Genomic DNA, 144,179 nt, shown 5'->3' on the forward strand with positions numbered 1-144,179 from the left:
CCCTGGGGGCTGTGTGGCTCGACTTCTGGTCAAACCTGACCAAGGGCATTGGCTGTAGGTGTTACGCCACAAAGGCAGTGACACCGCAGCCAGACTTCCCTCCACCAGAGCTGCTTTGGTCATTCAGATCCAATGGGCTATAAATCTCTATCATCATGTAGAGGGATTAGTTACAATTTATTATAGGTTAGGATATGGAAAATATTGTTAGTCTCAAATGTTTCACACTGGTATAGGATTTTATGTGATGCAAATTTAAAGTTATTTATTTTATAGTGTATAAATGCTTCTGTTCTTGTTTAAATATTGTAGCCATACAATATAATATATAATACTGAGGGAAACCACAAAAAAAAAACACTTTGGCAAGTGTGTTTATGTTGTCTGAAAAGCGAGAGAGACTTTGGTATGTTGCCTGGAAAGCGAAGAAGAAAGCAGGGGACTGAAAGAATGAAGAGAAAAAATGGATTGAAGGTATATAAAAAGTTATAGAGGACCAGAAGGAATATGAGCTGTGTTTGCTGTGGTTTCTCATACCTATAAATACTGAATACGCCTGTTTTGTTGAAAAGTTTATCTAAGCAAGTTTTCTTGCAGTCATGGAGCTGAGACAGAAATGGTTTGGATATGTTTGCTGTCTCTGCCATCTATCACTGCTGTGGCCACATTTATGGGCCCGACCTCAGAATTTATCTCTGAGCTCTGGTTACTGGATTTGGGTTAGCAGAAATTCAGATGACTTTTTGGTATAGATAATGTTTAAACTGTTTTATGCTGTCTTTTTTATTGAAAAGCTGGCTCTAGAGTTGGATTATGGCTCCCCCTTTATCAGACCCAGGCTTATTTAAAAGTTTCTCTGCCGCTCTGTAAGTCTGAGCCCCTGACACAATGACAAGGAGAAGAAAACAAAGCAGAACAGTGTGAACATTCTGTAACTTCAGATTTATAAGTTTATTTTGTTAGATATGGTCAAAAATCTGTTAAAATTAAAATAAAACTAGTAAAAGTTCATTAGTAACACTGGGAATTGATAACTTAAAATCTATGCATGGGTAATTTTAAACCATATGTCATGTTTACATTTTAAATTTTGGATTGCCATTTTGCTAGAGTTAAAAAAACAAATTGGGTAATCCCAGCACTCGGGAGGCAGAGGCAGGCGGATCTCTGTGAGTTCGAGACCAGCCTGGTCTACAAGAGCTAGCTCCAGGTCAGGCTCTAAAGCCGCAGAGAAACCCTGTCTCGAAAAACCAAAAAAAAAAACAAAAAAAAAAAAAACAAAAAAAAACAAATTGGATGCCACATGATTTCACCACCATCTTGATTAAAGGTGACCATGTGGAGTGGGCCTAAGTAGGAGGCAACAGTTTGGATTGGGATAGATTTTGCATGATGACTCATGTCCCATTCTGAAAACAAGATTTAAAAAATATATATAGGATTTAAAGTGTTAATGCTGCACCTCAATGTTTTTATACTAAAAAATGTACCTTGCTCTTCTAGCTAATAGTAAGAGCCACCCAGGTGGTAATGGTTATAAAGACAAGGGCTCACAGGAAACAGCTGAAGTTTACAAGTGTATGGCAGGACTAGAGCACCAAAGAATGTGCAGTTGCAAGAATGGACCTTAACAGTTTTAGAAATGCCAGTGCCAGGCGATAGTCTCCAGAAGTACCAGCTACAGTGAAATAGAGCAGGCTGAGATCTAAAAGATAGGCTATGTATATGCCATCGAAGATGGGGTGAAAGAGGTACCTTATTTTTGTTATCACAAGAGGGCATTTAAGAGATTTAAATTTTTTTTAAGAACAGTTAAGACTATGAGACATTTGTGCTTATAAAATGTTTTATATTGTTAATATTTGGGCTTAAAATATTAACAATATGAAAATTTAGCTTAAAAAGCTAAAGATTAGAGTCACAGCCATAGGCACAAAATGCTAACCAAAAACTGGGATGTTCATTTCCTGTAATGCAGCAAAACAATGGCCTAAACAGTCTGACAAAGGGCTCAAAACAGTGTCTCAGGCCGTTGAGTCTCGACCCTTTGGTGGTTAATATAAATAAATAAATAAATAAATAAATAGATAAATAAAAAACACTTTTTACAGGGGTAGCCTAGGACCACCTGCATATCGTATGTTTGCATTACGATTCTTAACAATGACAAAGCTGCAGTTGTAAAATAACAACAGAAAAAAAAACTTGTAATGGGAGGATCACCACAACATAAAAAGCTATATTAAAAGGTCCAAGCATTAAAAATATTAACTAATGGCTTAAAAAAATGTATCTCCTTGCTCAAGGTCTATTCAGGCTTAAAAATGCATGTTTAGCCTCCTTGTTTTTGTTAACTGTTAGGTCCAGAAAGGTCACGCAAAGATGGGGACAGAGTCTAATAAACCAGAAGCAAACTTTATTCCGGAAACCAGAATTCAGAAAAAAAAATAAAATAAAATAAAATAAAAAATCTTCACAGGGCACAAAAAAGCTTATCAGCTAGCTGAGACCACAGTCAGAGATGGTATTTATAAGGCTGTGGCAAAGGCCGGTTTCTGAACCCACCTTTTATACTGGGGGCACCAAGCATTAGGTCTGAACAATGGAATTTTTACAATCTCAAGGTAACACTCAGATACAGATTGTCTTACTTTACAATCTTCATTAACAGAGTTTTTCAGTTAAACTAGTGTTTGTACATAATCTATTGTTTTTCTTGGTACTTTTCTAGGTAGTGTTTACTGAAGCCCTGTGCTCTCCCCTTTGATGCTGCCAGTCTTGCTTAGCAGGGATAATGCCTAACCCAGAGATCATCTATCTGTCTCCTAAAGCTTAGTTCATTTCCATGTTAATCAAGGATAGCTGGGGGTGTTAGGCTCTCAGTTTACAGAGAGATTTAGGCCTTGTAAATAGAGGTATGTGTTGTAAAGCAGAGTAACCCACTGTTAATAGTTAATCCTCAAGCTGTTGAGAAAGCTGCTGACAGTCTGTTCTCATTCTCCTAGGCTTACAATTTTATATTTCTTTATTTCTACATTCTTATTTTTGAAATCTACATTTTTATATTCTTATTCTTGGACCCTTCAGTAACTTTGTTGGGTTTAAGCTATTCGGATAAACTGAGTGATAATTTTTTTTTTATTGATACTAAGAGAAACTTCAATTGAAAAAATGCTGTTTTCTTCCTTGCTCATGATCTCCCTCCTTTTGCTCCTCATCAGGACCTTGAGAGCTCAGTCCGGTGCTCCAATGTGGGGCTCTGTCATTTTCTCCATCCATCGCCAGGTGAAGGTTCTATGGTGATATGCAAGATATTCATGAGTATGGCAAAAGGATCTGGACATTTCTGGCTCCCTCTCCTTGAGACGGTGGGACAGAACTAACAGGAGACCACCAAGTCCAGTTGGAATGGGACTGATGGAACAGGCAACCAAACCAGACTCTCTGAATGTGGCTGATGGTGGAGGAGGACTGAGAAACCAAGGACAACGGCGATGGGCTTGGACTCTACAGCATGGACGGGCTCATTGTGAGCCTTGTCAGTTTGGTTGCTCACCTTCCTGGACTTAGGGGGAGTTGGGAGGACCTTGAACTTAACATAGTGAAGGGAACCCTGTTGGCTCTTTGGCCTAGAGAGGGAGGGAGTGGGGGTATGGGTGGGAGGGAGGGGAGGGAAGGGGGAGGAGATGGAAATTTTTAATAAATAAATGAGGAAAAAAATGCTGTTTTCTAAGGCTCATATTTAACAAAGATAAAACTACAAAGTCCTTTTCCCAAAGTCAGGCATTGGATAAAGCACCCATTCCCTCAGGTTGCTTGGAGAAAGTTCTTACTCCCGAAAAGGGTATCGCCCTCCTTATCTCTGGCAAAAGGGACCTGTGGCTCTTCCCTAACATGTGACTGTAGTGCCTTAGAACTTGCTAAGAACAAAGCTAGCCCGTAGGCTCCCTCCTGTTCCCATTTGCCCTGGGACCTTTTCCTTGCCTTCAGGGAGACAACACTAACAGCTGGATACAAATGCATTCAGTTTTTACCTTTGGAATGACTGTTTATTAGTTTCAATGCAAAATCATTATTTTTTTTTTAAAGCTAAACCTGAAAGAATGTAAAGTCTTATGAAAGTTGCTAACTTATTATAGACTGTTAAGAAATATAAGTTAGTCAATCATCCTTAAAGTACTGATATAATTACTTACTGGAATAAGCCTTATTTAGTTCCCTATATGTGTTTTCAAAGTCAAACTTAAAACAAGTAACTAGAAACAAAGTTTGTCTAATAAGATAGACCTAAGTGGCCCTCATACTTCAGAGATCTGCAGAATATGGCATTTAAAACAATGATTAAAAAGCTTATATTAGACAAAGACTCCGAGAGCTTAGCAATGACCCACGGTCTCTGAAGAAGATTATGAGACACTGTGATGTCTCCTCCTGGATTACGATGATGCTGACCACTGGGCGAGGTGCCCCAGTGCAACACCTGCTGCCAGGACCTGGTCCAGACTGTGGACAAACAGCAGGACATTGGAGAATTGATTGTACCACTTTTGCCTAGACAAAATAAGGTCAGTTCCATTTCCACAAGGAAAAAAAAAATTTGCCTTATGGGCCTGGCTAAAACTGTAAGACTGCTGTTCTGGATACTTCTGCCTCTGATGCTATAGAGACGTAGGTATGGAAAGCTATATATGAACACTGGTCCCCGTCATTTTTCATAGATTTGGAAGCTGCTTGGCCTGTAATCAGGTATAATTTATTTATCCTTCTGGGGTTTCTGATGGTATTGATGGCTAGGTCAGCTATAATGTTGTCAGGTTAGCAGCAGCAGGTATCCAGAACCTTCCACAAAGCTATAACTAGCTGGTCAGCTCATTTTATATATATAGAAATCAAGCCTTGCTTTTTTTTAAAAAAAAAAACTACTGGATCTCTTGATTTAAAAAATGTTTTAAGATATATAAAGGTGTGAAGATATAAAAACTCATAAGCATTATGGGTCTAAATGATTTAAGATGTAAATACAGGTTAAGATATGAAAAATGTTTCTGATTTCGTTCCCTTTCTATGGTATAATTCTTATAAGCTGACAGAGCAACTACTTACTGTTTGGATCACAAGCTCAAGATTTTAGATTTATTCAGGTTGCCTTCTAAATATGAACTTAAAGGTATTTCTCAACAGTCCAAAAACATCTCTGTCCAATCCATACCTGACTTTCTGAACAGCAGAAAAATACACATGTTTCCAACCAAAATCTGTAGTTTTTGCTAGGACTCAAAGGTATGAGTCTATTCTTTCTGTTTACAGATACCCGTTATCTACTCTTATCTATGATATGGATTTCAATATGAGCCTGGAAGTTTTAAATTTTTGTTTCAGCACATAAATTTTAACTACTGTTTCTAGTTTAAACTTACCTCAGTAGGCTTCCATTTGGCTGGCAAATGCACCTAAGCATCAGTTGCTGACTACAACCCGCCTCGAATGACTGGGAGCCCTGGACTTCCTGAAAGCGGATGTGGACCAGTCCAGCTGATGTGAGTGCTCCCTGTCCCTTCAACAGACTCTGTGAACCAGATGCTTCTGATGAGTGCCCCATTGCCTGAATTCCTTTCTTACCTTTGTCTAGCCTTTCAGCCTTCTTGGGCCCTGATGACAATGCCCCAATGTCAGCTTGAAGAAGTTGTAGGAAGGAACACATTGTCCCATACTCCCTGCCCAGAATAGGTAGAAATGCTGAGACAAAAGGGAACTCTCTGGCATGGGGGGCAAAAATGGCTACCTATAATGCCCATTGACATACCAAAAAAAGAAGGCCCAGAGTTGTCAGTTAATGTACTTATTAACTAAAATTGTTCTACAATAAAAAGACACCTTGGTTCTTTATGCACAACCACAGAACCAAAGAGGACATTCAGGATTATAATTACAACTTGTTATACTCAAAGATCGGAGCTACAGGGCCTGGTAGGCTGGTCACTGCCCTGGAAAAATGTGTTAGCTAATGGTTCTTAAGACCCAACAATATCTCCTTAAACCCATGGGCAAGCAGGACCCATTATTGGGTCTGTCATTGGTACTTGTGAAGGGGGAAATGTGGGACCCAGCCATGACAAGCTCAATAGAGGCCTGAGTCTCAGTAATTTACCCTCGTTTCAAGAAAGATCACAAACTGAGACTACCCAGGCACCACCCAGTACCCCACCAACTCCAGTGTCATCTGTGTGACATGACATATGTCATTATGCCAGACGGGAGCTACGTGTCCCATGGGACTAGACTTCCTGGAGGTCAATGGCAGATGGCCCGGTATTACCCACCACTGAGGCATAGACAGGTTTCTCGAGTAGCTGGCTATGCAGGATATGGGCTTTGCACAATCTCTTTTATAATAATGATAGTCTTTATATATACAAGACAAGGATTATCTCTTCAGGAACAGCTCTGGGATAGGGAAGCACAGTATGGGAATGTATAAGACTACAGCAGAACCTTGTCATACACATGATGAGCAAGGGAATAGATGGGATAATGTTGATGGACAAAGACTGATATAGTATACTTTGAACTTTATGGATAGGCTTGCTAGATCCCAAGCCCCATGGTGTCTGCTGCATAAGAAGGTACTAAAAAGTATATCTCCACAGGTGCAGAGAGCAGATTAGGCATATTTGGTCACTGGATGAAATGAAGAAAGGGTTAGAAAGAGGAGGGGCCATGGTAGCGATAATGAGACAGAAACCTTCTGTTCACAAGATGAAACCACTTGTCTGAGGTTTACATTCCTAAGGACAAGATTTCCTCTTCTAAGGATGCTTTATGTCTAACACCTGTCCCTGATAATATACTTTTCTTAAATATCGCTGATGTGACTAAAAGAAGCTTTCATACTATGCCAACCAGTGATACATGACCTTCTGATTTGTTCTTTGTTTGAATACTATATAATGAAAACATGAATTCAGTAAAATCACAGCAGATTCCAACCACTCTCCTGTGTGTTGTATCTGTCTGTCATTCGCTGAACTTGTCCCTTCCTGTGTACCAAGACCCTGCTTCTCCCATGGTCTGAGTGGCTCCCCTGAGCCGGTCCGTGGCATCCCAGGAACAGACCATCCAAAGGAAATTCCTAACGTTCCAACCTATTAGATAATAGATCCAATCTGTTTTAGATAGAATCACCTGCCAGCACACACCTGTCGTTTTTCACCAGGACACCCCTAGACAAATGTCAGCCAATCAGGGGTGGTAAACTTTAGAAATCCCTCATCCCCACCTTTGCTACTACAAGAACCGAACCCCAGCTGAGCTCAGGGCTCTCTGACCACTCCAATATGATGGAGACATGGAGAGTTCGAGTTTGTAAACTTGTGTAAGAATAAAGGCCCTTTGCTTTTACATACAGGACTCAGTCTCCTAGTTGGTTTTGGGAGGACTCTGTGATCTCAGCATAACAGAACCCTTCTCCAGTAACTGATGAAAGCAGATGTAGAGATCCACAGCTAAGCACTGGGTCAAGTTCACAGAGTCCAGTCGAAGAGAGGGAGGAGGGATTATTTAAGCAAAGGGGTCAAGATCAAGATGAGGAAACTCAGGACCAGGATTTTATCCCCAGTGCATGAACTGCTTTTTGGAACTCATTTCCGATGGTGTGATTCTTGCTCAGCCTAGATACGGCTTGGGAGGGGGGCACACTTGGTCCAGCCTCAACTTGATTTGCCAGACTTTGTTGACTCCCCATGGGATGCCTTACCCTCTCTGAAGAGTGAATGGGGATAGGGTGGGGGGAAAGTAAGGGGGAAGCAGAAGAAGGGGAGAAAGGGGGAAAGAAGAGGAGAAAGGGGGAACTGCATTTGTTATGTAAAATGAAAATAACACTTTTAAATAAAAAAAAAAAAAAAGGTTGAGCAAGCCATGAGGAGCAAGTCAGCAATCATAACTGCTCCATGGCCTCCACAACAGTTCCTCCCTCTAGGTTCCTGCCCAGTTTGAGCTCCTGCCTTGGCTTCCCTCGATGGGTTGTGATTCAAGATACATAAGCCGAATAAATTCTTTCCTCCCCAAGCTGCTTTGGTCATAGCATTTCATCACAGCAAGAGTAACCAGAACCAGGTCAGTGCTTTTAAAATTAAAAACTTCTAAAATTTCTCTGTAGATGGTGTCCCCATGAGTTTAAAGACTTCTTTAGACAGCACGGAAAGGCAGTGACCTTGGCATAGACCGTCCCATTAACAGTGGGGAAGATGCCTTGAGTATAAAGAAAAGATGAACATAGAGAATGTGCTCTAGGTTCCTCAGCAGAGGCCTCTGGGGCTTGCAGAGGTTGGTTGCACAGGCTGGACTCTCTATTTTCAAGCTGTAAATGGGTGTCAGGGGTTGTGGGAGCCATACCGAACACAGGGCAAAGCCCTTGAGACCGCCAACGATCAGTCTGCACAAGCTAATGCAAACATCTGAGCCTCAGTTTCCAATCGGTAAAACGGGGAGCTTGGTCTTATGTTTCCAGACCCAAAATTTCAAATTTCTACAGTTCTTTAAGACAAGGACAGACCTAGCTGACAGAGGAAGTGTTGATGGTAGGCTCTGTTCTGTCTTCATTCATCTGTTACTGTCCTAAAATGCCGTCAAAGAGCAACTTGGGGTGGAAAAGGTTTATTTTAGCTTATGAGTTCTAGTCTGTTGTGAGGAAAGTCAAGATAGGGGCTCAAGGTGGGAACCTGAAGGAACTGAAGCAGAGCTGGTGGAGGACTGATACTTACAAGCTCACTCTCTGTAGCTTGTTCAGCTTCCTATTACAACATAAGATCACCACTGAGGGACGGCATTGCTCACCATGGGCTAGGCCCTCCCACACCAACCCTTAATCAAGAAAATGACCACCCAGATTTGCCCACAGGCCAGTCTGATGAAGGCAATTTCCTAGTTAATGATCCCTCTCCCCAAGTGACTTTAGTTTGTGTCAGGTCAACAGAAACCAACCAATGTGGGCCAATTTGTAGAAATTGACGAGGCACAGCTTGGACGCCTCCATGGTTTGTACCTTAATCTCCGGAGTCTGCTCACAGGGTAACATAGCGCTGGGCAAAACCATGAAGCACCTTCCGGAGGGAGCCAGAGCAGGTTGCCAGAAAAACTATGTGCACCTAGGGAGCTAGAGGTGAGCAGTGACTCTAAGGACATTCGCTGGGTAGTCTGAAGGGTTTGGGAGCCTGTGCTGACCTGTCCTTCTAGCAAGCAGAGACATATCGTATCTCATTTGATACACTCGCTTGTGAAAGAGCTACCTTCCCACTCCCTGACCTCAGATACTACTAGGCAAGTCAGAAAAGATAGGTGACGCTTCAGGATTGTCTGGTAAGATGTGAGAAGCAAGGAGAAAAGAAGCGGTGTGTTCTAGTGCTTGCATGCACGCGTGTGCTGCAGCCAGGCTTTCGAATGGAAAATTTTCATGTTGGCACTCCTTTCTCCCTTCTTCTTTGTTCCTTTCTGGGTCTTCGACTATGTCTCCTCGAAGCCTCACTAACAAGTCCTTCAAAAGATCTTCAGTAATGTTTCGACCCTACATTGTCATGTCTGTTTCCCAAGAGCACCAAGCAACTTGAGTCTGAGTCACCAGCCATACGCTTTATTACACACCTTAGGTTACAAGCATATGAGCTCAGTTCCTGACATACACTCAATAAGTTTCAGTTGCTCAAGGGCAGGTGGCAATAAAACTCCCCTAACAGTTAGTACCTGATGCTGTGTTTCGCCTTCAAGACAAGCTTTGACTCATTGCTTGAACTCCCTGCCCAGAACCTGCTCTCCTAGATGGAGGCATTGAAAGACAACCTACAAAATATCTCCCATCAGGACCAAGATAGCATCTGGCTCTGATGGAGCATCAATGGAGTAGCCACATAGGTGCTTGAGCCAAGCATTTAAAGGGATCTGAAGATGCTACTAACCTAGAAATGGGTCACTGCTTTTTCAAACACACAGCTGTCCATGCACACATGTGCACACTTGCACACAAACATGTGTGATTTATAAAATACAAGTCCTTTCAAGTCACTGCTGACCTTAATGTCTTGCCATAATTTTTTCTATTTATTCTTTGTGTGTGTGGTTGGGTCAGGCAACACACATGTGTGGAGATCAGGGGACAACTTTTGAGAATATTTTCTCTGCTTCCACCATGAGTTCCAGGGTGAGATTAAGGTCAGCAGACTTGTGCAGCAAGCACCCTACACACACACACACACACACACACACACACGCGCGCGCGCGCGCGCACGCACATGCACACACACGCACATGCACACACACGCACATGCACACACACACATACACACACACACATACACACACACATGCACACACACACACACACACACACACACCACACGCACACATGTGAAGATCTGAGGTTAACATCTGGTGTCTTCCTCATTTTGTCCTGGCTAGTTTTGTGTCAATTTGGCACAAGCTAGAATCATTTGGGAAGATGAACCTCAACTGAGACGATGCCTCCATCAGATTGGCCCGCGGGCAGGTCTGTAGGACTCTTTCTTAATTACAGATTGAGTGGTCAGACCAAGCCCATTGTAGAGGGTGCCAGGCCCTAGGCAGGTGGTCCTGGGGTGTGTAAGAAAGCAGACCCAGCAAACCCTGAGGCACAAGCCAGCAAACAGCACTCCTCCATGGCTTCTTCCTCAGTGACCCTGCCTTGTTTGAGTCTCTGCCCTGATTTTTTGCAATGACGGATTGTGACGGGAAAGCGTGACATAAATCCCTTCCTCCCAGAGTTGCCCTTGGTCCTGGTGTTTTATCATTGCAACAGAAAAACTAAGAAAATTCTTCACCTTCCTTTTGCTGAACCTGGGCCTCACTGACCCTAGTAGGCCAGCTTGCCAGCAAGCCCTAGGGACCCTTCTGTCTCTGCTCCCCAGATTTTTAGTAGGCACTGGAGATCTGACTTAGCTCCTCACACTTGTGTGGGGCAAGCATTTTGCTCAGTGAACCACTTCCCCAGGCCCACAGAAAACTGTTGACACTGAAAAACCATTTCATCCGATCAAAAAAAAAAAAAAAAAAAAAAAGACAGAACCTTTGGACCACAATCCGAATGTTGGTCTCCTCTCAGCTCATTTAGTCAGAGCGCTTGCTGAGCCCCACTCCCAGAGTCCAGCTCCCTATTTACACACATTCACCTAGTCTGCCCAAATGTTTCTGAATTCATCAAAGCCCAGTGCTTGGGTCAAAGTTTAAACGCTGATGCAACTATCACCCTCGGCCAATTCATCAGAAGCTGTACCCACACTGACTGGAAACATGATTTAACAGGCTCTTTTTTGGCTGATAGTAAACAGAAAGACCCAGCTCCAACCATTCTTCCTGGGTGCAAATTATCCAGAATACCCCCTTTACATGGCTGGTAATTGGGGAAAAAAATCATCAAATGTCACAGCACTAATAGACACCCCAAAACTCCTTTCTCTCCTTGACCCAGTTTGCTACCTTTAGTTCTGCAAATAATCTGCTGTGTAGATGCAGCTCACCAAAGCCAATGGGTGTATCATTTGCATGCCATGATAACTTATATTTCTATATGTTTCAGACACCAAGCAGTAGCTACTGGTCAAGTGAAAATTCTAATGAACTTATGTAATCTATTTTAAAAATATAATATTTTCGGGGCAGAAATGAAATAAGTCTCATATCAAGTTGTGATAACTGCTGTCCGAAGAGCCTGAGAGCTGGCGCTAGGCTGCCGGGGAGCTTCAGTTTTCTCTGTAAGGTACCCAGCAGGAAACAATGGAAGGGGAAAAAACGTAAGTGGAAACAAAGGAGTCTGTGCCAGACCCCCAGCTGGCTCCCCGCCCCAGGACTGGACTAACGTTCATAAATCGTGCTGGACCATCATCTGTCTGTGCTTCTCCGGTCCTGCACCTAGGCAGATCTGTTCTCATCTTGTCGGATGTTCTTGTCATCTGTTGTTTAGCAGAGGACTCTAAGTCTTGTCGGTTGTATAAGACACCCCAGGTAAAGAGCTACTACATGACAAACCTGGAGTTAAACCAAGACTTTCCAAAGTTCAAAAGTCTGTGTGTTTTCCACTGGTCAGCATTGCCTTTCCAGACAAGGCATTTTTCTGTTGCCTAGCAGCCCTTCCTTAGTTCGGGCAGAATGGGACAGATTCAGCTATGGCCTCAGGTAAGAAAGTGGGGAGCTGTTTGGGAGTCTTAAAGTGACACCACCAAATAGTCAGCCTGCGCCATTAGACAAGAGAGCTGAGTTTGTAGATCCGTATTGCTCAGCCACCTCTACAAAACAAGACTAATGCACCTATGTATGTTCCACTTACTCAGAGGACGACCTTATTAGAACGTGTTGTGAGGAGCAGGAAGGGTGAGGCAGGAGCTAAAGGGCACTAACTACCAAGCCCAACCACCTTTAGAGCCCCAGAATGTACATGGTGTGGGGAGAGAGCCAGCTCTTGCATGTTGTCCTCTGATCTCCATGCACATGACACGGCACATGTGAACACACATAAATAATATAAACAAATTAATTAATTTTTTAATATGTCATTAGACCCAGGTATGGTGGCATATGTCTATAATCACAGTACTCTGAGGAAGGAGGATCAGGAGTTCAAAGTCATCCTTGGGTGCACAGTGATTGTGAAGCCAGTCTGGGCTACATGAGATCCTGTCTCAGGGGGGAAAAATGTGTCACTGGGCTGAGGAGATGCTTAATGAATAAAGCACTCACTGCTCAAACATGTGAACCCATGCAAAAGTCAGGCCGGCATGGCAGCAGCCTGTAATCCCAGGACTTGGGAGGCAGGGATATGGGATTAAGGACAAGCCTGTTAGCAAAATGGCCAAGATTGGCAAGCTTGCAGGTTCAGGGAGAGGTTCTGCCTCAGTAACTGAAGTGGGAAATAAAGTGACTTGACACCAAATTTGGGTCTCAACACAGAGATAAATGCGAGTGTACACACACACACACACAGACACACACAAACACACACACACAAACACACGTGCCTATATACATGCAAATGCACATATATATATGTACACATCAGAAACACCAAAAAAACTAGGCCAAGAGTCTACACATGGAGCTCCAGCAAGAACCCCTATTTGGTTCTCCAAGTACAAATGCACTCACTGCATCTGCTGCTCTTGAGGTCTCCAGATGGAAACTAAGTCAGCCAAAGACTCCAGGGGATGGCAAGATGCAAGAAAAGCAGTTTACCTATTCCAGGAACTGGCTTCAGCCCTCAGCCCGCTGTGTGTGGAGGTTACGAGGCTGCAAAGCTGTGGGCTGACTGCGCCTGTGCCAACAGGGAAACCAGAAATAGCAGTCATCAGCGTGATGACTTCAAAGCAGTTCTCTCAACTAAATTAAGTGGGGAAGAGGCCAAGTGCGTCTATTTGTGAATCAAATAAAGAGATAAATTAATTTTGTTTTTATGCAAACGTTTGTCTGGACCGAAGAATTAGAGTGCTGGCATGAACGTGCATTAAAAGAACAGACGCTAGATTGTGCTCCAAAGGAACTGTAGTGACGACCCAGCAGTTCGAGGCATGGCTGCCTTCTCAGAGGACCCAGCTCTAGTTACGAGGGTGGTCTTGTAGTTCAAACTCTTCAAACTGAGAGCACAGAAAGCAGCTACCCTACTGGACTCAACAACAAGACACTGTGGCATGGAGCCTCTTCTGGGGTAACCCTTTCTCCTGGTGATTTCTGGGTTGACCCTTATACCTGCTCCACAGCTTTTCCAAGCCGCTGGTATCTGCAGGCAGTTCTTGAGTGTAGGCCAAACAGCATAAGATTCAAATGAACCCACATGGTCATGAATCGTTTGCTTTGTCTGTCTCAACTCAGACCCCTGGCACCTGATTTCCTGAGGCAAGGAGGTCCTGTATTTGCTTCTTAAATGCCAACCAGATGCATTTGCTTTTAAGAAGGTGGGGGGGGGGCTAGAGGGCTGGCTCCGCAGGTAAAGGTGCTTGCAGTCAAGCCTAAAGACTTGAGTTCAAATCCCCAGAACCCACCCAGTGGAAGGCGAGAAGTGACTCCTAAACCTTATCTTCTAACATCCACAAGTACTCTATGATACACACACACACACACACACACACGATAGATAGACAGACAGGCAGATAGCAAGTTTTAAAAAGAACAAGACTGCACAGCTACCAGTCAGTTCAGCCTTTACAAACTACCTCCCTGACCCTAAAACACTGCCCTGCTAACACTATGGAAATCCACCACTGTTGTCTTTAGCACCTGTTCACAGCAGTAGAGAATAATTTGACAACAGTTTGGCTTTCTTCTAATACAGGATCTCATATAATTCAGGTGGGCCTCTATGTGACCTAAGACCTTGAACTCCTTATCATCCCGTCTCCACTTCCTAAGTGTTAGGATTACAAGCAAGAGCTACTACATTGTGGGTTCAAAATGTTATCTTCTGGGGGACAAACTCTACAACAAAGAGGTTAAGAGATTAGGGTCAAAGTACCCAGGGAGTGGATGGCAACATTTGCAAAGAATCCAGACTTATGATTTCATGGCCTAGTTTTACTCTACAGCATGGGCTGAATCTAATGCAATGGCTGACAAACCTAGATATGAGCATTCCCTAGAGTTTATAAAAACAAAGATCGCTGGCTCTACTAGGAGTTCCAGATTCAGTGTATCTAGGGTAGGGTCCTAGAATTTTAATTTCTAACAAGTTCACACAGAACAGAGATGCTGTTGGTTTTGGCTTCCCACTTGGAGAGCTGATACAGGATGTGTGGTCATGAAATAGTCGGGACTAACTCATCTGCCTTCAAAGACACAAGAGTTACCTAGGATACCAGGGGAGAACATGTTCCCTTCCACATTCCAAATGTGTTCCAGGCTCCATAAACATTTGTCTTCAAATGTAATTAAATGTGTGTGTGTGTGTGTGTGTGTGTGTGTGTGTGTGTGTGTGAACGGGGTCCATGCCGTTGGACCTTGTTAAAAGAAAGAATGTAGCCAAAGATAAAGAAATGGATCTCTGCATTCAATGGGAGATAAGTGTAGGTGAGCCAGTAGGAATATAAGGGTGCTACCACAAGGGGAATGAGGAGCACTGGGACCCATAAGAAGTGTGGCTTTGGTCAGACAACACTGGAAAATGACAGCTACACTGTCAGGTTCTCTGTGAGGGACAGACATGTCCAGTGCTAGGCCTGGAGGCTTCCATGGCATTGCTCAGTAAGCGTGAACATTGTATATCCTGTGGACAGTGTATATCGTACGGCTAGACCCTGTGCCGGGGAATCTGGAGATGCATAGCTGAGGAGGCACAACACACCTAAGAGAAGGCATGAGAACAGCTCTTGAGAATGGCACACTGCTTAGGAGAAACACAGCAGCTAACCTCTGTCCAGGAAAGCCTTCTTTCCGGCGTCTCTTGATTTGATCACTGAATGTTGGGTTACTGGATGTCCTCTTACTGTGAGCATATGCAGGTGACCTCTGAATGCTGGCATCCAGGCCATATGCTCAGGTCACTGAATGTGAATCCGCAGCCTGGCTTCCGCTAAGCCGTGTCTTCCAGGCTACCATTTCCAGCTGCTGTCTAGACACAAATGTGTAACATCAGCATTTCCAAAACTAGATTCATGTTTAATGTATTTCTAACTATAAGCTAATGGCTTTATTATCTGACAATCCCTCCCCCAAACTAAATAAAACATCAACTCATCTTTCTTCTTTCTTCTCACTCTTTTGGTCCTGATGTCACTGGACTCATTTTTGTAAATTTATTTGCATTTTTATTATGCATATGTTTGAGTGGGCATATTTGTACATGAATGTGTGTGCTCACAGAGGCCAGAAGAAAGCTTCAGAACTCCCTGGAGCTAGGGTTACAGGTATCTATGAGCCCCCTGAAGTGGGTGCTGAGGATCAGACTTGGGTTCTCTGGGAGACCAGTGCATGTTCTTACCTACTGAGACATCTCTCCACGCCCTACTTACTTGTTTCTACCTCTACGACTGTCTCTGGCCTCTTCTCTCAGAGATCACTGCTTCTCAACACTTTATTGATGTTTTCTTCTTCTTCTGGCAACTACAGTGTGGATGAAAATGAATAAGAAAGTATATCCAAGAGTAGCCAACCACAATGTCTGCCAGAGTTCCGTTGGGTTTTATTTTGATTACATTTCGTTTACTGCATGTGTGTATGTCCCAGCTGCAGGGCATATGTCAGGGCAGAGGGTAAGTAACTACGGGAGTCCACGTTCCCCTCCCACTGTGTGGGTCTCAGGGATCAAACTCAGGTTAGCATGCTTGGTGGCAAGTGTCCACTGCGCCACCTCCCCAGTCCTTCAGTTAGTGTTTGAAGAACCATAGCAACAAACAAGGATGGAGCACGGTCAAGTCACGGTCCTGTTTGAATGTCAAGCAGAGGACAAGGGGCTTTATTTGGCTGGCCACAGGGGAGTGAGAAAAAGCCTTTATATAAAGAGAGGTGATGTAATCAGGGGTATGCATTAAGAAGATTAATTTGGAAAATAGATTAAAAGTCAGGAGATCAGTTGTGGCATGCTTGTAAAAGGTCATGTGATTAGTAATAAAGACCTAAACTGAACTGACTGCTATAGAAACAGAAAGCAAAAACTGTTTTGGAGATAAAAAAAAAATTTAGTTTTGAGACAAAATCTCTCCCATGTATAATCGGGCTAACCTTGAACTTCTGATCCTCCTGCATCTGCCTCCCAAGTGCTGGGATCACAGCATGCGCCACCATAACTAACTTTCACTACTTTTTAAAGGCTGATGACAGAATAAGTAGAATAAAGAGTTCCGACCTAACTCCCAAGGCTCTCAGTCCTTACGACCCAGGGCAATGGTGATGCCATTTGAAGAGGGACGGAACATGAGAAGAAGTTTACGAAATGGGGACTTTCCAAGGTCCAACTGAGACATGTTGACTTTGGGGATGTCATGATGGCAATAGCACAGAGAGTCATAGGGCAGAGCCGTGCCAGGAGGAGCATAGTGACTCACTCTAGAAGAGGTGGCAATAGCTCTGGGAATAAATCATCAAGGTGAGAAACTTACATAATACTTCAGAGTTAGCCATGAGAAGACCAGCCCTCCTAAAGCAAAAACAAGGTGTGTGAGGGGGGTGGGGGCCACAGAGAGTAAACTGTCACGAGCATAGAGTGAGAAGATCGAGCAGTCTTTGAGGACGATGGAGCCATAGGCAAAAGCTATAGAAAGACTGAGTGGAGCAAGCCACCTTGGAATGATGCCGGGTAAGTTATAGGCAGAGGAAGCGAAGATGTGGGAGGAGGGTAAAGCTTCAATAAACAGCAAATAACTGATCTCAGATGAATGTCATCGACTAATATGAAAACTAAGCCGGGCGGTGGTGGCGCACGCCTTTAATCCCAGCACTCGGGAGGCAGAGGCAGGCGGATCTCTGTGAGTTCGAGGCCAAGGCCAGCCTGGTCTACAAGCGCCAGGACAGGCTCTAAAAAAGCTGCAGAGAAACCCTGTCTCGAAAAACCAAAAAAAAAAAAAAAAAAAAAAAAAAAAAAAAAAAAAAAAAAAGAAAACCAGGCTTACTAGTTACTTTCCCCAGAACTATGGCAAAATGCTCAACAGAAACATATTGGAAAGGAGGGGGTTTAAACTTCTCTGGAAACATACCCAGACACACCCAGGCATATGTTTCTATGGTGATTCTAAATTCAGTTAAGTTGACAATGGCCATTAATCATTGCATGGGTAACGTGGAAAAATGGATGGACTATCATCTAATTGGAGGGCAAAGCTAAAGAAAAATGCCAAGACAAAAGAAGTGGAAGTTAGTAGAGAAAGCTTAAGAGTGGATGTAGGAGCAGAGAGCGGTAAACACAGTACACATACAGATACACAAATTGCCAAGCAGTACTGAGAAGACGAAATGAAGAAGCCAATTCTCTTAGAGCTGGATCAAGATGATATTCCCCTTAGGTGTGCTTTGCACATTACCCCCCTTTCATGGATACACTCTAATCAGAGGGTAGAACAAACAGCCAGGATAGGAAAAAAACAGAGAATAAAGAATGCCAACTGAGAGAGAGTGTGTCACCAAACACCCAAGAGGGGGACACAGGCTGGAAGACCGGCACCGGGAATGATGAATGCTCTGACCAGGGAACAGGTACCACTGGAGCATGCCCCAGGGAAATACCAGTGTAGGTAGAGAGCAAGATCCACTTAGCAGGGAGCAGTCGAGGGAGGGCTCAGCGTAGGCTGAGGAGCAAGTTCACACACAGTGGCTCTGAAGTTGTCTGAACTCACTGGAAGGACCAGAGAGAGGGACAACTTGAGTACTAAGAAGCACAGCTCAGTGGAAAGGCCAGCAATCCAAGACAAGGGACAGTTGTATCTGCAGAGATGAAGGGACACGCCTGGATAGCAGATCAATCTTATTGAATCACTGTGCTAGCATCCAGACAACTGGGAACATCAGGCTTGCTTCTCTGTGTCTAACTGACAAACCAGACCAACTTAAAAATTTCATTTTCACACCTATCTGTCCAAAACTATCTCTTTAAGGACACTCAGGGCCTGAGATCACTGCAGGAGCATCTAACTAATGTAAAGCTTGCACCTCGTTCACTTCTGCCTTAATTTCTGGGGCTGGAGAAGAGCAGCTAAGAACACTGGCTCTTCCAGAGGGTCTGTGTTTGATTCCTCAGCGTTCACATGGCAGTCACAACCATTGATAACTCCAGTTCCAGGGCATCTGACACCCTCCTCTGGCCTCTGTAGACACAAGGCATGTGTGTTGTGCACTAACATACATTCAGGCAAAAATATACATAAACATAAAATAACAAAATTTTAATTTGAAAATTGAATGTCTCGTTGTGCCCCTCTTGATAAACAGCTTAGTCAAGTGCTGTCTGACTCATTTCATGGCTTTCTGTCAGAGACGGTCTAACTCTCTTAGGTTCTGAGCTGAGCCATTACACTGGCCCCTACAACTTTCTTCCTCACTGCCTTGCCCCTCTGGCGTTGGACTTTGCCGAACCTTGTCTGTTGGTGTCTTCCTGTCCTGTTATACTCAGAGGCTCACCACCAGCCCAGGTCACTACTGTTGACCTTGCAAGAGCAAAGGTCACTGAAGGCTGAGTGTCTCCCAGTGTGGCCGGCCATCTTACTCAGCCTAGTGAGTGTCCCCTGGGTGAATTTACTAATCTCCTTAGGTTAAGCAATGTCCAAGGTCCACTGCTCAGGCTCAGAACCAGTTTCATCAGAAACTTGAGAGATAAACTCAACAAGCTCACAAACCCTAAAGCACGCAAGAATTCCAAGATGGTAACATTCCCTAGAAATTCCCCAACCACGCCTAATCAGAATGACTGATGGACTCACTTGCCGCTATATTGGTGAGAAGCCTTTCCGCCACTTTTCCTGTTCCAGAGAAGGTCCTCACCGTGACACAACTGTCAGATGGGTCCTGGGATGGCTATGCTCCTTGTGTTCCTTTCCACGTGAGCAGAATTTTCCACGCCCCAGAGTACACGATTGCTCTTATGTGTGGAAACTTGAAGAATTGCAGAATCCAGAAACTGCTTATGTCCGGAGTCCATAAGGTTCCAGGCTCTAGCATGGCTCTGACTTCTCCATTTCTGTTTGCTCCACTGCCTCCCACATCCTCTAAATCTCTAAATCTCTGCAAAGCTGACGCTGTTGGCACCCAGAGAAACATGGTCAGTTAAGTGCTTGCCATGCAAGCCTAGAGACCTAAGTTCAATTCCCAGGACCCAGGTGGGAAGCACTTGTAACTCCAGCACTGGGGCAGAGGACACAGGGAGCCCCTGGGGTTCAGCAGCCAGCTAATTCAGCCTAATTGGCGAGTTCCAGGTCCCAGTCAGAGACTCTGTCTTAAAACAAAGAGGGTGGAACCTGAGGAACAATTCCTGAGGTTGACAAAAGACCTCCACATAAACAGAAGCACACATACAAAATAACAACGGAGGTGAAAAAACCTGGTGATTTTGTCAGAGTCTATTTTCGGTTCCTAATTCTAGGTGTTGGGTTTTCCTCCTTTCCACACCCTACATGACTTAGGCCATTCATTTCCCCTTCCCCTTCATCAGCTGGAGACTCACACACTTCTCTCAATCACAAGCACAATTTCTTTTTTTTAATACTTAGTATGTACTTAGTTTATACTTAGTTACTGTTATCTTTGTTAAAAAGTAAAATCTTATCCCTTCATGAACCCAAAGTCACTTCTGTCCATGAATTCTTGGCCATTCATCAACTGCTTCCAGCTCAATCTTTCCTTAAGAGTTAAATAAAGGTCAGGCGGTGGTGGCACACATCTTTAATCCCAGCACTTGGGATGCAGAGGCAGGTGATCTCTGTGAATTCGAGGCCAGCCTAGTCTATAAGAGTTAGTTCCAGGACGGGCTCCAAAGCTACAGCAAAACCCTGTCTCAAAAAACCAAAATAGAAAAAAAAAAATTAAATCAGGAGCAACCTGCAGGTTTCACATTGACTTGTGTACTTCTTTTTAATCAATTGAACTTACAATGTCTCTGCATCAGTCAAACCTCCCAAGTCAGAAGATAACAGCAGTGGCCAAAACCAAAACCTGATTCCTTGATGATCGTTTATGACCACAGATCAGAGCAGGTAATTCTAGAAAAGATGTGAGTACAGACAAAAGATCAGTCAAATCTTTCGTTCTAGCTGGAACTGTTGCCCCAAGCCTAGTGCAGTCTCCTTGGAAACTGAGCTAAGCTATGAAGTAACCAATGACATGTTTATACTGGAAAGACATCTAGTCTTTACCACCTCTCCAACAGGCTCCGTAGCTCCTGCTCACCCTCCACAGAGTGTAGCCAAGCAGGTCTAAGTGTCAAGCAATCTCAATCTGTTGGGACTCACTAACCACCTGAAAACGGCAAGGAATGGCAAAGAGAAACCAAAGGCAACCCATCTACTTGACGAAAGGGTCTTAAACCTTCCCTTCTGTCCACATAGCCTAGGAGGAAGATCTTCGGAGCGTTCTAAAAGTCAGAACGCTCATCACATCTAATGTCTATGTAAGGATAAAGTAATTAATTATGTGTGAACACAGCAACCAATACAGCATACATACATACGCATAGTGTGAGATGGGGGACATTCTTACGCAAGGGTGTTCTCAACTGTTGCTCCCAGCTAGGATGGCCAGTGATGGGTGTGAAACTACAATGAGCCAAAACTACAAGGTGATGTGATGACCATATCCTGGATAATATGAGTCTTCAGTTGGATGGTTAGAAGACAGAGAAAGGAAGAGGAAAAGAAAAAGGCCTTTTTATTATGTGCTCAGCTTCCGGGGGAAAGACACGCTAGACAAGGCAGGTACAAGTATGTTCAGTACAAAAATTATATTCATTAATGAAGTAAGCAAGCTTAGTTAGGCTCTCCCACCTAGAAAACATCCTCACAAAACATGCAAAGCCCTCTTGCTCTAAATCCTTGATTATCAGAAGACCATCTGACTATTAATTAAATTGGCATTATGGTTTTAAAATGAGACGTTATGATTTGCTTAGCATTAATCAAACCTCCAGAATTTTCCACCTCAAGGTGAGCTAACAAAATTGAATTCTTGACCTGCAAAGATCCAAACACTGTTATTTCTTTCCTTCTAACACCCTCACCAGGAGGTGCAGCCCAAGCACTTGGCCCTCCAACCCCCTTCTTGCTAATCCGCTTACTGCAATAGTATTAGCAAGCATTCAAGGGCCTATGGACTAGGTGTTGGCTGTGCACATTCGGAAAATGAAGAAATTGTTTAAGAGACAAAAAGATGTGTCAAATAAGGCTGTACATTTTAAGGGAGAAGGCAGAGAAATCTCAAGCTACGAGCCAGCCAGAGTTGTTCATTAACTACCACATATTTGGTAGTAGGAAGAGAGATGTTGTCACGAAGTTAGTCTTTCACCTTAGTCAAGCATGTGGGCTATAGCACCACAGCCAGAATGTGAAGGAAACAGTAAAGGTCTAAGGAAAGCCATCAACCTGTAGCTTAAAAACTTAAGCACCAAATGGATCCTGCGGATCTTAGCTGCTGTTGGTATTACCACAGACCAGGCAATGTCTACAGCAGAGGCTCCAGGAAGGTAATGAACTTTGACATGAATTCATCCCTCTTGATGGATCCCTGCAACCATCCTCCATGAAGAGCTTTGACAAATTCAACTGAACACCAAAAGGCATTGCCCTCCTGTCTGTAGAAAATGCTGTTTCTCCATGCAGCCCATTCCCAGCATGCATGAGCGAGCTCGCTGGCAAAAAAGCATTAGCTGGTCTTCCGTGAGGGAACAAGCACGCCTTGGACAAAGAATATATTCTTACTGTCCATTTTTCCTTCTGTTCTGCTCCATCACATAAAATGCTGCTTGACCTCTGACTCAGATCGCAGACAGTCTACCTGCTGATCTCTCAGGCTCTGTTCAAACACGCTTTAGTAATCTCTATCCGTGTAAGGGTCATCAGTAGTTTTTCCTACCACACTCGAGATCCCCCCCTTGCTTCAGATCACCTCCCCTTCTTTTCACACCCTTGTCTCTTTCAAATTAAACTTTAAAGAAGATGGTTTCTAGGCCAGCATTGGTTCAAAAAGCCAGGAAATGAAAGTCTCTCTCTCTCTCTCTTTTTTTTAATTCACTGGTTAATAGAATCAATTATCAAGTCAGCAAGATGAGGTGGTGGGCCAGAACCGTATATAATGGTCAGAGATACATTTGGGCTTCAATACTTAGATTAAAATTTATAAATGACAGAGATGGGGTTATCTCTGTGAGTTCAAGGCCAGCTTGATCTACATAGTGAGCTCCAGGCCAGCTAAAGCTACAGCAAATCAAAAAAACAAGGTTGGTAAATGAGTAGAGCTCATGCTGACTGTTCCATGGCTGTGTTGGACGCAGGGTAGGAGGGTGTCACGGGGAATGACGTTATGAACGCACTCAGGGTGCAACACTGTCCGCAGAACACCCTTGCCCAGGGAGCCTGAAGCCTTAGCACCATGTCCTCACTGTTGACATGATCTTATCTGGAGTGTCCTTCCGGTTTAGTGCATCACATTGGAAGAGAATGACCAGGGGGAGGAAGCCAGAGGACAAAGTTCTAGGATCCCAGGTCCTAGGTCTGAAGAGGAATCTCTCAAAGAAGTAGGCATATTTATTTGGCAGGAGAAAATAGGCTGTCAGAAGACCAGCAGTCGCAACCAATCTATAAAGAGGCTGGGCATTACCGTGGGTCGGGACCACAGACTGTGCTTTCAAAAGCACAACGAAAGCTGAAGCATGACAGTGCCAGTAGAATGTTGTCTGGCCTCAGAGTTGGGGGACTCAGGAAACCGACATGTCCCGGCATGGGACCCCATGGATTATTTTCATGGGATGTAAGCCAACTGCTGCCCATCTCCTAGTTTCTCAAGATGAGCCAAAAGTCCAGCTTTTAATGCAACATGGTTCGGTTTGTAATTTTGCAAATATTTTGAAATTCGAGAGAAGCAGTGGTGTGTGAGGGCAGGAGGCAGCCCAGCTCTGTCAGTTTAGAGGATCCCAGAGGGGTGATTCTTGGTTTCAACACATGGGTGGGAGATTTTTTTCTGGATAGTGAAAGAACCTTCAACTATTTGGGATTCCTCTATGGAGAAGAGTTTTCTATCACATTCTGAGCAATGGAAAATAATGAAGTCACTCCTGGGTGACAATGCATGAGATGCTAGAGAAAGCATTTCCTCCAGAGGCACAGATACTGGCTTTCCAGTAGGCTCTATACATATATACTGTATGATGCTAGAGCTGTGTTCCCCAGGTGATAAAGTGTGTTTATATCATTCCACAGCTGAAGTTTAAGAAGAAATGCGGATGTTTCTGATTTACAAATGTGGGGACTGATAACTTAGAGAGGAAATCATTTCCAGAAGCACACAGGTCATTGATTAGGTCAAGGATTGGCTGAGTCAGAACCTCCAACCCTGTCAGACTCTAAGCTGTGGGTCTGGAAGAAGGCTTTGTCTTGCTGTATCTGCTCACAGTTATTTTCCTATAGCTGTCTTCCTTCCCAAAAGCTTCTGCACATTTTTATATTCCAGGATAACTTCCTGTCCCTTCCACATCTCCCTGAAAACTAGAACCCTTCATGGTTTCTTGATGACCCTCTTCTAACCTGGTTCTATCAGCCATGGGATTGTGTCCCCAACTCTAGTGTCCCAAGCTATACTTACCCTTGACATATGTCCAATACAAACACCTTCTGTGTACCTCGTACATATCCCTGTAAGGATAAAAACCTGCCTTAATATACTCTCCCTCCCATACACACACACACACACACACACACACACACACACACACACACACACACACGTTGAATCCTACAATCTCTGACTTTCTGGATTTGTCAGTGCGGATGATGTCATCGGGAACAACATCTCCTTCTCACCGCCATCTCCACTTCCTTCCAGAAACTATAGTTCTGACAAAAACCAGCCAGTGTCTTGTTTCCTGCATTCTCAATGAGGAGACTCAGTAAAAATTTCTGCATTTTAACCTCACAAAAGCAATCTGAAACACACCATTATTCCTGGAGTTGGGATGAATCCAATCTAGGAATGGAGAAATGGTGTCACATGCACACAGAGACAAAAAGCAAAGCTTCCAAGAAACTTAATTTGACTACCACAGAATTTTTTTTAAATGCTGAGGGGGGTCTTCCTTGTTGGCTCATAACCTAATGCAGTGTTATTATCTAATGCACTGCTGCTAAACCTGAACAGCCAGATGTCAATAAGCATGAAATAAATCAATGCAACTTATATTTATCGTATAAAATCAAGATAAACATGTATGGGAACTGAAAAAGATGCATAGAAATCAATAAGGGAAAAAAAATCCCAAGAATTCGACTCCATTCAGCCAGAATAGCAGGCTGTTTTCCTTTGGTTTAGATTACTTGGTTGTGTGGATCTGACTGGTCAAATGACCAGTTAAGAATATTCCATAGAGCGGTGTTCCGTTGCTCTAATCTCACTAGACAAGGTTCATATTTGTGTAGGTTACTTATTCTCCCTTTGTTGACTAAGTCAATAATCAGAATCAGCAGGTTTGGAGTCAGATTGGCAGGGATCAGCAGCCTGGCTTGGGAGGCGGGAGTATAAAAGCCCCTCCACTTGGACGCGGCCTTCACAGAGGTCCACTGGCTCCTAGCAGAATGGCTTCCCCTCATCTCTTCCTCCTTTGCCTCGCTGGACTGGCATTTATGTCTGAGGCTGGCCCTGCGGTAAGTGTCCTGTGGAAGCCTTTCCAGATATGGCAGGTGCACCTTAGATAAAGGAGAAGTAGCTTCCTCCAGCTTTGGTAACTAGCGGGTGTTATTAGGTCAGGAGTGCCCAGATTCTATGTTTCCCATTAAACTCCAAAGGGGAGATCTGGGGTTTAGACCCTTGGCTCTTTCTTTTGTTGTGTTGGTGCTTTGAGTCTAATGCTCATTATCTTGATGTCCTTAGATAATAAAAATATGAAATAAACATAGAAAAAGAGATATAAAAGTCCTGGATAGGTAGTTTAGTGGTTCATTGTCTGTGTAACATGTGGAAAGGCCTTTGTTCAACCCCGACTGTAGAAAAAAAATGCATCATCAGTGGGGCTGTTAATATTGAATTCTCATAAAATATATTTAATATATTTAGTAGACATTATATTTAGTATACCTATTGTGTAAGGTTATATTTTGGTTCTTTAGCTAATCAAAATGTATTAATGATCATTATCTTGGGGGGAAGCAACACTCTATTCTAGCATCAGATGAAGTCCTCTGGAAGAGTGAATCAGTACAGTTAAGTGGGTCAGGAAGTACGTGGGTGTTAGGTTACAACTGGAGAGAATTATTACTGCAGCAGTGGATTAAAATAATCTCGAGGAAAAGACCGGTCTTTCTCTTTGTACCACGCACCTTCTCAGTGGCTCCGCTCGGATGGAGAGGTGAACAAAGCGATGGCTCTCAGAGGGCCTGCTTGCCCTTTGGAAATGCATTTTACGGGTCCCTGGTGCACAGCAGTGTGCCCGGAGGCAGAGACTGCTCCTGCTTTGAAAACAATGCTCATTAATTGTCAACACTTACGTTGTCGCAATGGGATCAGCACGTACTTTTGGTTTTGTTCCAGATTCTAACCCCAGAAAGAACAAGCCCTTCTACTTGGATCAATTTCACTGACACCTCTCTTGTCCTCTCTCTTGCCCAGGGCCCCGGAGCATCCAAATGTCCTCTGATGGTCAAAGTCCTGGATGCTGTCCGAGGAAGCCCTGCTGTGGATGTGGCCGTGCAAGTGTTCAGAAAGACAGCTCAGGGAACCTGGGAACCATTTGCCTCCGGGTAAGCAAGCAGAGCATCCCTGCTGCGGGATTGGTTCTATCTTTCTAGTCACCCTTCTGCTCATTAGAGATGAGCACACACAGCGGACCAGCTATAGGGCTGAGAGAGATGTCTCAGCGATTAAGAGCACTCTCTGCTCTTGTAGGGGACACAAGGTTTGGCTGCCAGCATCAAAATGGCAGCTCAAAGTCATCTGTAACAACAGTTTCTGGGGAAGCAGCATCCTCTTCTGACCACCATGCGTGTGGTGCTCAGGCGCACATGCAGGCCGTACGTTCATACACATAAAGTAAAAGGAAACTAATATTATTTTTTTTAAAAAAACTGTCAGCTAAAGAATCTGTTAGAAAGCTAAAGTAATGGAGAGACCTTTTTTTTTTTTTTTTTTTTTCTAGAAAGCTGGCTTCCTGCTTTGCTTAGCACAGGCTAGGACTGAAGGGAGAGAAAAGGAGAGACAGTAACTCCTGGGCTTCAGTAGGAGTTTGCAATCCTTTCCGTCACAGCCCACTTGAGAAAGGTGATGAAAACTAGTCTCGAGGGACTGTGGAGATGGCTCAGGCAATGAAGTGCCTGCTCAGGAGACCGGGGACTCTGTGTAAGAAGTCCACCATGGTAGTGAATGCTTAGAACACCAGCCTGGGGTGGGGGCTTAGACACAGGAGGATCCTGAAGCTTACTGGCCAAGCAGTTGCGCTGAATGGGTAGATTTGGATTCAGTGAGAGACCCTGTCTCAAAAAAACAGCATGTAGAATAGTTGAGGAAGACATCCAGATCTGAGTTCATGTCATGCAAATGTGCACACACATACACAGACACCACATAAAACAATACACACAATCACACAATAAACACATGCACACACACACACACAGTGTGTGTGTGTGCATGTGTGTGTAATTTTCAAAAATGTAAATCAGGAGTTTTCAGAATCCCTGGCGCCCATGTGTGATGCTCAAAGCGCTGAGTACTGGTCTTAGAATCTTAGGAAGGATGTACACGTGCTGATTTATTATTGAAATGAAAGGAACTGACGAAGCACCCTGCTGGAGTTTACTGGCATTAACCAGAATCAGGGGCTTTTTTCCCCCATGTACACTCAGAACAGAACAGCTCTGTGTAAGGCTAGCAGCCACCATGTTTAATAAGAAACACATCTATAGAGATCTGCAAGGCAAAAGCCAGGGACTGAGCAATCTCACAACTGCCACTAGCATGCCAAAATGACTTCCCACCTGTGCAGGCCACTTAACAATTGTGTGTGTGTGTGTGTGTGTTTTGACCACCACAAGAATTTCAAAGAAATTACTAATTAACTTAAACAAAAGAACCAAAAGAAAAAGCAGCTAAGATACCCTTAACACCTAGCAGAATGGCAAAATCCTTCTGTCTCCTGGGTAAAGACTTTATATTAAGTTTTAATTGAATACCAAGATGCACTAATTTCTTCTCTAATCACTGGGAAGATGATTTTCTTCAGTGAAGTTTTAGCTGAGTTTCTATTTGTTAACTTCTTTGTGATCACATGTGTGTCGAGCACAGCACACAAAGTGGTCAGGGAATTCTAAGTGGACATAGAATTAACACCCAAATATCCAAACTTCTTTGTGACCTTCTTTCTTAGAGGGAGGTTAGAGAAAAAGGGAACAGGCATGGCCAGAGTCACTAAAGACAATTGCCACTCGTCTGTCTTGGTTGTAATTAAATGGGAAGCAGTTTCTGACATTTCTGTGAGGAACTGGAGCCTATGTGAAAATGGAAGCCGCTTGGTATTTCTTGTTGGCAAAGAATCGCCAAGCAGATTAAACTTAGAAAAGGAGAAGGTCAGTTAAGTTCTTTTTTGTTTATTAGGTTTTGTACACTGACAAACAACACTACCCCTGCAAGTTAGCCTTACGCTGTGGGACACTGGCCTGTCACTCTGCTGTCACAAGGGTCTTCAGAGTTAGAACAGCTTGGGACACTTTCAGGGACAGTCACGAACTTCATCAAGTCATTAACCCTGAATGCAACAGTCTGTGTGGGGAGGTGGGGACTGATTCCAGGGGTATACAAATGTTAGGATGCAACAGTGTGTGTATTGTGTGTATGTGTGTGTGTGTGTTGTTGTTGTTGTTGTTGGGGACTGATTCCAGGGGTATAAAATGTTAAGAAGGAACTCTACCACTGAGCAACACATCTGGGCATTAAGGCTTCCCTTTTGTTTCTTTTTAAAAAAATCTAATAAATTTTGAGACAGGGTCCCATCTGATCCAGTGCTCTCTATATAAAACAAAATTGCCCTCAAACCTGCAGCAACCCTTCAGCCTCTTCCCCTAGAGCACTAAGATAATAGGTGGGCCCCACATGCCTGGATTAAGACTTTCAAGGTAAGCATTCTACTGTATTTTATTATCATGAGACAAAACTCTACAATAAGCTGTACGCAAAGCTTCTAGGAATTTCTTGCCTTTTTTAACTATTTTATCACAAACACAAGAATTTCCTCCATCGTGATTCAGTTGATAGAAATGAAATACACAGTTACATACATGTACGTACACACATATGCATACATGTTACAATCACATACATACACCTATTTGTACGTGGTAACTCTTCTTTTCCCCTAACTTCACCCGGACCTTTGTGCCTTCCAGCAAGACTGCTGAATCAGGAGAGCTGCACGGGCTCACCACAGATGAGAAGTTTGTAGAAGGGGTGTACAGAGTCGAACTGGACACCAAGTCCTACTGGAAGGCCCTTGGCATTTCCCCGTTCCACGAATACGCAGAGGTGAGTGCACCCACCGAGGTGTTTGGGTTTTGCTTTCAGTCTCGGGAAATGCTCTTTGCTCTTGGGAATGAGAAGAACGCAGGGTCCCTTTCCCATCTCACAGCCTGAAAGAAGTAAACGTTCTGAGTTTGTCAGAAATATTCAGCAACATGGCCTAAACCTGCTCACACTACTTATGGTTAGCTAATTACATGCATATTCGTTTCTCTGTTGAAGAAATATTAACGTCTGCTTTTGAGGCAGCTTCCAGATACCACCGAGGATATTTCATAGCCAAAGAGAGGGTTCCTGCCCTGTGTTATTTCTCTAAATTCTGGCATTTTCGTTATTCCAGAACGCATCTAGTGCCCCAGAGGTTTGGGTACACAATTCCTGACAACGCACAGAATGACAATCCATTCAAAACCATAACACCCGATAGCTAAATTTCCAAGTACACACCACACGGCAAAGGGATTTCTGTATTAAAACTGTTTCATTCTTATGATCAGTCTACAGAGGGCAAGCCTTGTCTTACCCCATTTTACCAATGAAGAAGCTGAGGGAAGTGAAGCACCCCATCAAGTCACATGGCTAGCACGTGTGAGCAAGGGAAGGCTCAGGAGCCGTGCCGCTGGAGCCCGGGCCCAGGAGCGTGCCCGTCTAGCGCGTGTGAGCAAGGGAAGGAGCCGGAGCATGCCCCTGGAGCCCAGGCTGGAGCTGGGCTCTGTGTTGGTTGGTGTGCCTTTCTTGCCTCAGCCAACTTCTCTAAGAAACTGAGCTAAATCGAAACACAAAGCCAACAACCCAAACCATATTAGTAACCTTCATTTCACTCTGAGCTCAATCTCCCTGGCTCCTCTGTCATTTCACCCAGGTGGCTGTCGTGGAAATAGAATCCAGACCTCTTGGTCAGAACTGGAGATAATGAATTCCATCAAAAATAGCTCGGCGTGTGACCTAGTTTGCTGTCTGTTGCTAAGATAAACCCCATTACCGAAAAGGAAGTTGGGGAGGGAAAAGTTTGCTTCATCTTGTAAGTTACAGTCCATCGTGGAGGAAACGCAGGGCGAGAACCTGGAAGTAGGAACTGAAGAAGTGACCACAGAGGAGGGTTGCTTCCTAGCTTGCTCAACCACCTTTTTGTTTTTATTTTTTGCTTTTTTTTGTTGTTTTGCTTTTTGGTTTTGTTTGTTTGTTTGTGGTTTTTTTTTTTTTTTTCGTGACAGGGTTTCTCCGTGTAGCTTTGGCTGTCTGAGAACTCTCTTGTAGACCAGGCTGTCCTTGAACTCACAAAGATCTGCTTACCTCTGCCACTCGAGGACTGGGATTAAAGGTGTGAGCCACCACCCCTGGCTTAACTATCTTTCTTATAGAACCCAGGTCTATGTGCCCACTGCCCACGGTAGACTGGGCCCTCCTACATCAATCATTAATCAAAATAAATGCTACACAGACTTGCCTACAGGCCAATCTGATTGAGGCAACTCCTCAACGGTGGCTCCCTCTTCCCAGGTTATTCTAGTTGGTGTCAAGTTGACAAAATGTAAGCAGTGAAGTGTGACAGGGAACCGCTCTCTGTGACTTAGCTATGGATGAGCCCTTCAGCTCTTTTAGCGACTTCTGTCACCAGACAAACCAGAGAGGTCTGTTGGACTCTTGCAGTTCACAGTTGTCAAGAGTCTGTCATCTACCAAGATGTTCTCTTACTCCTCACTGCGTGCCAACACACACACTAGTAGGATGAGGCATGCGCAGGCTGAGCTGGGCAGCAGCACAGGACACCAGCTCTGCCCACTGGGTTAGCTGCCCTTACATCCTTGCCTGCTCCAGCTCTCGGCCTGCTGGGACTACTTGTAGGGGTTCACCCATAACCTGTTACCCCTGTTAGGAAATAAATGTGTCTGATACTCTTCTAGAATTTAATTAAGAAACTTTTTTTTTTTGAGACAAGGTCTCTTGTAGGCCAGATTGACTTCAAACTAGCTGTAGAGCTGAAGATGACCTTGAACTGCTTTTGTCCCTACCTCCCAGCTGCTGAGATAGCAGGCTAGGATAGCAAGCATAAGCCACCACAGCCATGTGCGGGAGCTTTGAACTCAGAGCTTAAAGATGGTAGGCGAGCACTCTATCAGCTGAACCACATTGCCAATCCATCACTCAACAAACATTTCAAAAAGGAAAACCTGCCTTGAATGCTCAGCTAAATGCTAGAGATGCAGAATACCAGGCACCCACGCCCTTGGGATAGAAAGGGAGGGATTTGCTAATGTGCATGCCTCAGTGGGTCAGGAGGCAGCTTGGTGCATGGGAGCCAGAGACTGTGAGAACCCCTCCTCCTCTGGTGCTGGCAGGTGCACAGTGCCTGGTGCCACGGTCCCCTTGGCTGGTTCCTGTCCTGACAAACTCCTCCTAATGAGCTGCAGCCACTTTCTCCCTGCAAGGGTCCCAGAGGATCCTGTCACACACACCAAGGAAAATTAGGAAATTATCTTTGAAATTGATAGGTCTCTTTGCTTTGTGGATATTTTTATGTATGTGTGTGCATGGTCCTGTGTGTGTCTGTGTGAGGGCATGCTTGTTTGTGTGCGCGTGTGTGGAGAAGGCTACAGGACAAACTGAGAGTCATTCTCAGGAACCCTGTCCACTCTCTGCCATTCCCTACTCAGGCTCTCTCCACCTTCCCAGCTCTGGGATTACAGACACAATCTCCCACATCCTGAATTTTTACGTGGATTCCGGGGATCCAATTCATGTCTTCATGCTTGCAAGACGAGGACTTTATTGAGTTCTCTTCCTTAGTGGATTTTGTTTTGTTTTGTTTTTGAAAACAGGGATTCTCTGTGTAGCTCTGGCTATCTCGGAACTTCCTGGAAATCACTTTGTAGACCAGGCTGGCCTCGAACTCACTGAGATCTGCCTGCCTCTGCCTCCTGAGTGCTGGGATTAAAGTTGTGCACCACCACTGCCTGGGGCTTGGTGGATTTTTTTTTAAAATCACATAATACCCCTTTTTCACTTTTGAGGAAGAGACAACTGAGACTGGATGACAATGTGACAGGAAGGAAGCTTGGCAGAGTGGGCGCAGTAGCACACGCCTGTGCTCTACTGCTGGGAGGCTAAGATAGAGGGATCAGAAGTTAGTGGCCAGCTTAGACCAGGGGCTAGGCCTATAACAGTGCCAGAAGGCTTGCCTGGCATTCACAGGATTTGACCCATAGCACTATAAATAATAATAAATACATAAAACGGAGTTTGAGAAGAGTCCCCTTCCATTCTCTGGGTGTTGTTTTGTATTTGTTTTACCCTATCATCCAAGCTTTCTTTGTCCTGCATTCGGAAACAAAAGGTATTTATTCCAGGTGTGTTCAAAGCTCTATCCAAAACCTGCACACAAACTGAGCAAAATTATACACACCTTCTCTGCCCGCCTTTCTGGATGTTCCTCGCCCAGGCACCTGGGTGTTGCGGCACCCGTGTCTCAGACGATCTAGTGATTTGAGATGTGGCTAGCTAATTGCAAAATCCACATTTTGCCTGGAGACCTTCCAGGAGCCCCAAAGCTGTCGTTCACATTTCTGCAGCTTGTGTTGTGGAGAGAAGTCTGCTATGCCTCCCCCAACACCTCGGCATTGTTAGTCACCTGAAAATACACATCTTCTCATGTTAGAAAACGCAAGGGTACAGAGGGAGAGAAATCCCTGGATGTGAGACAAGGAGCCTTCCTGCCTGGTGGGGCTGTCCCTGTAAATCAGACCGCAGGCAGACACCAGCATGCAGGTCAGCAGGAGAATGGTTCCTGCCAGCATTCTAGCTCTGGTAGTCTACGGTGGGGTGACAACCACTGTTCCCCACGGGTCTTTTGTCTGTAGGTAGTTCCCTTCTCCCCACTTTTCTCTGAACCCAAGAAAGTGAACAATAGTTGTCAGGCTCTCTGTGACTCATTTCGGTGTGACCAGGACCACTTACACTGGTCACAAACTTGCAAAGAGAGGCCCTTGCAATTCTATTGGGGCTGCACAAGGCTCGGGAGACTTAGCTAGGCAGCATGTTTGATTTTGTTCTAATTGTTCATCCCCCTGAAAACCAGGTAATAACATGAAGGTTATTGATTTAGCACTGAACTTCAGGGAATGCTTTGACTGTGGCTCCAGCCTCTGGGCTCTGTTTGAAGCAACTGTCTCTCCTTTCTTCTAGGTGGTTTTCACAGCCAACGACTCTGGCCATCGCCACTACACCATCGCGGCCCTGCTCAGCCCCTACTCCTACAGCACCACAGCCGTGGTCAGCCACCCCCAGAACTGAGGGCCCAGCAGCACCAGGATCTGGTAGAGCAGTAGTAGCCCATTTGCACTGAAGCAGTGATTTCACTCGATAAACTGTGTTAGTAACGTGGCAAAGACGCCATGAAACATTCCTATTAAACCACTGGGCGTTTCATTCAAACTTCGTTTCCTTTTTATTCCCTCACTTTCCCCCACTGCCCCTAAAACCCAAATCTTACAGAGTCACCAAAAAATTCTAGAAAATCTTTGACTAGAACTTTCTTTAAGGAAAGAGATCTCTTTGGCTCATGGTTTAAAGGGACCCTGTCTGTCATGGGGGAGCTCGTGGTTGCTCATGGCAACTCGCTCAAGGCAGATGGATCAGGAAGCAGAGCGGGCCAACTTTTCAATGCTAGGCACATGCTAGGAATGGTCTGTAGACATTAAAACCACATGGTCTAAAGGTCTGGAGACACCGGAGTGTTTCCCGAGCATGCTCGAAGCCCTGGGTTCAATCCCAACCCTGGAAAGCAAGTCCAAAGATATGATCTGGAAATAAAATGCTTTATTTTTCTAAGACCGTTAGTGACTAGATGGAGACAAAGAGTTAAGGACTAGGTCTGCGTGTATTTTTGTAGAGCACCTTACTCATTTGGGGGATATCACAGTTCCTCTCACAAGAATGGGCCTATCAGCAGCCAGACATGATGGAGACAGCTTCAGGGCTCCTACCCCTTGCTGCTGAACTATTTACTATGGATAGATTCAGGGAGAGGGGAGTCATTGTCTTCAGCTGTGCATCCACTGGTGACCCCACCATGCTTCAGCGGACATTAAGCCAAGGTGAATACAGGAGTCACAAAACCAAACCAAAGGTCATGAAGCCAGGAGGGCTGGCAGCAACATGGGGAGGGTTTGATAGGGGTGGGAGGAGAAGGGATGGTGGCACCGTGAAGGTGCGATAGGGGTGGGAGGAGAAGGGATGGTGGCACCATGAAGGTTCGATAGGGGTGGGAGGAGATGGGATGGTGGCAGTGTGGGGAGGGTTCAATAAGGGTGGGAAGGAGGTAAAAGAGGGCAGGGAAGAGAGCATCAGAACACATTGTATACATGTATGAAACTGGAGAAAGCAAAATTCACCACTAAAACATTTTTAATGAATAGTAAGTTACAAAGGGACAAACTTGTACCAACTCTCTAATCCACTTTAGACCAGTTCTATCAGGTAAGAAACAGAACCCACCTCTCAGGAGACAGAGACAGTGGCAGGAAGATGTCTGTGAGTTTGAGATCAGTCTGGTCTCCAAAGCAAGTTCCAGGCCAGTCACCAACTTAGTCTATCCAAACCCCATGTTTAACTGGATATATATGTGTGTGTATGTATATATATATTATCAAATACATGCCAAGGGATGAGCACAGTAATATAGGCAAACAAACAAAACTACAACCAGATTTATCATCAAAGAGAATAAGCTCAATTTTAACCACAGAGTTTAATGTAATCAGACCAGTTTTTAAACTCTAAAGTTGACAGTGTGTACACACACATAACCAAGGGGTGGAGGCATCTCTCAGAGAATAATCATAAATATTCAATTCCTACCTACATATGACAGCACCTGTCAAACAAGAAGACCAAGGGTATTTTTGCCTCAAGCTCTGTTATCCACCAAGAGCTTGCAGCAGAAGCAGAATCATTTCTCCGCAGACCTCCGTTTCCCAGACAGTTCCTTGCTTCACTTCAGTTCATAGAACACATGCCTCCCTAAGCTCCATTCGTTTTCCCTTCCTGATTTTCAAAATGGAAATAAGCCTAGACTCAATCCCATGTCCCCAGCTCTCCATGCTCTCTGGGCTGGAGCTGCCCCAGCTAAATTTAAGCCAAAGCAGATTGTAATTCATCTTTGGCAAACCTAAGCAAATACCGAAGGTCCAGTCCGGAACCTCTGCGAGCAAGAAGGTGAGCTTCATGCAGGCTTCTTTAGCTAAATCTTGGGGATGTGCACCCTGCCCACAGCTCAGCAGGCAACCACTTGCTGTTGCTGCCACTTACTTCCGGGAAGCTAGAGATTATAAACACAGGTACAAGGTATGATGGGAGGGAAGGCCAAGGCTGAGGCTACAAGGTGAACGCAGAACAGCCGTCTGCATGTGGACTTGTGCCAAGCTGAAGAAGAAGACGGTTCAATGGTTTCCTCAGGAAAATGCGTTTGGAAAGCACATGCGACGTGGTTCCCAATCTGGAAAATAATGCCTACCACATAGGTTTAATACACATTGGAGCATCAGGGAGCAGCCTCCCTTCCAAATGTGTGTGTTGCGGGAGCTCCTTCCGCTCCTTCAGCCAATAGCCGCTGAGATACCAACCCACTGGGGCGTGGTCTCTCTCTTTAAAAAACGCAGCCACTTCCCTCCACTAGTGCTCTGGCTTCTGGCTCTGCTTTGGGCGACTAGGCTCCCTTCCTGATTGCGCAGAGGGCTGTTGGCTGGGACGGTGATCTGTAAGTTTTTCCCTTTTAAATAAATAACCATTCTATTAATCATAATTCCAAACTGGTGTGGGATTGTTTTTGTGACATATGCCTTCATATGTGTAGTGAATGAGTGATTGAACCAACAAATGAATGAATGGAAGAATTAGTTCCAGGTGAGCAAATCTGAGCCTTCCACCTCCTGTGATCAAGCAGTTGGATTTTCTCCCCAACATACACCTGGGAGACTTGGTACCAGGGAAATGTGGGAAATCTTCTACCTCTTCTGGGTAACCTGTTTTATGTGCCAGGGCCAGTTTCTACATTTTCAGACTGACTTTTTTAAGAACTTAAAGTATGTGTAGAAACTGTCTAGGGAAAATGTCCTCCAGACTAGGGCCAAGACAAGAGCGGGGGTTTCTCCTTTCAAAAGGACAACTAAAGACGGTGGAGAGGTTTGGAACCAGTCTTCAAAAGCAGAGTCCTTCTGCGGCTCCCAAGCCTAACTATGAAGCACCATGAGATGGGAACCCAGAGTGGGGTCTAGACCGGAGCTCCACTGAGGTCAGTGAAACCTGCCCAGGGAGTAGGGAGTTCAGCAGAAGAATTCAGAGGGATTGCTATAGAAAAAAAGGAAAGAAGGAAGCAGGCTGTGGAGAGACAGCGCAGCCTGTAAAGTCCTCGTCACAGAAGCATAAGGATCCGAGGCTGGGGGTCAAGAATCCATATAAAAGCTGAGTATGGTGTGCATGCCTATAATCCTGGTGTCAGGGACGTAGAGACAGGAAAATGCCAGGAACACACTGGTTAGGTAGTGTTGTCAAGTCAGTGAGCTCCAGCTTCATGGAGAGACCCTGTCCCAAAAAATAAGGAGTCAGTGAGAGAGGAAGATACTTGTCTTGGACATCTGATACATGTGTACGTGTATGAAGACATACAGCTACATCCACCATACACACACATACACAGGGGCAAGGGCTGGGAGAGTGGGAGAAAAGCAGGAAGATGAGAAGACAGGCCAGATAGACAGAAGAGCCTGTCAACACTGTCATAAAAATATTTAAAATCCAATAGTAGCAAACTAGAACAGTGTATTCTGATTCCCTGCGAACTGAGGACCTCACAATGATGGGCAAATTACTAATTCTTAGACACTACAAGGAGCTGCTAAGCAAGCAAAAAGCAAAACTCAGCCATAAAAAGAAAGTTAAGCTGTGACGGGGCAAGAACTTGAGATGGAGGTGGACAATATTCGCAAAAGGAGGCACTTTAGTTATCAGAACCTGGGGCGTGAAGTCTGGAGAGCTTTGGTACGAAAATAAAAATCCAGGGCAACAAAGGTGAGGAGGACTCTGAAGTTTACTCCATGGCTAAGGGGCTGCATCGGGGTGCTGAGAGTCTGGTAGACTCCCCAGTGAAGAGACAGCAATTCTGTTCATACTGAGCAGGCATGGGGAAGGTGGGAGGATTGCAAGTTCCAGTCTAACCTGGGCTACATAACAAGACAAACGAAGGAGGGAGGGGACAGTGGGAGGGAGGGAGGAAGAAAGGGAAGAAGGAAGGAAGGAAATGAAAGAGAGGGTGGGAGGGAGTGAGGGAGGGTGGGAGGAAGGAGATTTTCTATCTCTATTTCTTGTCTAATAAAAAATAAAAGAAGTGAATTGAATGCCTTGAAAGTGCCCTCCCTGGTTCCATGACTCCTGTTCAATTTGTTCCTCAGTGGGATTCATAATTATAAGGCTTTAGCTTCAGGGCAGAGTGAAATCACATCCACTTCCAGTAATGACTTTTAAAAGAATTTTTTAGATAAGTAGCTACTAAAAAACTCATTATTAACAAATAATTACTTGATTATTTCCTCCACTTTTCCTAATAGTCCTTTGAATAGCTTTTATTTCCTTCTAAAAAATATTCTCTGTACAAGCAATGCCGTATTATCTCTTCTTAGAAGTATTGAAACCCCTCACACTCGGTGTGTGTGCACACTCATGGATGGGTAAAACCTTTATAAATGTTGAGCTTCTTTGGACTTAAAATCTAAAGTTATAAACTGTCCTAAGATAGTATCCTGAGTCGAACTGTGACCGTCTTCCTGAGATCAACTATGCCTACAGTCTGCGGAGTTCAGCATGGCAGACTGGTAACACCCTCCTAGGAGGGTGAGAAAATCACAGAACCCTCGACCCGAGTCTTTCCGGCCATTTATAGGCAATTCTGCCTTAACTGCCCATAGCTAGTATATAAACTAGGAACAAACTAGGGGAAAGGGGTTCCATCTATGAGGCTCTGACAAGGCCCATCATCCATATGGGGTGGAGACTTTCCAGTGTGGCTGCTTTGGGGGTCACTCATGCTCCTGTTAGTAACTCATCACCGCTGTTATGTAAGTAACCCTAATAAACTCATTGGCTCCCAGGAAAAGCTGAGTCAGAATGTACTTTGGTTTGTGATTAGCATCTTTAGAGGGAATGGATGTTGGTCACATCTTCCCCAGAAAAAAATAAATAACTCCTTGTGACAAATTGGCTTCTAGAAAGGATTTTGTAGGCTGTTAAGTTCTGGGGTGTGTGGACTTCTGCAATTCCTCAAAATTCCTTCAACAATTCCCTTTTCTGTTCCCTTTAAAAAAGCGGGAGTGTCTAGCAGTGAGTCTTCCTCTTCCCCTGCCTGGGACCCTCTCTTAGAACTGCCAAATAAATCTATTTTCACTCCCAAACCTACTCTCACTCTTAAATAGATGTGAGAATCAAAAGGAGGACTTAAATTGAAAGTTTAGAATGTACCGGAATGTAATAAGTGAAATAATATTCTCTTCATTAACCATTTTCTAAGTTGGCCCTGTGATCCTATAAAATATTTAAAGCACATTAAAATAATATCAGAGGCCAGGTGTGAGAGGGGTCACCCCTAAAAGAACTCATGAACACTTTGTCTCAGCCTTTTCACCATAGTAGTGTGTGGGGATGGGCGGGTGCGCGCGTGTGCATGTGTATGCAATGTTGGAGCAGTGATACTGTCTTGACGCGGTCAAGATGTAAAATGTTCTGTCCCTTTCTTCTTACGTGACCCTTTTACATTAGCTGGTGGTCAGGTAACTGTATTGTTCCAGCTATTTGCCACGTTTCTTCTATGACTACTAACACGTGTTGATCATGGGGCCTTTGGCAGTTTTACTAATTGTTTGCATAATTATGCAAAACCACTGTAAAACTTTCTGAGAATCAAAGGACACCCTGCCAAATATTTCTCAAACATAACCTAGGGCCATTGGCATGGAAGAAAGGCTTCTAAACATAAAGTCAGAAGCTAACTTCAGACGTTTTGTCTGAAGTTAGCTTATGATTTAGGTTCTTATTGGGAAGGTCAGGCATGTTCCTGTGTTAGTTTATTTAATCATTCCCACGATCCCCTAGAGGCTCATTAAACCAAGAATTGCCCAACTTGAAATGCTTACTCTTTGCTAGCTAGTAACAAGTGACCCCCAAACTGAAACCTTTGTTAATCATGTGTGAGTCTTGACAGAGTCCTCTGAAGAGTTTACTACCCCTTGTTAAGCATTATTGCAGAAAAACAATCATTTCAACTACCCTTTCAGAGATCATGTTTGCGGCTTGGAAGTAGCCTACCTATGGAGGAGTCGCTCCAACTGTTGATGCTCAGAAACCGGCACAAGCAAGTGCGAGCCCATCGGTGGCATGTGCTCTTCAGGTCTGCCCACTCCGTCAGTTTTACTCAGAAGACGGACACTTCTTGAGGATCAGATTGGCGGCTGCCCCTGCAAAAGACTGTCTGAAAGCTGGGCATGTTGGCACACACAGGTCATCTGGTAGTTCTCTGGAAGGGTAATGTGTGCCCTTAACTGGGCCACCTCCCCAATCAAATCCCAGTATTTTGGAGGTGGATGCAGGAGGATAGGGTGTTCTAGGCTGTTCTGGCTACACTGTGAGTTTAAGGCCAACCTAGAATATGTGAAACCTTGCAGGCGGAGGTCAGAGGACAATCTCAAATCTTGATCCTTGCCTTCTTCCCTGTCTAAGCTAGGGTCTTTCTTGTTGGTCATTGTTGCAAACATCAGGCCAGCTGGCCCACAAGCCTCCAAGAATTCTGTCTCCATCTCCCCACTCACCATGAGATTTGAGATGTGTTACTAAGTCCAGCATTACATGTGCTTGTGGGACAAACTCGGGTCCTCTGATCTGTGGGGGTAAACACCTGACTCACTCATTCATCTCAACCCCGGGCTAAGGAATTCTTGATACTATGAATTACCAAGTGTATGGATGAGAATTAAATAATAGTATGGTTGTGTGCGTGTGTGTGTGTGTGTGTGAGGGTTATGATGAGCAAGCACTAAGTGAGGGTGTTTAAGCTCAGAGTACCACATCTGTGCAGTGCACCCTTAACATCAACTAAGTCATCAGTAATGTACCCAAAATTTAGGGGGGAATAGATAATCCCCAAAAAGTCCTGAGAGAAAACAATGACATCACCACACAAAGTCTTTAGAACATTATATTTCATAAAAGACAATGATAAAAAAAGTACAAACATTTCCATGAGAAGCAAAACAAGACCAAAAAAAAAAAAAAAAAGGAAAAACGATTGCAAGGATTCACTAGCATTTACGTCAATGCACTTACATAGAAGTATTTCATATTGTAATAAATAATCTTAAGTACACTTCCACCTCCTGAAAAACAACACTGTGACAGTTTGCTTCCCAAATGACAAATCTGCAAACCCAAGGCAAGAAATCTAGAGTGCTATTTACCTGACAGGTCTATAAAGGAAGAGAACAAGGCCAAGTACAATGACAGGAAATCTGCTTCGACTCTGTCTCCAGAGGAGACTATTGTATTGGCTATGCTCCCATTTTGTCTTCAGATGGCTACCAGTACTGTGGCTGGGACAGGAATGGAAGGTTTTAATAAATAGTTTTGTACTTAAATTTTATAAAATAAAATTTTTTTAGAGAACAACTTTTCATAAAATGCAAACAGAAATTTAATTTTTAATTATTTTTTATTTACTTTGTGTGTGTGTGCATGCGTGCACACGTGTAAACCTGTGTGTGCACTCATGTATGCATGCACCTCTTTGTGTGTGTGCACACACATGGAAGTCAAAGGACAACTTGCAGGGGCAGGTTCTTTTCTTCCACACTGTGGGTTCCGGGGATCAAGGTCAGGTTGCCAGGTTTGGTGCAGGCACCTTTTCCCCTGAGCCATCTCAAAGGTAGACAACAGAAAATATCTTTATAAAAAGGAAGAAAGCCACCTCATTCAAACCCAAGTTTTGGCAAAGAATTAAATGACATCTTCATTAAGAACCGGAAAGATTGTTACAATGAATGCATATACTGTCTCCCTTTCTTTGATAAGCTGTCCATCAATCATGATTTCTTTCTCTAGTTCAAAGGCATCAAATGATTCCCCCAGTGTCATGAGGACCTCCAGGCATCTCTGTGTCCACACTGGTCTTGCGACCAAGACAACTGACAGACAAGTGGTCAGAGGGTGCCTTCCTCATTCAGAGAGGTTTCAACTGTCTTGATTTAACTTGTTTAGAGAAACACCACCACCACTTTTAAACTGTCGCAGTTAGCAAAGCAGTCAACTGGGAGTAGACACCTGATGAAAACCACTGGGAAGATTTGATGGGAACAGACTGTTTCCGCTAATACATAAGGGAGAGCTTTATTGTCATATGACCATGGTAAGTGAGCAAAACTGTCATTCATGGGAACATGTATAGGTCACTGTTCATAACTGAAAATAATTCCGGGTCTGAATTAAAAAGAGTAAAACAGAAAACAGAGGTGGTTCTCACAGGCTGGCATACCAGATTCAACACCAAAATACAGCAAAAAAAAAAAAAAATACTTATATCCAATTCCTGAAGCCAAATCAATGCCACATTTAACCCAAAAGAGTAAGGCAGATTCACCTGGAGTCCTGAATTTTTCTGAAATAATGAACTATGTACCAACGTGAAAAGGTATCCCAGCGTGGACAGCCCAGCATTATAAAATGTTTCCTGAATAAGATACAGCATGGTGTCAACTTCCCCACCACTGTGAAGAGGACCTCCTCTGGGTTCATCACCTGCCAAAACCCTGTCTCACAAACCCTCAGCAACAGCCACATTGCATCCCCTGTCATTCCGTCAAATTAAACACTGCCTTGGCCACGAGACATAGCAAATAAAGATAAAGGATCTTTATCTTCAGAAGTTCGAATTTTTCACATTTTGAGTAGCAAAAAAGTTTGAAGGTAATTATTTCAGAACCACTTCTAAGAACTAAACGCAGCAAGACCGCTGTCACGACAGGATCGGGTAAGGATTTTAATTACTGTATGATTGGGTTTGCGGCCATCAGCATTACCAAAACTATGACGGGAGATGACAGCTGCAAGCTAAGCTCTCGCCATGAGAGAAGGGGAGCACACTTTCTCACACCCAGAATTCTCTCACTCCTCATGCTTGGGTAAAGTTCACTTGACAGAGACACTGTTCAGTCTTAAATTTGTGAAAGCATGGGAGATAATAAGAATATGAGCTTTTTTCAAGAAATATGTTTTCAAAAAATTATCTTTTATAATTGATATTTTTCAAAGTAAGAATACTGTTTTGGCTTTGTTGTTTTGTCACGGAAAAGCTCATCCAAACTGAGGACGACTGGACTTGGCATTAGGTAGTGAGACATATTTCAGAAGTTACAGTATCCACGCATTCAATGAACTGATTTTAAGGTAAGTCTAAAGGCCCCAGATTCAATCCCCAGCACCACAGAAAGGGGGAAGGTCTACTAAATTTCACTTTTAGTGAGAAAACTTTAATAACACCAAAGATTTCTTCAAAGTGAAAAAAAATACTTTGAATGTTTGGCTGAGGCGAAAAGGGAACTGTGTCATCTGAGAATTAAAGTTGAAGTTTATTTTAATCTAAGCATTTATCTTCATAAAAATAGAGCATCTAATTTCTCATCTAATAGTATAATTCATCTGTAGAAGCACTACTGGCTTTTCCATAAGTTCATTCTTAAAAATGTTTTTAAAAGAAGATACTTTCTTTTGGTTCTCCTTAACTGGAAACAATAATGCTGCTCATTATGAAAAGAAAAAAAAAATACAGCATATAAACACAGCCTTGGGAACATTTTTTTTTTTTTTTGAGGCACAAGATCCCTGACACTAACATCGGAGGTACATAGAGACATTTAACGTGAAGAGTACTGTAGAGCATATCACTTCACGACTTTGAAGGGTTTCCTGGTAATACGCATGCAGTATGCATAAACAATATGGCTGTTGACTTGGCAAAATCTGATGAGATTGCAAGCAAGGGAAAACAGAACAAAACAAAACAAAAAACCAAAAATAGGTAATTCTGGCAGGAAGAAAAGCTGGGCCAATCATCCCTCTTTCCTTCAGAGCCCTCAGAGGGCTGTGCCTGTGCCCGCATGAGGCTGAAGGGAGATCTAAAGCTGAACAATGGAAGAACAGTTACTGCATTGTCTGTCCATCACTGACACTCCCTTCTTTCCATACAAAGCTTAACCTTTGCTTTGAGACATAGATTTACATAGTTTTTTTTCCCCATGCAAATAAAAAAAGTCTATAAAAGTTCAATGAAGGCATAACCAATTACATGCAAAATTGTGACATCTTATTTTTCAACAATTTGAACACATTTAATTTATATCACATATGTACAAAATATGTTTTGAACGGAAATAAAAGCATTCTCTTGAATTAAATTATAGATTTCAGTATAAAAATCTTCTCTTTGTAGGGAGCTCTCTTCACTTCCATTCCCAAGCAATGGGTTCAGGTGTCTACAATGCCTGCCATGGAGGATGCCCCAAAGTGGGGTGAAGAGTGGGGGAGTACGATGGTATGGAGTCCCGCGCTGTAAACATAAGGACTGCTGGCTCTTTTCACAGACTGGGACAATGAGACGTGTCAGTCTTTAGCCTCTATGCAGAGTACGCTCCAAGCCAAGTTCACAATCCAGCACTGTGGTCGACCCCACCACGAGAGACTTCTTTTAATAGTCTTCAATTGGAGCTAACTCTGGCATGAGGTTTACAGATATATTTGTATACAACCTATCAACCAGTACTTTGGGCGTGCACAATAAATTGTTCAATCCATCGATGTACTGACGCTCCTTAGAATACCTTAGTAATTTATACCTAAAAAGGCAGGAAACTAGATATGAATATAGATATATATTGTCTACTTTAATCTGTCTTTGCCTCTCTATATATACACATACACCACACCACACCATACCACACCACACCACACACACACACACGAAGTAAATGCAATCCAAAAACATTTGCCAAAGAGACTTTTGATCATGGAAGCAACTTCTATTTATTTTTCTAGCATGCAGTATATCAGTTCTGAAGCCCTGAGTCTCAAAATGACCATTCAACTTACCTCCCTAAAAACTGTACTTCCCCCCTATGGTGATGAGGGATAGATGTGTATTTTCCCAAGTCTCCCTCTGGCCGGGTTACATTATACCCAGCATAGTGAACTCTGCAAGGCAACATAAAATGGACTGAATGAATTTCAGAACAAAAACAGATTTAGGAACTCCAAACTTCCCAGCCCAAAGCCCCCTTTCTTAGAAGAGGCAGAAGTTTACAAAATGTAGACAGAAATTAGAACCTCAATTACTAAGCAACTTGTGCCTCAACATACCTGTTCCAAAGGTCGTCATCCTCTCCTCCCCAGCCCCAGAAGGCATTGGGAAAGCCATTGATCTTCCGAAACTGCTCCACCGTCAGGCCGCTCACCCCACCGAAGAACTCCTTATACGGAAGACTACAAAAGAGAAGATGGCAGTGTCCCCATCGATCAGGAGAGCCGGCCACACTTTCCAACCTCTCATGTGCTTTGACATACACTTCTAGTTTCACAAAACAAGCTGATTTAGAGGGCAAAAAAGCATTCTGGGAAATGCGAACCATAGAACAGCAAAGCATGTATTTACATTAAATGTAAAATAAAAACACACGTGGCAATTGAAATTTAATAGTACTTTTATTTTGACTCAAAACCCAGTGTCGCCGGGTGGTGGTGGCGCACGCCTTTAATCCCAGCACTCGGGAGGCAGAGGCAGGCAGATCTTTGTGAGTTCAAGACCAGCCTAGTCTACAAGAGCTAGTTCCAGGACAGCCTCCAAAGCTACAGAGAAAGCCTATCTCAAAAAAAAAACAACAACAAAAAAAAAACCCGCAAACAAACAAAACCCTGTGTCAAAAATAATATTCTCACAAAAAACATACTTAAACATGTTAGTAACTGTCAATGCATGCTAGATCTTGCTAAATTAAAGTCATTTAAAGATATTAACTGGCTTCATTTATAGGCATATTATTTGTTATACAGAACAGGATAAATATAAATCAGGAAGAAATAAATGTTTAATTTTGAAATGAACTTGTCTACTTCTAAAATTACTTTACCTATTTGGATTAAACTTACAAAATACTCAGATATTTAATATACACGTTAAGACTATTTCCCACATATTTATTATGGGGGATGCCATGTTGCAGAGGGTCAGGTTTTCTCATAGGAGTCCTTGTTCAAGGACAACCTGCAGAAGTCGGTTTTCTCTCCTCCCATGTGAGCACATCAGGCTTCCACAGCACTTTCACCTGCGGAGCCAGCTCACCAGCTCCAAATATATTTATTTTAATGGGCTAGTATTTAGAAGAAAGCACTCAATTTTTAATATAGGTTTTATTTTCCCTACTTTCTCTAACTCAAATCCCAAGGAGTCAATCAACTCTGAAACACTTTAAAAATTTATTCCATTTACTTGTTTGTGTATGTGCCCATGGAGGGGGCTTTTGGGAGGTGAATTCTGTACATAACAGAAAATAGTCTACGCTAAATGAAAATCACAAATACACTAAAGAACATCAATATTTAAAAAAAAATCTTCACAGTGCTTATCTTACACTGACTGTCTAGACAGGAGACTAAAGCCAGCAGGCAACGGGTCAGGGCACGGCCCCCACTGTGAGCGTCCTCCTGCCCAGACTCTGAATGGGGGCCTTCGTCCCTCTGCTGCCATCCTCTATGGTAACTTTATGACTTCTCAACAAGGCTCCAAGCCAAGCACCCTAACCTCTGGATGGCTCCAAAGGTTGGCTGGGATTTATGTGCCAGAAACTGCTGGTTTTGAAGACTCATACTCATTGTCACAATGGCGGGGCTCACTTCCACGCCTACCAGCAATGTCTACCTTCTCTTTCCCCACACCCTCACCAGCACTTGCTGCTACTTTTGAAACTAAGTCTGCACAATGGGTTTTTAGTGAGACATAAAAGAAAAAACCTTGTCTGTTTAGAGCAGTGATCCTCAACCTTCCTAATACCGCAACCCTTTAATACAGTTCCTCAGGTTGTGGTGACCCCACGATAAAATTATTTTCATTGCTACTTCATAACTGCAATTTTGCTACTGTTATGAGTAATAATGTGAATATGTAATATGCAAGATATCTGATATGTGATCTCCAAAGGAATGGCAATCCACAGGTTGAGAACCCTGTGCCAGACAGCATTATGTTAAGCAAAGAAAGTCAAACTCAGAAAGACAAAGGCTACATGATTTCTCTCAACTGCAGAAGCCTAGCCCTTATGCAGATATGTAAAAGCACACCTATGTGGGAACATAACTCCCTGGGGGAAGGAATGAGAAAATCAGGAAGAAGGTGAACAGGGTCCTCAGTGTGATGCACTTGTACAAGAATGTCTTCGTGTCACTGTGTGTGTGCAATGGATATTTGTTAATCAAAACTGCACTTTAAAAAAAGGCGGGTATTTGGTTACAATGAGGTAGCATTACGCATGGCAAGGTAGTCTGAGTGATCTGTGTGTTCTCAAACCTGTCAATACTGGATCATTACCTTTAACTTGAACGCTTCAGATTTTATACTTAGATTTACAATTACTTAATAATAAAGGTATTTATAGGACTCACTATGCAAGCACGTGGAACCAAGTTTGAATCCCCAGCACCCACTTAAAATGCTGGGCACAGAGGTGTATGCCAGTGGTCCCAACTCTGGGAATGAAACATGAACCCGAGTTGTTGGCCATCCAGCTAAATAAATCGGCACACTCCGGGTTCAAAAATAAGATGGAAAAAGACTGAGAAAGATACATGACAGCAAGCTCTGGCTTCAGACACACACACACACACACACACACACACGGAGGGGGTATTTGTGTCTGTCATATAATTACAGGGCAGGTGGTCTGCAGAAGGGAAGGTCTGGACCGTGGACTAAGGGGAGGGGGGAGGGGAGTGAAGGGAGGGGGCTCCAGCACACTTCAGGATTAGGGTATGTGATCCCAGAAAGCAGCCCCACAGATGGACTCTATTGTCCAAGGAAGAGGAAAGCAACCTTGAGAGGAACACATGACTAGGCAAGCCCTGAAGAGTGAGAGCCTATTTTTAAATCTCCGTGCTTACTACAGGAGTCAGGTTCCTTCCCACCATACCACATTTGACCTCTGTGTGATCAATGGACAAACAGCCCTCGTCCTGGCTCCCGAGCAGCCTCAGATGGAGGCCCAGGGTGCCGCTCCACGCACACGGAAGAGCATGGAGAGCGGACACGGTACTCACATGTACATGTACTTGTCCAGCTTTGCGGCAAAGTGACGCGGCATCTCTCCACAGCCATAGTAGTTCCGGTCGTTTTCCGGCAGATGATCCACGTCATGGAAGATCACGCAGTCCCAGGTGTTGTCTTTCATGGCCTCTTTGAAGCCCACGTTAAAGAGCATCGCGCGATTGAACGGTTGTGTGCCAGTCTCCATGGAGCAGAGAAAACCAGAAATGCACTCAGACTTGGTCATGTGATACTTTCCACCACTTCTTAATTTGTTGTATCATAGTCAAGTAATAATTATATCATGGTAATGAGATACACAAGTCAGAACCATATGTCAGGCTTCCCAAACTCAACCAGACACCACTTACCAATGGAGGGTTTGTTCTGAGTGACCGACACCACTCAGCTATTACAGAGTTGATATACACAGATTATGGATGCTGTATCACTGGGAGATATACCTTGGGGGCCACCATTATGCATGTCCGACGCCACTGACTGATGATGTTACAGGCATAGGACTGCATGCTGTTTAAATTTACTTATGACACATTTTGATGACAAAGAAGAGAACCAGACAACTGTTGCTATCTCCTCTACTGGCACACTATATAGATATGAACACATCAACTTGTATTTCTGCTTTACTTCAAAAATGCCAGATCACTGACTACGTATGACCAAGTTTAAAGATAAAATAATAAAAGACATTACATCAAAGAACACATAAACAACTTAAAAAAGCATGTGCTGTACTTTCTGCTGCTGCTTTCTATGAGATTAACAATGAGGCCAGGAGAGCACTCAAGAGCCCTGTCTGCTCTCACAGAGGAACCGAGTGTGTTCCTGGCAACCGTGTCACGTGTCACGCAGTTCACAACCATCTGGGACTCCAGTCTAAGGAGTCTGACGTCTCTGACCTCCTCAGGACTTGCACTCAACTGCACATGCCCACTTAAAACAATAAAAATAAATCATTTTTTTATTAAGACAGGAGGAAGAGGCTGTGGCTCAGTGGTAAGAATATTTGCCTAGTATGCTTGGAATCCTGGATTTGCTCCCTAAAGTGGGAGATGAAGAGATTAAGGCTGGAAACTGAAGGTGACTCCCAAGCAGACCCTTCTCTGTATAACAAAGATGGGCATCCTCCAGGAGGGACAGATGCACTGGGAAGGCCTCTGAAGTACAGGAAAGCACTGTCACACAGCACACACCAGCTTCCTTCCTGCGGTAGCCATTACAGTGCACTGGCAACACTGGGTTGTTTTTTTAATTCTCTATTCCTGCTTATGGTAAAACAAGAATATTTTAACGGACACAATAGAGAAACTTATTACATAAAATCCAAGTTCCCATATTGCAACCCCTTTCCTTTATTCATAATGATGACACAGTCTGCAGCAAACAACAAAGCTTGCTTCAGCATCTGAAGATTAAGGCCCTTACAAATGCTTAGCGTTTTACAAATCATCCCCCAACACCTAAGAAATGGGATTTGGCAGGGGTGAAGGAGTCAGGCAGTGTGGCCAGCATCAGAGTATGGCCTTGGGAGAAACACCACTCAGTGTGGGGCACAGGTTCCCACAAACTCGAGGTCACAGAAAGCACACTGCTTTCATAAGGAAAAGGAAGCAAATTATAATATTATTATTGGCACATCGATATTGGCTTTGCTAAACTACTTGTTTCCTAAGGTCTTAAAATCTGCTTCTATAAAACGTGGATACAACACTTAGAGGTTGAGGCAGAGGAATTTCTATTTCTAAGCCATTTTCATCAGCCCATAGTGCACTGCTTCAACCCTTCTGCATGTTTATTCTGCGATCTGTGTACACACTTGGAAGCTAGCTCTTGCTCTGTTAACTTTAGATATTTTCTACAATATACTCTGGAGGCAGAGGAGTTAAATCATACCACCGCCCTCCCTTCCCACCTCCCAACCATGGTTGCCTTGATTTTTGGTTAAATTAATTAAGTGTACATTATTAGCACTGTGCAAATATTTCCTCAGTGCTAAGTGAATTGATTTTTTTCTTTGTGGAGGAGATTAGCTAGCTTTCTGTATAACTAGAAAGGACAGTCGATAGAACCTACACCTTTAGTAACTGATGTAATTACGGAAATTTCAGATCCTCTCTCAGCTCCTAGTCTCCTCAGTTCAGTTCCCACTGTCCTTACGGGCAGCCACGTGACTCCCATCCAGGCTTCTGCTTCACACTCTTGATCACCCATGTCTTTTATGTGGCTTACTTAATTTGCAGTGGTATGTCTTTCAGATGTGTGTGTGTGTGTACACTTGTGTATTTCATCAATAAACGACTGAAAATGCCACGGTCTACCCTTGAATTGACATTCTGGGTATTCATGGGCAAAGTGCCTTTCTTTCTCTAGAACCTGTAAGTCAGGCTCTTAGGCACCTGCAATGGCAGGATAGCTCACATGTTCCTGATTCTTTTTTTAATATTTATTTATTTATTATGCATACAATATTCTGTCTGTGTGTATTTCTGCAGGCCAGAAGAGGGCACCAGACCTCATTAAAGATGGTTGTGAGCCACCATGTGGTTGCCAGGAATTGAACTCAGGACCTTTGGAAGAGCAGGCAATGCTCTTAACCACTGAGCCATCTCTCCAGCCCCATGTTCCTGATTCTTACCCATCATTTTCTTGTAATCTCCTTAATATCGTATCTTTTCCATTTCATTCTAAAATTAGAAAATACTGTGCTTTGTAATGCATGTGCGCTTTATTCACACGTGCATCGTGACACATGCTCTCTGCTTCTGAAATCCCCCCCCCCCTGCCCTGGATGTCCTAGAACTCTCTATGCAGAGCAGATGGGTCTTGAACTCACTGAGATTTTTCTGCCTCTGCTTCCCAAGTGCTGGGATTAAAGGCGTGCACGATACCTAGCTTTGGAAATTTTTCTTCAATTTTTTTTTTTTTTTTTAGCCTTTTCCTTCCATACTCCCCAAATTTTTTTCTGCTGTGGTTCTTCCAGATGAGTGTGTATATTTGTTATACATTAATATATTAAAAATTGCAGCAAAACTTGGTCACTTAAGAAAAGCCACAGATGGGAGATGTAACTGGTTGACAGTGCTGGATCCCTAGTACTAGGGAAGCTGAACAGAAATGAAACCGACCACGTCATCCACAGAAATGGAGTCTCCTGAGCAGGCTGAAGCAGTTGTGCCCGTGACCTACTCTCAAGCAAGACTGCCCCTATTCTGGTAGAGTTCCCCGGGCAGTTTACCTTGTCTCCCAGGGCCTCTTGAAGGATGGTTATCTTCACACAAAAGGGATGCCCTTAGACTCTGCTTTCTTACATTTTGGTTCTACTGTAGGAGTTATTTTGTCTCCTACCTGTTCTTCCAGAAGCTTCATCCACCACGTTTTCAGTCCCACTGACATTCTACTCCGATTGCTCTTCCTTTATGACGAACCAATCTCGGTTCAGAAAGAAGCTTTCACTTCTCTGATAGCTCCGTGGATCCTGGTTCTGAGAGTGGGTGGATTTTATCTTTGTTCTCTCATTACCTTGCTTGACTGTGTCTCATTTGTGGACATGTTCTTTAAAACCTGGAGCTCTGTGGCTGCCTGTTCATGTTTAAGACTGAAGTACTGGATGAAGGCGCTCTCTCTAGTGCTCACACTGCTTATCACTGCATCAGTAAATAATTCTCCTCTAATAAAACCCACCCAACCACTGTTGGCAATGTCCTGTATCTCCAGAGCCCAGGCATCACCCTATCCTTTTCGATGACCGCAGAGGCTTTCTAACTGGTCTCCTCGTGTCCTTCCTGTCTCACCTGTGACTCATTCTGTACGTAGACCCCAATGGTTTTGTTTATGAGTTGTCATCTGCATGCCACATGATAATTTACTATCTCACCCTTCCAGAACATTAAGGGGCTTTAGTTGGTGTGATGGGGAGTCTCAATGAGGGGTTGTCTACAGATCAACTTTGGGCATGCCTGTGAAAGATTTACCTTGATTGTAGGGATTAACACAGTTAAGTAAGGCCAAGCCCACTGCGGGCAGTTTAATTCCCTGGCTTTGGGTCCTGGGCTACATGAGAATAGAGACGAAAGGAGAAGCAGGTGTAAGTGTGTTCATCTCTCTCTCTGCTCTTGACTGTGGATGAGATAGTCCATCACCATTTATAAAGCAGCTGATCTCTTCTTCGTTAGTTCCTTTGTTGAGATAGTCCATCACCATTTGTAAAGCAGCTGATCTCTTCTTCGTTAGTTCCTTTGTTGAGATAGTCCATCACCATTTGTAAAGCAGCTGATCTCTTCTTCGTTAGTTCCTTTGTTGGAAGTGAGTTCTGGTCTTTCTGTCCTGTTCCATTAAATTTGCTTGCTGTTTCTATAAGAAGCCCTTTTGCAATTTCTCCTCCATTCTCAGTAGAATATAAAACATTAATAATGGACAAAGTATGGCTTGACTTGTATTACTAAGGGCTATTTTTTGATAGCAATTATTCAGATTTTTATTGAAGACTGTTTTTTACTAAGGACTGAAGAATATCCAATTAAAATTTTTCTTTTGTAATTTATTTAAAAAAAACCCTTCTTGGCTTTTACTATGTGGCTAATGTGACACATGTGTGCATATGTTGGCATGTCTCTAGCTTGTGTATTGTGTATTTGCCTCACACCACTGAGATAGGGCCTCACCGTGTAGCTCTTCCTGGCTTCATTGGTGCTCACTATACAGACTGGGCTGGCCTTTCCACAGAGATCCAACCGCTGGTGCCTCCCGAATGCCGAGACTAAAGGGATGTGCAGTGGTACCTGGCCCCAGCATGTGTACTTTTCAACATAGCAACTTATCCTATTAAAAACTGACCTTCTAAGAAATGCTCACCAGTCAGGATTTGAAGCTACTTTCACGACAGCTGTAGCTGTGCATCTACGCTGTTGTCAGAGACGGCTAGCCTTCTCTTTTAAACCATCATCCACCCATAGTGTGCAGGGGGTGAGCACTCTCCGGACTTTGGTGCTGGTCAACAACTTTGCGGCTGTGGCAGAACATCTACCAGAGCAGCTGAGATCCGCATTTTAACTCTCTAGTCTCTGAAGTCTGAATCTCAGCCTTGATCGATACTAAACCAGGAACACATATTCGATAGTACAGGACAACCGAAGAGCACCCCAGAAAGCCAGAGAATCGAGGGGTGTGCATGGCTTTGCCTCCTCTCTGAAGATGAGCCGAGAGATAAAGGTCTGTTGGGCGATTAGCCCACAACGATAAACTCACTCCCAACAAAGGGCTAAGGAGGAAAAGATCAGCTGTCTTCTAGATGCTGATGAAAGAACTAAAAATCCACAGGACAAAAGAAAAACCTCCCTTCCTCCTTACCTCACACCACATACAAAGATTAACTCAGAGGGATTAGCCCACCTAGGAGAGCTAGAACCACAAATGTTCTGGAGAAAAACATTCTGAAAGTATCTGAGAACCAGTCTCAACTATAAAACAAGAAGCGAGAACTATGAAAAAAATCAAATAACTGAACTTGATTAAAATGAAAACCTTTACTTTTCAATAAAACCCTATTTGAGGTTGGGGATGTATCTCAGTGGTAGAGTATTTAAATAGCAGGTGCAAGGCCCTGGGTTTAATCCCAGTACCGAAGGGGGAAAAACACAAACACTATCAAGAAATTAAAGGGCAGACCACAGTCTGAAGATAAATACTTGCCAAGCATGACTCACAAATGACCTACGACTAGAATACACAAAGAATTCTGCAGCCTGACAGATACCTCAAATAAAATAACAGAAGATTAAACAGAGACTTCCTAATCTACATCAACAGCATTGAGACTCATCAACCAAGTTGATGAGTAGGGGAAGGAATGTAATGTGATCGGGAAGGCCAGCATGATGGAGAGCTTCAGTGGTCAACTCGACACAACCTAGAATCACCCGAGAACGGAGTCGCAATGAGGGAGTGTCTATATATTGGGCTGGTCCATGGGCATGTCCGTGGGGTCATAATTACAGTAATTGGTGTGGGTAGAGCCAAGCAACTGTAGGTGGCACTGCTTCCTGCCTGTCTGGAGCTGTGGAGAAGGAAGGCTGAGCTAAGCCAGGAAGCAGGTGAGCACGGTCATTATTCTCAGCCTGATTGTGGGAGTGATGGCTATTTTAGGTCCCGGCCACGACGGACTACAACGTGGAGTTGTGAGGTAAAATAAGCCTTCTCCCGAGTTGCCTTTTGTCGGGGCATTTTATCACAGCAACAGAAATGAAAGTCAGTTCAGAATACACTGCCTACCGCTGAGCTTCCAGAAAGAGAGGCCTAAGTCAGAAGAAAGCGCTCTCTTCAAGGGGTAGCTCACTATTTTAGGTTTCTGAGACAGCGCTTTAGAAAAGAATAGAAATAAAATCACGAATTCTTTCATTACACGTATAGCCTTAAACAGAGGCACAGACTACAGCAGTAAGGCAAGGTCATTTCAACTCTATGTAGCCTAGGCCAGCCTGCATAGCATCCATTCATGGCAAGTATCTATATATTGGGCTGGTCCATGTAATGTCAAGTTTTTGTTTGTCTTGTTTCTTGCTTTGCCAAAATTTATTTATTAATTCCACTCTCTTCCTGTTTATCTCTTGTTCTGAAAGAACTCCAGACTCCCATCTGGAAGGGATTCTGGGCACCACAGATTTGATTCTCTACGTAATTTCTCTGACCTGTCAATCACTGGATGGGCATTTCCTTACTGAGCTGGTCTCTGCTGTGAAAGGGATAGTTCTACCGTCCATATCGGTCTAAGTGCCGCCGACAAGCTACGCGTGTGTCTACAACAGAAACAGCCAAGGCTCTGCTACCAAGAAATGTAATTCTAAAAATGGAAAACTAAAAACACAGAACAGAAAATGACCATTGCATACCACTTCTCCCTTTAAGGACTACTACCTGGCTCTACTCAGGCACCCTTTATTACCTAATAAGGTCAAGACAATATGAGCTTTCCAGGCTAGTCAGCAGTAGAACCCCCTAGACAAAGGACTCCCCCATCAAGAATTAGCAATGCTTCACATTGAAACAACAATATGAAACCTTTATGTATTAAAATGCATAGGTCAGAAATGGAAAACACTTTCAAAATAAAACAGAGTGGATGTGTCTGAGGTCACTGATATAATGAGTGCACCCCTAATTCAGAGCAGGACAGGACATTGGGGACATTCCAACATGCCCCATCAGGAGCCCAGGCAGTTGCACAGGACTAAATACTCTCAAGTATCTTGTATTACAAAAGAAGCAATGTCCCCAAGCAAATTGCCCTTAGTGGAGATTTTTAAGCACAAATCAAATTCACAAAGATAAGAAGAGCAGAAGGGGAATAATGTTACAAGTCCAGCATTTAACTCTGTAGGATGAGCATCAGCCATTTACTTATAAAGCAGTTTGGCAATCTAATAGGTAGTATAAAGCCATAAAATATATCAAAGCTATTACCTCAAAATCAAGCATAACCCCTGCTCAATTCATTTGACCAGATTGTAATTATTAAAAAAAAATACAAGTTCAATCCCAAATATGATTTCATTCAATCCTAAATCCAAGGATGACTCACCGACGAACTTTGGCTGAGTATTCTTAATCAAACTCCATCACAATTGAAGTTCTAGAATATTTAGTGGCATTCTGAAAAGCGTCCTCACCTGTTCAATGACATAAAAGGCAAATTCCAGCCGTTGTTTCTGGAGCATCGGAATTAGGTGCAGGAAAAAAATTGGAAGATGTTCATGGCGGTTACGGAAGGGGATGAGAACGGCCACCTTCAAAACAGAACAGAACACCTGCAGCATGAGCAAGGCAGGGTCGCAGCAAGCCCTGCAGGTGCATAAAACAGCTGAGCCCTGGAACCTTCCAGTGCCGTCACGTCACAGCCTTGTGAATTTCTCACCAGACTTCCACACTGTGCTCACACAGGTTCGGCCACTATTTCACACCTACTAAGGTCTTGTGAAACCAGCAGGAACAGAAGCACTCCTAAGCACTACTCATCCCCTACAGACACTCACAGACACACACACACATTCACAGACACATACATGCATACAGACACATACACACAGACATACACACACACACACACTCTCACAGACACACACACATGCATCCTTAACTTCTAGGGTTTAAACTTTACCAGAGAAGCAAAATCTTACACATCAGATTCAGACCTTCACAAAGCTAAAGTATCTTCTAATTCACTTTCCTTAATTTTTGAGTTAAACTGGCTTTATTGTGGCTGGTAACTTGACAATAAAGCTTGAAATCAATACAGTATATTTTCTACACATGATAAATTTCAAAAATCACCAAATTTTCAAACAATTTTAAAAAATGAAAAGGTTACTAAAACACGTCTATACCACTCTAGATTCTGGATTTTGAAAGAACCATAAGTTTGTTGAAATTTTTATTTAGACCAAATATACTGAACCAAAAGAATAAAAAAAAACTACAAATAATTGAAATTGCTAAGTTCTGGGACTCATTTCACTTGTAAAATCAGGACATGACCTTAGGCATTGTTAACAACAAAAAATCAACAATGGAGATAAGGGTATAGTCAAAGGTGAACCCTGGGTCCTGGATTCAGCTCCCAACACCAGAAAAAACAAACAAACAAACAAAACATGATATTTAGCCATGTATATTGCCAGAATTGCAAATGGAAAAAAAAGCTGAGTCAAGGGTTTACTCAGAAGGAGATCCGGCTTAGTAAACCTGAGGGCGTGTAGACTAGAAAGGCCACACTTCTCTTTCCTTTCCTGAGGTGATAGCGAGAACAGAGACAGTCTGCGAGGCTGGCATTCCCATGCTGTCATGGGCAGTGTTACATCGTAAATCACAGGACCACCATGATTCCGACGCCCTGTGGACCCCACTCCCATTTGATTTGCCCAGAAGATATCTCTGAGCTCAGAACAGTGAGGATCAGGATGATGCTACTGCGATATCCAGGACTCCCTCCCCATTCCCCCACTTGGTGACTACTGAAGATGCTAAGCAGGGACTTGAAGGTGAGCTTCAGTATGGCTGGCACACTGGAGGAATTCCTAAATCAATAAGCAGCCAACCAGCTCCCAGGGCCCCGATTCACACCAAAGTCCAAGGGAGAGCTAGTCAGATGGTGAGGACTAGTCCTTGCTGTCCCTTGTTGTCCCTTACTGAGCTCCGGTCAGTGGGGGCGGCAGTGAAATCTACCCTCCTGGCTTTGCCTCAGGCTACAAGTTGCTGACTTGATACAAATAGGCTCCAGAAGCAATTAAGGCAAATTAGAGCTATTAGAGAGGGAGATGACAAATTGCCTGAGGATCCAGCACTGAAACTTGCTCTCTGGCCCCTCCTCCCACAACACAGTACATATGTGGCATTCACCATTTACACAATAATAAATTTTTAAAAATCAAATTATAGGGCCTGGAGAGATGCCTTAGTGGTTAAGAGTGCTTGCTGCTCTTCAGAGGACCTGAGTTCCATTCCCAACATACGCCTCACAACCACCTGTAACTCCAGCTCCAGATAAGGGGATCTGACATTCTTTTCTACACACACGCATGTGTACACACTCATGAAACATAAATCTTAAAAGAAAATCAAATTATAGATATTTAAGCGAAGAAGCCACCAAATAAGTGACAATCCATTAATGACAGCCCATGTGAAGTAAATACAACTAGGTTGAGGAGCTGAACAGGTAAGGATCAGCAAACATCAAGGTCAGTCTTTAATACAGAGAGAGCTTCAGTGGAGCATATGAAACACCAAGAGACTTGGGCTTGAAGGTTTGTTGTTGCTGTTGTTCATTTTCTATCTTAGTAAGGAACTGAGAATGTTCTTAAAGAAAGCATCCTGGCAAACAAAAGAAACTTTTAATAGTAAATTCCTGTCCAAAAGACAAGCAGATGCTATCACGTTTGAAGTGACAGGCCTAAAGCTATATATGTGTGTGCACCTGGTGTGTGTGTGTGTGTGTGTGTGTGTGTATTTTCATTAAAATAAAGCTACATAATATCTTTAAAATTAACTTGGTGTTATGACATTCCTATATGTGGGGCAATGTTCTTAATAGTTTATAATTTATTGTTGAGAAAGAGAGCACAGTGTCCCATGTTATTCACGTTGAGGGTCTTTCTTCCACAGGTGTGAACTTGGAGAAATCCCTCTCTTGTGGAAACATGGGGAAGACAGAAGTTCTTCCTCACTGCCTCTTGTTCAAGAAAAATTACACCATTCAGTCACTTCCCATTTCAAAGCACTAGTCTTACTGAATTATCTGTGCACTTCCCCCTTGTTTATTTCCTCCTAAGTACACAATGAGGAGACAATAAAGAAAACGTCTGCCACGTAGACTTCGCCCAGCAAGACCCCGCCCCTGCACACACTCTGAAGAACTCCACTGCTTACGCCAGGGTCCTGCCCCAGCACACACTCTGAAGGACTCCACTGCTTACACCAGGGTCCTGCCCCAGCACACACTCTGAAGAACTCCACTGCTTACGCCAGGGTCCTGCCCCGGCACACACTCTGAAGGACTCCACCGCTTCTTTATACCAGGGTCCTGCCCCGGTACACGCTCTGAAGAACTCCACCACTTACACCAGCTTTTCTCCAGGTTGCTTTAGAGCCCAGCTAGCTGTTGCCACTGAATCAGATGGAAACATAAGAGCTACTGAGCTCCCATTCTGCTGGAGGTTTTAGCTACCTTCCCCTTCTTCCTTATTTCCAGGGCCTGCAGGAACAAATTTCAGCCTGATAAAGAGGAGAGGAGGCAGTTCTTGTCTGTTCTCTTTACAAGAGGTTAATGTCTGATGACTTTGTTCAAGAACTGCCTTGTATGGTTGAATACATATATTCATCCTGTAAGTTCTGTTCCTCTAGAGAACCTTGACTAATAGATTCACTAAGAGGCTCAAAGCTGATCTAAGGGCTATCATACAGCCCCTACATCAAAGGAGCTAAGTTTTTTTAATCCCTAAATTGCTTTGCTCCCATGAATTCCTCCGATCCTAATCAGTCACATGAGCATACAGCTCACTAATAGCTCTAATTAAGAATGACCCCTGTGGTTCCAGCTGTCCCAAAAAATAGAAGAAAATACTCTAGAAAAGTGAAGACCCATCCAGTACAAACCACAGTAAGCAGAATGAACAAGTCTCCTGATCCTAACTATGCCACCAGTTCGATACACACATCCTGTGTCCTGTTTACGTCTTAGCAATGGCCTTTGTGGCATGCCTCAGCTGTCATGACTCTGTTTTTTCTTACATAGCATTCAACATATACACTCCCCACTCAAGCAATAAAAACAACCCATTTTCCAAGAGCATTTTCTAAAGTAGATTGCTTCATACAGATACAACTGCTTAAAGGATCTATAAAGAAATATGAAAATTCATTTATGAAATTATAAAATATTTCCCTAAAATTTGCACTGAAATGCATTGAGGCAGCTTTCTAAGTTGCTTGAGGTCATGAGAAAACTGAACCTTTATTTATTCTTGTGTAATAAGGCCCCAAAGGCATTTATTAATCTCATAAACCCAACTCAACAAAACTGCTCTGTTTACCTCAAACAAAATATTCTGCTACACCAGGGATGTGGGAGAAATGCATGCTTCCCTGAACAGGAGTTCAAGGTCAGGTCAATGATGTCACAGGATCTTTATCAGATGATGAACAAAACATCATTCACCTTCCTACTAGGGATTTTGCTTTGATATTAACATACAAATATGTTAGAAGAACACTGTTATTTTTTAAAAGGGCTATTCCCAGGTTAAAGTCACATCAAATCTTGAGGGTATACCACCCGTTCGATGACAGCTGGTTTTCATTTCCAGTACACGGTGCCATGCTGAACTCTAACACAGCACCATTATACAAATATTCCTTTAGGGTCACTTTCACAGGATTGAGAGCAACTTCCAACCAGTTCTCTTGGCTGTTGTTTTGTTTTCGTTTGTTTGTTTGTTTTAGTGCACAAGAGGCTGACTCACTCCCTTATGATTTTTCAAACAGGCCATTAAATAGAATTCTGAAAACCAAGCAAAGAGCTCGAAGCCCTCCCTTCCAAGTTTGACCATGAACTCTGAGAGGCCTCTGGGGACTGACTGAGAAACAGTTTGGCAGCCCCAGACTGAATCCAACTGAAAATAAGGACATTAGCATCCTTCCTGTGAGCTCTCCATTCCAGAAACTGGTGGGAAATACCTACAGGCGTCAGCAGTCATTGGCTCAACGGCCTCTCCCCTGAACAAGGCAGTACCAAAAAGAAATCCATTCTGCAAGTTAGACTGGTCTCACCTTTTCACCAGAAACCCTGGGACCCTGAACACAGGAGCACACTCTGTGCAGGTACAGACGCCCTTACAGTCTTCAAAAGAGCAGCGCTGACTGCAAGGAAGCTATAAAGGTCTGCGCGTTATATACTTACTTTTTTATACTTTCATTTTATCAAAAATTAAAAAAAAAATATTTTGCTCTCTGTTTTGAACAAAGCACACCTTGTCCCTAAATCCTTAGTCACTGTCACATAGCCTTTGAGGAAAAATGCCTCACCTTCCACCTGGGCTTGCAGTCTTTGGGCCTCCAGTGGCCTCCTGGCCCAATCTCTACGTCCTTGGAGAAGAGCTGATGAACTTCATCAAAACTGATCTCACTCACGTTGACACTGAGGAATCCCCCTGCAAGACAAAACACATGAAAAAACCAGCATCAGTCATAGAGTGACGGGCAGTACAGGTTATTCCTGTCATCACCACGTACTTACTGACTAACACCTCCTTTCACTTTGAGATGGTAACTAGTATGGCTACCCCACTATATTTGGCACATTGGCTGAAGAGAACAAAATTCTCCAGCTCTTCGCTTTTTAGTAAAAACACTTCTAAGTAAAAATCTATGTATTTAATATATTTGGAAAATGTTGAACCTCATTCTAACACAGCACACTCTAATGTGTGTGTGTGTCAAGTATGTGTGCATGCATGGATGTGCACATGAATGGCGTGCATGCATAGGGCAGAGGATAACTTCTCTGTCTCAGTCCTCAGGTACCTTCTGCCTTGTGTTTGAGACAGGGCCTTTCATTGGCCGGGATGTGCAGTTTATAGGCTAAATGTGCTACAAGGGAACAGAATCCACGGTGTCTGCCTCTCATCGCTTCATCACATGTACATCACATGTACACGCCAACATATCTGGCTTTTTATGTGCCTTCTGGTGGCCTAAACTCAGGCCCTCATGTTTGGGAGGCAGAAGTTCTCCAAATCATCCATCTCCCTAGCCCTTAAAACTCTTCAAGAGTGAAGAGTTAATCGAGTGATCAGAGGGACCTGAATCCTAGAGCCTACTAGGGGACATTGTGCTTTCTCTGCCTCAGCTTCCCCATCTGTAGGAGCGTGCAATGATGCTTGCCCTCCAAGATGATCACATCCATTTAATTCAAAAGCCAGCAGTATCAGCAGGCTCCATAGCCACAGATAAAATGGACCTCACATCAAAACATGACATTTTTCTTGTCATTATTCCCTAAACAAACTAAACACACGATACCTACAAGCTATTAGGTATTATTACTAATCCCGGGGTGGTTAAAAGCATACATGAGGCCATGCATAGGTTGCGTGCAAATATGACATTTTATGTAAGGGACTGAGGTATCCATAGACTAGAGCACACTGGACAGGAAGGTCCTGAAATCAATTCCCCCACGGACCCTAAGAAAGGACTGTCACCTGTAGGAAGGATAGGGGACAGGACAGACACTAGATATACTCAGGAAGCATTGGTTGCTATCACTATTATTTACGGACCTTCTCCCCCATCCTCCAGCCCCTGGAGAGAGAACACAGGGCCCCATATAAGGTATTGAGAAAGGAGAGAAAGATAGAAGAATTAAAGACACATAAAAAGGAAAACAAGCTTCTCACCCTAACTATTTTACATTTCTTGCTGGTTGATAATCAAGAATTTGCAATGTACTGGTAAAAGTAAGCACAAAGGCAGTGTTTGGTCTCCCAAAGGGCGGTGAAACAGCAAATGATGCTTTCTTGGGGCCAGAATGTTTGTGGGCTTGAGTTGCAGTCTGTTAGCACTACTCTAGACCCCAAACATAAACCCTGCATCTCAGGAGACCACCTTACAATTTTATTTACAAAAAAAAATCAAGAAAAGATTCCTAAAGATAAATGAGCAAACCAGCTTAGTTTATATATGTTTAAACTTTACCTAACCTGTAAACTGTTTAAAGTCTGTTGGAAATTACATTCTCTGAACAATGTAACTTACAAAGCCACATAATCATGTATACAGCCACCTAAAGACACTTGGTCTTCTTATGTTGTATGTCTCGCAACCTATCTTTGCTTCACTCTGGCTGGTCCTGAAACACATTTCTGCAGTACAGTCAAGGACCAGGCTTACCTAAGAGGTCTCTACGGCACCTTCCTGTTCATGTTGATACTACTATTGAGCCAAATCCCCAGTTATAGACTTGTTACTGAAGACAGAGATGGAATCTCACTAAGTAGTAGCCTAGGATAGCCTTGAACTCCCACAGGTTGGTTGGTTGGGTTTGGTAGTGCTGGTGACTGAACCCACGACACACATTAAGCAAGTGTTCTATCACTGAACTATATCTCATCCACCCCATTTGCTTGTTTTAATTGTGAAAAAAAGCCTTGCCAAGTTGTTTTAGCTGCAGTCATTCTGTCTTAGTCTCCTGAGGAGCTGGGATTACAGACCCACACCACCAGGTGCAACCCTAGCCTTGAACTCTCATTTGCTTCAGCTTCCTGGTTAGGCTTCTAGACATGCACCATTATAACTGGACCCCTGACACATCGTTTTTCTTTTTTAAAATTGTGTGTGTGGCGGGGTGTCAGGGGGTAAGATGTCCTTCTGTATATGTGTTGCTTTTATTGGTTAATGAATAAAGCTGCTTTGCCCTATGGAAGGGCAGAATATAGCCAGGCTGGAAGATATATATATATAGAGAGAGAGTAGGCAGAGTCAGAGAGACGCCATGTAGTTGCTGTAGGAGAAGGACATGCTGGAACCTTACTAGTAGGCCACACCTTTAATAGAAAAGGGTTAATTTAAGATGTAAGAGCTACTTAATAAGAAGCTTGCGCTAATAGGCCAAACAATGTTGTATTTAATATAGTTTTGTGTAGTTATTCGGGATAGCCGGGAAATGAACGAGCTGTCTCCATTTACTTGTGTGTGTGTGTATGTGTGTGGGGGGGGTGAGAGAGAGAGAGAGAGAGAGAGAGAGAGAGAGCGAGCAGCTGCCCTTGAAGTCAAATGAGCCTCCGTTGTAAGCTACCTTAAGTGGGTGCTGGGAACCAAACTTGGGTCCTTTATTCTAGGCCCCCACTCCCAGTAGTTCTTAAGAAAGAAAATTTGCAAATATAAGTCAACGTATTTATTCTGAGTGCCTGCCATGTACCAGGCCCCTGATTATACAGAGCTGAAAAGTCAGGAATTTCTAAGACACTGTTGGTCTACCAAGCAATGAGTCTCCAATGTAACTAACACTCATGCGTCTACTGTGAAACGAGACTGAATTCTTCTCAGTCTAGTCAACTCCTGAACTAAGAGCTGGAAGTTTCTCAGTCCTCCAGGAACTGTGCAGCAGCTGCTCACTACGTTGGTCCCCCAACGTCCCCCATCTTCAGTAAAGCCAGGAAGATGGAACCACGGGTCATCTTTTAGCAGCTCACTAACCTGTCACCTGCTCAAGTCCAGAGAGGTACAACACAGTCTAGAATGCCCTTGGGTCAATTCTCCCTCCTAACTTCCTGGCATCATAAAGGATAAACCAGCAGCCCTCTCCCAGCCACAACTGCGCACAGGACATACTTGGTTCTGTCCAGACATCCCCTGCCTTCCCTCCTCTGGATGCTCAGGTCTCTCCACAGCCTCTGCTCCCACCCCACCTCACCTGGGGAAGCAGGGCCATCAGAGACTGCAGGCAGCATTTGCTGTAGTCGTAAGTGCCGATTCTCCCCAGAGTGAACTAGGGAAATCCATCTTCTAATGCCAGCCTGCTCTACTGATGAATTTATAAACAAATCCCCACACTTCGGTGAGACAAATCGCAAAGTGTCTCTTAAAAGACAATCTGACCGTTTTAAAGATTTTAAGATCTTTAAAACGGTCAGATTGCAGTATGTAAACCAGAATGAAGCCAGTGAACTTAGAAAGACAAGTCAAATATAAGAGTAACAGTAGACATCAGGCCCGAAATACCAAGACTTGATCACAAAAAAACCTCATCAAATAAAAATCACACAAATAGCTGGGAGGTGGTGTCTCACGCCTTTGATTCCAGCACTCAGGAGCCTGAGGCAGGCTGATCTCTGAGTTTGAGGTTAGCCTGCTCTACAAAGCAAGCTGCAGGAATGTGTCAGAAAGAAAAAAAGAAAGAAAGAAATCACAAATAAATCAGATGCATTTCAAAGCACGTTACTAAAATGATAGAGATCAGGCTAAATTACACGCAGCTTGCGCAAGTAATTGAAGTTTGTGTTCCTGCACTGTTAAACAACATTTTGTCTTTTCTCCAGCTTTCTTGGCTCAGCATCTGTAATCATCAGCAGCAGCTTTCCCCCAGCATCCCTTGCAGTTTAATTTCTATCTCCAATGTATATACACGGTCCACTAAATTAGGAGTCAGGCTTTCTGGGTTCCTGCTGGCTGCCCAGAGGATGTCTGACACCTGAGGTGACCTGTTTTCATCTTCCTCCTGATTGCCTCCTAATGGGTAACCCACATCACCCGCTATGAGCTTTTCTGTGTACCCATAGGAAATGTAGAACGCCCTGGAATCCTAACACCTTATTAGCTGAAGGGCAGAGATGACCCAGTGACATGCAGCCATCCCGCCAGCCATAGCAGCAACACCATTCTGGGATGCAGGTCTTCTGATTCCTAAGGAAAGCCTCTTTTACTTCTTATATACAGCTGGTCCCTACAAGAGTGTCAGTGCCAACAATGAGGACCCTAAGAGAGACATACATAGATCTAATCTACATGGGAAGTAGAAAAAGACAAGATCTCCTGAGTAAATTGGGAGCATGGGGACTTGGGAGAGGGTTAAAGAGGAGGGAAGAGGGGTAGGGAGGGGAGCAAAGAGAAATGTAGAGCTCAATAAAAATGAATTTAAAAAAAAGAGTGTCAGTGCTTTACAAAAGCATTTGAGAGCCACCTGCTGAGAAGGAGCCAGGAGTGTGTACACACCCTTCACCCTTACTGCTTGTACAAGGAGCCACCAGCCAGGCCAGCCAGCCCGCGAGTTTATTTGCAGTGGGTATACAGAGCTTCCCAGAGACTGGTACCTTCACCCGTCCAGGCTAAACTCCTTCTCTTCTCTAGCCAATAAGTGAATTCTGCCTGCTGTTAAAGATTGAAAGATCAAAGAAACAAATACATTCACTAAAATCCACTTGCCCTTACTCAGAAGTAGAATCAATCAGCAAACAATACAAATAAAACAATTTATCACAACAAATTTCCCTCTTTGGAGGGTGGGGCGAGAGTCAGAAAGTATAGAGCAAGCTACAAAGCACCTGCACTGGAAACCTGGCCAAGGCTAGCCACCTGTCAGTCTTGCAGCCACGCCCACAGGCCCAAGGACTGTTGTGAAAGAGAATACTGTAGCTGCTCCACTTTTGACAAAGACTCCAAACCTCCTGAAGACACTGACCTCCTGTCTTGACGCTGGACCGGAGGGCCCAGAGCCTGTTAGGCTCTCAAGGACCAAAAAGACAGGCGTATGGTGATGTGAACTGTAACACATCCCCAGACACAATCCAGAGCTGTTCTTTATTTTTCCTATTAAACACAGTTCTCAGAATCACAAACAACTCAGGTGAATTACTCAAGCTTGCGTCCTCCTCACAGCTCGAGTGAAATATGTAAGGCTTGCAATCTGCAGATGGCTGCTCTTTCCCATAAATCAACAGTGCAAAATGATTTCATCACTCACATGGGGGTCTCCATCAGTCTTTGGTGTAAAAGGTCTAATTTTTAGTTCTTTGCCTTTGCGACTGTTCTGTTTCCAGGGTATTAGAGAGACCCTGTCCAGGGCTCAAGGGACAGTGTGAAAGACTCCCAGGAATATTCCTCTCTGGTGAGAAGGCTGCTCTCTCCCCCACCCTCCTGAGCCTCCCAGTCTAGCTCCGTGGCTGAATGGCTATGACTCACACTGCCATCGGTCACCTATGTCCTCTCTGAGGCTCGCACTAGGCACTCCTTCAGATGCCTCACATAGACTGCTTGACTTCTAGAATTTCCATAACTGTTTTAACAAATGTTTTCTTACTCAGCTATTCTTGAAATGACCAAACCAGAGCTTTCTATGCATATAAGTTTTCAGTTACAAATCCCAATGCTAACTGCAGTGCCTTTGGCATGTATGAATGGATGGTGGGTAGGAGGGTGTGCAGATGGTGGGTGGGTGGATGAGTAGTTAGATATGTAGATGGGTGAGTGGGTGGATGAATAGATGGGTGGATGAATGGACGGGTGGATGTGTATATGGGTGGATGGATGGATGGGTGGATGGACAGGTGGCTGGGCATACGGGTGGATGAAAGGGGAGGGTGGGTGGGTGGATGGATGAGTGGGTGGATGGGTAGATTGGTGGATGAAGGGGTGGGTGGGTGGATGGAAGGGTATATGGGAGGGAGCGGGTAGGAGGGGGTAGGAAGATTTATAGATAGATATGAAGATGGGTGAGTGGGTGGATAAATGCGAGTAGATGGATGGATGGATGGATGAATATATGGGTTATGAAAGGGGTGGGTAGGTGGATGGATGGATGGATGGATGGATGGATGATGAATAGATGGGTGGGTGGGTGGATGGATAGATGGATGGGTAGACGGATGGATATATGAATACATGATAGATGGATGGATGGATGGATGGATAGGTGGGTGGGTGGGTAGATGCATGCATGGTGGCAGTAAGCTGTTGTACCCCATGTCCTTTCTTTTGTGCTTTTGTATTCTCTGACTCAACCAGGTGCTACAACACATCTCTAAAAACACTTGTACCAAAAATATCGCATGTGTAAATGATCCAAACTGGCAGACCCCATCACTGCCCAGGCCCTTGTCTTCTAATCTAAACAGTACACAATTCTTAACGCCCATTTTTCTCTCTTGCTCGTATTTTTCCTTGACTCGTTCTGATCAACTAATTAAAAACTACCAACTAGCTGAACCTCCAGCCAACCTTTACGGCTTCTGTTCCTCGTTCTGCCTTGTAATCCCCCTGTGAACTCTGGGAATTCCTAGGAGGACCCACACCTTTCATCAGATGCTTCCAAATTGCCCTCTCCTCCCCCAACAATAAAAAGCCTGACCATTCCCTTGGAAGACACAAGCTGCCACCACTACTGCTCTCTGTCCTTGCTTCTGAGACACACATCCATTAGTCCTTTCTGCTTTGGCATAGGGTTCAACGTGTGCATTAAATGCAATGCTTCTTTTTTGTTCCCCAAAAGCCACTACACAAATGAAATCAAGAAAATCCAGCTCATCATCTGCCTCTCCTTTTCAAATGTGTTCCCAGAGAAACACACATACTAGGAAATCCCCACGCATGTGTCCCAGTGGTCTGCACAAATCGTCAGCCCTTCTGGCTCACCTCGCAAAGATCCTTCTCCTGCTTGCAAACTGTAGGGAAGGCGCCCACACGGCCGAATCCACCGCTCCAACGTTGAGCATGAAGAATACATCCACGCTCTCCCTCTCACCAAACTGCTTCCTTGCACCACAAACAGCACCTTCCGGTTCACAGCTCCATTCCCTGACAAGCGCCTCCTGCCCTGCACACTCTCTGGCATCCACTGCCCTCCTGTGTAGCCTCCTCCTTTCTCACCCCCTTTCCCTTCCTGCAAGTTCCTTCCATGGCCTCTCGGTTGTGTCTTCTTTTTTCCTGTCTTAATATTACCTCAGTATCCAGCCTCATAAAAAAGATTTGCCAAACAAGGGGGTGTTCGTGTTAAAATGTACGTTTTGGGCCCCCCTGTCAACACCTCTGTGTCAAGAGATGCCCACGGGTCATGTCTGTGGCTCCCAGTTCTAATTGTGTATATTTTCGGCTGCTGAGTTTGACCTCCCAAAGGAAGAATTTAGAATCCAGCCTTCAGGAAAAGACAGTCATGTGATTACAAAAGGCTGAAAAGCAATAAACAGTATAAAGACAGGCTACTCTGCAAAATGCCTTGCCACATGGTGGCTTGAGGGTACCGAGCAATGGCAAGTCTGTCTCCAGATCTGAGTGTGGCTGAGGGCAACTGTGAGCTCTGCCAAGTGGCACCAAGAGGCACTTCTCAGTGTGGGCCAGGCCTTGTTTGTGCTCCTCTAACTCTCGATCTAACTGGCAACCCAGGTTTCCTAGAGTTTCTCTAGTATTTTCCCATAGATTCTGTCTTCTTAAGCCACATATAGTATGGTTTGCAACAAAGAAGCCAGAGCTTTGCTTAGAGGTCTGTGTTGTTTGACTGGTGGAGGCCTGGGTTTGAAGAAACAGCCCGGCTGACTACCTGTCCTCCGTGAACCCAGGAACCACAGCCGATGGCCTGAATCCCATCACAGAACCCTCACCAACGCTGGCTTCTCCTCTCTGCACTTCTCACACCTGGACTCAAATCTGACCCTGAAGCAAGGGTTATGTGTGCCAGAATTCTTCACCTAACACAGAGCACTGAAGAAAAACTACAGATTAACCCAGCATGAGGTGACAATACCATCTAAGGCCTCCAATACATCCACCTTCGTACAAACACAAGGGTCATGTTGTGAGCGCGTTGGCAGCCTTTCTTGGTTATCTGGTGAGTCACCTTTAATTAGTGATTAGCTGACTCTACGTTCCATTCCGTTCCTACCTTTCATGGCACTTCGTCCTTGCCTGATTGTTTGTTCTGTGTTCTCCCCTGCCCGCCCTACCTTCTCCCTCCCTTCTTCTGTCCCTTCCTCTCTCCTTCCTTCCCTTCCTGCCTCCTCTTCCCACTACCCCCACCACCTCTGTCTCATGCACATATAGACCTCTTAATTGCACCGAGCATCATGGAAGCAAGGCCTTAAGTTTCTAGATTCATCTCCACAGGGACTGTCCACCATGTAGCCTCCGGGACCAGCCTCCCTGTTCCCCACAGCTAGCTCATCAACCTGAGGCCATCCCTGTGTCCCTTCCGTTTCTCTACAGACTCCATTCTTTGCAACATCTCCCAGCCTTCTTCTCTGTTCTCCTGCAGTGCTCCAACCACACTGGCGAGCAGCTCTCCTGGTCTCTGAGCCCACCAGTCAGGTTCTGGACCCTCGTTCTCATCCTCTAGCCCAATAAACTTTTATCTTTTAAAATCATCCAGGTGGAACAGATTTGAAACATTCTTTTTTTGAAACCAATGAAAAGAGGGGCTGGAGCTGGGTGGTACTGGTGTGTGCCTTAATCCCAGCATGTGGGAGGTAGAGGCAAGAGTTCGAGGCCAGCTTGGTCTATAGAGGGAGTTCCAGGACAACCAGGACTACAAAGGAAACCCTGTCTCAAAAACCCTAAGTTTGAAGATCATCCTGGTTTATAACCCTGACTGACTTCTAGTTGCTGGCATAGATCTTCGGCTCACTGAGTTCAGTGACCTTTACCCAGTTCCTCATTCCACCTGCTCTCAGGAACAGTTGATCCCCAGGACTCTGTTCTGACTTCCATGTGTCGTTCCCAGTTTCCTCTATTAATCACATCTCACCCCATAATTGCAGGCCTCTCAGAGCCCAGTCCTCAGCCTGCTTTCTGTCTCACTTCCTATTTCCAACCATGTTCCTCTAACAAAATTCAGACCCCAAGTTATGTCTCCTGAACTCCCAATAAAACATGCCCAACTGAACTCATGAATTTCCTCATTCTCCACCGTGATACATATCTGAGTTGTTGCTTCAGTAAAGGAGCACCAAGTCAGACAACCTTTAGGCAGACAGGACATCTGGCCAAGGTTGCCACATGCCTCACCAGTGACCTGACTCCACCCTCTCCCTAACCGCTTTGAAACTCATCTGAACACCCCTGTGAAGAATACACTTAGTCTATCATTTATCTCCGGACCTTTAATGGTCTCATTTCCCCTTGCACATGGCCCCAGATCCTCCCTTGAAAGCCGTCTCGTGGTTGCCTGCGGATCCCCCAGCAGCATCCACAGACCCTTCCACTCCAGCCTCATCTTCAGAGCCACCCACTCACAGTGCCTCCAGTTGGAGTGCCCTCCCGGCTGCGGGAACAGCCCAGGCTGTTCTTTCAGCTCCTGCAGGACTGGCTGGAAGACCCAGCTCCAAAGTCCTCAGAGTCTCTCCTTTCCGCCTCTCGCCTCACCTTGAGGACAGAACACCGCTTTTCTCTGGGTGCTGCCTGCTCCTCCCAGTTCTGCTGGATCACACTAGCTGTGCTCCTGTGGGAGCCCCCCCCTTAACAACAGACATCCACATGATTGACAGTTTGTTGCATTAAGCATTGTGTGAGCTCTTCTAAAGTTTACTTGCTTTTCACCTTTGCTGAATTTCAATCCACTCATTAAAATCCATCTTAGCAAGCTCCTGCATTGGTAAGGTTTGCAGCTACGGGGACTATCAGGGCAAGGACAGGATAAGGAAGAGTCACTGCCAGTGCATTCTATTTGAGTGGCAGTCAGACAATTGGACGGAAGTTAAGTCCATCTTCATTGTTATGCAGCATGCACAGCTGACATTTTCCAGCTATGCCCCACAGAAAAACCAAAACATCCGTGCTAAGCACTTGTGTTTATGCTCTGGGAAGGCAGATTTCTATTTCGCTTGGTTATCACCAAGAGCCTAATATAGATTCAAAAAAGCTGAGAGTGGATTTGCCCTCTGGAGAGCCTATAAATATTAAATAGCAAAGAAATAGTCAGCCAGGCTGTGGTGGCACATGCCTTTAATCCCAGCACTCGGGAGGCAGAGGCAGGCGAATCCCTGTGATTTCAAGGCCAGCCTTGTCTACAAGAGCTAGTTCTAGGACAGCTAAGACTGCTACACAGGGAAACCCTGTCTCAAAAAACCATAAAAAAATAGACTTTGTAGTATGATTGGCCACTATTGAATATCAAACACTGCTGAAATTCAAACTCCACAGTATGGAAATCTGGGACTGGCCATCCTACGGCAGCACTAAGGGAGACCACAGAAGACTCCAGAAGGGAGACTTATACTCCCTTAATCCAGCACACCAACATCAGTTCACATCACAGCTAGCAGCTACCGGGAAATTATTGATCGCCCATATTTGAATGTTTTGCATCCAACTACATCTTAGAAAGTTATTATATTCAATTATTTTGTATACTACAAGAGTTTGCACTCAGACATCACATAGCACCACTCTCTGTGGCCACAGGGATCTGTTCTAAGGCTGCACAGCCAGGTATAAAGCCTCAGGATGACACACATGCCTCATCCCCTTGGTGATTACAAAGTCTGGCTCCATCAAAAAAAAGGGGGGGAGAAGGAAGGAATCCAATTAGTATTGGTTGAGTTTCACGTGCCATACTGCGATTCATCCCCATTCACACTTAAGGTGGCACTGCAATCCGGGTGTTACAGATGGGTACAGAGATGCCCTGGGCAGAGTCACATGACCAGCAAAGGTCTGTCTCTCTGTCTCTCTCTCTTCAAAGGACCCTCTCTGCAGAAGCCTCATTATGTTGGCTATACTTAGAGTTCCCATTCTGAAATATCACCAGTACATGACTACATTTTCTGTCAAATAATGCACTTGCCCTGATTCCCTGGACATGAGACTGGTGCTCAGTTTTAAGCTAGGAACCATGCAGAAGCCTGCTGTAAACAGGTAGCTGTCAATCCAGTGGAGAGGCAGCCCCAGAGCCCACAGCAGCCAAGCTGGACTCAAGCACCAAGCCAGAGAAGCCACCCAACAGGAGCTGTAGGACTGCAGGAGAGGGCTGCTGGCAGGAGGTCCTGGCAGGCAGACACTTTCAAACTGTTTAATTAGTATCCATAAACCACTAATGAAGAAAATGGTCACTAAACTAAGGACAAAGATTTCTTGCAACTATAATTCCCTGAATATGCAAATTATGAAGAGAAAATTACTGTAATCAATACTCAACAGAACACTTCCCAGTGGCTTCAATATTGCACAGACAAAAACATTTACTTTGGGAAAACAAGGCTGTCATAACAAATGACAGAGGAGGAGGCCACAGGAGTCACTTCTTGTCATTTTTTTGTGTAGGACAGACAGAGCTAGCACGAGCCACTTTGTGTCATTTCTCACCGTGGGACACAGAGCTAGCATGATCAGATTCACTTGATCATTTGTTTATTTTGCTAATTCCAGGGCACAGTTTAGATCAATAAAACCAGAACCTTTTGGGCTGTGCCAAAACAGGACAGAGGCTCTCTCCCCAGGCAATTTTTCTATACAGCCTGGGTGAGGTCAGGATCTAGGTCAGGAGGCTGGTATACCAAGCCTCATCAGCATCAGCAGGGCCCTGGGACTTTAAAATGAAATTTCCCAGTGCCACATTAGCCACACTGAAAGGAAACTCGGAGGGACGCAGGGCTCTACAGAACCTTTTGGGTGGTTCAGATGCACCCTCCATGGAGAAAGACCATTTCTGCTACAAGCCACAACATTATACAGTAATTGCTCAGCCAATTTTCCATTTATCAGAACCAAGGGATCTGGTAAAGGCTAAACCAAAAGGCAAGGCTTTTTGGTGTTACTGCTCTGTAACCTTTGTGTTACATATTTGGGAATTAATTCCCACAGTTCAGAACAGTTTCCCACTGCTAGGCCTCCGTTCCTCTTCCCTAGGTAAATGACGAGATCTGCCTTCCTGCAATTACCTTTACCAGTAGGCATTTGGTCAGAGTTTAGGGTCCAGGCAAAGAGTATCCCATTTAAGATATTCACAGATCTCCAAGGACACAGAATTACTACCTGTCCACGCTGCTACTCTGGTTTTACCCTACAACACCCACGATCAGAACGGCTGATTACAGCAGAGCCCAGAACTGATAATTTAGAGGCCTGGGTCTCTTCTTCGCGTAGAGCAGTGAGTCTAACTCCAAACCCAGGCCCATAGAAATTATAGTGTCCAGTGTATGTGCTATCTGATCAAGAGCCACCAACTTCCCCTAGGTTGCCTAGTTACCTCGCAGCCTCTACGTCTACTGGGAGAAAAGAAGTGGAGGGCTGATTTAAACATTCTGTGCCCTATTCATAATTTTACTGAGAATAAACTCTTTAGCTCCTTACAAACCACCTAAAACTGTAGTGTAGCACACTAACCCTCCCCTCTGGAATTCCTTGATTTAATTCCTTTCTTAACTCACCTTCTCCTTTAAGGAATTCACCAGACCTGTACTACCCACCCCCATGGATCTGTGTGTGTCCTTCCGTGAAAACTTTTATCTGATTTTCTATGGGGCAAAAGAATTCCGGCCCTGGAACCTGCAAGGACTGGGGAATTGCTGGTTTTAAGGTTATGTATGACTGGGAACAGTTAACAGAAAGGACAAGGGAGAATGATGTAGAACTAAGAACAATGTGGAACAAGGGGGAACAAGAAGGAACAATGAGAAATGATGGATTGAAGAAAAAAGAATAAAGAATTATGGATAGTCGGAACCTGTTGTGAGTAGACTTCTTTACCCTCAGATTTCTAGCTCCCCCTTTAGCTACTTGTGGCGTCTTTAATTGAGTCCTGAAAGGAAGTCTTAAAGCTTAGACCTTTTAGGGGTCCCCTCACTCTTCTTAAGCCATGTGGCAAACAAAGCCTGTCTCCTTTGTGTTCGCTACAGCATCTACCAACCATGAACTAAAAAGCTATGGAGACCGGAGAAATAGCGCAGTGGTTAAGAACACTGGCTGCTCTCCCAGAGGCCCCGAGTTTAACTGCAGAGAGCAATTTCCCCAATAAAGATATAAGTACCCTTAAGCCGGGCTGTGGTGGCACACACCTTTAATCCCGGCAGAGGCAGAGGCAGGTAGATCTCTATGAGTTCAAGGCCAGCCTGGTCTACAAGAGCTAATTCCAGGACAGGCTCCAAAGCCACAGAGAAACCCTGTCTCGAAAAACAAAGAAACAAAAAGCACCCTTAAATACTAAGGTTAATAGAGCACGGGGATAAATAAGCAATCGCAAAGAAGTTTACTTGAACCTTCAAGTACATAAAATCAAGACATGAAGGAGCTTATGGAGACGACTCCTAAATGCGACAAGTGGAGGCCAAGGGCGGAAAGAGGAGGGCAGCTTCTGAGAGCCGAAGACAGCATCTTATCTCCACAAGCCAGAGAAAGAGATGTTTGAAAAAAAATATATTTGAATTATAGTACATGGGTCACTACTACATACTGGATGCAAAATATGAATACAAAAGCAAAATGTTAATAGGAAATCAAGGTGTATATGTACAGTGTCGAGGCAAGAAAAGCCTTTTTTAAAAAGGGCAGTCTTAGAGAGTGACCCATTTGAAAAACTGTGATTTGAACTTCACAAAATAAAGGACTTCATAAGAAGGATTAGAAAGCAATCCCAGCATTGTGACTAGACACTCAAAGCACACACAACTGACAATTGTCATTTCCGGAATATCAATATCTGTCACAGGTGAACAGGACCCAGCAGTCGCCAAGGGTGATTGAGGGGCAGAGAGCCAAGCCACTAGTAAGGAGGTAAGTAAAAATGTAAATAATGGGATGCTCTTTCTGCCTGATCACTTAAAAAAAAATATCCCAAAGAAGAGGAGTGGCTCAGAGGTTAAGAATGCTTCCCGCTCCTACGGGGGGTTCCCAACACCCATATCCGGGAAAACTCCTAACCACCCTGTGGTTCCAGCTCCAGGAGCTCGGATGCTGTCTTCTGGCCTCCCTCCGTGAACACAAGCAAGCCCTCGCACACAACACAGCTAAAATAAATAACTAAATTTTTAGAAGAACCGCAAAATCTACCAACACCAAAGTGATATAAACAAGCCTGCATATCGCAACAACTTGGGAGAAACTGGAAAACCTGAAGCAGCTGGGACAGCAAGCAACCTCTGAGTTGTCAACTCTCAAGTGTGCAGACACACAGGAGCAGGAAGGGCTGGGCCACACTGTTCTCTAGACAAGGAAGATAGAAGGCGTTTTTTGTTTCCCAGTTGTGTAATTAAAAGAAAGAGAGAGTAGTGGGAACCACCTAACTGCCCATCAGGTGAGATCTGGGAAATAAAACATGGCTTGTTTATACAGACATTCTCACCACGACGCAGATCCACATAGAAGACCATGGGTAATTCTCAAAAAATAAGCTAAAATTCAGACCACAGAGTAACATGTAATTTAGACAACCATCTAATTTTTTTTTTGTTTTTGGTTGTTTTCTTTCTTATTTTTTTAAATTGAAAATAGATTTTTCTTCACACAATATATTCTAGTCATAGTCTCCCCTCCTCATCTCCTACTAGGTCCTCCCCATCCACCCAAATTTACAACTTTTCTTTCTCTCTCTCATTTAACAAACAAGACTCTAATTTAAAAACAGAAAGAAGAACCAGCAACCAGAACCGAATAAAACAAAGAAACAAACAGGAGGAGGGGGGGAGAAAGAGCCAAAGAAAAAGCACGAGAAATGTGTACTGACACAGACACAGACACCTGCACACATGGAAATTCCACGAAAATCACAAAATTGGAAAATATGATATTTAATCAAAAAACTGTAAGGCAAATAAATAAAGAGCACTGAGTTCATTTTCACACCGGCCATCTACGGCTGGGCACAGGCCCTTCCCTTAAGAGTGGCGTGTATACAGGGAGACTCCATTAGAGAAAACGGACTTTTCCTCTGTAAGCGACTGTCAACTGGAGATCGCTTCTTGGGTAGGAAAATTCTTAAGGTCTTTGAAACTATGTATTTTCTCTCTCCATTTATCTATGTAAAACTAAGTTTACAGTGCTCTGTATGTACACATATCAAACATTTCTGAGAAGGAAAGGGGAACTCATGGGGGAGACATGGGAGAGAAGACTTTGGCTTAATCGATAATGGTCTATCATCCAAAGAGAGAAAACATATTAGTTATTCTTTGTTCATCTGCTTTAAGAGAATTTAAAAGTTAAAGCTCGGTGTAATAGTGGTGCCCGCCTTTAATCCCAGCACTCCAGAGGCGGAGGTAAGCAGATCTCTGTTTGTTCAAGGCCAGCCTGGTCTACAGAGCAAGTTCCAGGACCGTCAGGGCTACACAGAGAAACCACGCCTTGACCAAAAAAAAAAAAAAAAAAAAGTTAAGTCAAAGTACTTATTCAAGTCTAGATGGGAGAAATGCAGGAATTTTTCATTATCTTTTTTTTTCTTCTACATTTTTCTTTAGTTTTCAACTATCCACCACCAAAATCAGTGCTCAGTACTCCTCCAAAAAACTAAATTTAAAAAATGAAAAAAATCATGCAGTATATTAAAAATGTCAGCACCCACAATAATGATCCGCCTGATGACATCTCAGACCACGTGGTTTTTGATCTTCTATCATGGCACAATCCACCAGTGCAAAGAAATGAGTTCCCACTTACGCATATGAGGCAGCTTCTCTGGACAGGGGAGGTTCGGTAAGTACGTGAAGTTTTGTGGAAGATACGTTGTTGTTTGAACAAGATAGTCACTTGAATTATTGCCTTCAGGATAATCTTGGAGAGGAAGAGAGAGAGAGAAGAAATTTACAACCCAACATTGTCTTTCTCTGCCTCCAGCGTGAAGCGGGCTGCGGCATGCGATATACTGTAACACAGAAGCATGCACAAGCAACAACCTGGCAAGAATCTGAGTAGAGCACACCTGAGCTGGGCCAGACACTCTGAAGGACTTCCCAGGAGAGGTGCGGAGAGCAGCAGGCCCTCACCGTGCCCTTTGCATCCAGAGGCATCTGCTCCCTCACCTCCATGGCTGGGTCTAACCTAGAGGAACAGGATTCCTTCCCCCTTATAGTGGCCATCCCATCTGTGCACTGCCACGTCAGTACAGAGCAGAGGGGTGCAGGATGGCTCCTGACCTCACCAAGAGGACCCAAGATTTACTTTTCAACTTACTTATGGAACAGCCCACTCTAAGCCTTGAGTCAGTCACATTCTCTTTTATTTTGGTTTTGGTTTAAGTTTAGTTTTTTTTTTTTTTTTTTTGACAGTGTTTCTCTGTCTAACAGTCCAGGCTGTCCTAGAGCTTGCTTTGTAGACCAGGCTGGCCTCCAACTCACAGATATCCTCCTGCCTCTGCCTCCTGAGTATTGAGATTAGAGGCGTGTGCCACCACCGCCCGACTAGTCAGCCACATTCTTACTCTATAGGCTGCCGCTTCTGGGGATCCTGGAACTGCTAAATAAGGCCCATTTTCTTTAGGGTCACCAGGTTCCACCACACGCAGAGCAATGGCCCTACAGTACCATCAAATGCTTGCCTTCAAATCTCACCGCAGCATGTGCTCGATTGAGGACGGGACAATTCGGTTTCTCAGCTGGCTACCTGCTATTGGCATTTTCAGATTTCAAAAAGATGAACTAACTAACTAAAGAGAGCTGGAGATTCGGCCTGATGGATAGGGTCTTCCGGACAAGGATGAAAACTTGAGTTCAGAGCCCCACCAACCATGTAAACGTCTGGAAACACAGCGCCGGGATAGGTAGATGGAAGCAAATACAGCCCAGGGTGTGAGGACCGGTCAGCTGAAACGACCAGCTCCAGCTTCAGTAAGAGAGACTTGTCTCAAAAAATGACGGTGGAGCAGCACAGAGGAAGACACCCAGCTGAGGTCAACCTGTGGCCTCTGTGTGCGCACGTAAGACAAGTGCACACAAGACATGCATGTTAGACAAACTCTCTCTTACATACACACGCGCGCACACACACACATGCTCAAGAGCCTAGAGTGAATAATCTCATGGAACTACTCATTAGCTTTAGCTTTGAGTGAGTGACTGACTTCCTGACCCAGCGTGTGACAGCCACAGGAATAGGATTTGAACATGGACTCCAGGATCACAATCTAGTTACTCTCTAGGGGACAGAGGCAAAATGCAATCCGAGGGACAGGATGTGTGCCCATTTCCTGCTGCGTGGAGGAAGATGGCCCAGAGTGGCCAAGAGAGATAAGAAACAGAAATAACTGTTGAACGGCTGTGCCTGCTACATCCAACCACAGACACAGAAAATGTAAACACGCCTCTACAGTCATCCGCAACCAGCCCCAACGCAAACACTGTAAAAGCTAAACCCTCTGGCCCATGGGACAATGCCGTTGGGATGGGTGTGAGGTGTGTGAAGAGCCACTGCAAGCTAAGCACCACCCCTGTGAACAGAGATGGTCGCCATCAAACAGAGTTGGTGGGCTGTAGCCTGAGAAGCAGGGGGCGTTTCTGAGCAGGGCTTCAGTACCTTCCCCGGACCACTGGAAGAAGGTCCGGTGTGGAGGCCCGAAAATATGAGCCTATTTCACGTTGTCATTCACATTATCAGAGACTTGGAACCTGCCTCTAGTTTCCCTAAGGTTATTGTGCTTCTAGCTCAAACAAAGGTCCCACCTAGATGCAGAGCAGAGAGCTTTGCTCTTGCAAGGTTATGTCAACAGGTGTGGCTAATAGTTAGACCTTGTACTCCAAAAACAGACCTCAAACAAGAGTCTAAGGATCCAACTAAGTTCTAGTTTCCTTTATGGAGATAACTTGGGATTCCACCCAGGGAGTGGTTTCCTTACAGAATGGTCCAGGGTGTGAACCTGACTTGTTTTGTTCTAGCAACAGAATGTCTAACTGTGGCCGTAGCCCACAACCTTCAACTCATCTGTTCATTTCCTTGTATCATGTTAATGTAGTTTTTCATCTCACTCCTACCTTTTGGGGTCAGGAGTATTTTAAGCAGTTGAAAATTAAACACAGGCGAATTTTCAGTACTCATGGAGTTCCCTTCCAATACTATCCTATGTTTCTCTGTTTTATTATTTTCATTTGCATCTTCATAGTCTTTACTATATTTCTAAATCCCCATGCCTCTACCCTGACGAGGTATTTTTTGTTGAGGCTAGTCCCCCACCGTCCTGATGAAGAGTCTCACAGGTTGAGGAAATGGACAAAGGCTCTAGATCCAAAGCCAAGGAAGAGACAGAAGTCCAAAAAAGAAGGTTGAGTCCCAGAGGCCTCCGTGGAAATGCACACTATGAACTGAGGAGCACACCTCTGAGGCATCAGCTGAACCACCAGGCAAGCCTAGCACGATACACATGCTGCACCAGGATATGAGAAGCCCCTGGGAAAGATTCTCCAGGCTGCTCTTGGGAGGAGCCCGGAAAGCAGTTGGCAGGGGACTCAGCCAGGGAAGCAGGAGAGTAGAGCGGCCACATTTAATATGCCCAAGGGCAGACCAAGATCACAGAAACCCTCTGGGGGCCAAGCTCTATACTTTCATCTAGTGCATCTGAGACTGACACCAGACTCCACATAAAACAGGACTGTGCGGCCCAGTGAGGCGCATTCCTTCAAGGGGTTTTACAAAGACGTATCTGGATTGTCAAATGCACAGCATGGTTTTAAAATAATTTCTTCTTCTACAAGGAATTCTGCTCTGCCCAATGGGAGGGATTGGTGCTAAACATGAATTAAGAGCCTGCACGAGGGTGGAGGGATGGCTTAGAATTTAAGAGCATATACTGCTCTCGCCACAAAACCCAGTCCAATTCTCAGCACTCAAGCTCAACTCAAGAACCACCTGCAATTCCACCGCCACAGGATCTAGCACTACTTTCTTTCTCCTGTGGAAGGCACCTGCCCTTACACGCACATCTGCGCACACAGATGCACACACATCCCTTACACACACACCTGCCCAAAGATATACACACATCCCTTACACACACATCTGCCCACACAGATGCACACACATCCCTTACACACACACCTGCCCACACAGATACACACACATCTGCCCACACAGATGCACACACATCCCTTACACGCACATCTGCCCATACAGATACACACACATCCCTTACACACACATATGCCCACACAGATGATACACACACATCCCTTACACGCACATCTGCCCACACAGATACATACACATCTGCCCATACAGATACACACACATACTCATAATCCAAAAATAAGAATGAATCTTAAGAAAAAAAAGGTTCTCGGGCTCAGGTGAGGGGCCCTGAGGACCAATGCAGTGGAATGGGTGAGGAAAGGTGCCCTGCCCCCTTGGACCCTGCTATCTGCGGCAGGCAAGAGAGCTGGCCCCAGAGTCACCTGTGCCCTGCCCCTCACCAGCTGGAGCACACAAGAGAGCAAACCCTGTAGCCCACCTGGGCAGCACACTAGAGCTGACCTTTGTAGCGGGTGCTGGTGAGCCAGAGCCAGCCCAAGTGCAGGAGAGCAGGAGAGCTGAGTCCCACCCACTTGCAAGTCAAGATGAACAGACTAAAGAGTAAACCGTGTGACTCACCAGGACATACAACACCACAGCTTCCAAGAGAAGATTCATATTCTCTCCCCCTCTCTCTCTCTCTCTCTCTCTCTCTCTCTCTCTCTCTCTCTCGTTTATTTTGTTTGTTATATTTGATCTTTGGCTTTTCTTTTAAATTTTGTTTTGTTTGGGGAGAGGCTGCAAGGGCAGAGGGAGGATGTGGAAGGATTGGGAGAAGAGTGGGATCAGAATACATGATGTGATATCCACAAAGAATCAATGAAAGCTAAGTTTTTTTAAAAAAAAAAAGTAAAATTTTAAAAGAAAAAAATTCTCTGTCTCCACTACAAATACTTGATTAGTGCTGCTGCTACGGGTTTCAGAAGGTCTTCGTCAAACTCCTGGATTTATACCTAGAGTTTCTTAGCTAATCAATAAACAGATTTCCTGCTTATTAAAATATAACTGACATTCTCTTCTTTATTTGACAGGAAAAGAATTCTTATTTCAGATCCATGGTTAGAAAAACAAACAAACTGGGCTTGCTGGCACATGCCTTTAATTTTAGTACTCGGAGGCAGTGGCAGGTGGCTATCAGTGAGTACGAGGCCAGCCTGGTGTACACAGTGAATTCCAGACAGCCCAAACTATGTAGAGAGACAGTTCCTCAAGGAAAAAAAAACCAATAATACTAATAGCAGTAGGAATAAGAAAAATAACAATAAAAATTAAAAAAGAAAACAAAGGAATTCTTTAAAAACTTATAGATAGGTTTATGAAAAAGGTTTTAAACCATATCAAATTTGTAACAGATCAAAGCAATCTCCTAGAAAGTAGAGAGAAAGAGAACTAGAAACAGGAGGGGCACAAATGACCCAGAAGTCAGCACACAGGGTTAGGGTACTTCCCAGAAGCGGAGGACTAACTGCCCACAGTCATGACTTCAATCGAACCATGAGAGAAGACAAAAGGAGGGGTCTTTGTAAAACCTGACAGCACAAAATAGATTAAAGGATGTAGTGGCATTTCCTTTTCATTTTAATAAATAAAGCTCGCCTGAAGATCAGACAGTAAAACAGCCCGACTGGTCAGCCTTACAGACCAGGCAGTGATAACACACACCTTTAATCCCAATAGTCACACTAGTTGCCATAGAAACTGGGCAGAGCATTCCTTTAATCCCAGTGGTGCAAGCCTTTAATCCCAGAACTAGAGAGGATTATAAAATGGGAGGAGACAACTCTCAATCTCAGGCTCAATCTCAATCTGAGATTCCGGGAGGCAGGGTCGCTATTTTGGATTGAGGTTGAGGTAAGAGGCAGTAGGTGGTTGCTTTGCTTTTTGGTTCTTCAGGTTGAACCCCAATATTTGTCTCTGAGTTTTTATTAATTGTGCTTTGAAAGGAGGAAGGTAAAGAGGAAGAGGGGAGAATTCCAAAGATTCCAGAAAGGGGGAAAAAACAAAAATTCTGGTCTACATACAATAATTACCAGAATTCCAGTCATATTCTAAAAGGAACACTACACTGGAGAACAGAAACAGACGCAAGGAGGCCGGAACCCTTCATAGGCATGGCTCACTGTGTGCCTAAGCAGCCCAGGGAAACCGAGTGATAGCCGGCAGAAAGCTAAGTGAGAGCGGGGTGACAGAAACTATTTTATCATAATCCTCTCCTACCTTAAAATAAGAAATGATTATCGAAACTGAAAACTGAAGAAAGCGTTTTATACAGGTGGCTTCTTGATATGAGATCAATGGTTAAAACACAGTCTCTCTCCCGCCCAGCCCCTTGCACATGCGTACCTCACAGCTTTCTTCTGTACACACTGTCAGAAAGAAGGCTTTCGAGCTCTCTGTCAGTGGCTGTTCTTGATCGCGTCCATTTTTCTTAGCCCCTATTGCATACTGCCCTGCACAGTCGTTGGAAACAGAAAGCAAGGCTGTCCTGGGTCCTGCTTTTGTGTGCTCCCCAAACTCAGTTTTTAAATTTTAAGGCCAAAAATGACTAGGTTTCTCATACAGCTCTCAAGTAATATTTTGGTCTGTTTTTAGGAAGTCTGTGGTAAAGTCTTACTCTAGTCAGGATGGCCTGGCTTGAAACTCAAATCACTACGTAGCCCAGGCTGGTCTTGGAGCTGTGTCAACACTCCTGCCTCAGCATCCTAAGTGCTGGGGGACAAGTGTGGCCACAATGTCTAGTTCGCCCGGAATTTCTTCTTTATCAAATTTTTTTATTTGTGTGTGTGTGTGTGTGTGTGTGTGTGCGCGCGCGCGCTCGCGCGCATGCATGAAAGAGAGAGGGGGAAGGGAGGAAAGGAGGGAGGGAGGGAGGGAGGGGGAGAGAGGGAGGGAGAGAGAGAGAGAGAGAGAGAGAGAGAGAGAGAGAGAGAGAGAGAGAGAGAGAGAGAGAATATACAGTGCAAGTGGGTGCCTGCAGAGACCAGAAGACAGTATTAGATCCCCTGGAGCTGGAGTTACAGGAGATTGTAAGCCGCCCTATGTGGGTGTTGAGAACTGAACGGGGGTCCTCTATAAGAGCAACAAGTGCTCTCATAACTATTGAGCTACCTCTCCAGCCCCCACTGAGTAACTCCTTGATGTCGTGTATGAATTTAAATCGAATACTCTGCATACTTGATTAATTTTTGTCACTAATACCTGGGCCTTTCCTCTTCCACATTCTATGATTCTACAGACCCACATCCAACTCCCGTACATCTCAAGCTCTCTGGTTATTTCTATAACACAAATTTAACCATCGCTCCCTAGAGGGGGTCTGGGGACTAAAAGAAGCCCAAAGTGGGTAACCTAGGGCTAGACTAATTACATATTTCATGAAAGAACACAATCATTACATTCATCAGTTTTAATAAAACCAAACGATAGTTTTGAAGTGCCTGAAAGACATGCAACACTGGCCAATCACTCGAGTTTTGAGTATCAAGGCAAATGTCTCTGTCCTCGCCCACAATACTGTAAACGACAATGAAGGGCAGAAGTCACTACGAGACTCCATAAATGTTTCCAAGATGCCAAGCTCTTCATCTGGTGCCACGTTAGCCAAGCCTAGCCACAGCTGGAAGCAACAGCCTGAGCATCACTTAGAGCTGTCATCTTTAACTTCCAGCGTAAGCAAGGCACCTAAGGCATCCAAGGAAATACTGCAAATAAACCCACCACTGCTGACAAAGCAGCCTGCGTGATTTAAGGCTCTAGAAACAATGCCGACAACCCTCCCGCAACCTTTCTTCCCGTGAAGGCGGCGAGTAAGCGCCATCCATGGTGCAACCACTACTTTGAAAGCCTTGAACAGTTTCCAGAGGTTATGTGGGACAGACACTCTTGAGATTCACCGCAGCTTCTGTGCGAGGCAGACATTATTTCATCTAATGAATGGATGGAAACAAAATGAGCTCCAGGCAACCTGCCTGCCTCCCCGCTCCCAGAACCACACCCAGAGAAATGGAAAACTCCAAAGGAAAAGGTGCTAGGCAGGTCCCAACACCACTTTCAAATGGAAAGAACAGAGAAAAGAAGGTGACCAAAGGACGCCTCTCAACAGCTTCACTTCTGCAAGAGGAAACCCTGGAAGGTGCCAGGGAATTCCATTAGAGAGAGCTTTGATGTGCTTGTCACTAAGACGGGTAGATGGCCGGAGTTGATAACCTCACTTGAAGCACCCATTAAGTAAGGAAAGGCGCAAAGTTCATTCTAATGAACCCATGTCTCTACCCCACACAGCTCTGACCACCTATTCACAGCCAATAGCTACACCTCGTTTGTCAGTTCCCTAGGCTGCTCAGAAAGGCAGCAAGTGATTCTGAGAACCTATGGTTTCTACACAGAAGTATTCTGTTTGTACTCGATGGTGCTGAAAGCCAGACACAGTCCTGAAAACCCGAAACCAACAGACATAAATAATCATGACCAATTTTCCTTCACATGTTAAATTAAAAACATTAATCAGTTTTCTTGGAGTGCTCACTTCACTTATACTTTTGTACATTTTACTGGCCTCTTTTTTTAATTTTGGCAAATTACATCTACGTCTTTGCAAAAATAATTAGCTGCATTTTAGTAATCATGCCTCCACCTCTCCCAGAAGCCTGGAAGGTTCCTCACTTAAAGGGTTTTCCCTGACAATGCATCCCCCATATCTACTCATGTGCAATCTATACTAATTGCTCAATAAACGTTGCCTAAATGGTGCGGCCTTAATGTTGGCAACACAGACTCTATTTCCCCATCCCCTTGGCCCCACGTTGGGCGCCAGATGTGCCGGCTGCCAGCGGTCGGAGAGGTTAGGAAATAACCACGATAGTCCTTTAATAATTAATTAGCTTTAATACAAGGGGAGAATAAGGGAACTTACAGATCCAAGGGTCCAGTGGAGCAGAAGGTACGCAGGGAAGAATCAAAACGGGGCTCCTTCCGGCGCCCCGATCCTATTTAAGGGGAATGCTACCCCGCTGGAGCAGCCACGCCCCTGAACGCAGGGTGTATATATATATATATATAAAAAAAAAGGGGGAGGGAGGGATTAACTGGTGATCTGAAGGAATAATTGATTTTTGTGAGTTATTGTTTTTTAAAAAAAAACTATATGAGTGTTGATTCTTGTATATTGATATATTGAACATTGTATGAGAGTATGATACTACCTCTGTTTGAAACAATTGTTATATTGACATTGCTTACTATATTGCAATGTACATCTCTACCTCTGATACTATTTATGTAATGACATTGTTTACCATATTGCACTGTACATTTCTACCTCAGATATTATTTATGTAAGGACCCTGTTTACATTTGGAAATCATTGTCTTCATTTATTGCACAGTTGTCTATTCTATTTGTCATACAGTTACGTAAGTGTTGAGAATTATATGTTGGTCATATTTATATTTAGGACAATCATGTTTTTTAGACACATAGAGGTTGTATTTAGTATAGATAGCATAATCTTCAACCTCTTTGAAGAGCTGTAGAACATGGCCTTTAATCTAACCTAGAGTTTTGTATTTATGAGACACAATCACTCCTGGCAACAATGTTCTACTCCCGAGAGAACGTTGAGCACCAAAGACACTCCACTGGGAGTTTGTCTTCTACTTGGCAGAACTGGCCTTGGGGCAAAGAAAAACCCATACCTCCATTACTGACTAAACTACGAAATATCCATAAGTGGATAAAACAGAATTGTCTTATCTTGCCAAGACAGGATAGGATTGTTCTACTAAAGGTTCCTTGCCATTGTATAATGGTATGTCAGGTTTTTTCAGGCCTCAGCCAATGTTGGTTGCCTCAACATTGCTATCAAGACTTCGTGTGGTTGCCCAGGTAGTCAATTGTCTCTGTCTTGTGTTGCACATTTTGGAAGTTTCTCGTTTGTGCTTCCTGGTTGCTTTGGTAATTTTACTCTCCTTCTCAGATCTTTGATGGGGTTGAAGATTAGATAATGGTAGCTACCTTCTAGATTATTTAGACTTCCCAAAGTAGAGTGATTAGAAAAATTTTTCGTTATATACTTCTCGCCTGATATTGTTTACTTTTTGTAATTTTATATGATCTGTTCCCATTGTATATAGTTGTATTTGGTTTCTGAATCTGTCTTATTTAGACAAAAGGGGGAGATGTTGGGGCAGCTGGCCCAATCCCTGCGTTCAGGGGCGTGGCTGCTCCAGCGGGGTAGCATTCCCCTTAAATAGGATCGGGGCGCCGGAAGGAGCCCCGTTTTGATTCTTCCCTGCGTACCTTCTGCTCCACTGGACCCTTGGATCTGTAAGTTCCCTTATTCTCCCCTTGTATTAAAGCTAATTAATTATTAAAGGACTATCGTGGTTATTTCCTAACCTCTCCGACCGCTGGCAGCCGGCACATTCCAAGAATACATTTCCCATCAGCAAGGGACTCCCACGGAAGGTTCTAGGAGGCTCACAAAAGCAGACAACTCTTTGTGAAAGCATCCCCTAGCCACTTCATCTTTACTGAACCCATAGCTGGGAGAGGGGAAGAAAGAATTTCCTTGTTTGTTGCAGGGCGCTATGAGAAACATCTGCTTGCTCAAGTCATCATTGCTCCCAGCCAAACTCAACACCCACACATAAAACTTATTCATATCCCGGAGTGCGAAAAAAGATACATGAAATCCTTAGTATCCCACAGACAGATACAGTAACCTCAACATGCTTTACACTGCAGCGGAACGGGCTTTCCAGTGGAAACCCTCGCAGTCAGCTTCTCCAGCTACCGTGGCCTGCAGAAGCTCCTGCCGTGTCTAAACTTTTAACATGACCAGCGTAAGGCAGGAGACCAGTGACCGAGAGTGTCCTGTGCTTGCAAAAGGCCAGTTATCTTGAGACACTCTTTCAGGATGAGATTGAGGTTTGAAGATGAAAGAAAAGAAAGAGTGCTCAGATCTGGGAGTCACAAAGGAACCAGGCACATGAGCAGGACGGATTCTCCACAAGTACACGTGTCAGGTTGAAAAGTTTAGACATGTTCTCCCACCCACCTGACATAGTTTAAAGCCCACTATGGAGGGACACAGGGGTCTCTGGTGGGGGGCAGGGGTGATGAGAACCGAGTGTGTTTACTCTTTGTTACACAAGGAGTTTTAATATGTTTAACTACTTAAAACAAAGATCTTAAGAGTGCCTCTAGGGATTATCATGGATCTTGTCAATGGGACATCCCATAATATGCCAGGAGACACTTCATTTCCACAACAGGGAAATAAAGCCACCAACACCAACTACTTCCCATCAGAAAGTCCTTAGTTGAGTCAAATGACATTAGCCTGTGTGAGTCTAAAGGAGAGTCCACTTTCAGTTAACATTGTAAACAACAAAAGAGTAGTTTCTGATTTCCAGTTTCACAAAATACAGCCTTTGTTTCTTTGAAGGGTCATAAAATTACTAAAGAATTACATCCAAAACTAAATGACAGTTCTACTAATCTAGCAGAACACTTAATAGGGATGTCAACCTAGAATACACTTAGTAGGGGTGCCAACCTAGAATACACTTACTAGGGATGCCAAACTACAATACACTTAGTAGGAATGTCAACCTAGAATACACTTAGTAGGGGTGCCAACCTAGAATACACTTAATAGGAATGTCAACCTAGAATACACTTAGTAGGAGTGCCAACTTAGAATACACTTACTAGCGGTACACTTAGAGGACACCCACTTAGCAGGACACACTTCGTAGGGGATGCTAATCATCTAGTGGTGCACTTAGCAGGAGGCAACCCCCTCTTTAACAGCAAGTTATGATCAGGTAAAGGAGCTAAAAGTTAAAAGGTTTGTTCACTGATCGGCAATTTCCAGGGCAAACAGAGGGCCACACAGCCTTACCTGTCCCGTTGAGTGTGGTGTTTTTATTCGTATATAGCCTGATCATATGTCCAATTGTTTTCACATTCTCTCTCAGCATGATACCTCGAGCTTGTACCATAAAGAGGTATGTGTTGGCTATAAAAGAAAAACAAAAGAGAGAAAGAAGGTCATGCAATAGTAAGATTTTTTTTTAGTAAGATTACATTCAGACTTAGCAAAGTACCCAAAAAGTGAACACTCAATTACCTCCATGCCAAAGGGGAAAACAAAATACAAGATGACAATTTCCTGCTTTAAAAACTTAGGAACACTGAGTGTGGTGGTATACACCTTTAATCCCAGCACTAGGTAGGCAGAGGCAGGTGGATCTCTGTGAGTTCGAGGCCAACCTGATCTACAGAGTGAGTTCCAGGACAGCCAAGGCTACACAGAGAAATCCTGTCTCGAAAAGCAAAACAAAACAAAAACAAACAAAAAAACCTTAGGAACAAGTGGACTTTTAAAAATTAAAATAGGGACCATCAAGATGGTTCAGTGGGTAAAAATGCTTGCCACCAATCTCAACCTCAGTTTGATCCCTAGTACCCATACAGTTGAAGAAGAAAACCAATTCCCAAAAATTGTTCTCTGAACTCAATGTGTGCATTATAGAACTTGAGTGCACACACATACACATGCATACACACAAAAATAAATATAAACTTTTAAATAAAAAGGAAAAACTTAAAGTGACAACATCCATCTTGCTCTAACAGAACAAGCCTAAATACACAAATTATAGTAAAACTCCTTAACTTCATATAAACATAGTCATTTCAAAAGATATTTATTATAAGGATATAATCCTATAATTCAAAACTCACTTTTAAAAACTCTGTATGAATTTCCTAAAACCCAAAACTCCACAAAGGTAATCCCCTACCTGACATCAAATATATTAAGGCCACCATAACTCCAGGATGGGGGCGTCTACAGTTTACCAAAACACCAGGATGGGATCAAGGATCACCAAAATACCAAGATTGAATCAAAGATCACCGTAGCACCATGATGGGGTCAAAGATCACCAAAATATCAGGATGGGGTCTACAGACCACCAAAACACCAGGATGGGGTACACAGATGACCAAAATATCAGGATGGGGTCTACAGATCACCAAAACACTAGGATAGGGTCAAGGATCACCAAAACACCAGGACTGAGTCACCATTCTGGAGTCCCACAAGGCCTCAGTGTGTCTGAAAAGAGAATAACTTAGAACTGATAGCCACTTGGGTCATTTCTATGAGTTAATTACTCAAAGTACTATAATTCCTCTCAAACACAAAATATGAAAAATCAACCATCCATGTGCAGTTTAAGGCTGGCAGCTTTAATTCTCTGTGGTGTCTGTGAAGCAGGCCCCTAATTTCTATCTGTTGGGAAATCAGTAAATTGACAGACTTCAGAATGCCTTGACTAAAGTGTTACACTTCCTTGAGCAGGCAGGGAGCTAAGTCAGGAGATCCTCTTTGGGAGTCCCCATTTGGGACAGCCTGCAGGACCCCAGCTCTGTCATTTTAAAGAGGTAGCATTGCACTAGATGTCCCCTAAAGCCCCTTCCATGCTAACCAGTTTCATCATAAAGCCAAGCCTTCAGGACTCCCTTCAGAAAAGAGGTTCATTCCCACAGCAAAGACAGGCACCAGCAGGACTTGGTTAACAGATCTGTGCACGTGATGCAAAGCTGTCAGTACGGAGTAATGGCACTCTCACAATGAACGCCCAGGCAGGAACGTCTGTTGGAGAGGACTCGCTCAGCGAACAGAAAGCCCTGAGCCCAAGCCTAGCACTACATGACTTTTTTCTTTCACTTTCAATTAAAAAAAAAAAAAGATAAACAGAAATCCAGGTTTCACATAAACGTTACCTCAATCATACTTTTGAGGTATGTTTCAGGCTGTGAGGGGTTCAGAGGGTGGATGCACCTGCCACCAAGCCTGATTACCTGAACACAATCCTCAGGACCCACGAAGTGGAAAAAGAAAACTGACTCCTGCAAGCTGTCTTCTGATCCCTATGTGCACACTGACATATGCATACATAAACACACTAACGCAAATGTAGAGAGTGTGTCTTCACGCTTTCTAGAAGCGGTCTTATATCTGAACCACACTTGTTTAGACTTGCATTTATTGTGTACGGTTGGAAACACAAAACGATTTTACACTTTTGCCTTGAGTAGATGCCAAGATGCCAAAAGAGCAGGGACATTAGCCTAGGTCTGAGACAGAAACGTTAACATCACATACTTGCAGCTGCAAGTAACAAAACTTCAGGAAAAAAAAAAAAACAAGGTCTTTGGGGCCACAAAATCCCACAGCTCAGCCTGTTTGGGCGCAGGGACCTGGAATTGAGTGCACCCAGGCCAGTCGGAGGTCCCCTCCTTCATTAGCCTGCCTGCAGCAAGGCAGGCCCTTTGTCAGAGAGCTGCTTGGCCTGCAAGGAGACCTGACAGTCTGCCAGAGGATCCATCATTCATTGGGGTGAGTGAGGAGTGAGTGCCTGAACCTTGGCAGCTGCTCGGAGAGGGACCACCGACATTCCCCAACTCTCCCCCCCCCTACCCGCACACTTCCTGCTCTTCCTGCAGGGGTTATTCTCCCCGGATACTGCCTCTCTCTTCCTGTCCCTTCCCAGCTTGCACCCAGAACCCCCCACCCCGCCTCATCCTCCCGTCTTTGGGGCCACAAAATCCCACAGCTCAGCCTGTTTGGGCGCTGGGGACCTGGAATTGAGTGCACCAAGGCCGGTGGGAGGTCCCCTCCTTCATTAGCCTGCCTGCTGCAAGGTAGGCCCTTTGTCAGTGAGCTGCTTGGCCTGCAAGGAGACCTGACAGTCTGCCAGAGGATCCATCATTCATTGGGGTGAGTGAATTGAATTCATTGGGGGGAATTGAACTTCTAAAAGAAGACCCAAAGGGGATTATTCAGAGGAAGAAATGGGCAGGCGCCAATGCAAGAATTCCTCCAACAATTTGAAAAACAACATGAAAGCACCAGAACCCAGCGAACTTATAACAGGAGGACTTGAACACCCTAATCAAGAAGAAGTAGAAAAAAATTGACTTTATGAAAGTAATAGAGTCCCTTAAACAGGAGGTGAAAAACTCCCTTAAGGAAATGGACGAGAAGAATAACAAAAAGTTTGAAGAATTGAGTAAATCCGTAAATGATATCCTAGGAAACCAAGAAAAAACAATCAAACAGATAATGGAAACAGTGCAAGACTTGAAAACTGAAATGGAGGCAAGGAAGAAAACACAACCCGAGGGCCAGCTGGATATGGAAAATCTATATAAACGAACAGAGACTACAGAAACAAGCATAACCAACAGAATACAAGAGATAGAAGAAAGAATCTCAGATTCTGAAGATACCACAGAGAAAATAAACGCACTGATCAAAGAAAACAGCAAATCCAACAAATTCTCATCACAAAACATTCAGGAAATCTGGGACACAATAAAAAGACCAAACCTAAGAATAATAGGCGTAGAAGGAGGAGAAGAATTACAGCTCAATGGTCCAGAAAATATATTTAATAAAATTATAGAAGAAAACTTCCCAAACCTAAAAAAGATATTCCTATTAAGGTTCAAGAAGCTTACAGAACACCAAATAGACTGGATCAAAAAAAAAAAATCCCCTCGCCATATTATAATCAAAACACAAAACATACAGAATAAAGAAAGAATATTAAGAGCTGCAAAGGAAAAAGGTCAAGTAACATATAAAGGAAAACCTATCAGACTAACACCTGACTTCTCTATGGAAACCATGAAAGCCAGAAGGTCCTGGATAGACATTTTGCAGAAACTAAGAGACCATGGATGCAAGCCCAGATTACTATACCCAGCCAAGCTTTCATTCACTATAAATGGAGAAAACAAAATATTCCAGGATAAAAACAAATTTAAACAATACATAGCCACAAATCCAGCCTTACAGAAAGTAATAGAAGGAAATTCACAAACAAATGAGTCCAGCATTGCCCAAAATAACTCATACATCTAGTGACCCTTCACCAGCACACCTCAAAGAAAGGAAACACACAATCTCTACTACCAAATAAAAAATGACAACTGGAGTTAACATCCACTGGTCATTAATATCACTTAATATCAATGGACTCAATTCACCTATAAAAAGGCACAGGCTAAGAGATTGGATACGAAAACAGGATCCAACATTCTGCTCTTTACAAGAAACACACCTCAACCACAAAGACAGACATCTACTCAGAGTAAAGGGTTGGGAAAAGGTTTATCAAGCAAATGGACCTAAGAAACAAGCGGGTGTGGCCATACTAATTTCTAACAAAGTTGACTTCAAACTAAAATCAATCAGAAGAGATGGAAAGGGACACTTTATACTCATTACAGGAAAAATCTATCAGAATGAAGTCTCAATCCTGAATATATATGCCCCTAATACAAAAGCACCCACTTATATAAAAGAAACATTACTAGAACTCAAGACAGCCATCAAACCAAACACACTGATAGTGGGAGACTTCAACACTCCTCTTTCACCAATGGACAGGTCAATTCGACAGAAACCTAACAGAGAATTAAGAGACTTAATAGAGGTAATGAACCAAATGGACTTAACAGACATCTATAGAACATTCCACCCAAACAGGAAAGAATATACATTCTTCTCTGCGGCTCATGGAACCTTTTCGAAAATTGACCACATACTCGGTAACAAAGCAAACTTCCACAGTTACAAAAACATATTAGTAACCACCTGCATCTTATCGGATCACCATGGATTAAAATTAGAATTCAACAACAATGCTACCCCCAGAAAGCCTATAAACTCATGGAAACTGAACAGTCAACTACTGAACCACACCTGGGTCAAGGAAGAAATAAAGAAAGAAATTAAAGTCTTTCTTGAATTTAATGAAAATAAAGACACAACATACTCAAATTTATGGGACACTATGAAAGCAGTGCTAAGAGGAAAATTCATAGCACTAAGTGCCCACTTAAAAAAAATGGAGAAAGCACACATTGGAGACTTAACAGCACACCTGAAAGCTTTAGAAAAGAAAGAAGCAGACTCACCTAGGAGGAGTAGAAGACTGGAAATTATCAAACTGAGGGCAGAAATCAACAAAATAGAAACACAGAAAACAATCCAAAGAATCAATGAAACAAAAAGCTGGTTCTTGCCGGGCGATGGTGGGGCACGCCTTTAATCCCAGCACTCGGGAGGCAGAGGCAGGCGGATCTCTGGGAGTTCGAGACCAGCCTGGTCTACAAGAGCTAGTTCCAGGACAGGCTTTAAAGCCACAGAGAAACCCTGTCTCAAAAAACCAAAAAAAAAAAAAAAAAAAAAAAAAAAAAAAAAAAGCTGGTTCTTGGAGAAAATCAACAAGATTGACAAACCCCTAGCCAAACTAATCAAACGGCAGAGAGAGAACACACAAATTAATAAGATCAGAAATGAAAAAGGGGACATAACCACAGACACAGAGGAAATTCAGAGAATCATTAGATCTTACTACAAAAGCCTGTATGCCACAAAATTGGAAAATGTAAAAGAAATGGACACTTTTTTAGATAAGTACCATATACCAAAGTTAAACCAGGACCAGGTAAATGCTCTAAATAGTCCTGTTAGTCGCGAAGAATTAGAAACTGTTATCAGAAACCTCCCTACCAAAAAGAGCCCAGGACCTGATGGGTTCAATGCAGAATTCTACCAGAACTTCCAAGAAGACCTAATGCCTATACTCCTTAAGGTATTTCATAATATAGAAACAGAACAGTCATTGCCAAATTCCTTCTATGAAGCTACAGTTACCCTGATACCTAAACCACACAAAGACTCAATCAAGAAAGAGAATTACAGGCCAATCTCACTCATGAACATCGATGCAAAAATTCTCAATAAAATACTGGCAAACAGAATCCAAGAACACATTAGAAAAATTATCCACTATGATCAAGTAGGCTTCATCCCAGAGATGCAGGGCTGGTTCAACATACGAAAATATCAATGTAATCCATCATATAAATAAACTGAAGGATAAAAACCATATGATCATCTCATTAGATGCAGAAAAAGCATTTGACAAAATTCAGCACCCCTTTATGATAAAGGTCTTGGAGAGATTAGGGATACAGGGGTCATTCCTAAATATAATAAAGGCTATTTACAGCAAGCCGACAGCTAACATCAAATTAAATGGAGAGAAACTCAAGGCCATCCCACTAAATTCAGGAACGCGACAAGGCTGTCCACTCTCTCCTTATCTCTTCAATATAGTGCTTGAAGTTCTAGCAATAGCAATAAGACAAAACAAGGGCATCAAGGGGATTCGAATTGGAAAGGAAGAAGTTAAACTTTCGTTATTTGCTGATTATATGATAGTGTACATAAGCGACCCGAAAAACTCCACCAAAGAACTCCTACAGCTGATAAACTCCTTTAGTATCGTGGCAGGATACAAGATCAACTCCAAAAAATCAGTCGCCCTCCTATATACAAAGGATAAGGAAGCAGAGAAAGAAATCAGAGAAGCATTACCTTTCACGATAGCCACAAATAGCATAAAATATCTTGGGGTAACTCTAACCAAGGAAGTGAAAGACCTATTTGACAAGAACTTTAAGTCTTTGAAGAAAGAAATTGAAGAGGATACCAGAAAATGGAAGGATTTCCCTTGCTCTTGGATTGGGAGGATCAACATAGTAAAAATGGCAATACTACCAAAGGCAATCTATAGATTTAATGCAATCCCCTTAAAGATCCCATCAAAATTCTTCACAGATCTTGAGAGGACAATAATCAACTTTATATGGAAGAACAAGAAACCCAGGATAGCCAAAACAATCTTATACAATAAAGGAACTTCTGGAGGCATTACCATCCCTGACTTCAAACTCTTATTACAGAGCTACAGTATTGAAAACAGCTTGGTATTGGCATAAAAATAGAGAAATCAACCAATGGAATCGAATAGAAGACCCAGATCTTAACCAACAAATCTATGAACACCTGATTTTTGATAAAGGAGCTAAAAGCATACAATGGAAGAAAGAAAGCATCTTCAACAAATGGTGCTGGCATAACTGGATGTCAACCTGTAGAAGAATGAAAGTAGATCCGTGTTTTTCACCATGCACAAAACTCAAGTCCAAATGGATTAAAGACCTCAATATCAATCTGAACACACTGAACCTGTTAGAGGAGAAAGTGGGAAGTACTCTACAACATTTGGGCACAGGAGACCGCTTCCTACGTATAGCCCCAGCAGCACAGACATTAAGGGCATCATTGAATAAATGGGACCTCCTGAAGCTGAGCAGCTTCTGTAAAGCAAAGGACACTGTCACTAAGACAAAAAGGCAGCCTACTGACTGGGAAAAGATCTTCACCAACCCCGCAACAGACAAAGGTCTGATCTCCAAAATATATAAGGAACTCAAGAGACTAGACTTTAAAATGCTAATTAACCCAATTAAAAAATGGGGCACTGAACTGAACAGAGAATTCTCAACAGAAGAAGTTCGAATGGCCAAAAGACACTTAAGGGCATGCTCAACCTCCTTAGCAATCAGGGAAATGCAAATCAAAACAACGTTGAGATACCATCTTACACCTGTCAGAATGGCTAAAATCAAAAACACCGATGATAGCCTTTGCTGGAGAGGATGTGAAGTAAGGGGTACACTCATCCATTGCTGGTGGGAATGCAAACTTGTGCAACCGCTTTGGAAAGCAGTGTGGAGGTTTCTCAGGAAATTTGGGATCAACCTACCCCAGGACCCAGCAATCCCACTGTTGGGAATTTACCCAAGAGATGCCCAATCATATTACAAAAGCATTTGTTCAACCATGTTTATAGCAGCATTATTTGTAATAGCCAGAACCTGGAAACAACCTAGATGCCCTTCAGTGGAAGAATGGATGAAGAAACTGTGGAATATATACATATTAGAGTACTACTCGGCGGTAAAAAACAATGACATCTTGAATTTTGCATGCAAATGGATGGAAATAGAAAACACCATCCTGAGTGAGGTAACCCAGGCCCAAAAAGATGAACATGGGATGTACTCACTCATAATTGGTTTCTAGCCATAAATAAAGGTCATCGAGCCTATAATTCGTAAAAAATCCTAGAGAAGCTATATAAGAAGGTGAACCCAAAGAAAAACATATAGTTATCCTCCTGGATATTGGAAGTAGACAAGTTTGCCGGACAAAAAAATGGGAACATGGGGGTGGTGTGGGATGGGGGGTTGGGGGGATGGGGAGAGAAAAGTGTGAAGTGGAGGATGGGAAGAGCTTGGGGGAATAGGATGGTTGGGATATAGGAAGGGTGGATATGGGAACAAGGAATTATATATCTTAGTTAAGGGAGCCATTCTAGGGTTGGCAGAGACTTGACTCTAGAGGGGTTCCCAGGTGTCCAGGAAGACGCCCCCAGCTAGGTCCTTGGGCAGCGGAGGAGAGGGTGCCAGAAATGTCCAGATCCTATTGCCATACTCATGAATATCTTGCATATCACCATAGAACCTTCACCTGGCATTGGATGGAGAAAATGACAGAGCCCCACATAGGAGAACCGGACTGAACTCCCAAGGTCCTGATGAGGAGCAAAAGGAGGGAGATCATGAGCAAGGAAGTCAGGACCGTGAGGAGTGCGTTTACCCATTGAGACGGTGGGACAGATCTAACGGGTGACCACCAAGTCCAGTTGGAATGGGACTGATGGAACAGAGGACCAAACCGGACTCTCTGAATGTGGCTGACGGTGGAGGAAGACTGAGAAACCAAGGACAACGGCAATGAACATGAACTCTACAGCTTGGACGGGCTCACTGTGAGCCTTGTCAGTTTGGTTGCTCACCTTCCTGGACTTAGGGGGAGCTGGGAGGACCTTGGTCTTAACATAGTGAAGGGAACTCTGATGGCTCTTTGTCTTTGGAGAGGGGTGGAGTGGGGGTATGGGTGCAAGGGAGGGGAGGGAAGGGGGAGGAGGAGAGGAGGAGATGGAAATCTTTAATAATAAAAAAAAAAAGAAGAAGAAGAAAAAAACCAAATAGATCATCATGACGGAGATGAATTTTTTTTTAACCAAAGGAATGCGTTTGATATTCATAGCATGGATGGAGAAAGAGACATAGGGAGCAGCTGGGGAGCATGCTCAAGAGTTGGAAGGAATCTATTAGCTCACTGTAAATCATTTACAGTCAAGACAATTATATTCCTCGGGTGAGTGGCCCTCCTGGGTGTAGTCCCTAAAGGCAGAAACCCATTTGGGAATGAAGATGTGCTTAAACACAGAGCAGCCCACAGGGACACAGTGATGCACAGACAAGTCACACTAGACAAACCATCAGGACAAAGTCCCCAACGTCATACAGCTACTGTGGTTGCCTTCAGATACAACCTAGCTAATCTAGCCAAGTGTCGCTAACAGCAAGGGCAATCTCTTGCTGGTAAGACTTTAAGAAAAAAAATCCTTATCTAAAATTTTTATTCCAATTTGTAAGAAACTATAATTTAGAAAATAATTAAGGTTGCCTCTCTTGTCTTTGCCCTTATGCCTTGAGACAACTCAGAATTATATATTAAAAAACTACTTAATTAAAACCATGCTGTACCCTCTTTAATTAGCTCATTTTCTACTTTCCTCTACATAATGAGTCATAAATCCAACTTGTTTGCCAGTTATCCTTTCATGAAGAAGAAAACACCATAAAAACACCTTAGGGAAAGGAAAGAAAAAGAAAAAACTTCAAAAGGCAGTAGTTTACAAAAGCGTCTAGGTGCTCTATCCAAAGCTTGTGATGGGGACTTGATGAACCCCCCTCCTTCTCCACTATAAAAAAAATTAAGAGATTTGTTGGAGAAAAAAAAAAAGCTTATGTCGACCACCCTTCCCATATCCACCCCTGCTCATGGAAAACGTTGAGCGCTGGTGGTGAAGAGACTGTACCATGAGCGGGGACATCAAAGTGTCACTGGACAGGGGGTCTCCAGCACTGACACCTGGGCTCCTGACTGCTAAGAGCTTTACTGTCAGGTGAACAGTGCTTCCAAAGGGACTGAAGGGAAGGGAATCTGGCTGCAGTTATAATGATGGCATTGCTGCTAAGAAAGGGACTGGAAACACAACTAGACATGCAGGTAACCGCAGAAGCTGGAACTAGACTGGTGAATTACCAGAACAGTGATCCAGAATGGATATATAATGAGCTCATGTACGTTGATGACACACAGGAGGACTAAGGCTAAATGACCCCCAAATTAATTAATCTCAGAGTGCCACACCAACTCCAGTGTCATCTGTTTGACATGACATATGTCATTATGCCGGACGGGAGCTACGTGTCCTATGGGACTAGGCTTCCTGGAGGTCAATGGCAGACGGCCCAGTATTAGCCACCACTGAGGCTATGCAGGATATGGGCTTTGCACAATATCTTTTATAATAATGATAGTCTTTATATATACAAGACAAGGATTATCTCTTCAGGAACAGCTCTGGGATAGGGAAGCATAGTATGGGAATGTATAAGACTACAGCAGAACCTTGTCATACACAGGGTGTATGATGAGCAAGGGAATAGATGGATTAATGTTGATAGACAAAGACTGTTATGTTATACTTTGAACTTTATGAATAGGCTTGCTAGATCCCAAGCCCCATGGTGTCTGCTGCATAAGAAGGTACTAAAAAGTATATCTCCACAGGTGCAGAGAGCAGATTAGGCATATTTGGTCACTAGATGAAGAAAGGGTTAGAAAGAGGATATGGTAGCGATAATGAGACAGAAATTTTCTGTTCATAAGATGAAACCACTTGTCTGAGGTTTACATTCCTAAGGACAAGATTTACTCTTCTAAGGATGCTTTATGTCTAACACCTGTCCCTGATAATATACTTTTCTTAAATATCGCTGATGTGACTAAAAGAAGCTTTCACACTGTGCTAACCAGTGATACATGACCTTCTGATTTGTTCTTTGTTTGAATACTATATAATGAAACATGAATTCAGTAAAATCGCAGCAGATTCCAACCACTCTCTTGTGTGTTGTATCTGTCTGTGATTCGCTGAACTTGTCCCTTCCTGTGTACCAAGACCCTGCTTCTCCCACGATCTGAGTGGCTCCCCCGAGCCGGTCCGTGGCATCAGAGGAATCTACAGACTAAAATGAAGCCAGCTAGGTTAAATGCTGCAAAGGCTACAGCGGGAAATACTATGGTAGCTTGAGAGCAGGAGAGGTTAAGAGCACTCGCTCTTCCTGAAGAACACTAGGGTTCCGTTCCGATCACCCATGTTAGATGTAACTCCAACTCCAGGGGATCTGACAACATCCTCTGACTTCTGTGGACAGCTAAATAAAAGTAAGTCTTAAATCAAAAAAGAAAAGTACAATAAAATAAAAGCATAATTTAGGGGAGAATACCTAACACATGACAGAGAAGATGTGCTTTGCCAGACATCACTAGATATACCTTATGTGTGTCATCTTCATTAATTCTCTCAGGCAGCTCCATGGGTACTAAGAGTATTCCCATTGACTAATAAAGAAATTGAGGTGGGGCATTGAGAAAACCACATCCTTACTGCAGTAATGAAGCAGTCACCATCACAGCTGTCAACCTCCTGACATGCTATGAGGAGGCCCCTGCTAACCTCTGAGACAGCAGTGTCTTTTAGAAATGAAAGAGTAGTCAACAGTTCGGCAGACAGTGCACTTCCTGAAAGGAAAGTGGGCAGCCAGCACGGTGAAGAGAAGATTCCTTAGTGGGGAGAGCATGCCCGTGGCCCAAGAGGAAGAGGCCAGCAGAACCATTTGCAGCACTCAAGAGAATGAAGACCAAGGGGAGGGGGGGCATTTCTGCCAATGGCGGGGTGAGCAGAGCTCTGAGGAGGAAGGGAACAGAGGAAGAGGACTCAGTGTGACCTTCAGCCACTGGAGAGCTCAGAAGGGACGGAAGATAAGCTGGACAGCTCCCAGGGCATGGATGGCTGAGACAGAGCAAGGAGAAGCCAGGAGACTGGAGTGGGAGGCACTGTGAATGAACAAGGGGAGGAGAGGCTGAAGGCCATGGAAGCCTGGGAGGCTGCGGTGTGTAGGGGAATGGGGAGGGCAAGCTACTCCCGGGCTGACTGACACCAGCCTTCAGCAAAGCAGAGTTAAGGATCTTGAGACCAAGAGACCATTCTGGGTCATCGGATTATCCAGCGGCAGTTGCTCTTATAAAAAGAAAGGGAAAGAGCGTGTTGTGGGTGTGGACTCACAGAAAGCACATGGAAACAGAGGCAGAAACTCATGTGATCCCAGACCAGGTCGTCAGCAGGCACCTGCAACCTCGGGATGAAATATCTTGCCAAGACCTACATTTCAGGCATCAAGCCTTGGAAGGGGTAATTCCCAGTGTTTTAAGCCATGGGTGTCAGAAGGTGTGCAGACCTTGAAAACTAATGTACTTAGCTGAGAGGGAGTCAGCTTTCTTCACTATGAGATCAGAAAGAGAAAAATAAAAAGGAAAAAAAAAACTCAGAGGTAATTTACAAGTGGATCTGAAGGGCCCGAGGGACAGCAATTTAGGAGCAATGCAGCAGAGATACATGGGACCAAGTGAGGACAAAAAGAAATCTTCAAGACAAAAAGTTACCAGGGGTAAGGGTGGGGGTTTTCTAAGCCTGATGACCTGAGTTGGATCCCCAAAACCTACAGGGGAGAAGAAAGCTTTGGAGGGCTATCCTCTGATCTCCACACATACCATGCAGCAGCAGGCATTCACATGCACTCTCTCTCTCTCTCTCTCTCTCTCTCTCTCTCTCTCTCTCTCTCTCTCTCTCTCTCTCTCTCTCTCTCTTGCGCGCACGCGCACAAGCAAGTGAAAGCAATCATGAAAAATGCAGCACCATAACCCAGACTACAATTCAAAAAGAGACACAAAACATCAGGAGAGAAGCTGCCTCACACATCACCTAAGAACACACAAGAAGCCGGTAGTTGAAAACACACCGTGCCACGTACCGGCTGCTAACTGCTGAGCCAGGCATCTAAGGGTTTCTAGGAACTATGATAATCTTCTAAATAGCTGTTTCAGGCTCTGGGAATTTAGCTTCTTTCCACGTCAGAGCCATATAAATAAACCTCCAGAAATTGCTCATCCATGTTCACAAAAGAAAATATACTTATAATGATTATGGTCTAATACCAGGATTAGGTCAAACCAAGCATGAAACATGGTTGGTACTTTGTAGGAGTTCTCAACCTGTAGGATCATGACCCTTTGGGGATCAAACGACTCTTCCATAGTGCTCAGTTAAAGCCACTGGAAAACACAGATATTTACATTATGATTCATAACAGTAGCAAAATTACAGTTATGAAATAGCAATGAAAATAATTTTATGGTTGGGGGAGTCACCACAACATGAGCAACTATATAAAGGGTCACAGCATTAGGAAGTTTGAGAACCACTGCTTAAGAGGAAGGATTAAAACCAAAAAATAAATATTGAGATTGTGCCAGGCTGATGAACAATTCCCATGAGGTCAAAGTATTATAGAAAGTCATAACACAAAGATGGAAATTCAGACGTAGCCTCAAAGCAATCAACTGTGAAAACCATTAGCCTGTCGTATCAACTCCATCTTCCAAGTCAGTCGTGGACTGACTCATGAAGAGAGCAAGAACTCTGTGTTCAGAGTCCTGCTTCAACAAGGGATAAGAAGCAGTGTTAATGGACAGAACTCAACTGCTTCCAGTCCCATCCACCAGAGCCTGCTTTGATGGCACAGGCACTGAAAGTTAACCTGAGGACCTTCCCAGCACGTCTATCATTCCCATACTGCCATCAATAATTTCGCTTGGAGGGAATGTGTGTGAAGACTGGTTGGTCATAATTGTCATTTTTAAACAAGGCAGCTTTGTATTAAAGCTGGTCAGGGTGGAGGACATTTACCCAGCAGGTGTTTACTGCCTACTGTTTACCAAGCCCTGCTGGAAACTAAGGGGTCATGTAGATTCCGAATCAAGATCGTGGGCCAAGGCTTCACTGTGGGGTTCACTTGCTTAGTGGGCACAAAGGTCCCATACCCAGTAATGCATAAAACTCTGAAAGGCAGAGAGGAGGATCAGAAGTTCAAGGTCATCTCTGGCTGCAATGGACTGGGGCTATCTATATAAAATCCTATCTCAAAAACAAAAGCGGGCTGAAGAGATGGCTTAGCGGTTCAGAACACACAAGTGCTCTTGCAGAGGACTCCAGATTCAACCTCCATCAGCCATGCTGGATGGCTTACAACGGCCTGTAACTATCGATCTGACGAAAGCCCGGTTCTCCAAGGGAACCCACACTCACATGCAAACACTCCGACACTGACACACGCATACACATTATCACAAATAAAATAAATCACAAGATGTGTAAGGTGTTGCATACCCCTTTAATCCCAGCACCCAGGAGGCAGAGGCTCTACTAGGTACTACATCTCTAGGAGTTAGTTCAAGGCTACCCTGATCTACATAGTGACCCTACCTTAAAAATCAATTCATAAATTAAATTTTACTTCATTTACAAATAAATCTGAAAGAAGGAAGAAAGAAAGGAATGAATCAAAATCCCAAAGAAAAACAAGCTTCCAGGCATGGGTTCTGCCTTGTTTAAATGTAACCTATGTCAAAGAGTACACTTGGAGCCTACTGGCATAAAAGCTAACAAAGGACAAAGGACGGCTGCATGTCCTGTGTTTGTCAGTTCACAATGGTGCTCACCTAGAATGCATGCACAGCTTCCTCCAAGTATGGGGGGGGGGGGGGGGGGGTAACAAAGCTAATGGGGAAATGAAACCAGGAGGAAGGGAAGGACTCAGGAAAGGAAGACAGCAAGGAACAGATTTGTAAAATCTAATCAGGAAACTCAGTGATGTTACAGACTAAAAGACAAAGCCACGAATAAACATGCCTGGAAAGCATTACAAAATTAGCAACAACCATAAGATGAGCACGAACCAAATCTTTACCCACTTAAGCATTATATTAAACAGAAAGACAAAGTAAGCATGATATAAGCTGTTTTCTAACTCTGACCACTTTATGTTTTGATGATTAAAACTTTAGAATTTCAACTTATCTACAAGAAGAGAGTGACATTTTAAAAAACAAAACAAACAAACAAAAAAAAAAAACCCACCAAATTTTAGCAACTTCCAAGCCCAAAGGATATTTTTAGACCAGGAAACAAGGCACTACCCAGCTCCGTCTCAAATGAAAGCAGTCCAATTCCTCTTCCTTGCTATGAGTCAGACTGGAAATTACACTAGACTGAGAAGTTACACTTTCTTTTCTCCTTGTTCTTTTCTTTTTCCTCTATTTAAAAAAATATGCCTTATTATATTGTAAGGCTGGCCTCAAATTCCTGGCCTCAAGCAATCCTCCTGGCTCAGGCTTCTGGACGGTTGGTAATACAGGAAATTACCAGCTCCTCAGTTATCCAAGACAATCTATGTAACATTTTATTCGGCAGCTGAGGTGATTTTAGTCAATGCTATATTACTATTATATATAATATAATGATATAGTCAATGCTATATTAATATTAGCAAATATATAATTGTAAAGATATTTTACATTTTCCTTTACAGTCGATATGAATGTTTTACCTGCGTGTGTATGTGCCACATGGTGCCTGGTGTTTTGGGGAGCTCAGAGGAGGGGACCAGATCCCCTGGAACTGGAGTTATAAATGGTTTTGAGTCGCGTGTGGGTGCTGGGAACTGAACCTGGGTCCTCTGCAAAAACTGCTCTTACCACCCACTGACTCATCTCTCTAGCCATACTGTAAAGATTTTTAAGATTTTTCTAGGCAAATGCTGGGAATTGATATTTTAAATTTATGCCTATTGGGAAAACTGTAATGCTATGTTTTAAGAACTTTTATTAATTTTGTTAAAGAACTGCTGCATATCTTCCCAATAATTAGAAATGATAAATAACATATTTAGGGTCAATTATGACCAAATTCCCTAGTCACTGCTAACCTATAAATGAACATATGTCACTCTCCATTTATCTATCTACTTCTCTTGATGAAAGAAATTACTCATCATGATAGTCAGCCACTTCCATCTTAAAACAAGTTAGTCTGGTTTTTAAAAACTAGGATTAGTTCTGTGAACGATCAAATGGCATCATATGATCAATTCAGAAAAGTAAACCCAGAGTAGGAAACATAGCTCAATTGGTAGTCCACTGGCCCAACAGACATAAAACCTGGGGTTCAAATCCCCACTCTGCATAAACCAACTTGATTGAAGGTGTTCACAATCCCAGCACTCAGAAGGTGGAGGCAGGAGGATCCGTATTCCAAGGTCATCCTCGACTACACAAAACAAAAGCCAACCTAGCCAGTACTTGGTTCACCACTCACCACAAGACGGCCAGGACTTACGTGTTTGTGTGAAGGTATAGCCTCCAGGTTGCAGAATTACCTGGGTTCATGTTTAAAATGAATGGGAGCCGCAATTGGAAGCTCTACTGAGAGATGTAGGAAGAAGGAGCTGTCAGCGAAAGTGCTCCAGGAAGGCTCTAAGGTCAAGGTTCATTTTATGTGTGTGTGTGTGTGTGTGTGTGTGTGTGTAATATACATATTATACAACAGCTGCAAAGGGGCCCATTATCTTGAACAACAAACACAAGCTAATAAAAGAAAAAAAAAGTAAGGCCAGGTATTGTGGCTGCGCCTTTAATCCCAGCATCAGGGAGGCAGAAGTAGGTGGATCTCTGTAAGTTCAAGGTAGCCTGGTTTGTATTGTCGTTCAAGAAAAGCTAAGGCTACAGAATGTGACTTTGTCTCAATAAAACCAAAAAGGAGTAAAGGGTATAAAAGGAAAAAACTGTATATCTGGAGATATTCCTGGGGAATAAGACCATTAAAACAGACCATCCTAAATAAGGTTTAAACATTCATATCTGAAAGTCACTTTTAATAGTATCAAAACATAGCTAGAAATGGGTAAAGGTTGGAGGGACCTGCAGAGGGTATTTTAGGGCTTGGATTCCTGAGTCATATTTGGGAATCCTTTAGGCCTTGTGTTCCCAGTAACCAAGTTGGCTTTTGCCCCCATGGCTTAACTTTACAGAACACCTCACTAAGCAGGACAATCTGTCTGCACTTCTACTCCCTTGCCCCTCTTTTTTTTTTTTAAATTCCTGCAGGATGCAATGACAATATTTAAAAGGTCTTTTATCAGGACAGTAACAAAGAATGTAGTGTGTGAGTAATCCTGAGGCTGGCCGTGAAGATCAGGTCATTCCGGGAAGGAAGCACACATTTCAGGGTGCTACACTGCCTGTGAACATGCTTGTGGAAAATGTGTGCTCCCTCCTTCTGGAGCTCCGTGTGCTGTCTGTCCGTGCTGTGTTGTGGGCATGTTTGATTTGCTGTTTTATGGTTAGACTCCTGTGGGCATATTTGCTTTTTGGTCATAACAGAGTTTGGCAGCATTTGATTTGAGCCACTGCAAAAACCCTGCTTAGGTGAAACAGAAGTTAGCCAAAAGGATGTTTATGTCGGCCACTATACTTCTGGCTGTGTGGCACAGCCATAGGATGAAGCTATGCCTAGTAACGTCAAACCTTGGCAAGTGTGCGACTGCCCTTGTCAGCATAGCTGTCCTTTGACAGTCTAGAGCAGTGGTCCTCAACCTGGGGACTGAGGGACCTTTACACAGGAATCGCAAGTCAGAGATCCTGCGTATCAGATATTTACACTGGAATTTATAACAGGGGCAAAATAACAGTTATGAAGTAGCACAAAGCAATTTTCTGGGTGGGGTCACCACAACACGAGGAACTGTGTTAAAGGGCCACAGAATTAGGAAGGTTAAAAACCACTGTCCTAGTTTCACCTGGAATAGAAGATCTCTGTTGAATAATTGTCTTTATCAGATTGGCCTGTGGACATGTCTGTGAGGGACTGCCTTGATTGTTAATTGGTACAGGACAGACCAACTCAGTATGGGTAGTACCATCCCTGGCAAGGGAGCCTGGGCTCTGTAAAAGAAAAAAGTCAGCGATGGAGCCATCAGGCTGTGCTCCTCCTGGTTCCTGCCTTGAGCGTCTGCTCTGATTGCCCTCAAGTCGCTTTGGTCAGAATGGCTTATTATAGCAAAAGAAAGCTAAATAGGGCAGCAATCAACCCCTTTCCCCCTTCCCAGGTAATTAATACAGCTTTTTGTTCAATTTTTTGTTTCTGGAATTAATTGAATGAGGTGTAATAAGTTTTGGGCTCTACTAAATTATCAGGTTGTATGTTCATTATGTATTGCTTGAGCGGCACATACATTAGAAAACTATATAAAAGAACACATTTGATATAAGCTAAGTTGGTTGGAAAAGACCCTGCTTTGACTTGTTAGAAATGTACATGTTTACTGACGGCCCTAAAGGCGGCTGGAGAGGAAGGGAGACACTCACACCTTGTGTGTGTGTATAAGACAGGTGTGAGAACAGGCCAACCCAGCACAAAGTTCAAATGTTCCAGGCCATGTTAGGGGCTTCTCCTTTTCCATGTCCTCTCCAGTCCCAGAAGGCTGGTCATCTACCCTCGCTTGAACTATGTAAGGAATACATATATGTAAATTGAACAAAAAAAGAAAATGGAGTGCTTCTAAGGGCACTTATTCAGGCCTTTTAGTACACTGGGTGGCGGGGGGGGTACATGTGTGCAGAATGCGTCTATATAAGCCTAAAATCAGCCTTGCGATTACCCTTGCTGCTAAGGCTATCCAAAAGTGTTTGATTTTTCATCTACACAAAGCTATTCCAACTGAGAGAGAGAGAGAGAGAGAGAGAGAGAGAGAGAGAGAGAGAGAGCTTGTTTCTCTCCTATCCTCAGCTCCACCAGGCAAAACTGCAAATTTCCTTCTGCACAGACCCAAGAGTCAGGCACCCTAACATATACATTTCAGTTCTTTCAGAAATGCTAAATTTTTAAAGAGGGAAGTAGAAAAAGACAAGATCTCCTGAGTAAATTGGGAGCATGGGGACCTTAGGAGAGGGTTGAAGGGGAGGGGAGAGGCAGGGAGGGGAGCAGAGAAAAATGTAGAGCTCGATAAATAAAAAGCAATAAAAAATAAAAGAAATGCCAAATGAAACTTGGAGTGGGGGATGATGTGTCTCTTCCCCTTTCAGCAAACAGTGCAGCCACACTGACTGTCACTCTGAGATGGACAATTGATGGGCTACTTTTGGGATTTTGTTCCTGATACTTCTTCAGCAACAATCGTGGCCTCCAAGACACCGCTGCATCTGTGCTCAAGGCTCTCATGGCTCCACACGCTTGCACGGAGAATGAAATATGGGAACTGTGATGTCGACAGTCACACCTAGAAGCACCAGAACATGAGGTCCAGAGATTAAAAAGCTATTTAGTCATTTAAATGGGATGGCTTATGTTTTTAAGGTGATCAGAGCCAAGATCTTCAGAGATAAGATAGAGGACATGGGCTGTTGAAACAAGGCACCCTAGGATGACAGACGCCGCTCAGCTGACCCAGCATAATGTCCTCAACACTACAGACACTGGGCACAAAAGCACACACTTGCAGTCCCAGCAACTCAGGAGGGGGAGGCAGAAGACCAACATCATTCTTAGCTACACAGAGAATCCTAGCTAGTCTGAACTAGAGACCGTGTTTTACAAAAACACCACATTCAACATGGCTTGTGTGGATTCAAAAAATTAACTACCATATTTAATTACCATATGTATACAACTTTCCAACATAAACCTCTTCCCATAGTTGTGAACGATGTTTGAAATATCGATCATACACAGACACCTACCAGCCCAAGATAGGACTTCTCCTTTACATTTAAACACTCACGGGTGTGGCTATTTTTATCTTTGATAAATGCTAGAAGGCAGAAATGGATGCAGCATGCACACAACACCTGTGCATCCCGCTCTGAAGATCCACCGGCTCCCAGATACACTCACCACCAAATGCACACACCTGTGCATCCCGCTCTGAAGATCCACCGGCTCTCAGATACTCTCACCATCAGAAAAGGTGGAGAAGAGCACCTGGCTGAGTCAGATTTCTGTGAATCAATAAATTACCTAGTTCCCCACAAGGCCATGTGGTTGACATTCATTTTCATCGACACTAAGGGCAGAGCTACAAACACTACTTGTGAGTGGTCACCCCACTGCTGGAAGCCATCCTTCAGAGGAGCTCCTTGTGTATGGGCAAGGAAAGGGCCTATGGGACTGTTAGGATCTAAACCAGACTGCTGTCACACCAACCTGCAGCAGCCTCCCCTTAAAGGGACCAGCCAAGCCGCCTACCAAGGACCTGTGGATGAACTTCTGACCTCTTAACATATTCCTGGGTGCTAAAATTCCAAGACAATAACAGACCCCATTGCCATTTCCTCAGGAGTTGCCTGCAAGCTAAGACATTAATCAGAAGGCTACTAGTGAGGGCACATTCCCCCCTCCATAATGGGTACTCACAACTAGATGTGTCCTCCTCCTCTCCTCTTCCCCCACATCTTATAGTTGGCTGGCAGTGTAAGGCCCCTGCCCTTCTCTGTCTGCCATCTGGAGAACTCGATCCATCCTGACTGCATGCCTACATGAACACACTCCCTTTCTATGGGAGTTCTGAGATGGGATCTCCACTCTGGTCTGATCTCTTCGAAGCCCCTGCCTTGCTGCTGTTTCTATCCCCATGGCAGTAGTAGATCTTTGTATCCAGTAAATCCTATCCACAGGACAATCTGTCCCCACTTCTGGCCCAAATCTGAAACCTTTCACTCATTCCTGTGGGCAATTCCAGGTGGGAAGTGAGAGGGTGGCAGACCCTCTGGGAAGAATTCCAAAGTGCACTTGAGCCTTCTGGGTATTCTCCTGAAATCACCTGGAGGCCATGTTTAGGAGCCATGGACTTGGGGTGTACACTGCACTTGCAGAAATGGGATGGCTCCTCAACCATGACGGGCAAGACGGGGACAAACACCATCCTTCTGGAGGATGGTGACACCCAGACCTGACCTCTAGGCTCCAAGCCCTTATTTCTGCCTACCTAGCCACTGACAAATTCTTCCTAGATAGTCCAGGAGCATCCAATTCCCATACCTTAAAGGCAAAACTGCTAGCTCAATCCTAGCACCTGGACATCATCTATGACTGGTCACCTGGGGTCTAGGTTAGAGCCTGAGCATCACAGAAAAACTGTCCCTTGGCCAGCCCTACCGCTCCCAAGGGCTGCCTGCTCTTATCTGGATCCAACCTCCTACTGCTGGGATGACACCAGCAGCTTCTCACCTGGGCTCCCTGTCTCTGCGGCTGCCCTACATTTCCCATCCTTCACGCTAGGATTACTCTAAAACAAAGGGCTGTCTCATTTCCCTTTGCAAAACTCCTGCTGAGTCCCGCTACTCACCGAACAAAAATAGCAGGCGACAGCAAGGAAGGCCCAGAGGCGAAATGTGACCAGAACCACAGGAAAGGGCCCCCAAAGAAGAACAGGGAACTTGAGGGAAAAAAAAAAAACAAAGGGCCTTTTCAACACAAAGCAGGCTAAATCAGCTCCAGAGGCACAGAAGGTCAGGCAGAAAGGCCCTGAAAGGTACCTGAGGCTAGGAGGCTGAAGGGCACGGTAAAAAGTTGCCAGGCAAGTCGCTACCTGCTGAGATAATCCAGAGTAAACAAAAACAAGACGCCCACGCTAGCCTTTGGGCAAAGACCCGAGCTGCCTCCCAAAAACACCCACTCCAACAGTTCCACCAGGCCTCCCCTGAAGGCACACGTCATCAAGAGACAAGGTGGCCAACCACAATCTGTCCCCAAAGACAGAGAAAGTCTGCTCAGGGGTCAAAAGGGCAACAACCTCCCCACTCCCAAGGAAGTTAGGCAGTCTCCCTCTAATACTGCCCCTGTGGTGGCAGGCACCTCTAATTTCTTTCTTATCATCGTTTAGATAAATTCTTTCGGGCCAGAATGTTAGTGACCTTGAGCACTGGGTTGGATGCGGAGCCCTAAGACTTTTCTGCAATCCAACCCGCTTCTCCACACACTAAGGAATAGCCATAGGGAACCTGAGTACTGTTATATTCTAGAGGGTTTTTCTGTGCTCTGTCTAGACCAATCTTATTCTACCCATCCTAGGAATCTATAAGCAGCCCCCACTTTCTCTATGTGCTTTCTGTCGTGTGCACTGAAGCTCCCTCACAGAGCCAACCTCCACAAATGACCTCGCTGTCATCTTTCAAGACTTCCAGGCCCCACTGTTGAGCTTCTCTTGCGTGCTCCAGTCACGCCACTTGGCCCTCTGATCCAACAGGATATGATTGTGTTGCAGGGGAAGTTATATTAGAAATGGCTTCCTAATAAATGGAAGTCTGTTCTCGATACAGCCAGCTCAATGCTCTGGAAGGACGCTGCACTCATCTCTTGGCAACCGCACACAGAGGCAGGCACAAAACAGAATGCCTGACTCCCACCTCTGCTGGGAAGGCTAGGGCAGAGTATCCACAGACTTCCTGTGGGATGGCTCCAGAGATTTAGTTACAGCCCGGCTCCTCTCAGCACTGCAGTTCCTACCGTAAAGACACTACCTTGTGTTTCCCAAGTGAAGTATCAGGAAAAATGTTTCAACTTATTCTTAAAATAATGAGCTCTGAGTGTTATTGAACTCACTCTAGACGAGGACCCAAACAGTGCAGAGAATGCAGAGAAGCATCAGGACAACAGAAAACTCACCAGACTGGCTGCCTAAGTCAGCTCAGAAGGGAGAGGGTCAGGAGATGGGCACAGGTAAAGAAACCCAAAAAGAGTAAACTAAAGGATGAAAGAAGTGACCAACCTGTCTGGACCCAAAAGGTGGAGAAATACAGTGACTGCCAGCAAACAAGTTGTTACAGTGTGGCTCAGAAGGACTTAATGGAGCAGATTTGAAACATTTTTTTAAACCAATGAAAAAAGAGGCTGGAGCAGGGGAAGTGGTGGTGCAGGCCTTAATCCCGGGACTCGGGAGAGAAAAGCAGGCGGATCTCTGTGAGCTCTAGGCCAGTCTGGTCTACAGAACGAGTTCCAGGGCAGCCAGGGTTACACAGAAACCTGTCTTGGGGAGTCCGAGAGGGGAAGGAAAGAAATGAGAGGTGTTCAGTGGGTAAGAGCATTGGTTGCTCTCCCAAAAGACCTGGTTTCCGTTTCCAGTACCCACTTGACAGCTCATAACCATCAGTAACTTCAGTCATGGCATCCAGCATCTTATGGTGGCATCCAGCATCTTATGGCTTCTGCATGCCTGTGATGCGCAGACATAAACGCAAGCAGACACCAATGCACATAAAATAAGAAGGAAATTTAAAAAAAGAAACCTCTGTGTAGCAAAATTCAATCAGGAGGAAATTTGGCTCCAAGATGTAATTTGGGTGAGAATATTAAGTGTTGTGAGATGTATAGCCAATGAAAATTATAAAGCTGTGAGTGATGGCCCGGGAGAGGGCAGAATGCAGCAGCGAGGCCTCGAGGAAAAGCACTTATGCAATTGGCTGCTCTACGGGGAACTCAACCGACCACATTTTCCACATCATTTTCACTTCAGAAAACAGCTGGCACACTGTGGTTAGACCTGTGTGTCTGACCTGCATTTCCAGAGACATGAAAGAAAGTGACCTGACACACACACACACAAGAAGGGGGGGGGGGAGGAAGGAAGGAAGGAAGGAAGGAAGGAAGGAAGGAAGGAAACAGACAACCAAAGAGAGAGAGGGAAACAGACAACGAGAGAGAGAGAGAGAGAGAGAGAGAGAGAGAGAGAGAGAGAGAGAGAGAGAGAGGAAAGGAAGGAAGGAAGGAAGGAAGGAGGGAAGGAAGGAAAAGGAAGGAAGGAAGGAAACAGACAACCAAAGAGAGAGAGAGAGAAAAGGAAGGAAACAGACAACCTGAGAGAGAGAGAGAGAGAGAGAGAGAGGAAAGGAAGGAAGGAAGGAAGGAGGGAAGGAAGGGGAAGGAAGGAAAAGAAAGGAAGGAAGGAAGGAAGGAAGGAAGGAAGGAAGGAAAAGAAAGGAAGGAAGGAAGGAAGGAAGGAAGGAAGGAAGGAAGGAAGGAAGGAAGGAAACAGACAACCTGTGTCACCAAACACAAAATTCGAATTTTCTAGCAAAACTTTGAATTTTAGAAAACGTTTTCCCAGCTAGGCAGTGGTGGTATGTGTACCTTTGATCGCAGCATGCAGGAGGCAGAGGCAGGTGAATCTCTGAGTTAAAGCAAGCCTGGTCTATAGAGTGAGTTCCAGGACAGCTAGGGCCACAAAGAGAAACCCTATCTTGAAAAACCAAAAGGAAAAAAAGAAAACAAAAAGAAATGTTCTTGCCAAACTTAAAAGAGGATGAGAAAAACACCCCCAACTTTTCCCAAAATAGCACAAGGGTTGGGGGCAGACACTGGTCTCCTCCCACAGCACAAACACTGCCCCCCAAATAGCCCCCAGGACACTGGCTTCCACCCCACCGCCATATCACAAGAGTATGGGGGGCAGACACTGGTTTAACAAATTCATAGCATTTATGTTTGGTTAACTTACTTTTCTTGCTGGCTCCTCTGTTAACATTTTTAATTACAAGGTTCTCAAAATAGAGTAATTTAAATTATTACTTCTGCCTTAGGGTTTTTCATTGCTGTGAAGAGACACAATGACCGTGGTGGCAACTCTTATAGGAAAACATTTAATTGAGGTGTTAGTTTACAGTTTCAGAGGTTCAGTCCATTATCATCATGGTGGCATGTTGGAAAATGTGATGCTGAAGGAATAGCTTGCAGGCAACAGGAAGTCAACTGAAAGTCACACTGAGGAAAGCTTGAGCAAAAAGACTCAGAGCCCGCCCCCACAGCGACACACCTCCTTCAACAAGGTCACACCTCCTAGCAGCGCCACTCCCTCTGGGGCCATTTTCTTTCAAACCACCACATTGACCTACTTGCTTGCACAACTGTCAAGATTTTACGACATTAATCATTGGTTGCTCTATGGCAACATTACACACTCAAATGAGAAAAATGTCCCCGCCTTTCACATCACCTGAATTTGAACAACCAGAGAGCATATGAGCACTATAAAGCTGGCATTCAGATTCCCTTTGCTTGACGTTTTAGCATGTTATCCAATGTATGAAGAAACGAGACCCAGAGCTAGCTCGGTTACACGGTGCTTTCCTTGCACACACGCAGCCCTGCACCACCTATCCCCAGCGTCCCAAGGGGAACAAGAAAGCAAAGGACTTCCAAAGTTATAAATTCAGAATCATAAATTCAAAAAAATGCATTGCTGGGTGTGGTACTGCATGCTGTTAATCTCAGCGTTTATATCTACATAGAGAGTTCCAGGCCAGCCAGGGCTACATACAGCAATCCAGTCTAAAAAATCAAATCTTGTCAGGGACCAGCAAGATGCCTAAACAGGTTAAGGCTGCATGCTGCCATCCCTGACAACTTGCACTTGGTCTCCAGAACCCACACAGTGGAAGGAGAGACGACTATAAGTTGTACTGTGACCTTTGCACACACACCATAGCACCTGCACGCTCATACCTGTACAACATATACAAACACAATCAAGAGATTTTTTAATTATTTCTTATGGAAAGTGAGTGTGATCAGGGGGCATGCATTATGTGACATTCCCAAATAATGAATAAAAAATATTACATTGGAAAAAATATTCTTGTAAAAATGATATTCTCCAAAGAGGTCCAAGTTTTGAGTAATTATAAAAAAGTAAAATGTTTATAAAAAACATTTTATAAACTGTTATAAAAAAGTAAAATAATTTGTATGTCTAAGATGGCAAGAAAGAATTTTCTTGTTTATAACCTTTTCCTAAATTCCTAAATATCCAATCTACTAAATGATAGAAAAGATAGTTAAAAAAATTGCCAGATGGTAGTGGCACATGCCTTTAATCCCAGCACTCGGGAGGCAGAGGCAGGCGGATCATTGTGAGTTTGAGGCCAGCCTGGTCTACAAGAGTTAGTTCCAGGATAGGCTCCACAGCTACAGAGAAACCCTGTTTCGAAAAACCAAAAAAAAAAAAAAAAAAAAATGACATCTACAAACTAGCTGGTGTGGAAGAATTAATAAAGACTTCTTAATGAAAGAGATTCAAAACATCCAAGTTAAGGCCAATTAAAAAAATATCTTATACAGCTTATAGCTTATATCCCAGCTGTATGAAACTTTTGCCCAATTCCTAATCCAGGTTAAAATGTGAATTACTGCCATAAGTATCAAAAGTTTCAAGAGAATTTTGTTGTTGTTTCTTGTTTGCCTAAAGAAAAACACAAACTAAAAGACCAAATTGTTAAAACATTCATGCTCCTTCAAACTTTACTCTAAACTTCTAGTTGACAATGATAAATCAAAGATTTTCCCAGCATCATTATCTGACTGTATACCTTTTAATCAAATCCAATAAGGAAAAGGTTATACAGTAATAAATGTTTTCATGAGAAATCAGTCTGGATGAGGCTACAGTCTCTTCCCTACACTCACCAGCATCATCTATCACACCCCCACACACATGCACACACACACATATGCATACACATAGATATACACACACACCCACATACCCCCACATACATGCACACACACCCCACATATGCATACACATATGTATACACACATATACACACACCCACATACCCCCCCACATGTACACACACACACATACAGACATGCATACACACATACTCCACAAACACATATACCCCACACATGCATACACACAGGTATACACACACATGCATACACGCATATACACACACACATACCCACAGACACACATGCATACACACACCCACATACCCATACACACACCCGCACACGTGTGCACACACACACACCTCTGCAGGGATAAGAATTTCACTTCAAAATTCTGCAGGTGTTTTTCCCGTCTAAAAGACATGATGACATTTTTTGCTAACTCAGGAGAGAAATACTGATTCAGAAAAGACAACTGAATATCTAATAAGAAATGACAGAAGGCGCACTGTTACCACGTCACTCAGCATTAAATACTGAAGGACAAGAAAGCTCAGCCAGGTTTAGAGAATAGGACGTGTTTTAACAGCCACACAAATTCATAGAAATTTTCCTTCACTAAAACAAGGCCATGTGGACCCCTTGCCAACAGTAGGAGAAATGAGGAATTGGGGTATTATTTCAAAGAAGCCAAGATCATGCAAAAGTGAATTTGGGTCCAAAAGTCAAAAGCAACTAACAGGAAGTTAACAATTTAAGCCCACAAATTGCCTTGCATAACTATTTTAATCATTATTTTGTCTGAGCAGGAATCCTAACAGGTTAGACAGAGGCTGACTTTGACAAGAAGACTCAAATTGACAAGATACACATAACAGAGCTCTGTTTCAATAACTCAGCCCCTAAAACGCCTCAAGTATGGAGCCAAGGTTTGTTGACCTAGGCATGCACGCACTCCTGACCTTCCTCACAGTTCCTGTTTCCCCATCAGATTTTCACAGCCTGTTATTACATCTGGAGAAAACGATGTCTGAATAAAACTATATTTAAACACTGAACTTATCTGATAGCAAAGTTATCATGAATACTGAAGAAAGAGACAAGAGACACCCCACCCCCATATTACCCCCAACTCCCAGGCCCTCATTTCCCTACATCCACTGAATGCTACCTTTTAAGCTCTTTTAAACGTTTATTAATCAAGCTAACATAGTCAAGCAGTTTCTCCGACAGTTTTGAAATAAGTCAAATCAGACGCTTTGTTCAGCTTCCAAACTCCTCAACACCCCAGTTACCTTCCTTCTGACCATAGGAGGTGAGGGTGTGTTCGGGTGCTTACCTATGCCTGGAGCTACATAGATGAAGTAGAGACAGGACGTGGAGAGAGAGAAGAAGAAGATAAAGGCGATCAGGGAACGATTGGAGACCCGCATCATCCGCTTGAGCGCAGACATCTTCCTCTGTCCTGCCAGCAGCGCGGGCTGCGCTCTCGGGGCGGACTCGGGGCCACGGTCCAGGCCCTAAACTTCCATGAATGTACCGAGAACCCCAAGAGGGTAGCGGGGTCCGGCCGGGAAGGCTTTTGAGGGGGAGGGTAAGAACCGAGCCGGGAAGGGGAAACGGATGCAATGAATGGGAGGTGGCGGAGCAGCGGGAAGGGTAGAGGGAGGATGCGGGTAAAGGTGGAGGGAGGCCGGGGGACCGGGCACCGTAGAGGCCAAAGCCGCGGGCCAGGCTGGTTAGAACGCTGAGATGCGGAGCGCGGCCCGCGAAATGCAGCGTGCCGGGGTCCCCGCAGCCCGGGCGGCGTCCAAGAGGCGAGTCCCGGCGATCGGGACCCGGGCCGGGTCGCGTGCTTCTGCGGGCCTGCGCCCCGGCTAGTGCGGCCAGTGCGGAGCTCTAGCGTGGGCGCCGGGGCACGTAGGGCGCGGGCGGCCGCGGGGAACCTGGGGGCTGCGGAGCGGGGCGCTCGCCGGCGCGCGGCCTGCACCTCATTCCGCGCCGAGCCAGGGAGCGCAGCGGCGGCCTCGGGAGTCGAGCGCAGGCCAGGGCGGCGTCCCGGCCAGCGGCAAATGCGCCCGGGCTCCGCTTGCTGCTGCCGCCCGCTGCCCAGCCGGCCACGGCAGTCGCATTCCCGCCGCGGAGCCCGAGAGAGGCGGTGCCGCCCCCGCACAGACCCCGGACTACCCGGCGGATGCGAGCGCCCGGGGCCCGGAGAGTAAAGGAAAGAGGTGACAGACGCGCGGCGATCGCAGACCGCGGACACCCACGAGGACAATCCCGACAGCCCTGTGCGCCCCGAGACCCCTGCAGGCTCCGCCCGCCGGTGCACGACTCGCCAGGCGGCGCTGCACGCGGAGCAGGGGAACCAAGAGCCCTCGCCCCTGGAGCGCCGCGCGTCCTGATTGGTCCTGGCACTCAGTGCCAGAGTCCCCACCCCGCCCCTCCCTCCCGGGTCACTGTCCCTGGTGGACCCAGCATTAGGCAAGGACCGCGTCCCCAGCGTGGGATGCCCTCTGCACCAAAGACGGCGTTCGTGGGAAACAAGGACCTTTGGGAGAAAGACGAAGGAGGCACATTTCCCTCCTAGATTTATGGACTGGCGGATGAGATGTGGGCCTATGTGTATCCGTTAAGCCTTGACCAGCCTTCCCATTGAAAGTGAACACAGCCAATAGGCCCACGAACACCACAGCCCAAGCCCTAACGGCGCCGTCCACTCCATTAATACACCTCCTAGGTGAGGGGTTACCCTTTGTCTGAATGCTTCTTGCTGCTAGCTACATTACTCGGGCTCCTCACCTACATCACATATTCCTAGCAAATGGTGTGCAGGTGTTTCTTTTCAGCTGATCAGTTAATCGTGACTATATAAACCATTCTGGCAGGACTGAAGATAGATTCCAAGGGGATAAATATGTGTTCCTTCTTTTAGCCATCAAACTATTAAAAACAATGGCCTTCAAGAAACTGGAATTTCTCCATAGTCTCAGACAGGGTAAGGGAAAGGCTGACGCCTGGTGCTAGCCAATGGAGGAACTTAACTTCCACAGAGGAGGTTTCACACAGCTCCTACAACTTAGACCACCTTGTAGGAGAGAGCGAGCTAGATCAGTGATGGAAGGGACCACAGTCTACCCAGGACTGCTTAGGCATATCTCTTGCTCTGCATTTAAACCTGAACCTCATGTCAGGACTGAAGGTAAACTCGAAGTGGGTAGGTCACCGGATCTCGTTGTTTCTTTTCCCAGTGTGGCCACACTGAACAAACACGGTTCTTTGTTTGTCACGGTTTCGTCTCTGTATAAAAGTCCTGTTGGGGGCAGGTGCTTGGACCTGGTTTGTTAAGACTGCCAGGGCCCAGACTCTGACTTAACAATGGTTGCAACAGTTGTGTGTGCTCTTGTCTCCCGCTTTAAATCCCATCACCTGAAGGTTAGACGCAGGTGGAACCCAGACACTCACTGACCAGCCAGTGTTAGGCGATTGGTGAGTTCTGGATTCAGTGAAAGGCAACTCCTGCCCCAGACCCCTTCTCAAAACCAAGGAAGACCCCCAGTGTCAATCTCTGCCCTCCACTTGCACATACACACACACACACACACACACACACACGAACGCACGTGCGCACATACACATGCACGAATGTGAACCTGTAAACATACAAACATGCACATACATATACAAAACTTTAAAAAAAATTAAAAAGCCTGACTCTTCTGGAATAAACCACACCTCTGCAGTAACAGCAGCAAACCCGTGTATGTGGGGACTTTATTAAAAGAGTAGAAGCCTATAAAGGGCAAAGGGCACAGGGAAGCCTGGTCCATGTTGAGCACTGGTGGGATTTACTCTTTTACAAATGCTCCTTTTCATGCAAGTGGATCTCTGTGAGTTCAAGGCCAGCTTGTTCTACAACCAGGACAGTCAGGACTGTTACACAGACAAGCCCTGTCACAAAAAACAAAAATAAAACCTTTTTTTTAAATTTAAAGATTCTCTCCTTTTGATCAGTCTCCCAAGGGACAAGAAAGCTTATCTCTCTGTTTAAACACCAAATTTCCTACAATAAGTTTCTTGTCTCTGGTGATCTTAACAGATCTTAAGAGCCCAAGGCTCTCAGTGATCCCCCTTCCCCACTCCCTACCCAATTTACATGCCAAAGATTAAGCCTAGAGGCGTGTAGGCAGATAATCCCACTGAGCTGAACTTTAAACACTATGCTCAGCTGATTTCTAAGACAGAGGTAGACAGAATGCTTGGAGCCTGTGAAACGTGAACTAAGCCTGTGTTAGCAACTGATACTTCCCTGGGAGCCAGGTAAACGCCACAGCAAAGTAGACTGCAGAAATCTGAGCTGTTTGATGTTTCTCAGCAGTGGGGAACGGAACTTAAACCTATGAGAGAATGACACAGAAAGAACTTCTATTTAATGACGATCTTATAGTCTTACTACTAGGCGTGCAATGATTTTTTTTTTATTATATCTGTTTGTTGGAGGCCCCACACTTGAAATTTTAGATATCCAACTGAATAAATTAAGTCATAATTGATGGTTTTTACAATGCCTCTCATCTCAGAATTTGGGAGGCTAAGGCAGGTGGACAGTTTGAGGGCGCTGTGGATTACAGAGCAAGACTGTTACCAAAAGAAAAGGAAGGAGGGGGAGAATGAAGGATGGAAGGAGAAATTATCACTGGAGATAGAAGACTTTTATCTGGTATAAGCTGAGCAAGAATGAGCAGTGTCCACCAGCTGTCTCAGATTTATGATCTTGGTAAAAAGGATTTTATGTGACAGAGGAGGAAAGGGGAAATAAAATCAGAATCTAGAATCTCACTTTGACCAGTTGCATTGCTACACACCTGTAATCCCAGCACTTGGAAGGCTGAGCTCAGAAATATTTCAGGTTTGAGACTAGCTGTGGCTACAGAGTAAATATCCAGCCAGCCAAGCTAACCTAACAAGATCCTGTCTCCACAAACAAACAAACAAACAAACAAGATCTCATCTCATTTTTAATCATTGCTAAAGCTTCAAACTTCCATATTGTAATCACTGGCAAAATGGGTAATTATGGGACTAGGGTTATGGTTAAGTTTTGCTCAAGCATGAGAACCTGAGTTCCGATCCCAGCTCACAAGTAAAAAGTTGTGCATGGTGAGACTCACCTAAAATCTTAATCCTGGGAAAAATGAGGACAGAAGAATCACTGGAATTTACTGGACAGTTAGTCTAGCTGCATCAGGGGGAACTTCAGGTTCAGTGAGAGACCCTGCCTCAAAAAATAAAGTAGAGAGGTAGAGAGGAAGACATTTTGCCTCCATACACAAGTGTTCACACTTTGCACACACATGGCAAACACACACACACATGCATATACCATAGATAAATTTAATTTCAGTTTTATAATCATATTAATATACAGTATTTTACCTTTTCAATACATGGACTTCCGATCTGAGACTCAGCTCAGAAATATTATTAGGTTGATAAATTATGCTTTATACAACTGAATGGTTTACATAATTTTATATAATTACATATAAATGATATGAAAGTTAGACACTAGCATGAGTCATAAAATTATTTATGCATATGTTGTAGTACCAAACCTTCTCTTAAATAAACTTCTCCTCATAAATACAATCAGAATTCTACTGAGTTAAAAAAAGATATTGATTTCTTTAATGTTTACGTTATATTGAAGAAATTTTAAAATAAATATTATGTTGACAAACAAACTTGATCACACTAAAGCCACACCTACAATGAGTATGAAATAATACATCTAATAAAAAATTAAAGAAAATCCCTAGCTGAGCATTTGACCCAAATTTTGTCCTGATCTCTACATGCCTTCCATCTTTCGTCATCCATGAAGACTGTTCTCTTATATCATTGGAACTCCCTGTTGCATTTTCAAGTATCCAAACCACTGGCACACCATTATCACAGCACCCATTCGGTGAGCATCACAGGCCATTTGCGGATGAGGAAACCGGAGCCAGCCAGATGAGCCAAAATGACTGGCCTCAGGTCAAGAGGAATAAGGGACAGAACTGGGAATGCAGCCAAAACATTATCAGCTGAGTCGATCTTGTGCCCTTCCTGCCAGCCTCCGGATCATCCATCTTCACTTGCCGGGGTAAACCTCCCTAGCTAGTGTGTTTTTATCATCTTTGTTGAAATTGGTATAGACGAGCTGTGATTCCAGCTTTCTTTAGCAATTTTGTCACAAGCATCTGTGTCAGGATTCTATTTAAATGATACCACATGGAATTGATGCTGGATTAGAAAAGCAGTACATGAAGTCACGGCCCCTTGTCTGAGTCAGGTCAACTCCATCTAGTCCTGACTTGTCGTTAGTTTATAAATCAAAATTGGAAAATTAGTGGGTTGTGTTAGCTTTATCCATTCTTTTTTTTTTTTAAGCTTGATTTATGCTTGGTTTATTCAGAGTTTGGCTTAAGGAGAATCTGAACTGCCTGATAGCCACTAGCTGGCCCCAGCTCAGGACCAGCAAATCCAAGGCTGACTGGAATAAGAAGCTTGCCTGATGGAAATGAGGAATTGTTCAGAATGCTCTGGGACTGAACAGTGAGCAAACAGACAAGGAAGAGTGAAGGACGGGCTTTTGTTTTCATATTACAGCTCAGTTTTTACTTTGAAACAGGATCTGAGCTAGCCCAGGCTTTCCTCAGACTCACTATGTAGCTGAGGATGATCTTGAAGTCTGGTCGTCCTGGCTCCACCTTTTAGAAATTACAGCCATTCACCACCACAGCCAGCTGAAGAGAGCAGACAGAAGGGTCAAAGTGCAGCCATGTCACGTAGAGAGCGAAGCCCACTGTCCGCCATGGGAGGGGGTGATCTTAAACACCCAGGTTCACCAGGAGAGGCTGCCTTCACTGGTTTGAAGCTATATATGTTGGAGCCTGTGCAACCCCAAAATGACTGAGGGAAGTCCCCCCACTAACATATGAGTGAAAACGAGGACACGGCTGCTCCTAGGTATGGTGGAGGAGAGTTTTATTGTGATTTATTAGAATGAACACATAGTTACTTCCATGTTAATGAGGTCTTCAGTCACAATCAAGGCAAGTCACATGATTGCTATTTAAAAACATCTATTTTCCTAAACAAGAGTTGGATTCAAGTTGCATATATAGTAAAGTAGGTCTATTCTTCTGCATAAGAGCTGAATCACCAAGTAGGTGAGGACAGACAGAAGCAGATCAGAGCAGGTGGAGGGAAGAAGCAGCTAAAGAGGTAAACTCTAGAGTTTGGAATCAAATATGGTGGGTGTCAGGAGCCAGCAGAAACAAATGATCCATACATTCCTTAAAGAGCCAAACCAGCAGCTTGATTCAGAGAGGCCACGCCCCTTGGAAGGGAGCTCATTTATGCCACTTCTGGGGTTCAGCACCAGATGAATGGAAATGAGGCCATGACTGCTCCCAGGTGTGTGTGCTTGAGGAGTCACAGATACTGAGTGAGGACCTGATACCCAGAAGCACAGGGCACCTCAGACATAGCACTTAGCAGCTGACCAGCCCAAATATAGAGAAAATGTTCTTAAAACATGGTTTCTGGCCAGGTGGTGGTGGTACACACCATTAGTCCCAGTACTCGGGAGGCAGAGGCAAGAGGAACTCTGAGTTTGAGGTCAGCCTGGTCTACAGAGCAAGTTCCAGGACAGCAAGAGCTGTTACACAGGAAAACCTTATCTCAAAACAAACAAACAAACAAACCAGAAAAACAATGCCCTCATTGTTAGACCTGCTGCAAATTCAAGCTGGTTAATTCTCCTGGGATCTCGGAGATATCTCTTCTGTTGTTTACCTTGTTAAAAAGGAAAAACAAAAATTATTCCTTGACACACTTCAAAAGAATCTGTTTATTGTGGCCAAAATATACTCTCAACCATTTGTTCCCCTTTCCTACATGGGATAGGGTTTCTCTGGCTGTCCTGGAACTCACCCTGTACACCAGGCTGGCCTAGAACTCAGAGATCCTCCAGTCTTTGCCTCCCAAATGCTGGAACTAAAGGAATGCCCCACCCCACTCATCATACTTTTTAAAAGATCATGCTCCCTAAAGTTTGATAATATGCAATGGTATCTGAGTACCTAGCACAAAAACAGGAGTTAATCAATACACTGTTATTTACCTTGTTTTATATCCCCTTAGGGTTTATAACAAACAACCACCAAAAGAAGAAAAAGAAAAAAGGGAAAAACATAAGCCATTTTACCAGAGCACGTTAACAATAAACGTTTTATACTCAAAGGTGAATGACTCAGATAAAACATCTAGATGAATGGTTCTCAACCTTCTTAATGCTGTTATGCCTTATTACTATTGCCGCAATACAGTTCCTCATGTTGTGGTGATCCCAACCATAAAATCATTTCATTGCTAATTCATAAGTGTAATTTTGCTACTGTTATGAATCGTAATGTAAATACCTGATATGCAGACGGTCTTAGACAACCACTATAAAAGGGTCTTTTAACATCTAAAGGTGTCACAAGCCACAGGATGAGAACTTCCAATCATGAAGAAAGGTAATATATTACAACACTGTCCTTCTACTGCAACAAGGACTTTAGAGTCCAGCGGTGCTGACACACGCCTTTAATTCCAGAACTCAGAAGGCAACGGCAGGCAACTATCTGAGTGAAGTCAGCCTGGTATACAGAGTGAGTTCCAGAACAGCCGAGACCACAGAGAGAAACCTTGTCTAGAAAATAAATAAGTAATAAAAATAAATAATAATCATTTTATAGCTGCAGCTATGAAAACAAGCCAAGAAATATAATTATGATAGAGAATAACTATTAATGAGGGAATTTTCTAGGTCATTTTTTCTACCCATTTATTGCCATATTTAACATCCTAAAAAATGTTCATGGGATTTTTCTTTTAGTGACTTAAGAAAAAAATACTTTTGGAGCTTAAATGTATTCATAATTTATGTCAATTTTCTTTACTCTTGAGAATTTTATATATGTATACAATGAAACATGATCATATCTACTCCTATTTTGCCCCCTTCAACTCCTTCCAAATCCTCCCCAACATGCTGCTTGGCTTCCTACCAACTTCATGTTTTGTTTTGTTTTGTTAGCCTACTAAGACCAATTAGTGCTTCCCAGGTGTGAATGAGGGGGGGCACCCACCAGAGCATGAGAATGGGTAGGAATGATCAACTAGGAGTTAGACAGAGCCTGAGAGGGACCACAAATGGATAATAAAGATGATAAAAATGGGCTTCTTCCTCATCCTCCTGACCTGAGACCACAGCCTGGCCACTTAGAACAAAGGCCAGGTAGGTACCCTGCTGGTGAGTCTGTCTAACAAGTTCAAGGCCAGATCATGACACATTTACCCCAAAGTTATGGACCTATAAAGCCTCCCTACGCATCCTTGTTCACTAATGAATCCTCAATTCGAAGGAGAAGATGCCTTAAAGACCCTTTAATCCCCTTAAAAAGAGAGAAACTGGACTCTAGCTCCCTGAGTCTCACTCTGCCCTGTAGAGCCTTGTGTGTGTATCTTGCTATGTGTGAGTTGCTGAGAGGGAGGGTCTGTAGCTGTAATAAAAGCCTTTTTTTCTCCAGCTTGCTCTCTCTGCCTGGGATTTTATGCTGTTGCTGCCTGTTGAGTTTGAGAATTTCCAAATCATTTGATTCTTTTACTGGCAGAGAAAAAATGAACCCAACCAATATCCCTAGTGGTATTAGAAATAACCTCAAAAAGGAATGATTCTCTCTCTCTCCCAGAGCTCCTCAGTAAAGGACAGGGACTGGAAAGGACCTCCCCGTCTATGCTGGAACTGAGAATGAATTGATCTTGTGCAACTCTAGTTGCAGGTAGCTCGTGTGGGTTCCTGCATGCAACACCCTTGCTTAATGTACTAACCCTAAAGTGGAAATGGGTTCAGTTATGGTAGATGAAAGACTTGATGCTTCTGAGTCTGAAGGAGAATCCTAGAGCAGAGTGAGGTCCTGCTTAAACACCTCGAGTCCACAGTCACAGGAAGGACAGTGTTACTGTGAAAGGTAAGAAGCTGTGTTAAAGACAAGGATATTGGGTATGCCAGAGGTAGCTAAAGAAAGAAAGAAGCCAAGTGTTTACACCCTCAAAGTAGGAATAGTTCACCTTGACCAGTAAACCCCGGCCAGATGTGCACATCTCCTGCAACACTAGGTAAATTGCTAAAGTAATACAAGATAGAAAATCAAAAATACAATACATTTTTCCATTTCTCATGTGTGTGGTTTGTATGTAAGTATGTGAATGTCTGTTCAGGTGTATGGGTGCACATGTATGAAGACCAGAGTTTGATATAAAAAGTCATCCTCAGGTGATGTGGGATTCCCCTCTATATGCTGTGAGTATGTTTTATTACCATTGGTTAATAAAGAATCTGGCTCAACCTATGGCAGGGCAGAATATAGCCAGGTGGAAAATTCAAACAGAGATATAGAGAAAGAGTAGGTGGAGTCAAAGAGACACCAGGTAGATGCTGAAGAAGAGGGACTCCGGAACTTTAGCATGGTGATATACACATTAATAGAAATGGGTTTATTTAAAATGTAAGAGTTACTTAATAAGAATTCTGAGCTAATAGGCCAAGCAGTGTTGTAACTGATACAGTTTCTGTGTGATTATTCAGGTCTGGGTGGCTGGGAATGAAAGATCAGTCTCCGGTTACAAAATAGCACACACTGTCTGGGGCATGGATCCACATAAGAGCTAAAAAAGCTTAAAAAAAAGAAAAAAGGAGGGCTTCTAGGTCCACAAAAATGGAAGCCAAACACAGCTTCTAGGTAACTGCATTTTTTTTACATAGGCTCTGTTTGCTGGTGGCATGCAGAGGCATGGCTCCTTTAAGAAAAGGCTTCCTGGTTTAGCATTAGCAGCAAAAACTGCATGGCTCCTTTAAGAGCCAACTTCCTGGTTCATGCTGTCAGCACTAACTCTGGCTCTTTCAGAAGGTCCTGCTCTTAAATGGGCTTTGTGTGCAGTGTGCTACTAGTTGCTTAATGGCAACATAAGCCTGCTGTATCCCTGGAGCTGGGATGGTGAGCATGGCTCATAGAGGTTGTGAACAAACCTCTGCGCCGGGCGGTGGTGGTGCACGCCTTTAATCCCAGCACTTGGGAGGCAGAGGCAGGCGGATCTCTGAGTTCAAGGCCAGCCTGGTCTACAAGAGCTAGCTCCAGGACAGGCTCTAGAAACTACAGGGAAACCCTGTCTCGAAAAACAAAACAAAACAAAAAAAAAAAAAAACAAACTGGACAAGATGGAGCCAATAGGCAAGGTGGCAGCATTAGTCCTAGTCATGTGCTTCTGGTCAGAAAATGATTATAGATATGCAATAAAGGAAGATAAAGACAGAAATAAACCTCTGAATGGGTCATTGTATGTTTAAAAAATGTATGTAGGCTTGGGAGAAAGAGAGGAAAAAGAGACTCCAGAAAGTACTGGTAGGCCACAGTCTTGTGGTAATACACAGATGAATAGATATGGGTTAATTTAAGATGTAAGAGCTACCTAGGAATACACCTAAGCCATTGGCCAAACAGTGTTGTAATTAATATAGTGTTCGTGTGATTATTCAGACCTGGGTGGCTGGAAAAAGAAAGCACAGTCTCCGTTTACCACTCCAGAGGTGAGAAAAGGAGGGTCAGAAGTCCCCCGTTATCTTCAGCCACAGGATGAGTGCCAGCTAGCCTGAGCTACATGAGACTCCATCTGGGAAAGGGGGAATATAGACAGGTTGGGAATAATTTTTCCCAGGCAGAGAGAATGCTGGGAAAGGATTCCTGTGCCACGGAAAAGAAGAGTTGTTCAACTAGCCATGAACACACAGCATTTCTGCCAAAAACCAAGCTATGGATGTGGAGGAAACCTCCAAGATATGGAGGAATCCTTGGAGGACAGAAAATTCTGAACTGTGGATTTTTATTCATCTGGAAAGTACTGAAGCTGAGTCATAGGTACCATATTCATTCTACTGTAAGACTGTGGCCCAAGGAAATTCAGAAAAAAACAAGTGCGACTTTTAACCTGGAATGAATCCAATCACAGCCCAGTACCAATAAGAAAGCTTGAAAGACAACTTCTTGTAGGCCTCCTACATCTGAAGTCCCACCTTGGCCCATACCCATGACCTGCCCAGAAAAACTCCACTATAAACACAACTACTCAAGGCAGATCCAGGATAAGGCCCAGAAAAAATAGAAAGAAAAGGTAGTTCAGACTCATTCTGAGTTTCCTGGAGGCAGGATCACCATTTCGGACTGAGGTCTAGGTAAGGAAGGCCCAAGTGAAATCCGGGAGTAGGTAGGATGGCCTGAGCCACTTTTGGGAGTGCCAAGCTACCAGGCCCCGAGGCCCATACTCCACCTTGAAAATCAACCATCTGACCCTTGGACCCACTGGCATTGGGAAGAGTGATCACCAGAGAAACAGCCTCAACTACACCAAGTGGAAGAAAAAATGGGTAGACAACAAGGTAAGAACACACTCAGCATCACAAAGAGCAACACAGCATCATCAAAAAATAGTGGTTCTACAACAACAAGACTTAAACAACCCAACACAGATGAAGCAGAGGAAAATGACCTTAAAAATAACTTCAGGAAAATGTTTGAGGCTCTTAAAGAGGAAATGAAAAGTTCCCTAAAGAAGTTAAGGAAAAGACAAACAAAAAGTTGGAAGAAATCAACAAAACCCTTAAAGAAAACAAAACAACAACAACAAAAAAAAAAGCAATCAAACAGGTGAAAGAAACAATTTAAGATCTGAAAAACAAAATGGAGACAAAAAAGAAAGCATAAACCAAGATAATTCTGGAAACGGAAAATATGGGTAAATGATCAGGAACCACAAATGTAAGCATAAACAGCAGAATACAAGAGATGGAAGAGAGAATTTCCAAGAGTTGAATATATGATAGTGGAAATAGACTCATCAGTCAAAGAAAACATTAAATCTAACAAAAGCTTAACACAAAATATCCAGGAAATCTGGGACACCATGAAAAGACCAAACTGAAGAATAATAGGGGTAGAAGAAGGAGAAGTCCAACTCAAAGGCACAGAAAATATACTCGACAAAAATCAAAGAAGAAAATTTTCCCAACATAAAGAAGGACATGCCTATGAAAATATAAGAGGCTTCCAGAACATCAAAAAGACTGAACAACAAAAAACAAAAACAAAAACAAACTTCCCCTTGCCACATAATAATTAAAACACTAAACACACAGAATAAAGAAAGAATATTAAGAGCTGCTAAAAAAAAGACCAAGTAACACATAAAGGCATACCTATCAGAATTACAATTAACTTCTCAACAGAAACCATGAAAGCTAGAAGGTCCTAGTCAAGTGTTATACAGACATTAAGAGACTACAAATGCCAGCCCAGACTATTATACCCAACAAAACTTTCAATCACCATAGATGGAGAAAACAGATATTCCATGACAGAACTAGATTTAAACAATACCCAGCCATAAACCCAGCCCTACACAAAGTACTAGAAGGAAAACTCCAACCCAAGAAAGTCAGCTACCACAAAAACACAGACAATAGATGATCTCACAGCAACAAATCCCAAAGAAGGGGAAAGACACACAATAACATCACCACCAACAAAAACTAAAATAACAGAAACTAGTAATCACTGGTCATTTTTATCCCTCAATATAAATGGACACAACTCACCTATTAAAAGACACAGGCTAACAGATTGGATATGAAAACCAAATCCATCATTCTGCTGCATACAAGAAACATACCTCAACCTCAAAGACAGATATCACAGTAAGGGTTGGGAAAAGATTTTCTAATCAAATGGACCTAAGAAACAAGCTGGTGTAGGTACCCTAATACCTAAGAAAATAAACTTCAAACTAAAATCAGTCAAAAGAGACAAAGAAGGACATTTCATTTTTTGGTTACAGGAAAAATCCATTAAGAGGAAATCTCAATACTGAACATCTGTGCCCTAAATACAAGAGTACACTCATATGTAAAAGAAACATTTCCAAAGCTTAAATCACACATTAAACCCCACACACTAATAGTGGGAGACTTCAACACCCCACTCTCACCACTGGACAGGTCTTCCAGACAGAAACTTAATAGAGAAATAAGGGAAACTAACAGATGTTATGACTCAAATGGACTTAACAGACATCTACAGAACATTCCATCCAAACATAAAAGAATATACCTTCTTCTCAGCACCTCATGGAACCATCTCAAAAATTGACAATATACATGGTAACAAAGCAAACCTCAACAGATACAAAAAAAATTGGAATAACTCCATATATTCTATCGAATCGCCATGGCTTAAAGTTAGAATTCAATGGCAACACTAATTCCAGAAAGCCCACAAACACACGGAAATTGAACAATGTTCACCTGAATCACCAATGGGTCAAGGAAGAAATAAAGAAAGAAATTAAAGACTTCCTAAAATTCAATGAAAATGACCACATAACATACCCAAACTTGTGGGACATAATGAAAGTAAGTTTAAGAGGAAACTTCATAGCACTAAATGCCTACATAAGGAAGCTGGAAAAATCCCACATTAGTGACATGAAAAGCTCTAGAACAACAACAAACAAAACAAAACAAAACAAAAAACAAAAAACAAAAAAAAACCCCAACTTATCCAGGAGTAGAAGACAGGAAATAATCAAATTGAGAGCTGAAATCAACAAAATAGAAACAAAGAAAACAATGCAAAGAATCAATGAGACAAAGAGTTGGTTCTTCAAGAAAATCAACAAAATGGACAAACCTTTATCCAAACTAACCAAAAGGCAGAGAGAAAACATCCAAATTAACAAAATCAGAACAGAAAAGAAGGACATAACAACAGATACAAAGGAAATCCAGAGAATTATCAGGTCATACTTTATAAACCTGTACTCCCCAAAACTGAAAAACTTAAAAAAATTCTGGATAAATATCATTTACCAAAATGAAATCAAGGCCAGAAAGCAAACTAAACAAACTATAACCACTAAGAAAATAGAGACAGTCATCAAAAGTATTTCAACCAAAAAAAAAAAAAAATCCCAGGACTAGATGGTTTCAACACAGAATTCTGCAAGATTTTCAAAGAAGAATTAATACCAATACTCCTCAAATTGTTCCACACAATAGAATCAAAAGGAACATTGCCTAACTCTTTTTATGAGGCTACAGTTACCCTGATATCCAAACCACACAAAGGCATTACTAAGAAAGAGAATTACAGACCAATCTCACTCATTAACATTGATGCAAAAATACTCAATAAAATACTGGCAAACCGAATCCAAGAACACATCAGAAAAATCATTCACCATGACCAAGGAGGCTGCATCACAGAGATGCAGAGATGGTTCAGCATATGAAAATCTGTCAATGTAATCCACCATATAAACAAACTGGAAGAAAAAAACCCCACATGATCACCTCATTAGATGCTGAAAAAGTCTTTGACAAAATTCAACAACCCTTCATGATAAATCTTGGAGACAGCAGGGCTACAAGGAACATACCTAAACATAATAAAGGCAATATACAGCAAGCCAACAGCCAACATCAAACTAAATGGAGAGAAACTCAAAGCAATCCTACTGAAATCAGGAACAAGACAATGTTGTCCACTCTCTCCATATCTATTCAATACAGTACTTGAGATTCTAGCTAGAGCAATTAAGACACCGAAAGGCAATCAATGGGATACAAAATGGAAAAGAAGTCAAACTCTCATTATTTGCTGTTGATAAGTGACCCCAAAATTCTCTCAGGAAACTCCTAAAACTGATAAACACCTTCAGTACTGTAGCAGGATACAGGATTAACTCAAAAAATCAGTAACCCTCCTTTATAAAATGATTAAAAGGACTGAGAAAGAAATCAGAGAAACATCACCCTTCACAATAGTCACAAATAACATAAAATATCTTGGGCGTAACTCTAACTAAACAAATGAAGACCTGTAAGTCTTTGAAGAAAGAAATTGAAGAAGACACCAGAAAGTGGAAAGATCTCCCATGCTCTTGGATAGGTAGAATTAACATAATAAAAATAGGATTCTTACCAAAAGCAATCTACAGATTCAATGCAATGTTCATCAAAATCCTAGCAAAATTCTTCACAAATCTCGAAAGAACAATACTCAACTTGATAGAAAAACAAAAAAACCCAGATTAGACAAAAAAAAAATCTGTACAATAAAGAGACTTCTGAAGGCATCACCATCCCTGACTTCAAACTCTATTGTAGAGCTACAGTAATGAAAACAGCCTGGTATTGGCATCAAAATAGGCAGGAGGACCAATGAAATCAAATCAAAGGCCCAGGTATCAATCCACACACTTACAAACACCTGATATTTGACAAAGAAGCAAAAAATATCAAATGGAAAAAAAGAAAGCATATTTAACAAGTAGTGCTGGCATAACTTGATATCAACACGTGGAAGAATGAAAAAAGATCCATATCTATCACCATGCACAAAACTCAAGTCCAAATGGATCAAAGACCTCAACATAAAGCCACCTTATAGAAGAGAAAGTGGGAAGTACACTTGAATACATTGGCACAGGAGACCACTTTCTAAATATAATACCAGTAGCACAGACACTGAGACAAACAATTAATAAATGGGGCCTCCTGAAACTGAGAAGCTTCTGGAAAGCAAAGAACATGCACGGTCAACCAGACAAAGGGCAGCCGACAAAATGGGAAAAGACCTTCACTAATCCAACATCAAATAGAGGCTTGATCTCCAAAACATAGAAAGAACTCAAGAAACTTGACATCAAAAGATCACATAATCCAATTAAAAAAATGGAGTATAGACCTAAACAGAGAACTCTCAACAGAGGAATCTAAAATGGCTGACAGACAATTCAGGAAATGTTCAACATCCTTAGCTATCAGAGAAATGCAAATCAAAACAACTCTGAGATTCCATCTTACACCTGTAAGAATGGCCAAGATCAAAAACACTGATGACAGCTTATGCTGAAGAGGATGTGGGTTAAGGGGAACACTCACCCATTGCTGGTGGGAGTGCAAGCTGGTACAGCCCTTTTGGAAAGCAGTATGGCGATTTCTCAGAAAATTAGGAAACAACCTTTCTTAAGACCCAACAATACCATTCTTGGTTATATACCAAAAGGAAGTTTGTTCATACCATAAGGACATTTGCTCAACTTTGTTCATAGCAGCATTATTTGTAATATCCTGAACCTGAAAACAACCTAGATGTCCCTCAACTGAAGAATGATTAGAGAAAATATGGTATATTTACACAATGAAGTACAACTCGGTGGCAAAAAAATATATCTTGAAATCTGCAGGCAAATGGATGGATCTAGGAAAAACATAGTGAGTGAGGTAACCCAGACAAATATAATATGTATTCACTCATAAGTGGCTTTTAGACACAAAGCAAAGAAATATTAGCCTAAAATCCACAACCCCAGAGAACCTAGATAATAAAGAGGACTTGAAGAGAAACAAACATGGACCTAAATAGGAAGGAGAAAAAAAACCAATATCTGCTGAGTAAATTGGGAGTGTAGGAGTCACAGGAGAGGGTAGAAGGGGAAAGGGGAGGCAGGAAGGGGAACACGGAAAAATGTATGGTGCAATAAAAAACAATTAAAAAAAGCATAGGCTTGGGAGAGAAAAAAAGAACAGAGAAAGTCCTTGACGTGGTAGCATACACCTTTTATCCCAGAAATTGGGAGGCAGAAGAAGGCAGATCTCTGTGAGTTCAAGGATAGCCTGGTCTACCAAGTGAGTTCCAGGACAGCCAAAGATACACATTGAAACCCTGTCTCACAAAGCCAAAAATTAAAAAATAAAAATAAAAGAAGTAGAGTAAAAGAAAAGTCACATAAAGATGAAAAATACAACAGAGAATCTGGATATAGTATGTTGTGTTGTTTTTGAATTGTTTAACTGCTGAGGAAGGAGCAACAGCTGCTAAAAGACATTTGATTATAAATGCTGCTGAATTAATCCAACCTATGTATTTTGAAAATGCCTTGACTTCAAAATTTAAGTCAAAGGATACGTTACCTTGGAGAAGAGGTTTTGTTTTTGTTTCCACAGGAAATGAGAGGCTGTGAGTTCATTCTGGGTTAAGAAAAATAAGGTTTGATCAAGGAATATCCCTCTGAAATATCTCCAATAGGAGTGGATGGCCCAGATGATCCAATGTTTTAGAGCACCTCTGTTGCAATTTCCTCTGAGTTCTACATCCAGAACAGCTTCAAGGCTACTGGCTGAGATGATCCAGCCTCACAGAGTATACCAATCAGGATTTGACCATAATCCAAATTTTCTTTGAGTTCCCATAATATTATCAGCACCAGTCAGCAGGAAGTAGCTTAGAAACTTACATCCACATTTCCAAGAGGTGGAGTGAGTGATTTTTGATCATTCAATGGATTATGGATATTTGTCATTGTTCAGGGGGGTTGGTTACAAGTTATTATTGGTAATGGTCAGGAAAAAAGTTAAACAAAGGAAATTAGATTCAAGGTCTTGTTTTAAAGAGAAAAAGGGGAATGTATATGATAGGTAAAAGGGTAGATTATTAAATATACTCTAAAATGAAAATAGGATATAGATATGATTTTGTTTTGAAAAGAAAAAAGGGAGATATAGATATGATAAAAGGGTAGATTATTGAATCTACTTTTTAAAAAGCAACTATATATTTTACATTGGATTGGACTTTCACATGTTGAATACAAATTTTTGTATTAATATAAATTTAAGGTTAATTTTGTTAAAACATGCTGTACATGCATTTCTAATCTTGTTCAAGGTATTGTACTTATACAGCTCATTTAACAATGTAATGTAAATCTCTAGTTCTTGGAAATTATTATTATCAACTGTGTGATTTAATATGTTTGAGTCTTATTTTCTTAACTATGACATTGAGGATAAAATAACCAATAGTATATTGTGATGATTAATCCTTCTTTATTGATGCTTTAGGTTAGCAAAGTGATGGACTTCATTTTGGCATGTGGAGGGGGAATTGTATGATGGTAAGTTCTTTGGACTCTTGGTGGGTCCAGCACCCAGCTCCCAAATAAACCACACACAGATGCTTATGTATTAAGAATGCTTAGTATTAGCTTGGCTTGTTTTTGCCAACTTTTCTTAATTTAAACTATCCCATCTACCTTTTGCCTCTGGACATTGTCTTTCTCTTACTTCTGCATACCTTGCTTTCACTCTTACTCCGTGGCTTGCTGGGTGGCTGGTCCTTGGTGCCCCAATTTCCTTTATCTTTATTCCTCTTCTTGCTCAGTTCTCTTTCTATTTATACTCTGCCTGTCCTTGTTCCTGCCTTGCTATTGGCCATTCAGCTCTTTATTAGGACCATCACGTGTTTGAGACAGGCACAGTAGCACAGCTTCACCGAGTTAAACAAATGGAACATAAACAGAAGTAGCACACCTTAAAATAATTACTTCCCAACCTTTCCCCTTTTTTATTTCTAAACAAAAATGAAAAGTATTACCTTTAACATAGTAACACTGTATATAATAAGAACAATTATCAAATAAAGATTATATTCACAGTGTACTGAATTCCGTTTGTGTCTGGTAAATTGAAAGAAAATACTCCATAATCTATCCTATCTTAGTAAATCCAAAATGATTTACCTAACTTACTTTCTATCACATCGAAGGAAAACTACAACTAATACTGTCTAGTCTTCAGCTCCATCAAAGGCACCAGAAGAATATAATATTTAAATAAACAAAAAGTGCATTGCAAATGACTTCTAAAAACTCTGAAAATGACAGAGACATTTGACTGTCTGGATAGTCACCCAAAGAATCTTTGCAACATTGGGGCATCCATCTTCAGCCTAAAGGCTCATAGTATTTGGCAGACTTTTCAATGAAGCAGATTTTAGAGACTGTCCTGCCTACATTGCCAGTTTGTCAGTCACTTTCCTTGGTGTCCTTCAGAATGTTTGACAGTTTCTTCTGTGAAGTAGGAACCCTGAATATGCATCCTGCCTTGTTTTGGTAAAGCTTGCAGCAGTCATTTTTCTGTGGGTCCTGCATGTCTGGTCTGCAGAGTTCATAGTCAGCAGGCAAAGAAAAGAGCAGTTTCTTTGCTCAGTGACTAACCTTGCCACAATGAAAACAAACACCAAAAATTCAATGCCTATATCTTCTCTGAAGTAAACTGGTGCTGCCAGGAGCAGATGTGTCTTATTGTCATGAAAAACTTTATATTAACAGAATATTTTAAATGCTATATTCTGTAGGTCTTTGAAAGGTTTGAAGAGTATCTATCTATCTATAGACAAAATATATCTCTATATGATCTGGAAAACATACCTAGCACATCTACAAATTATATTGTTATAGATGACTAACCACTAACCTATGTTTCCTGATTATTCTATATAATTCATAATAATAGCTTTCAAAGACTAGAATTTTACCTTACCTTTTCAAAAGAACTGCCTAGGTATAAGACCTTAAATAAGAGCAGAAACATATATATATATATAATATGTTGTAACAAAAATAAGCTTAAATTGTCATCAATACACAAAAATCCTTTAAACAAGAGTAGAAATATACATACAGGGTGTTGCAACAAAAATTACCTAAAATTTGTATCAATATACAAAAGTTCTTTAAGCAAGAGTAAAAACATATATACAGTGTAACAAAATTGACATTGAATTTGTGTCCATATACTAAAATCCATGTCAATGTAAAATATCTAAGATTAATAGTTGTCTTTTTATCTATATTCCTATATTCTCCTAAATGTAACAAACATTCATGACCCACAAAATAACCAAGACTATCCACACCCCCTTTTCTCTTGGGAATGTGGTCATTATGTTCTCTAGACTGCTTCCTGCTGGGCAGATTGTTTTTAGGGTCCCAGAGAGAAAATCTGAGATAATGGCCAAGTCCTGGAAGACCAGTTATAACCTTTGTTAATAGATATAACCTGTCAAGTTTCAGGAGGTCTCCCCTGATCAAACCAGATCTAAATCAACTTGGAAAGAATCCACACCTCTTGTTTCCTGTGGAAACAAAAGCAAAACCTCTTCTCCAAATCAGTTTTGATTTACATTTGACAAATACATTTTTTGACACTTTTAGAGTTAAGGCAGTCTTAAAATATTTAGGCTGGTTTATTTCAACAGTCCCTCTTTCAATTCCAGGTCTCTTAATAATTGTCCCTTGCTTTTCAGTAATCAAAAAATTCAAAATCAACACAATAACATAAAGGATCCAGATTCCCTCTGTGTTTCCCATCTTTACGTGACTTTTTTATTTTACATTACTTTTACTGTCTCTCTTTAAAGACTTTACTATTTTTATCTATTTATTTCTTTCTATAACGACATATCCATTTTCTTTCTTTCTTAAGCCTATGCTCATTGTACAAACACTGGAACCTGTTTAGAGGGTTTTCCATCAGGACCCTTCTACTGTGTATCTTTTAGTCTTTTTTGACTGCACAAGCAAACTTTAGACTGTTGAACTACAGCTGACTCTGCCCACTTCTGCGTCAGTTGAGAAAGTCGAGCTTAAAACTTGCACCCTGGTCTGAGGTGAGTGACCAAGAACTGCATTAAACCTTCCTAACTGTGGAAGCTGGTACTTGCATTGCTAAAGCAGTTTTTACTTAGCTTGCCATTTCTAGGTTCTATTTAGCAGTGCCAGTTGAACAGCAGTGCCTCTTATAGGATTCGTGTCTTTCTCTCTCTCTCTCTCTCTCTCTCTCTCTCTCTCTCTCTCTCTCTCTCTCTCTCTCTCTTTCTTTTTCTTCAGCTTTCTTAGACCACGTGGAAACTTGGGCCCATGTTGGAACGCCATAATGTTGTATGATGTTCTTTGTACTCTTTGGGGGACCCGCCATCTAACTCCCAAACAAATCACTCATTGGGCCTTATTCTTAATTATGAATGCCCGGCCTTAGCTTGACTTGTTTCTTGCCAACTTTTCTTAACTTATCCCGTCTACCTTTTGCCTCCGGGCTTTTATCTTTCTCTGTTTCTGTATACCTTACCTTCACTCTTACTCTGTGGCTGGCTGGCTGGCTGGGCAGGTGACCCCTAGTATCTTCCTCTCCTTGTTCTTTTGCTCCTCTTTGTCCTCAGTTTTCCTTCTATTTATGCTCTCTGCGTGCCAGCCCCACTTATCCTTGCTCCTGCCTCACTATTGGCTGTTCAGCTCTTTATTAGACCATCAGGTGTTTTAACACAGTTTCACAGAGTTAAACAAATGCAAGATAAACAAAAGTAACACACCTTAAAATAATATTCCACAACATGGCATTATGCTTTGTTCTTTTTGTTTCGTTTCATTTGCGACAGGGTCTCTCAATTACGTAGTTCTGACTACCCTGGACCAGGCAGGTCTTGAACTCAGAGATACACTGGTCTCTGCCTCCCAGGTACCGGGGTGTGTGCCATCATGCCTGGTCCTTATGCTTTGTTCTTATTCACCACTTCAAAATGGATAGTCGTGAGCATCTTGGTTGTCTTTAAAGATGCATAGGAACTCGGTAGGCACATTTCTCAGCATGTCTGTAGGGCACTCCAAAAATGATTGACACATAGCAAAGCAGCTGAGGGTGCGGGTCTGCTCTGATCATGAGCATCACCATCCATTAGTTCAAATAGCATCAAACCAGAGGAAAGCCAGCAGATCTGTGAGCTCAGTTTTCCTGCAGAGATATGGTTATTGTTGCTGCATTGTTCATGGGTGTCAGACTCCAGCTTTGTCAGCCTTTGAACTCAGGCTCATATGAGTCCCTCCTCAGGGACACGGGGCCTTCAGCATGCACCTGGAGCTGCAGTGTTGTTCCCTGCCTGTTGTGCTATCAATGGCAATGGCCCCTGTAGATTCATATATTTGAATACTTGTGTCCCAGTTGGTAGAAAGGTTTGGGTAGGCTTAGGAGGCATAGTCTTGTTGGAGGAGGTGCATTACTGGGGTGGGCTTTGAGGTTTCAAAAGCCACGCCATTACTGGCTATCTCTCTTTTCTCTGCTCTTTCTTGTCGATCATATGTAATCTCTCAGCTACTGCTCCAGTTCCATGCCTGCCTGTCTGCTGCCACGCTCCCTGCCATACAATCATGGACTCTTACCCTCTGGAAGCGTGACTACCAATAAACATTGTCTTTCGGAAGTTGCCTCGGTGTGACATTTTGTCTTGAAAAATAACTGAAACACTGCAGGTTCCAGCTGTGCTAAGCAGCTGCTGCTGGGGGATTTTGTTTGTTTGGCTTTCTGGAGTGCAACCAAGCATCATGGGACTACCTAGCCTCAGGCTTCATAAACCAAGCTAGCAAATCCCTTGGACAATGATATGTTCTACGGAACCTATTCCTCTAGAATTGCCAGTGTAATTCCCTTAAGAGATATGTAAAACTTGGATGTAAGGCAAAGAGAAGTTAGGGTGTGCCTTTGGTGACACACTGGGTCATTATTTAACTCTACTCACTCATGGATCTCTAAACTATCAGGGAGAAATTCCTTTGACTTTTGTACAGAGCTTTCTGTATGACTCATACAGGAACTAAGAGTTTAGACTTAGTGGAATTATATATTAACTTACAGGTAGATCAATAGACCTAAAGTAATTTCAGTAGGAATGAGCTCAGAAGTTTTGTTGTCTTATGGTTACAAAGCACAATCTTATTGTAACAATCTTCTTAAATACCTACCCATTCATTTCTTCAAAGTACTCTTCAAACAACCTTATCAGCGTGCTGATTCACTCTCTCGTCAGATAACTGATGCATTCATTCTATATCACAATGAGAACTATGTTTGGGGATTTTTATAAATTATATTCAGAAAAGTAGTGATAAAACAATGTGCTTAGAACATGTAAATCCTCAGCAAATATTAAGTTTGATTAAATTTCATGACTTAACACCTCCATTAGAGTTTTAAAATGCCGTACAATCCCCAGAGGGAACGTGTGTGTTTGTGTGTGTGTGTGTGTGTGCTCCTAGGCACACCTCACGGCTGGGAGGCCACAGTGTGTTGTGTGTGTGTGTGTGTGTTGTGTGTGTGTGCTCCTAAGTCCACCTCACAGCTGGGAGGCCACAGTGTTTGTGTGTGTGTGCTCCTAAGCCCACCTCACGGCTGGGAGGCCACAGTGTGGTGTGTGTGTGTGCTCCTAGGCACACCTCTCAGTTGGGAAGCCACAGTGTGTCGTGTGGACTCTCTGGTTGAAGATATTTGGCCGCACATAGCCTGCAATCACAAAACACCTTGACAGCTCTGTAACCTGTCAGGAAGCTGCCAGGCCTTGAGGCCTTGTTTTGTGTTTGTTTGGGTCGGGTTTGGAGCAATTTATTTACTTGTTTTGTGAAAAGTTATGATCTTTTCCTGAAGAGTCATCTTTTAAGAATTTTTGCCAAAAGGATCCATCATGTATAATGTTCTTCGTGGATGTCTGACCCTGACAGATCCTGTGGAAGACTCAGTGTCTGTCTAAAGATAATTTCTTCTCAGCAAGCGCCTCTTACACCTCCTAGAATAAGAATGTAAAGCTGGCCATGCTTGTGTATACCTACAATCTCAAGACTCAGAAAGCAAAAGCGGGAAGATTGGATCTTCCAGGCCAGTTTGAACTTCGTAATGGGACCCTAATACGTGTGCTTCCTCTTCGTGCACAAACGAACTATGTGTCTTAAAGTCTGAGGGTAATCAATAAAATGTTAGAATGTAGAGACTAGTACAGAGGAAAGAGCAATAAAGTAAAACTTGATTAGTCAAATACAAGATATAACAGGGATAACAGAACTAGCAAAATCTATACTGAATAGTCCTTATTCGGTTTTTAGCTCAATTATATTTTGAACTTTTCCCATTAAATTCATTCTGATTCTACTTCAGCAATAGCAAATATGCATCTTTTTTATTGTGTTACCTGTCTCCATGCTTTCTCTATTCTTTTACTTGGACATACTGGGTTCCTTAAAAACTCAGTCTGGATGACAAAGTCAAACACTGCCTCAAAAAATGAGTAAATTAAATGAAATAATAATTTTAAATTATATTTGATAATTTTTAAAAGCAGAGTCTCAATTACTTGTTCCTATGCTCCACACTTATAACTTACTCAAATGTTTATTTTTAAATCTTCCTTTTTTAAATTGATTTTTATTGAGCTCTACATTTCTCTCTGCTCCTCTCCCTGCCTTCCCCCACTTCAACCCTTCCCCTAAGGGCCCTATGCTCCCAATTTACTCAGAAGATCTTGCCTTTTTCTACTTCCCATGTAGATTAAACCTATGTATTTCTCTCTTAGGGTCCTCATTGTTGTCTAGGTTCTCTAGGAGTGTGATTTGTGGGCTGATTTTATTTGTTTCATGTCCAAGTCACTTATGAGTGAGTACATATGATATTTGTATTTCTGAGTCTGGGTTACCTCACTCAGTATGACGGTTTCTAAATCCATCCATTTTCCTGAAAATTTCAAAATGTCATCATTTTTTCTGCTGTATAGTACTCCATTGTGTAACCGTACCACATTTTCCTTATCCATTCTTCAGTCGAGTGGCATTTAGGTTGTTTCCAGATTCTGGCTATGACAAAGCAAGCTGCTATTAGCATAGTTGAGCACATGTCTTTGTGGCACGATTGAGCATCCTTTGGATATATACCTAAAAGTGGTATTACTGGGTCTTGAGGAAGGTTGTTTCCTAATTTTCTGAAAAATCGCCATACTGACATCCAAAGGGGTTGTACCAGCCTGCACTCCCACCAGCAATGCAGAAGTGTTCCCTTTTCCCCACAACCTCTCCAGCATAAGTTGTCATCAGTGTTTTTGATCTTGGCCATTCTTATAGGTATAAGATGGAATCTCAGAGTTGTTTTGATTTTCATTTCTCTGATGACTAAGGATGTTGAACATTTCCTTAAGTGTCTTTCAGCCATTTTAGATTCCTCTGTTGAGAGTTCTCTGTTTAGGTCTGCACTCCACCTTTTTTATTGGATTATATGTTCTTTTGGTGTCCAGTTTCTTGAGTTCTTTGTCTATTTTGGAGATGAGACCTCTGTCTGATGTGGGGTTAGTGAAGATCTTTTTCCATTCTGTAGGCTGTCGTTTTGTCTTGTTGACCATGTTTTTTTGCTTTATAGAAGCTTTTCAGTTTCAGGAGGCCCCATTTATTAATTGTTTGTCTCAGTGTCTGTGCTACTGGGGTTTTATTTAGGAAGTGGTCTCCTATGCCAATGCGTTCAATTGTGCTTCCTATTTTCTCTTCTATAAGGTTCAGTGTGGCTGGCTTTATGTTGAGGTGTTTGATCCATTTCGACTTGAGTTTTGTGCATGGTAATAGATATGTATCTATTTTCATTCTTCTACATGTTGATATCAAGTTATGCCACCACTACTTGTTAAATATGCTTTCTTTTTTCCATTTGACATATTTTGCTTCTTTGTCAAAAATCAGATGTGTATATTGATATCCGGGTCTTCTATTCTGTTCAATTGGTCCTCCTGTGGTGTATGAGGTCCTTTTGTTTATGTGTTACTTTCATTGGTTAATCAATAAAGAAACTGCTTGGCCTGATAGGGCAGAACTTAGGTAGGCAGAGAAGACAGAACTGAATGCTGGAAAGAAGAAAGCACACGACCTCGTGGTGAACACAGATTAATAGAAATGTGTTAAATCAAGATGTGAGAGTTAGCCAATAGAAGGCTAGAGTTAATGGCCAAGCAGTGTTTTAATTAATACAGTTTCTGTGTGTTTATTTTGGGGACTAAGCTAGCCAGGTGGCCGGGAAGAAAAGCAGGCCCTCTCTCCATCAACACTCCTGTCTGTGCTTATGCCAATACCAAGCTGTTTTCAGTACTGTAGCTCTGTAGTAGAGTTTGAAGTCAGGGATTGTGATGCCTTCAGAAGTTCTTTTATTTTACAGGATTATTTTGGCTATCCTGGTTTTTTTGGTCTTCCATATGAAGTTGAGTACCATTCTTTCAAGGTCTTTGGAGAATTTTGCTGGGATTTTGATGGGCATTGCACTGAATGTGTAGACTGCTTTTGGTAAGATTGACATGTTTACTATGTTAATTCTACCTGCTCAAGAGCATGGGAGATCTTTCTGTTTTCTGGTGTCTTCTTCAATTTCTTTCTTCAAAGATTTAAAGTTCTTGCCAAATAGGTCTTCCTCTTGTTTGTTTAGAATTATCTGAGATATTTTATGTTATTTGTGGCTATTGTGAAGGGTGATGTTTCTCTGATTTCGTTCTCAGCCTATTTATCATCTGTGTAAAGGAAGTCTACTGATTTTTTTGAGCTAATCTTGTATCCTGCTGAATTCAATTTTAATAAGATATAAGTAAAGCTAAAAATTCAATTCTTCTTGTTTGGTTTTTAACACATGATTTTTACCTACTGCAGTGGACAGTGCAGAACATTCCCACTATTTCAGTAGGATGGCTAACATGTTTTAAACTTAAATAACTGTGCTTAAGTGATCTAGAAAACAAAAATGCCTCTGACCTGTAAACCCTACTTACCCAAGGACAAATAATTTTCTGGAATGCTGAGGGCTGTTGTTTATGTAAAATAACAAGCCACATGTTTTTGTTTCTGTAAACAAGCTTGGTGCCCCAATACACATGGTATACTTGATCACATATAGGTGGGAGATACATAGTCAGGAAGTACTTCACAATGTATGCTGTCCCTCATTGGATGACAGGGGGAAGTATATAGCCTGTGGTTTTGGTCTCTATAAACCCCTGAATAACACAATTTGGCACTGTACTCTGGAAATCCTAAGTATGGACCAGGTCAGTATCCATGGTCTTTGCCAGTATTTAATAGAGTTTGTTTCAAATGTGGCTCAAAAATTGTGTTATTCTCTCCGTAGAATTAATATTTTTCTGAAGGCCACAGCAAGATCAGAACACCCACCCAAATTCTAAAGCAAATCCTTCACTCCAGTGCTCTAGGGCTGAAGAGCCACCTGAGGAGATATACATCTTAAGATGTTTTTAGACTCTAAGGCATGCCTCGGTTTTATGAACTATCAGAGTGCACTGCCATGCTGAGAAAAACAACAAGCGTCTACAGAGGCATCCTTTGGTAAATCATAGTAATTTCTGAATCATCTGGTTCTGTTGAGATCTTAATCTGGGATGTAGAGAGGTTTGACGGGACCCACTTCTCTCCTGTCAAGGGTAAAAAGTGAGATGTTGTGCCTCTCATCGCAAGATGTGAGTTTCTCTATCTGGTTTGTGCTTTGTTTGTCTTGCCTTTGGTTTTAATTTTGCTGTCTCTGTATCTTGTACTTTCTCTGTTCTATGTTTGATGGTTTTGTTTTTGCTGTCTCTGCCACTGCTGACTGCTGGCCACCACCACCACCACTGCTTCTCATGGCTGCTTTGATGGCCAGGGCTCAGAAAACCTTATCTCTGAGCTTTCCAGTCACTGGATTAAGTTTAGCAGGGATTCAAATGTCTTTTGGGTGTAGATAATATTAAAGTTGCTTTATGATGTTCTACTTATTGAAAAACTGGCTCTAGAGTTGGGTTATGGTTTTCCCTTCTCTAGACCCAATCATGCTTATTTAAACGTTTCTTCTATGTCCTATGTCAGAAGATCCACCTGACTTTGTGGCATGTAGAAGACAGCAGAACAAAAGAGCCCCCTTCAAAAAAAGAATATTGATTTAATTTAACTGTCTAAAGCTTCTTTTGCTGTCTTAGGGTTTTTATTGCTATGAAGAGACACATGACCATATCAACTCTTATAAGGAAAGTAATAATTGAGGTGACTTGCTTACAGTTTCAGAGGTTTAGTTCATCATCATCGTTGTGGGGAGCATGGTAGCATGCAGACAGACATGATGCTGACTACATCTTGATCTGAAGGCAACAGAAAGTCAACTGAGACATTGGGTGATGTTCCAAACTCACCCGCCCCCACAGTGACACATTTCCTCCCACAAGACCATACCCACTCCAACAAAGTCACACCTCCTAAGAGTGCCACTCTCCGTGGCCTTATGGGGGCCCGATTACATTTGAACTACCACACTGAGCTATAAAACTTCTCTCCAAGTGTTTAATACTATCATGTAAACTTTCTGTAGCTCAGTATTTGTAAATTTATTGGGTGTGGTTAAAATCTATAAAATCTGTAACAAAAAGGGCAATTTAAAATTCATAACCCAGGGTTGATAGTTAAAAATCTATACATACGTAATCTTAAGGAAACCATGTGGCACGATGCCTTTTAGGTTGTAAGCAACATACAGCTTGTTGCCATCTTAGATGATGACCCACTTCAGGATGGAGACAACCATATGGCTGGCTGCCTTCTTTGCTGGGGTGGGAGAGGATGGATGTCATGTGACTTCCCTGTCATCTTGAGTAAAGGTGACCACATACCATAAACCAACTAAGGGAGCAATAACAGATCTCTAGGATATTTTAGATTAGGATAAATTTTTGTATGATAAAGCTTGTTCTGGAAACAAAATAATAAAAACAACATTTGACTTAGTTTGGGTTTTTATTGCTGTGAAGAGACACCATGACGTGGCAATTCATATAAAGGAAAACATTTCACTGTGACTTGATTACAGTTTGGGGATTAAGTCCATTATCATCATAGCAGGATATGGCAGCATGCAGACAGACCTGGTGCTGGAGAAGGAGCTGAGAGTCCTACATCTTTATCTGTGACAGCAGAAGAGAGACTGTATCACACTGGGTGTAGCTTGAGCATATGCAAGATATTAAAGCCCACCTCTACAGTGACACACTTTCTCCAACAAGGCCACACATACTTCAACAAGGTCATATTTCCTAATATTGCCACTTCCTGTAGCCCAAGCATTCAAACACATGAGTCTATGGGAGCCATAATTATTTAAACCACCACAAAGTTTATAAAAAAATAAAATGTAAAAACTATGCTTGTTTAATAAGGTATTAAAGCTGCACCTCCCTGTGTTCATAAATAAGAATGTATTTTACAGTAAAGGATAAATGATGGATACTTATTAGTCAGGGTTCTCTAGAGTAGCAGTACTTATAGAATGAACCTTTTTCTCCCTCCCTCTGTCTATAACTCTATCCATA

The 144,179-nt window shown here is 43.2% G+C and overlaps 2 protein-coding genes across 2 annotated transcripts; one reads left to right on the forward strand and one right to left on the reverse strand.

The window, feature by feature from the left end:
• The first annotated feature begins 25,171 nt into the window (after positions 1-25,171).
• Positions 25,172-33,618, forward strand: Ttr (transthyretin). Its single transcript, XM_038330826.1, has 4 exons — positions 25,172-25,328; positions 26,290-26,420; positions 29,058-29,193; positions 33,370-33,618. The coding sequence occupies exons 1-4, from the start codon at positions 25,260-25,262 to the stop codon at positions 33,475-33,477; spliced, it is 444 nt and encodes a 147-aa protein (XP_038186754.1). The 5' UTR covers positions 25,172-25,259; the 3' UTR covers positions 33,478-33,618.
• Positions 33,619-40,522: 6,904 nt separating this feature from the next.
• B4galt6 (beta-1,4-galactosyltransferase 6) lies at positions 40,523-115,764 on the reverse strand. Its single transcript, XM_038330449.1, has 9 exons — positions 115,349-115,764; positions 87,438-87,554; positions 76,196-76,309; positions 60,155-60,279; positions 55,246-55,362; positions 47,575-47,762; positions 44,629-44,751; positions 44,362-44,463; positions 40,523-44,108 (listed from the first exon to the last, which is right to left on the reverse strand). Exons 1-9 carry the CDS (start codon positions 115,461-115,463, stop codon positions 43,961-43,963), a joined length of 1,149 nt encoding a protein of 382 aa, XP_038186377.1. The 5' UTR covers positions 115,464-115,764; the 3' UTR covers positions 40,523-43,960.
• Between the last annotated feature and the right edge of the window lie 28,415 nt (positions 115,765-144,179).

Source organism: Arvicola amphibius, chromosome 5 (assembly GCF_903992535.2).
Source record: "Arvicola amphibius chromosome 5, mArvAmp1.2, whole genome shotgun sequence".
NCBI lineage: Eukaryota > Metazoa > Chordata > Mammalia > Rodentia > Cricetidae > Arvicola > Arvicola amphibius.

What these genes read in the sequence shown, in the direction of transcription:
- Ttr (XM_038330826.1), top strand. Translation starts at nt 25,260, where the DNA reads ATGGCTTCCCCTCATCTCTTCCTCCTTTGCCTCGCTGGACTGGCATTT. An exon ending in TGGGAACCATTTGCCTCCGG is followed by an intron (nt 26,421 to 29,057) that starts GTAAGCAAGCAG and finishes TGTGCCTTCCAG; the next exon opens with CAAGACTGCTGAATCAGGAG. An exon ending in CGTTCCACGAATACGCAGAG is followed by an intron (nt 29,194 to 33,369) that starts GTGAGTGCACCC and finishes CCTTTCTTCTAG; the next exon opens with GTGGTTTTCACAGCCAACGA.
- B4galt6 (XM_038330449.1), bottom strand. Translation starts at nt 115,463, where the DNA reads ATGTCTGCGCTCAAGCGGATGATGCGGGTCTCCAATCGTTCCCTGATC. An exon ending in AGAGAAGCTGCCTCATATGC is followed by an intron (nt 60,280 to 76,195) that starts GTAAGTGGGAAC and finishes TTTGTCTTGCAG; the next exon opens with GGGGATTCCTCAGTGTCAAC. An exon ending in GAAGTACAGTTTTTAGGGAG is followed by an intron (nt 44,109 to 44,361) that starts GTAAGTTGAATG and finishes CTGCCTTTTTAG; the next exon opens with GTATAAATTACTAAGGTATT.